The 131,520-nt window shown below is 43.2% G+C and overlaps 2 protein-coding genes across 6 annotated transcripts; both read left to right on the top strand.

The window, feature by feature from the left end:
- The first annotated feature begins 16,341 nt into the window (after positions 1-16,341).
- Positions 16,342-60,930, top strand: LOC121269045 (tax1-binding protein 1 homolog B-like). Of its 4 annotated transcripts, none has more exons than XM_041173447.1 (16): positions 16,342-16,402; positions 16,591-16,637; positions 18,800-18,989; positions 21,142-21,241; positions 25,483-25,652; positions 30,381-30,539; positions 32,354-32,503; positions 33,858-34,006; positions 35,083-35,152; positions 35,562-35,732; positions 36,582-36,800; positions 50,553-50,648; positions 51,718-51,871; positions 56,099-56,157; positions 59,310-59,350; positions 59,482-60,930. In XM_041173447.1, the coding sequence occupies exons 3-16, from the start codon at positions 18,810-18,812 to the stop codon at positions 59,657-59,659; spliced, it is 1,896 nt and encodes a 631-aa protein (XP_041029381.1). In that variant the 5' UTR covers positions 16,342-16,402; positions 16,591-16,637; positions 18,800-18,809; the 3' UTR covers positions 59,660-60,930. The 4 variants fall into 4 exon arrangements, with proteins under 4 accessions (XP_041029381.1, XP_041029382.1, XP_041029383.1 ...); XM_041173448.1 differs by having other exon boundaries at positions 16,349-16,477; positions 59,313-59,350; XM_041173446.1 differs by having other exon boundaries at positions 16,350-16,477.
- A 58,043-nt stretch (positions 60,931-118,973) lies between these two features.
- Positions 118,974-123,758, top strand: atp5mc1 (ATP synthase membrane subunit c locus 1). 2 transcript variants are annotated; one of them, XM_041217486.1, is made up of 5 exons: positions 118,974-119,064; positions 120,027-120,076; positions 120,648-120,722; positions 122,281-122,471; positions 123,469-123,758. In XM_041217486.1, exons 2-5 carry the CDS (start codon positions 120,035-120,037, stop codon positions 123,581-123,583), a joined length of 423 nt encoding a protein of 140 aa, XP_041073420.1. In that variant the 5' UTR covers positions 118,974-119,064; positions 120,027-120,034; the 3' UTR covers positions 123,584-123,758. The 2 variants fall into 2 exon arrangements, with proteins under 2 accessions (XP_041073420.1, XP_041073419.1); XM_041217485.1 differs by having other exon boundaries at positions 119,041-119,136.
- The last annotated feature ends 7,762 nt before the right edge of the window (positions 123,759-131,520 follow it).

The following is a 131,520-nucleotide window of genomic DNA, read 5'->3' on the forward strand; positions in this document are numbered from 1 at the left end:
GTTCTTAACCTTAGATCCCCTCCCAGGTGAATGTAAAATATCACGTGGCGTAATTTCAAAGAACAGCAGAGGGGTTATCCCCAGTGCAAAAACAAACAACTTCAGAAGCTGGAAACCTGAAATAAAAATAGAAAATGCTGGAAGCACTCAGCAGGCCACACAGCATCTGTGGGGAGAGAAACAGAGTTAACATTTCAGGTTGATATCTGTTCTGTTGTTTGCATTGAGTAAATTGGGCCTATACTCTCTTCAGCTTAGAGGAATGAGAGGTGATCTCACTGGAATACATAAAATACTGAGAAGGCTTGACAGCGTAAATGTGGAGAATCTCAGACCAAGGGGACAGCCTCAGGATAAGAAGTTGGCCATTTAGGACTGAGATTCAAGGGTGTAGTGCTGCCAGAGTGCACCTTCTGTTTAAAGCAGGCTGTTGTCCAACTCAATGCGGCCTGCCAAACCTGTTAGACATTCAACTGACTTATATTTGGAAAGCGCTGTAAAGCTGCTCATCTAATCACAGGCTGGTTCCTCCCTAAATTTGCAGCTGATAGGCTCACTTGCGAGGCAGCCGGATCAGGGCCCGGTTGGGAAGGAGTTGGAGCGCGAGGCAGCTGGAGCACAGCCCAGAAGGGTCGGAGCAGAGCCCACTGGCATCTGAGTAAGTGAGTGACTGGAGACTGGGAGATAGAGTGGGTGATGGGTGGTGGAGGAAGAGTGGGGGGGGGGAGGGGCGGGATATGAGCTGGGAGGGTGAGGGGGGGATGGGCGGGGAGGGTGATGGGGGGATGAGCGAGGAGGGTGAGGGGGGGATGAGCGGGGAGGGTGAGGGGGGGATGAGCGGGGAGGGTGAGGGGGGGATGAGCGAGGAGGGTGAGGGGGGGATGAGCGAGGAGGGTGAGGGGGGATGAGCGGGGAGGGTGAGGGGGGGATGAGCGGGGAGGGTGGGGGGGGGATGAGCGGGGAGGGTGAGGGGGGTGATGAGCGGGGAGGGTGAGGGGGGTGATGAGCGGGGAGGGTGAGGGGGTATGAGCGGGGAATGTGAGGGGGAAGGGTGAGGGGGGGTGAAGGGAAGGGTGGGGGGGTGAAGGGGAGGGTGAGGGGGGGATGAGGGGGAGGGTGAGGGGGATGAGAGGGAGAGTGAGGGGGATGAGGGGGTAGGGTGGGGAGGATGATGGGCGAGGATGGGGGTTGAGGGGTGAGGGGGGAGGGTGAGGGGGAGGGTAGTGGGAATGGGGAGAGTGGGGGGGTGAGGGGGGAGGGTGTGGGGTGAGGGGGTGAAGGAGAGGGTGTGGGGAGGATGATGGGGAGGCTGTGGGGGGATGAGGAGGAGGGTGTGGGGGGTTGAGGGGGGTGAGGGGAGATGAAGGGGCAGGTTGAGAGGGAATGAGAGGGGAGGGTGAGGGGGGATGAGAGGGGAGGGTGGGGGGATGAAGGGGGAGGGGGGATGAGGGGGAGGGTGAGGGGGGATGAGGGGAGATGAAGCGGAGGGTGAGGGGGATGAGAGGGGAGGGTGAGGGGGAATGACGGGGGGATGAGAGGGAGGGTGAGGGGGCATGAAGGGAGAGGGAGGGAAGGGGGAGAGTGAGGAGGGGGAGGGGAAGGGGCGGAAGGGGAGGGGGAGTGGGTGTGAATTGAGGGGGGAGTGGGTTGGGGGAAGCGTGAATGGGTTGGGGGGAAGACTGAAAGGGTTGAGGGGGGAAGATTGAGTGGGTTGGGGAGGAAGAGTGAGTGGGTTGGGGGGAAAAGGGAGGGTTGGGAGGGAAAGAGGGAGAGGTGGGGGGAAAGAGGGAGGGGTGGGGGGAAAGAGGGAAGGGTGGGGGGAAAGAGGGAGAGGTGGGGGAAGAGGGATGGGTGAGGGGGGAGTTGAGGGCATTGTGAGGGAGGGGTGAGGGAGGAGAGGGAGAAGTGGGGGGAAGAGGGAGGGGTAAGGGAGCTGTGGAGGTAGTTGAGGGGGTGAGGGGGAAGAGGGAGGGCTGAGGAGGGAGAGGGAGGGGTGAGGGGGCTGTGGGGGGAGTTGGGGGGTGTGTGTAAGTGGGAGGAAGAGGCAGAGGTGAGGGGGTAAAGAGGGAGAGGTGGGGGCAAGAGGGAGGGGTGAGTAGGGGAAGGTGGAGTGATGAGTGGAGGGGGAAAAGGGGTGGTTGTGGGGGGAAGAGGTAGGTGTGGGTGGGGATTGAAAGAGCAACGGGTGGGGAGGAAGAGGGAGGGCTGGGGGGGAGGGTGGGGTGAGGGGGGAAAGAGGGAGGGGTGAGGGAGGAAGAGGGAGGGGTGAGGGGTGTGTGTGTGTGGGGGAAGCTGAGGTGGGGGTGGGGGGGTGAAGAGGGAGGGTTGGGGAGGAAAGAGGGAGGGTTGAGTGGGGTGGGGAAGAGGGAGGGGTGGGTGGGGGGAAGAGGGAGGGGTGAGGGGGCAGAGGGAGGGGTGGGGGTGAAGAGGGAGGGTTGGGGGGAAAGAGGGAGGGGTGAGGGGGAGAAAGAGGGGATGAGGGGGTGAAGAGGGAGGGGTGAAGAGGCTAAGTGGGAGGAATGAGGGGGGGAAAGAGGGAGGGGTGAGGGGGAAGAGGGAGGAGTGGGGGGAATTGGGAGGGTGAGGGGGTGTGTGGGGGAGTTGAGGGGGGAAGAGGGAGGGGGAAAGAGGGAGGGGTGAGGGTGGAAGAGGGAAGGGTGGGGGGGAAGAGGGAGGGATGGGGAAGAGGGAGAGGTGAGGGGGAAGAGGGAGGGGGAAAGAGGGAGGGGTGAGGGGGGAAGAGGGAAGGGTGAGTGGGGAAAGGGGAGGGGTGAAGGAAGAGGGAGGGGTGAGGGGGCAGTGGGAGGGGTGGGGGACGAAGAGGGAGGGATGGGGGGAAAGAGGGAGGGTTGAGTGGGGTGGAGAGGAGGGTGGGGTGGGTGGGGGGAAGAGGTAGGGGTGAGGGGGGTGAGGGGGTGTGTGGGGGAAGCTGAGGGGGGTGAGGGGGAAGAGGGGGTGGTGATGGGGCAGAGGGAGGGGTGGGGGGTGAAGAGGGAGGGTTGGGGGGAGGGAGGGGTGAGGGGAAGAGGGAGGGGTGAGGGGGGAAGAGGGAGGAGTAGGGGGAATTGAGAGGGGTGAGGGAGCATATGGGGGTGCTGAGGGGGGAAGAGGGAGGGAGGAAGAGGGAGAGTTGAGGAGGAGAGGGAGGGGGAAAGAGGGAGGGGAGAGGGGGAGAGGGAGGTGTGAGGGGGAAAGAGGGAGGTGTGAGGGGGAAGAGGGAGGAATTGGGAGGAGGAAAGAGGGTGGGGTGAGGAGGGGGAAGAGGGAGGGATGGGGAAGAGGGAGAGGTGAGGGGGGCAGAGGGAGGAGTGGGGGGGAACTGGGAGGAGGAAAGAGGGTGGGGTGAGGGGGAGGGGGAAAGAGGGAGGGGTGAGGGTGGTAGAGGGAGGGGTGGGGGGGAAAGAGGGAGGGGTGAGTGGGAGAGGGAGGGGGAAAGAGGGAGGGGTGAGGGGGAAAGAGGGAGGGGTGAGGGGGAAAGAGGGAGGGGTGAGGGGGAAGAGGGAAGGTTGGGGGGAAGAGGGAGGAGTGGGGGGAATTGGGAGGAGGAAAGAGGGTGGGGTGAGGGGGAGAGGGAGTGGGAAAGAGGGAGGGGTGAGGGGGGAAAGAGGGAGGGGTGAGTGGGGAAGAGGGAGGGGTGAGTGGGGAAGGGGGAGGGGTGAGGGGAAGAGGGAGGGGTGAGGGGGCAGTGGAAGGGGTGGGGGACGAAGAGGGAGGGTTGGGGGGAAAGAGGGAGGGTTGAGTGGGGTGGGGAGGAGGGTGGGGTGGGTGGGGGGAAGAGGTAGGGGTGAGGGGGGTGAGGGGTGTGTGGGGGGAACTGAGGGGGGTGAGGGGGAAGAGGGGTGGTGATTGGGCAGAGGGAGGGGTGGGGGGTGAAGAGGGAGGGTTGGGGGGAAAGAGGGAGGGGTGAGGGGAAGAGGGAGGGGTGAGGGGGGAAGAGGGAGGAGTAGGGGGAATTGGGAGGGGTGAGGGGGCATGTGGGGGAGTTGAGGGGGGCAGAGGGAGGGAGGAAGAGGGAGGGGTGAGGGGAGAGGGAGGGAGAAAGAGGGAGGGGGATGGGTGAGGGGGAGAGGGAGGGGGAAAGAGGGAGGGGTGAGGGGGAAAGAGGGAGGGGTGAGGGGGAGGAGGGAGGGGTGAGGGGGGAATGAGGGAGGGGTGAGGGGGAAAAAGGAAGGGTTGGTGGAGAAAGGGGGAGGGGTGGGGGAGAGAGGAATGGGTGGGTGGGGGGACAAAGAGGGAGGGCTGTGGGGAGGAAGAGGGAGGGTTTTGTGGGGGAAGGAGGGAGTGGTGAGTTGGGGGTGGAAAGAGGGAGGGGTGAAGTGGGTGGGAAGAGGGAGGAGTAAGGGGGTAAAGAGGGAGGGGTGAGGGGAAAGTGTGGGTGGTGGGTGGGTGGAAGAGTGGGGTGTTGGGGGGGAGAGTGGGTGTGGGTGGTGGGGGGGAAGAGTAGGAGGTGGGGGTGGAAGAGTGGGTTGGGGGAGAAAGAGTGAGGGGTGGGCGGGGATGAGTGAGTGGGGAAGAATGGGTTGTGGGGTGGGTTAGAGTGGGTTGGGGCGAAAGAGTGGGTGGTAGGTGGGGCAGAGTGGGTGATGGGGGGAGAAAGAGTGGGTGTGGTGGGAGTGGGGAAGAGTGGGTGGTGGTGGGGGGGGAAAGAGTGGGTGGTGGGGAGGGGGAAGATTGGGTGGTGGGGAGGAGGGAAGAGTGGGTGGTGGGGAGGAGTGAAGAGTGGGTGGCGGGGAGGAGGGAAGAGTGGGTGGTGGGGACAGGGAAGACTGTGTGGTGGTGGGGGGAGAGTGGGTGGTGGGGGGAGAGTGGGTGGTGCGGTGGGGAAGAGTGGAGGGTAGGGGAGAGTGGGGAATGGTGGGGAGAGTGGGTGATGGGGTGAGAGTGGAGGAGGAGAATAGCGGGGAGTGGGGAGGAGGTGTGTTGCGGGGGAGAGGAGAGCGAGGTGGGAGGTAGAAGAGCGGGGTGGAGGGTGGGGGTGCGGGTTGGTGGGGAGAGTGGGATGGGGGAGGGGGTAGTGGGATGGGGGAGGGGGAGAGTGGGGTGGGGGGGAGAGAGGGGGGGGTAGGGGTGTGGGGCAGGAGACAGGTGGGTGGGTGGGGAGAGTGGGGGAAACTATAAGCCAGTTAGCCTCACGTCTGTCATAGGGAAAATGTTAGAGGCTGTTATTAATGATGTTATAAAGGTGCACTAAGAAAAATTCAAGGCAATCAGGCAGAGTCAACATGGTTTTGTAACAGGGAAATCATGGTTAACCAATTTATTAGAGTTTTTTGAAGGAGGACAACTAAAAATGAAATACTGAGGGAGAAGATTAAATATGAGGGTAAACTAGCCAGTAATTTAAAAGAAGATTGCAAGAGTTTTTTTAGATAAAAGGTAAGAGAGAGGCAAAAGTGGACATTGGGCCGCTGGAAAATGACGTTGGAGAAGGAGTAGTGGGGAACAAAGAAATGGCGGAGGAACTGAATAGGTACCTTGTGTCAGTTTTCACAGTGGAAGACACAAGTGACATCCCCAAAGTTCAAGAGAGTCAGGGGGCAGAGGTGTGTATAGTGGCCATTACCAAGGAGAAGGTGCCAGTAAAATTGAAAGGTCTGAAGGTGGATAAATCATCTGGACCAGATGGATTACACCCCAGAGTTCTGAAGGAGATAGCTGAAGAGATAGTGGATGAATTAGTGGTGATCTTTCAGGAATCACTGGAGTCAGGGAGGGTCCCACAGGACTGGAAAATCGCTAATGTAACCCCCTGTTTAAGAAGGGAGTGAGGCAAAAGACAGGAAATTACAGGCTGATTAGCCTGACCTCGGTCATTGATAAGATTTTAGAATCCATTCTTAAGGATGAGATTTTAGAATACTTGGAAGTGCATGGTAAAATCTGGCAAAGTCAGCATGGTTTCATCAAGGGGAGGTCATGCCTAACAAATCTGTTAGAATTCTTTGAGGAGGTAACGAGTAGATTAGACAAAGGAGAGCCAATGGATGTTATATACTTGGACTTCCAGAAAGCCTTTGACAAGGTGCCGCACAGGAGGCTGCTCAGTAAGATAACAGCCCATGGTGTTAGAGGCGAGGTACTAGCATGGATAGAAGATTGGCTGTCTGGCAGGAGGCAGAGAGTGGGGATAAGGGGGTCCTTTTCAGGATGGCGGCCAGTGACTAGTGGAGTTCCACAAGGGTCAGTGTTGGGACCACAACTTTTCACTTTATACATTAATGATCTAGATGAAGGAACTGAGGGCATCCTGGCTAAGTTTGCAGATGATACAAAGATAGGTGGAGGAACAGGTAGTATTGAGGAGGCTGGGAGGCTGCAGAAGGATTTGGACAGGTTAGGAGAATGGGCAAAGAAGTGGCAGATGGAATACAACGTGGGGAAGTGTGAGGTCATGCACTTTGGTAGGAAGAATAGAGGCATAGACTATTTTCTAAATGGGGAGAGAATTCAGAAATCTGGAGTGCAAAGGGACTTGGGAGTCCTAGTCCAGGATTCTCTTAAGGTTAACTTGCAGGTTGAGTCAGTAGTTAGGAAGGCAAATGCAATGTTGGCATTTATTTCGAGAGGACTAGAATATAAAAGTATGGATGTGCTGCTGAGGCTTTATAACGCTCTGGTCAGACCACATTTAGAATATTGTGAGCAATTTTGGGCCCTGTATCTCAGGAAGGATGTGCTGGCCCTGGAGAGAATCCAGAGGAGGTTCATGAGAATGATCCCAGGAATGAAAGGCTTAACATATGAGGAACGTTTGAGGGTCTGGGTCTATACTCGATGGAGTTTAGAAGGATGAGGGGGGATCTGATTGAAACTTACAGAATACTGAGAGGCCTGGATAGAGTGGACGTGGGGGAGATGTTTCCATTAGTAGCAGAGACTAGGACCCGAGGGCACAGCCTCAGAGTAAAGGGAAGACCTTTTAGAACAGAGATGAGGAGAAGCTCCTTTAGCCAGAGTGGTGAATCTATGGAACTCATTGCCACTGAAGGCTGTAGAAGCCAGGTCATTGAGTGTATTTAAGACCGAGATAGATAGGTTCTTGATTGGTAAGGGGATCAAAGGTTACAGGGAGAAGGCGGGAGAATGGGGTTGAGAAACTTATTAGCCATGATTGAATGGTGGAGCAGACTCGATGGGCCAAATGGCCTAATTTCTGCTCCTATATCTTATGGTCTTATGGAGTTGCCTGTGCTGTGGATAAAGAGGAAGCGGTGGATGTACTGTACTTAGATTTCCAGAAAGCATTTGATAAGGTACCACATCAACGGTTATTGCAGAAGATAAAAGCTCCTGTTGCAGGAGGTAACAAATTGGCATGGATAGAAGATTGGCTAGCTAACAGGATGCAGAGTTGGTATAAATGGATCTTTTTCAGGTTGGCAGGATGTGATGAGTGATGTGCCACAGGGATCAGTGCTGGGGCCTCAACTGTTTACAATTTATATAAATGACTTGGATGGAAGGGACCGAAGGAATGGTGGCTAAATTTGCTGATGATGCAAAGATAGGTAGGAAAGTAAATTGTGAAGAGGATATAAGTAGGCTATTCAGTGACTTAGATAGGTTAAGTGAGTGGACAAAGATCTGGCAAATGGACGATAATGTGGGCAATGTGAAATTGTTCATTCTGGCAGGAAGAATAAAAAAGAAGCTTAGTATATAAATGGTGAGAGATTGCAGTGCTCTGAGATTCAGAGGGAATCTGGGTGTCATCGTGCATGAATCACATAAGATTAATATACAGGTACAGCAGGTAATTAGGAAAGCTAATACAATGTTGTAATTTATTATGAGGGGAATTGATTACAAAAGTAGGGAGGTTGTGCTTCAGTTGTACAGGGCATTCGTGAGACCATATCTGGAGTATTGTGTGCAGTGCTGGTCTCCTTATTTAAACAAAGATGTAAATGCACTAGAATCAGTTCAGAGAAGATTTTCTGGAACAGGAATGGGTGGGTTGTCTTATGAGGAAAGGCTAGACAGGTTAGACCTGTATCCTCTGGCATTTAGAAGATTAGAGGGGACTTGATTGAAACTTTTAAAATCCTGTAGGGTCTTGACAGGGTGGATGTGAAAAGGATATTTCCCCTTGTGGGACAATCTAGAACTAGGAGTCACTGTTTACAAATAAGGCGTCGCTCATTTAAGACAGAGATGAGGACAAATTTTTTTTCCCAGGGTAGTGAGTCTTTGAAGCAAAAACAAAAATAAAAATACCTGGAAAGATTCAGCAGGTCTGACAGCATCTGCGGAGGGGAATATAGTTAACGTTTCAAGTCTGTATGAATCTTTAACAGAACTAAGGAAAAATAGAAGAGAGGTGAAATATAAACTGGTTTAAGGTGGGGGGGCGGTGGATGGTTGTAACAAGTAGAGCAGGATAGAGGGCCAGCGATAGGTGGAGATTGCCAAAAGATGTCATAGACAAAAGGACAAAGAGGTGTTGATGATGGTGATATTAGCTAATAAATATGCTAATAGGTCACATTAAGGGTAGAAAGCAGGACAAGCCCTAGTGGGGGTGGGGTGGGAGGAAGGGATCAAAATAGGCTAAAAGGTAGAGATAAAACAATGGATTGAAATACATTTAAAAATAATGGAGATAGTGGGAAAAGAAAAATCTATATAAATTATTGGAAAAAAGGGGGATCGGAATGGGGGTGGGTATGGAGGAGCGAGTTCATGATCTAAAATTGTTGAACTCAATATTCAGTCCGGAAGGCTGTTAAGTGCCTACTCGGAAGATGAGGTGCTGTTCCTCCAGGTTGCGTTGAGCTTCACTGGAACAATGCAGCAGACCAAGGACGGACATGTGGGCATGAGAGCAGGGTGGAGTGTTGAAATAGCAAGAGACAGGGAGGTCTGGGTAATGCTTGCGGACAGACCGAAGGTGTTCCGCAAAGCGGCCACCCAGTCCGCGTTTGGTCTCTCCAATGTAGAGGAAATCGCATTGAGAGCAGCGAATGCAGTAGACTAAATTGAGGGAAGTGCAAGTGAAATGCTGCTTCACTTGAAAGGAGTGTTTGGGCCCTTGGACAGTGAGGAGAGGGGAAGTAAAGGGGCGGGTGTTGAACCTTCTGCAGTTGCATGGGAAGGTGCCGTGGGAGGGGGGTGATGGAGTGATGGAGGAGTGGACCAGGGTGTCCCGGAGAGAACGATTCCTGCAGAATGCTGCTGGGGAGGGTGAAGGGAAGATATGTTTGGTGATAGCATCATGCTGGAGTTGGCGGAAATGGCGGAGGATGATCCTTTGAATGCGGAGGCTGGTGGGGTGATAAGTGAGGACAAGGGGGACCCTATCATGGTTCTGGGAGGGAGAGGAAGGTGTGAGGGCAGATGCGCAGCAGATGGGCCGGACACGGTTGAGGGCCCTGTCATCCGACGTGGGTGGAAAACCTCAGTTAAGGAAGAAGGAAGACATATCAGAGGAACTGTTTTTGAAAGTGGCATCATCAGAACAGATGCGACGGAGGTGAAGGAGCTGAGAGAATGGGATGGAGTCCCTACAGAAACCGGGGTGTGAGGAGCTGTAGTCAAGGTAGCTGTGGGAGTCGGTAGGCTTGTAATGATTATTGGTTGAAAGTCTATCACCAGAAATTGAGACAGAGAGATCAAGGAAGGGAAGGGAAGTGTCAGAGATGGACCATGTGAAAATGATGGAGGGGTGGAAGTTGGAAGCAAAATTAATAATTTCCAGTTCCCTGGCCCCAACCGCCTCCTCTTCACCATGGACGTCCAATCTCTCTACACTTCCATCCCCCACCAGGATTGTCTGAGGGCTCTCCGCTTCTTCCTCAAACAGAGGCCCGAACAATCCCCATCCACCGTGACTCTCCTCTGTCTGGCTGAACTTGTTCTTTCACTGAACAATTTCTCCTTAAACTCCTCTCACTTCCTCCAAATCAAAGGTGTGTCTATGGGTACCCGCATGGGCCCCAGCTATGCCTGTCTCTTTATGGGGTATGTGGATCATTCCTTGTTCCAGTCCTACTCCGGCCCCATACCTCTTTCTCCGGTACATCGATGACTGCTTCGGTGCTGCTTCATGCTCTCGTCTGGACCTGGAAAAATTTATTAAGTTTGCTTTCAATTTCCACCCCTCCATCATTTTCACATGGTCCATCTCTGACATTTCCCTTCCCTTCCTTGATCTCTCTGCCTCAATTTCTGGTGATAGACTGTCCACCAATATTAATTACAAGCCAACCAACTCCCACAGCTACCTCGACTACAGCTCCTCATAGCCCGCTTCGTGTAAGGACTCCATCCCATTCTCTCAGTTCCTTCGCCTCCGTCGCATCTGTTCTGATGATGCCACTTTCAAAACAGTTCCTCTGACATGTCTTCCTTCTTCCTTAACCGAGGTTTTCCACCCACGGTGGATGACAGGGCCCTCAACCATGTCCGGCCAATCTCCCACGCATCTGCCCTCACACCTTCCTCTCCCTCCCAGAAACATGATAGGGTCCCCCTTGTCCTCACTTATCACCCCACCAGCCTCCGCATTCAAAGGATCATCCTCTGCCATTTCCGCCAACTCCAGCATGATGCCACCACCAAACACATCTTCCCTTCACCCACCCCCGGCGGCATTCCGCAGGGATCATTCCCTCCGGGACACCCTGGTCCACTCCTCCATCACCCCCTACACCTCAACCCCCTCCCACGGCACCTTCCCATGCAACTGCAGAAGGTTCAACACCTGCCCCTTTATTTCCCCTCTCCTCGCCGTCTAAGGGCCCAAACACTCCTTTCAAGTGAAGCAGCATTTCACTTGCACTTCCCTCAATTTAGTCTACTGCATTCGCTGTTCCCAATGCGGTTTCCTCTACATTGGAGAGACCAAACGCAGACTGGGTGACTGCTTTGCAGAACACCTTCGGTCTGTCTGCAAGCATGACCCAGACCTCCCTGTCACTTGCCATTTCAATACTCCACCCTGCTCTCATGTCCACATGAGAGTTCTGTCGAAGGGTCATGAGGACTCGAAACGTCAACTCTTTTCTTCTCCGCCGATGCTGCCAGACCTGCTGAGTTTTTCCAGGTAATTCTGTTTTTCTCATGTCCACATGTCCGTCCTTGGCCTGCTGCAATGTTCCAGTGAAGCTCATTGCAAACTGGAGGAACAGCACCTAATCTTCCAACTAGGCACTTTACAGCCTTCCGAACTGAATATTGAGTTCAACAATTTCTTCCAATAATTTACATAGATTTTTCTTTTCCCACTTATTTCCATTATTTTTAAAAGTATTTCAATCCATTGTTTTAACATCACCTTTTAGCCTATTTCGATCCCTTCCCCCCATCCCATCCCCACAAGGGCTCATCCTACAGTCTACACTTAATGTCACCTATTAGCACATTTCTTAGCTAATATCACCACCGTCAACACCTCTTTGTCCTTTTCGACAAAAGGACAAAGAGGATCTTTTGGCTATCTCCACCTATCACTGGCCCTCTATCCAGCTCTATTGTCCAACCCACCCCTTAAACCAGCTTATATTTCACCTCTCTTCTATTATTCCTTAGTTCTGTTGGAGTCATATGGACTCGAAACGTTAACTGTTTTCCTCTCTGTAAATGCTGCCAGACCTGCCGAGTTTTTCCAGGTATTTTTATTTTTGTTTTTGCTTTGAATTTCCAGCATCCGCAGTTTTTTGCTTTGATCTTAGTGAGTCTTTGGAACTCTCTTCCTGAAAAAGCGGTGGAAACAGAGTCTGTGAATGTTTTTAAGGCAGAGCTAGATAGATTCTTGATTAACAAAGGGTTGAAAGGTTATTTGGGAGCTAGGCAGGAATGTGGGGTTGTGATTACATTCAGATCAGCCATGATCGTATTGAATGGTGGAGCAGGCTCGAGGGGCCAAGTGGCCTACTCCTGCCCCAGCTCCCAATTCGTATGTATGTGATGGAGGCGAGATGTGGTTGAGCAGGGAGAGAGAGGAGGCCCAGGGTGGGGTTGGGGTGAGAAGGGAGGTGGAGGAGAGAGTAGGGGAGAGGGCTGGGAGTGTTGAGGAGAGAGAGTCTTCTAAGGGATTGGGGGAGAGAGGGTGTGGGATGGATAGATAGTGTGGGGACGAGGGGGGAGAGATTGTGGGAGGGAAAGTGTCGGGGAAGAGAGTGTGTGCATGGGAGAGGGTTGGGTGCAAAGAGAGGATAGGAGGGAGAGAGAGATGGGTGGGAGGGAGAGAGTGTCTGGGGCATGTGTGTCAGAGAGAAGGGGGGGGAAGAGAGAGGATGGGGAATGGTTAGAGATAAAGTTATTTATTTATTTATTTGTTTTTGTTCATGGGGTGTGGGCGTCTCTGGCATTTATTGACCATCCCTAATTGCAGGGGCATTGAGAGAGTGGGTGCGGAGAGTGTTGGGGGTTGGGGAGTAGAAAGAATGTGCAGGTTTGTGGGTGGGGTGGGGAGTTGGGGGAGAGAGAGTGTGGGGAGAGTGTGGGGGAATCGAGGGAGAGAGATTGTGGGGGGAGAGCGAGGGTGGGGGTAGGGATGGGGGAGAAAGTGTGAATGTAGTGGGGAGAGATGTGGTCAGTGTGGGGGGATGGGGGGAGAGAGTATTGAGGGGGTGAGAGGCAGAGGAAGAGAGAGTGATTCCTTGACTGGTGGCCTGAGGATGTGAAACACAGTATTGTGTTTGTATTCTCTGCTGCCAGCTTTGCATTGAATTTACAGAACAGAAACAGGCCATTTGACCCACCCCATCTATGTTGGTGTCTATGTTCCACACAAGCCTTCTCCCATCCTTCTTGATCACATTATCAGGGTAATCTTCAAATAAGTGTGTGTTTGTGACATTGGTATTCTTGAGATTGTCCCGATGAGTGCAAGATGAAAAGCTTCAACAAAAGTCTTTTTTCAGCAATACTCAAGTTCTGTACTACCAAACAACTATCTCTGACCTTTCTTTGTTCCAATGAAAAGAGCCTTAATTTCCATATTCCATAATCTATTGGTGTAACTATAGCTTTCATTGTCTTTGCATGGTTTAGGAGTAAAGGAACATATTATTATTTACCTCTGAATTGTGGAGTGAAAATAATTTTCTTGCAATTTTTCTATTATGCAGTTATCGAATTTAATTGCAGATGAAAGAAATTGGCTCTTCCATTGCATGTTCCAGTAATCCCTCTCTTTTGTCCTTTCAGATACTCCTTAAAATTTACCTTTTTGTACATCTACATTTTCTTAAGAAATACTCTGCACATCTGTTCCTCTTACTAATGTGAATAACCTCACATTTTTCCACATTATATTCCATCTGCCATGTTCTTGCCCACTCACTAAGTCTGTCTAAATTCTCTTGAAGTCACTTTGCATCTTCCTCACAATGCACATTCATACCTAGCTTTGTATCATCTGCAAATTTGGAAACATCCAAATCATTGATATATATTATGAACAGTGGGGCCCAAGTACTGATCCCTACAGGAGCCCTCTAGTCACATCCTGCTAATGTGAGAATGACCCATTTATTCCTACTGTGTTTTCTGTCTGTTAACCAATCCTTAACCCATGCCAATATATTACCTCCTATCCCACATACTTTTTGCTAACCAACCTCCTGTGGGGGAATTTATCAAAAGCCTTCTGAAAATCCAAATATACTACACGCGACTCCCCAGTATCAATTCTTAGTAACATCCTCAAAAAACTCCAACAGGTTTATCAAACATGATTTCCCATTCATAAATCCATGTTGACTATGCCCAATCAGATCATGGTTAAGTGTCCATTTATCACATCTTTATAATAGATTCTAGCACTTTCCCTGCTACTGATGTAAGGACAACAGGTCTATAGTTCCCTGTTTTCTCTCTCCCTCCGTTCTTAAATAGTGGAGTGACATTTGCTACCTTCCAATCTGGAGGAACCATTCTAGAATCTATAGAATTTTGGATGATCACCAGTGCCTCCACTTTCTCCATAACACTGTACAGTGTAGGTCATGAGGTCTCAGGGACTTATCAGCCTTCAGTCCCATTAATTTCTCCAATACAACCTTCTTACTAATCCTAATTTCCTTCAAATCCTCGTTCTACTTAGTCCCTTGGATCTCTAATTCTGGGAGACTTCCTGTATCTTCCTCAGTGAAGACAGACATAAAGTAAACATTTAGCTTCTCTGCCATTTCTCTATTCCCCATTATAAATTCTCCTGACTCTGCCTGTAATGAACCCACATTAGTCTTAACCAAAAGTTTCCTTTTTACCCACCTATGGAAACTTTTACAGTCCATTATGTTTTTTGCTACATTACATTCATATTCTATTCTCCCTTTCTTTATAAGTTTCTTGGTCCTCCTTTGTTGTATTCTAAAGTATATCCAATCCTCAGGTTTACTACTATTTCTGGCAACTTTATAGGCCTTTTCTTTTAATCTTATACAATCCTTATCTTCCTTTGTTAGCCACGGTTGACTGACTTTTCTTTTTGGGTTTTTGTGTCTTAAAGAAATGTATAATTGCTGTAAACTGTAATAATTCTTTAAAGACTGTCCATTGCATATGTACGGTCATACCTTTTAATGTATTTTCCCAATCCACCTCAGCCAATTTGCCCCTCATACCTTCATAAATTCCTTTGTTCAAATTTAACACCCTGGCTTCAGATTGAACTACCTCACTTTCAAACATAATGTAAAATTCTGTCATATTATGGTCACTCACCATTAAAGGTTCTTTTACAACAAGAATATTAATTATTATTAATTAGCCCTTCTTCATTACACAATACTAGCTCTAAAATAGTCTGTCCTCTAGTCGGTTCCTCAACATGCTGCTCTGGAAATCACATCCCAGAAACTCATCTTCCACAGCATTAGTATTCATTAGATTTACCCAATCCATATGCAGATTGAAGTCACCTGTGATTACTGTTTTACTCATTCTCTAATTCTCCTGACTGCCTCTTGAAGTCTATCACTATCATCCTCACAATTCACAATACTTCCAAGTCTTGCATCATGTGCAAATTTTGAAATTGTGCCCTGCACACCCAGGTCTAGGTTATTACTATAAATCAAGAAAAGCAGTGGTCACTCTGTATATCATCCCCCAGTCAGAAGTAAGTAATTTTTGTTTTAATAGGTTTGAATTAAATAAACAGTTGCATAATAAAATTCTAGCTATGCTAAAGACTTGTGATTCAAAATACCTCACAGTTCTAAATAAAATGCCTGCCGCCACTAATACTTTTCACTTAAAAAGCATAGTTTACTGATTTCTGGGGACTCAAATTGTTATTACATAGGAAAACAACATAATAGTAGATTTAGAAATGATATGGCCAATACATTTTCTTGGAGCTCCTGCACCTCAAAATTTGCCAGTACACCACTGCTGAGATGAGAAGAAATTTCTTCACTCAACATACTGCAACATTCTTCTACCTGTACTCATATAAAGAACACAAGTTGGCATGAAGATACAGCAAGAAATTAGGAAGGCAAATAGCATATTGGTATTTATTGCAAGAGACTGGAGCACAATAATAAGGAAGACTTGCTACAATTGTACAGGGCTTTGGTAAGACAACACATGGAGTACTGTGCTCAGTTTTCATCTCCATATTTAAGGAAGGGTATATTTGCATTGAAAATGGTGCAGCAAAGGTTCAATAGATTAGTCACTGAGATGAGAGGATTGCCCTATGATGACAGGCTGCATAAATTAGGCCTATATTCTCTGGAGTTTAGAAGAATGAGAAGCGATCACATTGAAACCTACAAGATTCTGAAGGGACTTGGGCTAGACACTTTGGCTGGGGAATCTATCACAGGGTCACAGTTTCAGGTTAAGGGGCTGATCATTTGGGACTAAGATGAAGAGAAATTTCTTCACTCCAAGTGTCGTGAATCTCCGGAATTCTCTACCTCAGAGGGTTGTAGAAGTGTCGAATATATTTAAGATCAAGATAGACAATTTTTTTGTCTTTCAGAGAATGAAAAGATATGGGGAACAGGCAGAGAAGTGCGAGGGATCCATTTGTCTACTCCTGCTCCTATTTCTTATGTTCTAAAATTCTTTTTAAAACTTTTTTAAAAAGATAACTCAATTTCTTTTACTTGGAGAATTGTTCACTTTCAAAAAAAATGTTCTAAATTATTTTGCACACTTAAAATCAGACAAGTTAGGCAGGGTAGAGGAAATTAAACTACCCATTTGACTTCGCTTTCGTTACCCAGCCAAGGCTCAGGTTTCAATTTGACTCAGCCCAAAAGAGAGAGAACAAGGGAAGAAGCAAAAACACCGCGGAGATTCCCGGGAGTTGTAGTCCTCCGGATCCAAGTTTGCGCAGTCGCGGGGAGGAAAGTGGTGGAGGAAATAACTACAACTCCCAGCGTGCATCTGGGTAACAGCGGCTTTCACTTCGCCCCAGCTGCTGGTTTATGACGGAGTCAGTGCCTCATAAAATGAAACCTTTTCAGTTTTTTAAATAAGTTAAAACAAAACCTGGGCCCGCGGCAGAAAAGTTTGTGTTTTTTAAAAATGTTTCCCCTCCCTTTTAAAGTTTTAGTTGAACTTTTATCTTTATGATGTTTAAGTGCGTAGCTGCGTGTTAAAGATTCTCCCTTTTACTTTCAGTTTTTAATCCTGGTGTCAGTCAGCTCTGTTTAGAAGTCGTTACGCCGGTAAGTATGTTATAAAGACTTTATTCTCTGGATGATATGGTTATTTATTATACCTTTGTATGTGATGATATTGGGGAGCAGGTATAAGCTTTAAATCTGTCCTAGCTCAGGTACAACTGGCATCTGTGGAACTTTTTAAAACGGAGAACCGGCTTGTGATGAGTTCCAATTTGCTATTAAAAGCTGATAAATTTGAAAATATTCTACTTTTGTTTAACTCTCATCTTTGAAGGTGTTGGTTGTTTACTGGGATACAGTTCAATTGCTAACAGATCTCTTCAGGTTTTCGGCTAATTGGGTCTATTTTGGTGCTTCTGTTACAAAGGGTTTGGAGTATAAGAGCAAAGGGCATTGGTGAGGTCACACCTGGAGAACTGTGTGCCATTTTGGTCTCCGACCCTTAGGAAGGACGTACTTGTTTTAGAGGGAGTGCAACAGTTAGACTGGTTTCTGGGATTAGAGGGTTGGCCTGTGAGGAGATTCTGAGTAGATTTGTTTCCCAGTAGTTTAAAAGACTGAGAGGTGATCTTAATGAAACATGTAAAGTTCTAAGGGACTTGACTCATTAGATGCTGGAAGGATGTTTCCCCTGACTATGGAATCTAGATCATGGGGGTCATAATCTCAGAAAAAAGGGTTCGCCATTTAGGACTGAGCTGAGAAATTTCTTCAGTCGGAAAGTTGCAAATCTTTGGAATTCTCGAGACTAGGTGCTCAGTAATTGAGTATATTCAAGACTGAGATCAAAAGATTGTTGAATACTAAGGGATTTAGGGCTAGTGTGGGAAGAAGGAATTGAGGCAGAAGATCAGCCACGATCTAATGGAACTGGCTTGAAGGGCTAGATGGCCTACTCTTGTTTCGTGTGATCCATTGAGTGTCATTGTTACACCATTTATTCCACTCCAACATTTTATTTGATCATGGCTGATCTGTACCTCAACTCTTTTTGCCTGCCTTGGACCCAATCTCTTTGATACCCTTACCTAACAGAAATCTGTCAGTCTCTGACTCAATTGACTTACCAGTTTTCTGGGTGAGAGAAATGCTTAGTTTCCATGATCCTTTGTGTCAGTAGGGTCTTCAACATGTATTCACCCGATCCTGCTGTTCAACATCAACATGTACCTTCCAAGCAAGAATCACTGTTGGTGATGCAGAATGGAATTTTTGGTTTCCTCTCTGTGTAAAAAGTATTTTGTTTTATTGTTCCCCTCATGTTTGCATTTCTTTATGTAATCCATCACCTCTGCTGTGCCTGCTGATCTACACTAGCATCCAGTCTGTCAATACTTGATTTTAAAATCTTCATCCTTATTTTCAAATCTCTCCATGACCTCACCCCTCCCTATCTCTGTAAACTTTTCCAACCTTACAACCCTCTGAGATCTCTGCATTCCTCTGATTCTGGCCTTTTGCACTTCCCCAATTTCCATCGCTCTACCATTGGCTGCTGCCCCTTCAGATGCTTATTCATTCCCTTAAATCTCTTTACATCACTCTCTTCCTTTAAGATGCTCCTTAAAATCTACCTATTTGGTCATCTGTCCTAATATTTCCTTATGTGGGGTTGGTGTCAATTTTTTTTTTTGACATACTCCAGTGAAGCATCTTGGGGTGTTTTACTACGTCAGTGGTGCTATAAAAATGCAAGTTGTTAAATGAAAATTTACTAAGTTTACTATGATAGTTAATAGAGATATTAGGATACTCTTGTGAACTTTGCCGCAGAACAATTGGCCACTAATCCCTGTTTTTATATCAGAATAAAAACAAATCCTGTTGAATTAATGGATTCACTGTTTTCACTTGCATCTGGTCTTGATTTCCCTCCAAACTCTGAATCAGATTGTTGTAATCTCACTAGCTACACAAATATAGCGTTTAGTTAATGGCTCACAATATTTCTGGGTTAGTTCACAGATATCCTCAGGCTTGTGAAGAACTATGTATAAATATCAAGGCCCATTTACTATATTACAGGTGCTAAGGACTTAATGATCTTCAATGTATTGTGTCAGAACGCTGTATGGAACCAGCTTAAGAACATTCCACAAGTTATTTTATTGTGTCCTGCTCCTTACCAAAGAATCCTGCTGCTACTCTGAGACAATAGCCAAGTTCTGTCGATAATCACATTTTCTTTTTCTGCATTCCTTCAGGCTGGGCACCATGAACGAAAATCAAGGAGAACTACAGACCGACACCTCATCGCTGTATTCCAGCACCTTCGGCCAGGTTATCTTCGTCAATGTAGAAAAGGTGTATCTGACAGACGTTCCTGTGAAATGCAACTACATACTGACGCCCAAGATCATTGCCCATAAGAAAGACTGGATTGGAATTTTTAAGGTAGGTTTTGTTTTCAAACTCATTATTTTGTGCTTTTCAATGGAAGATGGGCAGGATGTTGGGACACAGCTTCCGGAACACCAGCAAAAGTCCAGTAATTGAGTATAATGAAAACTGAATCATTGTAAATTTAATTGTAGGTTGTGAGTATCCTAGGATGAGAATTTAGTGTCCATCCTTAGTTGCCTTGAAAGTGAAGGTCTTGTCTTCTGTTTGACTTATTCACCAGGAAGCAATGGTCCTATTTATAAATGGACAGAATGATAGAATGCAATCCCCAAAACACCAGTAAAATTTCTTGAAACCGCCATCATAAAAATTGAATTAATCACTTCAAAACAGCATCCCTGTTCACTAAGTAGCTGGTTTTAAAACTTTCTTCTCAATGATGGACTGCTAGGGACTTCCCTCAAAATACTTAGGGAAATATAATATTTTTTAAATTCTTTCATGGGATGTGGGCATTGCTGGCAAGGCTAACATTTGTTGCCCAACCCTAATTGCTCTTAAGAAGGCGGTGGTGAGCTTTGTTGAACCGCTGCAATCCATATAGCGTAGGTACACTCAAAGTGCTGTTAGGGAAAGAGTTCCAGGATTTTGTCCCAGCGACAGTGAAGGAACAGCAATATAGTTCCAAGTCAGGGTGGTGAGTGGCTTGGAGGGGAACTTGCAGTCTTAACTTCCAAAAAGCCATATCAGCAACACCCATGATCAAAGATGCAAATCTCAGATGCTTTTTCACCTCCACTTCAATAGTTGCTGTCAGCTCACCATTCCTAACCTGATATTGAACGTCCCATTTATGACTCCATCAGATCGGTTTTCAATGTTGCCATTGAGGGATGAATGATTTAGGTAACTGGACATCTCTGATAAACTCAAAATGGATCTAACACAATAACCAAAATTGAGCTTTTACATATGAACATATGTCCCAATAGTTTGAAACTCTTGACAAATTCTCAGAAATCTCTCTGGAATGAAATAAAACCCTCATAGAGTTCCCACTGCTCACAAGGAACCTTGAACCTCCAAATTAATTTGTTACAAAACATCATTTTGACCAAGGAGGCCAATTTTCTCCAAGAAAGATAGAGTTGTGGGTATTTCACACCGGGCAATAACTTTGCTGTCTGTTACACTTCCTAGACTTTGAATTTTTTCCAATTACAGTAATCAACATTTTCAAACATCTTTTATAAAGATTAGGCAAGGAGTCTTGCAAAACTCACGACTATCTGTTCTAAGTATAAACCAGCCGAATCATGTTTAGATTCTAATCTAATTTGTGACCCACTGTGGTATTCTTTTTCCAAAGGAAACCTCTAAACTCTTGGATATCTGTAACTTACTCCTATGAATCCAATATTGTTGCACAGATGAGTTTTATATACAACATAGTCAAAAATGTTTACTTTTGGAATTATAAGATATAGGTATACATTTTGCAGCCTGCAGTTTGTTTTTTGTAATGTTTGGATGTAATTAGGTTATCTGATCTACTTACACACAAACGCCAGAACAGAACTCTGCAACTGCTTATTTGAAATATAGCCTACCTGTACACATCATGCTTAAATGAGGACTGCGTATGTTTTATTAACTGCCCACTTTGTAAAACTCGTTTGACTCTCCCTCCCCCTCCCCCTCCCCCTCTCCCTCTATCATAAATCCATCTCCTCAGCCTCTACCTGTCATGTCACCATAACAAATCTATTATCTACCATTACATATTTATCTTGAGCACGTAATCTAAGCTATATTAAGGGAGTGCTGTGTTATCAAGAGGTGCCATCTTTCAGATGAGATGTTAAGCCAAGGCCCTGAATATCTTAGTTAGTGACGTACTTTTGAAGTGTACTCGCTATTGCAACATGGGAAAACAGCAATGAATTTGCACACAGCAAGATCCCACACCAGCAATGCGATAATCACCAGATAATCTGTTTTAGTGAGGTAGAACTAGCCTCTCTGAACTGCTGCCTATCTCTCTTGCCTCTTCTATGCAGTATTTTCTGACTAAATAACAAATGGATGCTTTGTGAACATAATTGCCTTTGGCAGTAAACTTTGGTATTCTTTTCTTTTTCTGGATGCACTTTGACAGTGTTTGCAGTGAGATTATTTTAGCATTATGTTTCTTTTATTCAAGGTTGGTTGGAGTACAGCTCGTGATTACCACACTTTTGTGTGGGCCCCTCTCCCTAAGGAGGACAACCAGGTGGAGCGACAGCAGCAAGTGATGTTTGAAGGTAACATTCTTTCAACAGAGAACTTTGAACCGGTTGGGTGTTTACAAAAATCTTGCAGCTTCATGGTCCCTTTTATTGTCACCAGCTTTTGATTTCCAGATTGTAAAAACTGAATTCAGGTTCTCAAACTGCCCATAGTGAGATTTGAACTCATGTTACTCGATCAAAAGCTTAAGTTACAGTCACAGAATTGTTACAGTGTGAAGGAGGCCATTCGGTCCATCATGTCAACACCGGCTTTCCAAATGAGTAATTCACTTAGTGTCATTTTCCCCCTTCCTTTTTAGGTAACAACCTAATTCCTTTTTGAATGCTTTGGTTGAATCTGCCTTCATCACACTCTCCAGACTTTAACCGTACGCTGCGTCAAAAAGTTTTTTTTCTCATATTGCTTTTGCTTCTTTTGCTAATCATTGTAAATCTGTGAACCCTTGTTCTTGATCCTTTCAAGAGTGGGAATAGTTTCTCCCTATCTACTCTGTCCACACCCCTCATAATTTTGAATATCTCTATCAAATCTCTCAGCCTTCTTTTCTTCAAGGAAAACAGTCATGACTTCTCCCATCTATCTTACCTAAAGTTTCTCAACCCTGGAACCATTCTCAAGAATCTTTTCTGCTCTCTCTCCAATGCCTTTACGTCTTTCCTAAAGTGTGGCGCACAGAACTGGACGCAATACTCCAGCTAAGGTCAACCTAGTGTCTTTTATGAGTTCAGTAAAACTTCCTTGCTCTTGTACTCTATGCCCCAATAATAAAGCCTTGAAGCGCTCTCACCTTCATTGAATTATGCACTTATACACCCAAGTCCCTCTGCTCCTGCACCCCTTTTAGAGATGCACCCTTTATATTGTCTCTCCATTTTCTTCCTACCAACATGAATCACTTCATGTTTCTCTGCATTGAACTTTACCTGCCACCTGTCTGCCTATTCCACCAACTTGTCTTTGTCCTTGTGAAATTCTACACTATCCTCCTTACAGTTTACAGTGCTTCAAAGTTTTGTATCGTGCACAAATTTTAAAATTGTGCCCTGTATACCAAGGTCTAGGTCATTAATATATATCAGGAAAAGCAAGGGTCTCAACTGACCCCTGGGACACTCCACTACAAACCTTCCCCCAGTCCGAGAAACGTCCATTAACTGCTACTCTCCGTTTCCTGTACTCAGCCAATTTCGTATCCATGTTGCTACTGTCCCTTTTATTCCACGGGCTATAACTTTGCTCACAAGTCTGTTGCGATACTGTATCAAATGCCTTTTGGAAGTCAATATACACTACATCAACAGCATTGCCCTCATCAATCCTCCCTGTTACCTCTTCAAAAAACTCCAGAAGTTAGTTAAACATGATTTTCCTTTAAGAAATCCATGCTGGCTTTCCTTAATTAATCTGCATTTGTCCATGTGATTATTAACTTTGTCCTGAATTATTGTTTCTAGAAGTTTGCCCACCACCAAAGTTAAACTGACTGGCCTATAGGTGCTGGGCTTATCTTTACACCCTTTTTTGAACAAGGGTGTAACTTGAAATTTCCCAGCCCTTTGGCACAACCCCTGAGCCTAAGGAAAGCTAGAAAATGATGGCCAGTGCCTCCTCAATTTCTGCTCTCTCTTTCCTCAGTACCCTTGGATGCATCTCATCCAGTCCTGGTGCCTTATCAACTTTTAGTACAGACAGCCTATCCAATACCACCTCCTTAACAATTTTAAACCCTTTTCGTGTCTGAATTACCTCCTCTTTCACCATGGCCTGGATAGCACCTTCCTCCTTTGTAAAGACAGATGCAATGTATTAATTTAGTACCTCCAACTATCCTGCTGCCTCCATGCGTAAATCTCCTTTTTGGCACCTAATCTGTCCTATTCCTCCTTTTACCACACTTTTTTTACTATATGTCTATAGAAGTTTTCCCTTTAATGTTGGCTGCCAGTCTCTTTTCATATTACTTCGTTGTCTCTTTTATTTGCTTTTTCACCTCCCCTCTAAGCTTTCTATATTCACCCTGATTCTTAATTAATTTCTACCTGACATTTGCCATGGTACACTTTTTTTCTTCTTTAATTTCTAACTCTTGTCATCTAGGGAACTCTGAATTTGTTTGCTTTTTTTCTTTGTTTACCTTTTACTTTTGAGGGAATGTACCTTGACTTTGTAAAAACTGTCTCTTCTTTGAAGTTAGCCCATCGTTCAATTACCATTTTTCTTGCCAACCTGTGACTCCAATTTATTTGGTACAGATTTGTTCTTACCCGATTGAACTTGGCTTTCACATCAAAGGTTATTGTGGAAAATAAAAGCTCATGGTGTAGGGAGTAACATATTGGCATGGACAGAAGATTGGCTGGCTAACAGGAAGCAGAGAGTTGGTATAAATGGGTCTTTTTCAGGTTGGCAGGATGTGATGAGTGGTGTTCCACAGGGATAAGTGCTGGGGCCTCAACTTTTTACAGTTTATATAAATGACTTGCATGAAGGGACCGAAGGAATGGTTGCTAAATTTGCTGATGACACAAAGATAGGTAGGAAAGTAAATTATGAAGCAAACATAAGGAGGCTACAAAGTGACATAGATAGGTTAAGTGAGTGGGCAAAGATTGGCAAATGGAGTATAATGTGGGCAAATGTAAAGTTGTTCCTTTTGGCAGGAAGAATAAAAAAGAAGCTTATTATCTAAATAGTGAGAGATTGCAGAGCTCAGATTCAGAAGGATCTGGGTATCCTAGTGCATGAATCACAAGCAGGTACACCAAGTAATTAGGAAGGCTAATAGAATGTTATCATTTATTGTGAGGTGAAATAATTGCAAAAGTAGGAAGGTTATGCTTCAGTTGTACAGGGTACTGGTGAAATCACATCTGGAGTATTGTGTACAATATTGGTCAAGTTTTTAAGGAAAGATGTAAACGCATTAGAAGCAGTTCAGAGAAGGTTTACTAGACTAATATCAGGAATGGGCAGGTTGTCCTTTGAGGAAAGGCTGGAAGAGCTAGGTTCGTATCCGCTGGAATTTAGAAGAGTAAGAGGCGACTTGATTGAAACCTTTAAGATGCTGAGGAATCTTGACAGGGTGGATGTGAAGAAAATATTTCCTCCTCCTGGGAGAATCTAGAACTAGGGGTCACTTTTTAAAAATAACGGGTCACTCATTTAAGACAGATGAGGAGAAATTTTTTCTGAGGGTCATGAGTTTTTGGAACTCTCTCCCTCAAAAGGCAGTGGAAGCAGAGTATTTGAATATTTTTAAGGCAGAGCTAGATAGATTCTGGATTAAGAAGGGAATGAAAGGTTATTGGGATAGGCAGGAATGTGGGGTTGAGGTTACAATCAGATCAGCCATGATCATCTTGTATGGCAGAGCAGGCTTGAGGGGCCGAGTGGCCTACTCCTGCTCCTAATTCATATGTATGTTCGTATGTTTCCCCAGTTAATTATTCTTATGCTGGATTGTTCTTTGTCCTTTTCCATAGTCAGACTAAACCTTATGATACAATGATCACTGTCCCCTAAATATTCTCATACTGACACTTGATCCACTTGGCCCACCTCATTTCCAAGAACCAGGACTAGCAGTGCCTCGTTTCTCATTGGATAGAAATCTTTAGAGAAATCCCCAGATCTGTGGAAATATCAGAAGCATTCTTTCACAAGATTTCTCTTCCTCCTGCTTTCAATATAAAGTTGCTGCTTAAGTCCCTAGTCCCTATGACCACTCACATGTAGCCCAATCCTATGTGCCCAAGTCAAACGCACTAACTGGCAACATCTTTCAAGGACTAATGCGCCAACCTTGCAGGATACTGGTGTCCCAACACCACCCCGTTGGAGAACTAGTGTGTAAAGTTTTGAAAGAGTAAATAGGGAAAAATTGCTTCCACTGGTAACAGGATCAGTAACCAGGGGCCACACTGAAAAGAATTGACACAAATTGTTTTGCAAGCACCTCCTGTTGTAGATAACCAAACTGGTCAAAAAAGTAAGTATTTTTAATCAGGTCATTGGTGTAACAAAAGGGAATATGTTGTGCACAATTACAACATAATGTATTATTTGAATGTAAAATTAAAGAGTGGGGATTGATACTTCTGTTACAATAGTTTGAGGAATTGAGAAGAAATAGTGTGAGGGTCCTTGTCTGACTTTTGAATAAGATTTTACTTCACTGTTCATGAAAAATCTAAATGATACTTTTCATAATCATGCATTCATGTGTGAATGTCTATATTTTCTTCTGTTCTAGCTTATTATCTCCCAAAGGACTATGATGACTTTTACCAGTTCTGCTATGTTACTCAGAAGGGTGAGATTCGTGGGGCGAGTACACCTTTTGGATTCAGACTGGCTCATTCTAGTGTGTCTGACCACCTAGACAACGATTACAGTCAAGAAATGCTCATCATCACTACCCAAGTAAGTCACCTTTGTTATGGAACACACATTTTCTCAGTTATCTAGTTTTCAAAGCACAGCTCACTTAAACCTGGTTTATCCGAGGGAATCTCTGCTTGGTACAAAGGATTTCATCCCTTAAAAGGGTAAAATCACCACAGTATTAATTGCATTCAAGGGGATGATCATTTTTGACATCTGTTTTTGGTCAGCCTTACAAGTTTGTAGCCTCTTGTGCAATCCCAATTTCCATCACTCCACCATTGATGGCTGTTTTTAGCTGCCAAGGCCCTAAGCACTGGAATTCTCTCCTTGAATCTCTCTTCCTCAAAACCTACCCCTCTAACCAAGCTTTCAGTCATCTCTCCTAATATCTTCGTATGCGGATCAGTGTCAAATCTTGATTGATATTATGGTCATCATCAGATTCCCTTCGTTAGTCCTTTGATACAGACAACATGAGTAGTATTCGTCACTAAGCCAAAAAGACGTTCTGCCTATCTCTCAAATGAGAATGCAGTATATAAATTTCAGTGCCGTTGTGATGCTAGGTACGTAGGCCGTACGTCCCAAAGACTGGCGGATCGTATAAAACAGCACGATCCAGCCGCTGTTCACAATGGGCAGGATACAGACCATACCCAACCAGCCAATGCTTGCAAACTCAAAACAGTGTCCAAAATTCGATGTGATTCCGTGATTGGGCAACGTTTGCTAAATAATCCTCAATGTGCTAAGAATTACATTGACAACCAGTTTAAGATGGTCAGTCGAGCTCACAATGTGGTTCATTTGAGTGTACTGGAAGCTACATATATTAATACACAGGGCCCTGTTCTTTGCAAACAGAAAGAACATGTACATACACTGCACCTGTTTCAGCTAAACAAAACAAGTGACAGCCGTTTGCTGACTTTGGTCAAGGCATTGCCCTGAGGAATATCAGGGTCAAACTACCTGATTTAAATTTCAAACAATGCTTGGCAGTTAACTGTCAGTCACCATCAGTAATGCATTCTCCATGGTAGTGCCACTTGCCAACCATTCAGCGCCCTCTCTTCACATACAATATAAATTGTTGTTTTTTCCCCTTTTATATTGGTATTCTTGCACATGTCCTGATGAGTGCAATGCGAAAAAGCTTAGACATGTCTCTTTTTTCAGCAATTCCCTTCATTATTGAAGATGGCCATCTCTTGCATGCATCGAGTCATCTGTTATGAGTTCTAACATGGCTGTGGAGCCCAATTGCAGACCTGCAAGGCTTTGCACTGTGTGTGCAAGGATGAATTGTTTGATTTTTGTTGGGATTGCTCAGTCTTTCAAGCTTGACTTTTGTCCTTTTGCTGCCTGTATTCTTTGCTGTTTGAAGGAAACAAGGCCATTACTTGAGATTGCTCCCCAGGTATTTCTTTCTTGTGCATCTTTCTTCCAGTCTGGTGGATATGTCACTTTTCATGAGGTTTACCTTCGAGGAATCCTTGAAACTTAATCTTGGTCTACCTTGCAGATATTGTCCTAGTTTAAGTTGTGAATACATGACTGCCTTTTTATCGTCAGTCATATGTACTACATGTCCACTCCGTCTGAGCTGGGCTCTGATGATAAGTGCTTTAATTCCAGACATTTTGGCTCTTTGAAGTACCTCAGTGTTGGCCACTTTGTCATCTTGTTTGTTGCCCTTGATGTTCTGATTGCATTTCATGTGAAACCTGTCCAAGTGTTTAATAGGTTTGAAGTAGGCAGTCTGTGTCTCACAGGCCTATTGGAGGATAGTTATTACCACAGCTTTGTACAAAGCCAAGTTTTGTTGTACATTTGGTACCTCATTTCCTCCAGAGTGTCTTGCGTAAACGGGCAAATGCTGAGCTTGTTCGGCAATTCTATTTACCACCTTGCTGTCAATGCAGGTATTTCTGGAGATTGTGCTTCCAAGATAGGTGAAGTTACCTATAACCTTCAGGGTTGTGTCACTGATCATTATAGAGGTGGGGCATAGTCAGAATTTGGTGATGGTTGGTGGAGTATCTCTGTCTTCCTTAAGCTGATAGTTAGCCCATAGTTGTCAGCCACATTTGTAAAGCAGTCCTTGATCCTTTGCGAAGGCCAAGTTCACAACGTGACACAAGGGCACAGTCACTAGCAAACAGCAATTCCCACATCACCATCTCCGATATCTTAGTTGAAGATTTCAGTCATCTCAGGTTGAAGTGATTGCCATCTGTTTTGCATTGGATGTATATTCCATCAACATTTCCATCAAGTTCCTCAGAAAGCATGGCAGCAAAGAATATACTGCACTCTGCTCTACAGCAGCCATAACACATCCTTGCTTCATTTCACTTGTTACCTCAAAGGGGTCAATGTATTTCCCATAGTGGCTGTCATTCCATGGTGAAACATCTGTATCAGATTTACAGCTCTATCAGGACATCCAAGTTTGGCTAAAACTTTTCACAGGCTCCTCTATTTCCTATGATAAAGGTCTTCATCAGGTCAACAAAGACACAGCAGTGTCCCATCTGCTGTTCACGGATTTTCCCTTGTATTTGTCAAAGCGTGAAGATCACGTCGCAGGTCCCTCTCCCCTTCCTGATCCCACTTGATAATACTCCTGTGAAGCACCTTGGGGCTTTTTTTAAATAGGAAGCAGTCAGTTTTGCTTTTTGATCCCACAGCCTTCTGACAGTGGAAAGAGGACTACTAACTGAGCCACAGCTGACACCATTAACATCTTCTTTTGTCTTGCACCATCATCATTTCTGTCATTTTATTTCTCCTGCCTTCCACCCTATCACCAAGCTTTCCATTTGTTCTCCTCCTCCTCTCCCTCCTTTCCCTCATCCTGTGTGCTTCCTTTAAACTTGCTGCAGGACCTGCTGATTATTTCCAGTGCTTGATTTTTATTTCCGATTTCCAGCAACTGTATTTTGTTTTTATGTTGTAGCACAGTGCAGTTGAAGCGTAGCGGAAACGAGCTCTGAGGAGCAGCGATCATGGTACTGCAAAGACCAGCCAGGGCAAAGTTAATTAATAAAAAATAATTAGCCAGCTTTGCTTTCTTTCATACTGCAGAGAGCTCCTGATTTTAGCGGGATGTGGCTCAGTAAACTAATTGGTATCAGGAGTTAGTTGTGGCAGCACTGAATAATTCCACTATCGATGAACTGTGAAATACCAGTGTTTGAGCAGCTCAAATTTATTGCAGTAATTAAAGTCACCTGGGTCCTTGAGTTGGAACCTGTATAATGCGTTCCTTTGCAAACCTCCCAATCACATTGCTGACGTTTTGTAAACTGGTTGTTTTAAGAGCTGGGGGATTTTTTGTCGACATTTGCTGAAAGTTAGATTACACCGCAGAGCTTCTCAGCATGACTGTTAGCTAGAGCTGTTCTTTTATCTGTTGGGAGTCGAAGATGCAAATGTTTTAAATCAGTGATGCTCATAAAAGTGTCTTGCCAGCCTGCATTTCCTTTATCTATGACCCTCAGCATGATTGCTGCTCCCATATGTTTCTGGGCCTCCATTCATGGATCTTGCTGTGGAATATCAACAGTGCTGTTCCCTCACTTTATTTCTCTCCACTAAAACAAGTCCAGGGAATGCTGGAAAGCTGTTAGGAGGCTTCCATTTCCATGCAACAGGCAAAAAGGGCCCAATAAACTGGGCTCCTAGGGATCCCACTCTTCCTGTGAGAAAGCAACTGCGCATCCATTTGGCAACTGGTCAAGGGGGAATGGAGGAATTTGGTAGATCACCATGTGAGGAATTCAGAATCAGGCCTGTGTCCCATCACTGCAGCATTCCTGAGAGTGGCTCTCAAGACATTGGATGGGATTATGGCAACAACAGGAAGTTAGTAACACTATGACAGAATGGGATTTGACTGTTGCCTTTCATGCATCTTAGATGAGTGGATGTTATACTTCTATACACACTATTTCCTGGTTATTATCTACACATTATCATTCCATTAGCGTTTAGTGATTATACCATCATCGTGAGTGCTGGAGTGTGGGCTTAAAACAATTACCTGAACCATCCATAAAAATTTTGAAGTTGTTTAACGGTTAAATGCTGTAATTGGAGGTGGAGAGGAAATTGTACAATTTTTGGGGAGCTGAGGTGGGCTGATTGAATTTTCTTGTACACATTAATCTTGTGTTCTCAGCAAAGCACAAGCTTTACTGTCTGAAAATATTAAAGTTGGTGATATCAATATCCTAACCTGTGTGGGATGGGAAAGGGGAGAGGCAGTATTGGAAATTATTGGAGGTGGACACTGTTGGCCTCCAGCATCCCTTGAAACTGAATAACTGACCAAACAGTCTAAGCTGATACGCAGTTTCCCTAGGTGAAGCATCTGATAGCTACTAACTTAGTTTAAACTGGACATTATCAAATGTCAGTTCTTTCAGGAGAGGTGCTGAGAATACTAGAGTTAGATTTCCGGGTGCAATTTCAGGAGGTTCATATGGCACTGCTTGGGCCTTGGTCTTTGACGATATAAAAACCAGTTCAGTTAGATTTTTCCTGGTTGTCTTTTCTGAAACTGATTTAAATATTTATATATCGCAAATATTTAATTCTAGTACAGTGCCTGTCCGGAGTTGCAGGGTTATTATCTCTGGTACCTATGATTTTCACAGTGAGATGAGGGACTATTTCAGAAAACCCTGCAGCGATCCCAGCTTTTCCAAATGTGTTTCACGTTTTGCCTCCTGTTTTCCTAAAATGTTCCTGCAATAGGACAAACTTGAAGAAACAGAAAGAGAGAAGGATGCTTTGAAGACCAACAATCTGAAACTAGTGGAGGAAAACACAGCCCTGAAGGAAAAGATCAAACAGCTTGAAACACAGGCAGAGCAAGACAAAGAAGAACATTCTAGAGCACTGGAGGCAAATAAGGTACATTAAAGCTCTTAATGGCTGTGCAGCCAACAATCTTGAGCACTGTCATTGGGTCCCAAGAGACAAAATTTCTCTTAAATATTCTGAGTTGCTCAGTTTCTGAGAATTAAATTTTAAACAAGATATGTATTTGAATTTAAAAGCTTTTCTTCTTTAAAAGATGTGCAAAGTCGTCACAAATATCTATAAGATTAATCAGAACCCCTTTTCTAAGACTTGTGGATCCTGGGCCAGGAGCCTGGATCCCTCCTTAAGTCTGCAGGGGCTGAGCCAAGCAGATGGAGCCAGGATGTTGGCAGGGATGAGGTGGGTGCACGGGGGCCCCAGTCCCTCCCCCCAGCCCCTGATTACTCACACTTTACCACCTGATCGCTGACCGACAGTTTCCTGTCCCCACCCTGCACTGCTGCTTCTGGATCTTGGGTCTCGCTTTCTCCCTGCAACATTGGGCCTCTGATGACAGCATCACCAGAACATGGTGGCAGCTGGTTCAGAGTGCAGCACTTGGGGGAATGGGGCCAGAGTGCAAATGAAATAAAACTAAAAATGGTGTCACAAATCAAAAAACAGCCCTTAGGAATGAACAGTGTTGAAGTGAAATAACGTTAAGGGCAGGAATGAGTGGGGGGCGGTGGCAGCGCAATTTAATGTAAGGACTTAGTGTACTTGTGTCTTTGGCTGCTGTCTGACATGAGCCTTGTAGCTGGAGGCAAGCGCTGATGAAAATCACTAGATATTTATCAGACCAGTAACCAGAAAGAGTTTTACATTTTTAACCATACCTGGCTGACAGCCAGCAGCCCTCCTTAGTCCCAGTTAGTGGGTTGTTCCAATTGCAGGTCATTCACTGTATTGACAACATCACGATGACATGTTGATGATGTATAAGTTACTGATGTCATAGCATTGGTGGTACTTTCGTGAGCAATGGTCACTGCCAGTCTGGGATGCACTGGCATTAATTCACATAGAGACTGGTTATATATCAACTGACTGAAAATATGGACACGAAGCACACTTGGACTACCCTTCTAAGACCCTACAACATAAACACCAAGAAAGGTTTGCATTGTGTTAGTTATGTGGCAAACAAAGTGCTGGAAAAACTCAACATGATGGGCAGCATCTGTGGAGAGAGAAACAGAGTTAACGTTTTGAATCCGATATGACTCGCCTTCAGAACTCCAAACTGACTTGAGTGCACTGTTGAGAATTAACTGACCTTGGTGAGCATAAAATTCATCAAAAAAATGAAACCTCCACAGACTATCTTTGTGAAATTGTAAGGTCAGTCCATGTTTCCCCAAAGAGCAGAAACTTGAGACCTGAATGCTTGTGAAATAGTTTCAATTTGGAAAGTAAATAAATAATGAGCTGCTCATTGCAAAGTGCATAATTGGTGTCAAACCAGAATGTTTTATAGAACCCCTCCATTTAGTTTATAGGCAGGTACTATAGTATAGTCTCTTCACAATTAAAAATATATTTTAATAAATGGAAGTAGGAAATAAAAATGAAATCTGTGTCCACACAACCAGCTTCTGAGAAAAGGTAAGTAAATGTTTTTGGTTTGAATTTTCTGTAAGAGGGCATTTCTGACAAAAAAATCTATACACCCCAAACAATCTTGTCTTTGCACTGATGTTGATGGACTTTGCTGTGCATTTCCAGTATGTTTTGCTGTTGCCTGTCCACTGGATACAATTCTGTGTTGGAATAATTTCTCCCCTCCCTATCTTCTCCACCCCTCCCGCCACCACCCACCCCACCACCCCTCCGCAAACCCTCCCTTTGTTACTTGTACACAACAGAAGGACATGGTGGTGTTACAGAAACAAATCTTGGAACAGAAAGTGGATAATGAGGTGGAAATGAAAGCACAGATTGAAAAGGCAGAACAACTCAGAAAGGAATTGACTGAAAAAAAGGCAGTATGCTTAAGTGTACAAAAGGAAAACCAGGTAAATGTAGAATGTGGCATGATGTACTATTTGTAAATGTAACTTGAGATTTCTGACTCAGTGAAACCTCACTGGCTTTTTGAATAATAAAAGATCAAGACCACACGATGGTGCATGAGAAACTGAATCTCCCAGCTCTTCTTCAAATAGTGCTCTGGGTTCTTTTATGTTCAGCTGAGAGGAAAGATAGGACCCCTGTTAGGTATCTCACCCAAAAGATGGTGCCAATGACAGTGCGGCCCTCCCTCGGTACCACAAGTGTCGACCTGGATTTTGTGCTCTCAAACTCTGAACCTACAAACTCTGACTCAGAGGTGAGTATTCCACATATTGATCCGTGGTTCAAGGCTCTTCAAGGAGACCAAACAGTCCAAGAGTGTATTTGAGATGTTTTTGATCACTGAAATGTTCTGGTTACAGTTTAAGCCATGGCACCATGGATTAATGTGCCCCAAAGCCCCGTTTCGTTGGTGGTTGCATACTTGTTGTGAAGATCACATCCTTCCACCTCCAGACATTGTTTGTTTACACACCTATTTTTTCCCTCCCACAGTCAAAACATTAATCCATGCCTTCATTAAAACCAAAATCTGTTTGACTATTGATCTCCTAACTAGCCTTCATATCTCTATCTTTTACAAACTGCAGCTAAACCAGAACTGCTGATGCCAAAATCTGCTCCTACACAGTCCCTTGCTTCATGCAGTTGATTTCAAAGTATCTCTTCTCATTTTCAAACCTCTCTATGGCCTTGCTTCCCCTGACCTGAGCAAACTGCTCCATTCGATGCCTAGGCCATAGGAACAGGAGGTGATTCAGCCGCTTGAGCCAGTTCACAATTGAAAGAGATCATGGCTGATATGCAACCAAATCCTATGTTCCTGCCTTTGCCTCACATCCTTTGATACCTTTGGCTAACAAAAATCTATCAACCTTAGTTTTAAAATTAATGATTGATCTTTCATCAATTGTCGCTTGCAAAGACAGTACAACCCCCTCACCTTAGACTCCTTAGCTAGCCCTCTAGTCCTCTGACGTTGGTCTACTGCATTTCCCCAGCTTCACCATCAGAGGCTGATCTTTCTGCTGCTGCATTGCTTCTTTCTGAAATTCTCACCCATAGTCATCTTTGACTCATTTGCTTTCCTCACTCCCTCCGAAAGCTGCCTTCATAGCCCATTTCTGTCACAATACATTTAGCCTCCTCACCATCCCTACTTCTTCCTTGTCCTGTAAATATTGTCATTATTCCTTGTTTGCAAATCTCACTATAACATCACACAGCAGAACCATTTGCATCAGGCTGAATTTTAACATTGGTCTATTACATCTGTTTCATTTTTCTTTTCATAAGGACTTGCAGGCAAAGATAGAGTCAGCACAGGCCTCTGTTGAGCAGTCAAAACAGGAATGTGACAAAGCTGTTGATTACGGGAAACAACTCCAGCAAGAAACCAAAACACTAAAAATGGAGATCAGCACAAAGGAGACTGAGCTAACAAGGTAAAGGAAAAAAGAACTTCTACTGATATAGTGCCTTTTGGACATCCCAAAGCACTTTTTAGCAAATGAAGTCCTTTAAGTGTAGGCACAGTTGTAATATAAGGATCCATGACAGCCAATGTTCATACAGGAAGATTCCACAAATAGCAATGAGATAAATGCCCATATAACATGTTTTTAAGAGGCTTTGGTTGAGGGCTAAATATTGACCAGGACACCATGGAGTGGCTGAGACAATCTTCCCTACTCTTTGTTTTCTTAAGAGGGCAGATGGAGCCTCAGTTTTAACGTTTCACCCGAATAGTGCAACACTTCCTCAGTCCTACACTAGGAGTGTCAGTCTGGATTTTGTGCTCAGGTCTCTGGAGTTTGATTTGAATCCAAAACCTTCTAACTCTTGAGATGAGAGTACCACCACTAAACCATGGACAGTACCTGTGGTAAGGTTCATGCATAGATACGTTGTGTGCAAACATTGCACCCATCACTGTTGAGTAAGGTGCGTATAATATTGGGAAAAGAAAACCATGCCACTGGTTGCTTGTCAAAGATTCGTGTTGGAGCACAGACTGAAACTGAACTGGATTTTTCTTCCAGTCTGTCTCTGCTCAGTTCCTAATTTGAATTACACCAAACAGGGGTTGCTGTGCCAATCAGAGGAAGGGAAATTGATTAAATGACCAGTGCAGTCATTGCTGTCTCCTAGCTGCTAGCCAGAGGGATAGTGGAAGAAACTGGTCACACTGTGTTTACCATTCCAGCAGTGTTCCTAGTAAAGGCACCTACCTGGGGGAAAATATTGAACTCCTACAAATCCTTAGCAATTCCAACAGCCTAGAAAAGGCTACAAGATGTAGATCATGTGACTGACTGCCTAATTTTTTTGGTTAGTTGGATTCACACTGAACTAAATATCCCAAAGTGGAATAAAATATGAATCCTCAGTTTTTACACAATGGCAGCTCATTTTTCTAAAAGGATATTCATCCAAGATTACTGAATATTTCACTTCTTCTAAAAAAAATAAATGTAAGAATGTTTCTTTCTGACTCCTCCTTGCATATTTTAACTTGCAGTCTGTCAGAAATAAAGAATCAGATTGCAAGCGAGTTAAAAGTTGCCCTGGACAACTTCAAGCACATTCAGGTAAGGTGATTTAATTGAGATAAGAGCTTGTGTTGACTTCTTCTGAGTGTAGGGTAATTTGTGGAAACACTTGATGAGATTCTCGTTCTGTGGGTAAGCTTCATCATAAATTAATCCATAGGAACAATCCAGAGGCTGGAAGTGCACTGGTGCCTTCAGCTGAGATCTCTACTTGAACATATTTACTCCATAAGAGTGGGATCTCCCATTTCATGTGCTCAGTCCAAATAGGCTTTCTTCCCTCAGCTCCAGGAAACCTTCCTAGTCTGTATTACCTGTGCAACCTCACGTAGCATGGAGCTAACTGTTCTACATTAGAAGAGGAGGAACAGACTAAGGAGCATCCTTGTGCAGTCGGTATTTTCCTTCTGCTAAATGATTGCAATATATTTCTATTTTTATTTCCTAGTCTGACCTTGACAACCAGAAAAGAGAAAATGAAAAGTTAACAGAGGATCTGAAGAAAATGGCAAAAACGGAGATTGAGCTGCAGAATCAGACAGCCGAGGTTCACCACTTGCAGCAAGTCTTGTCCGATTATGAAAAGTTGAAGGCTTCCAACTCGAATACTGAAAGACAGGTATCGTGAATTCCAACTCAGCCTTGCCTCCAAACTACAATCTCTGAGCATTTACATCCATTCTTTATTTATTTTTTTTTCCCTCCTGTTTATCTTCCTTGTCTCTGATGAAATTGCTGACATTTATTAGGGGTATGAGTCCCCAGGGTCTGCCCGCCCCCCTCACCCACAGGCCTTCACATTCATTCCTCACTTGGGGGCTAAATCAGCAAACGTGGGGCAGGTTATTTTTCCATTGATGGCACTTCAGCCATGTCTGACCTTGGCTTGGGGCTGATGTCCGATTACTGAAGAGTAAAGTTTCGTGGGAGCTCAAGATTATGACTTTATTTCCCTTGTCTTGTTAAACATTGAAGGTTCTTGACTCTATTGCAGCCAGACTGCTATAATTAAGCTGAACTCTGGATAGAGGAGTGACCGAACCTGTTTCCACTGGCAGGAGGGTTGGTAACTAGAGTGCACAGATTTAAAATAATTGACAAGAGAAACAGAAGGAAATGAGAAGAAGTTTTACTTTAACACAGCAAATTGTTGTAATTTGGAATTTGCTACTAGGAAGACCGGTGAAGGCAGATTTAATAATTACTTGGAAAAGTGAAATTGGAATGAATACTTGAAAAGGAAAATTCTCAGTGCTATGGGGAAAGAACAGGGGTAGTGGGACTATTTGTATAGCTCTTTCAAAGAGATGCTAATAGCTTCCTTCTGCGCTGTAGAATTCTAACTTGTGGCTTTCTTAGTGTACACAGCTATATGTACCATGTCGTATACTTATCGGTTGAACTGTTACAGTACTTTTTTTTAAAAAAATCACCTTGTAATGTGTCCGTTTCTCATTTATACCGACAGCTCCAGAAGCAGATAGAAAATCTCTACCAGCGTCTGAAAGCCACGGAAGAGGGATTGCAGCTGGCTGAGCAGCAGCAGCAGGTTCGTACCACTGCAGAACTGAGAGCAACAGAGGCCGACCGGGAGAAAAATGACATCAACCTTCAAGATGCTCATCAAGAAATTCAGCATTGGAAAAGCAAATTTGAAAAGATGGATCAAATCTTTTCAAAGAGTGAGGTAACCATGGTCAGAAAATCAGTGTAAAATATTCCACAACAACAACCAGCACTGATGTAGTACCTTTTAACGTAGAGATATGTTCCAAAAATTTGACACCAAGTCACATGAGGCAGTGTTTGTACAGATAACCAAAAGCTTGGTTAAAGAGGAGCATCATAAAGAAGGGAGCAGTAAAGAGGCAGAGGTGTTTAGGAAAGCAATTCCGAGTTTAGAGTTCCACATTGTTTAGAAGTGGAGTTAGTTGCTAATTATAATATTATGCTGTTGGATTTTCAACTCCGGTTTGAATTCTGCTCTTTGTTGAGTGTGTGTATCCTCATTCTTTAACTGGAGAAAAAGAGAGAAAGTTTTTCAGTCTTCAGCTGGATGTCCTGGGTGGGGAGGGGGGAAAATGGGTGGAATGATTGCAAATGATAGGGAAAATGTTTTGGACCTTTATAAAGTGTTTACTAGCTACTTTTAGTTGAATGTTAAACTAATTATTTTACATCACTTAATAGCTCCACTAAAATAACACACAATAACTTAGGATGTAGTCTTTAGTATGAGATAAACTGGGCAAATCAGTGAGGTTACAATCCCAGGGCAGAGGTCAAAGAAAGAGAAAGTACTTGCATCTGTGCAACATTTTTCGTGACCTTGGGACATCCTAAATCTTCCCAACCAACAAAATACTTACCAGGTCACTGTTGGTAGTAAACATGGCAGCTAATTTACAAGGTCTCTCAAACAGCAATGTGATAATGGCCAGGTAATTTTTTATTGATGGCAGTTTAGGGATAAATATTGCCCAGGTCATACCTGCTCTACTTTGACAGAGTACCACAGGATTTAATACATCCACCTGAGAGGACAGAATGGGGCCTTGTTTAAAGTCTCAACCAAAGAAGTGGAACCTCTGACAGTGCAGCACACCCTCAGTACTGCAATGAAAAGTCAACCTGGACTTGGTGCTCAAGTCCCAGGAGTGGGACTTTAACCCTCCAATTTTCTGACTAAGAGGAGAGTGGTGCCAACTGAGCCATGACTGATGCCTCTCACAAGTAAGGTCTATGATTTGGGGAATTGGGGCTGTGACATCAAGCCCTACCTCCTATGCATGCTCCTGTCTGGTGATCCTCACACCAGGAAGAAAGCAGCAATGGATTTGCTCTGAAGAGTTCCAACCAACAGACTAATGGAGTGGTATAAAATATAAAGTGACAAAGTGCATTTGGCCAATCAAGTCCACTACTTCTGTATGCAGTCCATGTAATGGGATCCTGCGTGTGAAAGCTATTAACTCTCCTGAGGGAGTGTTCTGTATAAATGTTCACTGATCAACCCCACAGGTAATCAAGCTAAATTGTGATGATCAGCTGCCTGTGGTACAATTTCTGTCCAATTTATACCTGCCCCCACACCTCTGATCATACTTGCAATCGGAAATATATCCAATCCTTTTTTAAAAAATGTTAACCAAGCATTTGAAATGCCACCAAATTAAGGGGAACAAAATGTGTAAGTTGTAACCCTTTTAATACTGTATAACTACCATAGCAGGAAAAAATAAACAATAATTAGGTCCTATTTCTCCAAAAAAGAAATAAGAATCTGGGGTCTTTATGCTTGATTTATAAACCAATTGTATAAACCAAAATTCTGTTTTATCAAATAACAACTAGACATAGTGTTGCAGAATCAACCTTCATTTTTGTCAAGAGCCTTCCTCTGTTAGAGAAGACTAACTTCATTTTGTGATAGTAACAAAGGAGTGATTTGCATTTGTGTAATTCTCCCTTTGCCATCACACCAGGAGATCCTGTGAGCTCATTGACCAACTGTTCTAGTTTTTATTTCAAATTGGAATATATGGGCTGAGTGACCCTTTCTGTGCTGTATGATTCCTTGATCAAGCTCCAAGCAAGGGAACTGATGACTGGGCAGGATTCTGTCTCCATAGAAGCAACTGTTGACATGGGAATGCTGTTAAATGTGAAAATATTTAGTATCCAGCCACCCATCTTGGCCAAGGCGTTGTTATTCAAATTTTCTGCATCGTCTTACCAAGATGTGAAGCAAGTTGTCATGATTTGCTAAATTAATGGGTAATTTGCTGTCCTCTCACTAAGGAAGGACAAGTTCTCTGGGTTTTTTTGGATTGTACCGAGTGACCTTGTATCACTGCTGCCTCGGCTTGTTGATATGATTTGATGGAATTAGTCAAAATTAGAAGAAAGAAAGGCTTCCATGCCCTGGGATTTCATATCTTGGAGCACTGTATATCAGGGGTTGAGTGGTCATTTGGTCCATTAACTGGTGCTTTTGCTCTGCATGAGCCTCCTACCCCCCCCCCGCCATCTAACCCCACCAATTTATTCTTCTATTCCTTTCTCCTTCTTATTTACCTGGCTTCCCCAATAATGTCTCTCCACTATTTCTTGTGGTAGCATGTTCCACATTCCTGCTGCTCTCTGAGTCAAAACGTTTCTCCTGAGTTCCCTATTGGATTTCTTAATGACTAACTTATATTATGGAGTAGTTGAGGAAAATAGTGTAGATGCATTGAGGGGAAGGTAAATGGGTATTTGAGGGAGAAAGGGTATGCTGTCAGCGTTAGAAAGGGGTGGGATGAGGCTCATGTGCATTGTAGAAACAACCAGTATGGACCAGCTGGGCCAAATGGCTTCTTTCAGTGCTGCAAATACTGTAGTTTTTCAGAGGGTTTGAGTCAAGTCAACAACAATTACGCAGATTCAGACCTGCCCACATTTTGACTTTGAACCTAGGGCCCTAACTCTTGGGAGAAAAAAGTAACCTTGCAAGTCCTTAATCATTAGTGTATGTGTATTGGTGACTCTTGAGTATATTGAGTGCAAAACATGTGCCTGTAGCTGGCTGGCTGTCATACATAGCATGATACAACAGAGAAGGAGGCCATTCAGCCCATTGTGCTCGTGATGAAGCCTGTATATGCAAGGATTTTTTTGTAAATTGACCCTTATCCCTTCATCCATCTTTCACAAAATGAAAGGCACAGTGAAGTTCAAATGAGCTGAAGAGGAGACCATATAAGTGGAAAAATAATGGTTACCTACCATATAGACTGGAGAAGGAACTGAAGCCTGAGGGAAGTTTGGAGTTTGAGCGTGTCCAGTTCATTGTCATTATAGTGCCGGAAGGGGAAAGAGAAAGTATAAGATTCATGAGGAACAATAAAAAGATGTGAATGTGTATATATAGCGCCTTTTGTGGTCTCAGAATGTCCCAAAGTGCTTCACAGCCAGTTAAGTACTTTTGAAATATATTCCTTGCTGTAATATAGGAAACACAGCATCCAACTTGTGTACAGCAAGCTCCCACAAATACCTATATGATAATGACCAATTAATCTGTTTTGCGCTGTTGAGTAAAGGTTATATATTGGCCAGGACAGCAGAGTAAACTCTTCAGCTCTTCTTCTAAATCATGTCATGGAATTTTTTATGTCGGCCTGAAAGAGCAGATGGTGCCTCAGCTTACCATCTCACCTGAAAGATGGCACAGCAGTTCAGCATTCCCTCAGTACTGCACTGGAGTGTCAGCATAGAATTTAGAAAAAGAGAGGAAAGCTCAGAAGAGCAATGAGACAAGAAAGGTCTCCTGTGTTTGTTACAAGTCTCTTAATCGCATGGTCCCACCAGAGGTATAAACTTTTACCTATATATCACCTCTTTTCTATTTTTAATTAATTCTGTTGAAGAGTCATACGGACTCGAAACGTTAACCGTGTTCCTCTCCGCAATTGCTGCCAGACCTGCTGAGTTTTTCCAGGTATTTTTATTTTTATTTTGGATTTCCAGCATCTGCAGTTTTTTGCTTTTATCTTGGCAAGTTAATTGTTCTGCCCTAACCTTCTGACAATGCATGCGCTGATGGAGTCACAGCATCACTACAGTGGATAGTGCTGTCGCTGAACTAGAACTAACTGGCTTTTTATAAATAAAAAAACGCACAATTTAAAGACTTCAGCTTCATTGGTTCAGATTGCACATGCAGTATATATTTCTGAAGTGTATATAGAATGTATAACTGATATAATACCAAGGGTGGTTGATTTTATGGGATGACTGTCTGTCTAGTGAGTGACCCATGTGCCGATTAAACCAAATGATGGAGTCATTCATTTCTTTTCTGTGTGTGAATCACCATGTACACAGTAGTATTATCTCCAGCAGAGATCTTTGTCTTGGTGTGTAATAACTTGGTGTGTAAGAATTATAGGGTGTTACTGAATCTATTATTTACACGTATCAGAATCTGCTTTGTGTTGGGTTGATGGCCTCTACTACTTTAGGGGATGAAACGTCATTAGGTAATTTTCCAATGATGAATTATTTTGAAATTTTATTCTATATTACGCTGCATGTGATTTTGTATCTTTGGGTAGTCTACTTTTTAAAATTCTGATTAATTTAGACTGGCTCACATCGTAAAGTCATGTAAGAATCAAACATGCATCGTCACTCGGTAGTACAGAACTTGAGCATTACTTGAAAAAAAAAGACATTCTGTTGAAGATTTTCATCTTGCACTCATCAGGACAGACACAAGAATACCAAAACTCAAAGGGAACAACAATTTATACTGCATGAGAAGAAGGTGCTGATTGGTTGGCAAGTGGACCCTGGTAGAGGCATTGCCATGGAGAATGCACCAGGGAACAGTTTACTGCCAAGCTTTTGTTTAAATTCAAACCAGTCAGGTCAGCTCTGGTCAAAGCATTGCCATGGGGAATAAACCAAAGAATAGCTTTCCCCAAAACTTTGTTTAGTTGAAAAAGGTGCAATGTGTGTAAATATTCTCTTTTGTTTGTAAAGGATAGGGCCCTGTGTGCGAACATATATTACTTCTCACGCATGTAAGTGAGCCACACTGCAAGCCCGACTGAGAATCTTAAATTGGTTGTTAGTGTAATTCTTAGCACAATCTGGATTAATTAGTAAGTGTCCAATCGTGGAATTGCACCTCATGTTGGATACTATATTTTGAGTTTTGCAAGGATGGGCTGGTTGGATACGGTCAGTACTAGCCTGTTGCAAACAGCCGATGGGACATGATGTTTGATGTGACCCACTAGTCATTGGGACATATGGCCTGCATACCTGCATATACCACATTCCTCAGTTGTGTGATAGGCAGAAAGTCTTTTTGTCTTGTTAGTGGAGAATATCACTCATGTTGCTACTGCACAGTAGCAGTATGAAATGGCTAGCTTCACCTGTTGCTCAAATTTTTGGGGCACCTTGCCCTTCCAGGGTAATCTGAGGTAGAGTGGACACTTTTCAGGACTCAAAGTGGCAGCCTTAAACCTATTCATGAGTTTGCCCGATATACAGCAAGCACTGATCTAATCAGGGGAGCCATTAGCCCACAGGATAGTTTTGATGCGCCCTACTTCAGCATCAAACTTGCATGGTGAACAAATGGTTTGGGCCCTATTTATGAGGTTGCCGTTAAGGTCAATTTAATAGCACTTGGAACTGTAGAAATCCCAATGTGTATATTGACCAGTGAAGGTGGGCTTGTGGTAAACAGTATGAGGGAACCCATTGGCGGATTTCTCAACTAGCATGTTGAGGAAAGGAAGCTTGCTTGACTGCTTCATTTTTAAGATGAATTTGAGCACAGGATGCAGCCCATTAAGGTGTGCAAGGAATTCTTACATGCAGCTGCAGATTCAAATATAGAAAACATATCGTCTACGTATCGGAAATATGCAAGTGGTAGAAGGCTAGTGGCCATTCCATTGAAGACACCTTCCTCATGGAAACTGAAGGCATTAGCAAGAGCTAGGTCTAGAGGGGAATCCCATGGCAACACCATCTATATGGGCATACGTTGTGGCATTAAAACTGAACTCAGCTGCACGAGTTGCTGAGTTCACAAGTTCAATGAATGTAGATTCAGACAATGGTGGTGCGTCTAGGTCACCATGATATAGTGATGTGACTTCCTTGAGAGGTAGATTAGTGAATAGGCCAGCCATGTCAAACAAAGCATGGACACAACATTGCTATCAATATGCGACTCCTGTAAGGTCTTTACATGGTGGTGAAACATTCCATCACTTCTGCATGTGAAAAACTTGCTCAGAACTGGTTGTAGTAACTCACTCAACCATTTGGCCAATTCATGTCGTGCAGAACCAGTCATGGGGCATAAAGGAGCATCACTTTTTGTGTCTTGGGCAACCCATACATACATGGAAGCAGTAAACCGTGAGGACGAATCCTATCATACACACCAGCAGGCAGATTGTTACTCTCATACAAGTCCAACAAGCATTTTGTAATTTGCTTTTGAGCGGGGCTGTGCGGTCATGCATCGAGGTGGGTCCAATAGATACGAATTTGGACCCGTCATTAAGAACAGCATGCATTTTGTCAAATAGTTATGCTTGTTAAAGATGACTATTCCAGTCTCTTTGTTGGGCTTACAGATATGTATGTCTTGGTTGGCCTTGAGGCCTCACGACACTGAGACATTCGCATTGCATGTAAAAACCGCCAAGTTGTTGTGTATCCCGCAACATGATGAGTTAAAAACAAAAAGTTTTGAGAGCATGTCTGTTTTCACCAACCATCAGTATGTATTGTCTGGGTCATTTTGCATCTTCTCTGAATTAGCGTTGTGTTGAATTCTTAATCCAGTTTTGGAAATATTTGCATTTTGTGACTTCCTGATGTCTTGACTGGAGGTAGAATGTTATGTGGGTGGCCATATTTTTATCCGTTCATGAGATGTGGTGTCACTGGCTAAGCCAGCCATTCCCTAATTGCCCTTGTCAGAAGGCATTTTAAGAGGCAATCATATTGCGGTGAATCTGAAGTCACATGTAGGCCAGACCAGGTAAGGACTGTAGATTTCCTTCCCTAAAGGACATTAGTGAAGCTGATGGGTTTTTACAACAATCGACAATGGTTTCACAGTCGTCATCATCAGACTTTTAATTCCAGGTTTTAATTGAATTCAAATTCAACATCTGCCATGGCAGGCTTCGAACCTGGGTCCCCAGAGCATTACCCGCGGTCATTGGATCACTACTCCACCGACAATACCACTACCATTGCCTCCCCTTGATTCAATTAGCCTAGAATGTTGCCTTTGTGTCTATAACCATGTATTTCCATATCTTGTTGCTATTGTGCTGTTTAAAGAATTATGCAGCTATCCAGCCCATCATGCCTATTCTAGCCATTTGAAAGCGATTTCCAGTTGATCCCACTCTCCTGCCCTTTGCTGAAAGCCTTGCAAATGTTTCCTCTTCTATCAAGTGAATGTTTTTGACCTCTTATAGGCTTGTATCCACACTCGGGGTGGGGGTGGGGGACGGGGAAACTTCCCCAATACTTGTTCATATTGTAATATAAAAATAATTTACAAGATTTTTTCATATCCTCCTCTGCTGCAATGCTGACCCAGGTTGGGATACTGTTCTCAGCTTTATCTGCTACCTCGTGCATGCTTTCGTTCCTGTGTGACCCAAGACTGTAACTTGGCAGCCTATTCAAACATTGGGATTTCACCTCTGAGCCCTATTCCGCATTGTGATCCCAAGGCAGGCACTTTCCAAAAATGCCTCTGGATAATGATCATGAGCAGCAAATTTGGTTTCAATCCCTCCTTCATTGTTTCCCTTTTTTACAAAATGAAGTCAACCAGATTGCTCCTACTGCAAACTCGACTGAGCACACACAATGCTAAGGGATATGATCATGCAAAACTGATACACAGGAAAAGAATTGTTGTTCCATTAAGCCTGCTCCAAACCACGATGGCTGGAACTTTGTGACTAAACACTTCTTCTGCCACCCTCCCACTGCAGCCATGTAATCTCCTGGGAAAGGCAGAAAATTCCCAGGGCCAATAAGGGAGGCAAAAAAGACTCTGGATAATTCCCCTTTGATACCCTCAAGCAGGTATCAAAACCAAACCGTGAGATCTCATGGGCCAAGTGTTAAAGGCACTTGTGTTCTGTAGGATGTGGGCTTGGCCTCAGTCAGTGTCTGATCCAGCTTCCTCCTGAAAACATAGAGAGAGTCAGGAAATATGTTTTTTTTTGTAGTTCTACAGAGAGTCAGGCCTACTACATCAGCTGGATCTACCTAGTCTGTTTTAACTTGACTGCACACAATAAAATGCACATATTAACTGAACCATTAGGGAGTCCATTGTTACATAGTGATCTGTCAGACAATATGATGAATAGGAACTAACATAGAAACCCTGGTTAAAATTGTGGAAATATATCCATATGTGTCTGTTGTGCTTTATAGGGTTGTACTGAGGGGGGCAGCACAGCAGAGCATCCACTCCAGAAGGAGATTGCAAGTTTAAAGGCTAAGCTACTGACAGGAAAGTCTTGCTATGTACAAAAGTACAAGGAGTGCCAGAGACTGCACAAACAGATCGACAAGTTGAAAGCGTTATTGGTAGGTTTGTAGGAGTTCTGTCTGAGAATAAGCAGCTTATGTGATAGTATAGGATGAAGGCACCATATTTTTTATTTTAAATCAAAAACTTTTACACACACCCTGTGCCCAAACCCCAACATAGCTGTAGTTATTCTTGAGATTAATTGTTCAGTGTGGGTTCTGGGCTGTTTGATATGTTATTTTCTCCAAGGTCTCAGTCTCTCCTGACTTAAGTTTTAAGTGTTATTTGCCACAGGGGAATGGAACGTTTTCCATTTCAAGCTCCCAACATCAGAATCAAGTAAGTTGAGGTATGATTAGATGCAATAGTAATGTGTTGTCTACTTTACCCTCCCATTGAACCACAGCTAGAATTGACTAGTTCCTCCTGAGCCAATGTGACACTTTTCCATTTCTCACCAGCCAACCTCTGATCTTTCTGAGCAATTTATTGCCAGTCCAGTGCTGAATTAAGGAGCTCTTTGTGGCGTGGGTCCATGCCTACTAAGAATTGGGCTGAGACTGGCTCAGTGTTAATTTCAATGAACTAATGTGTGCATAAATTTATATTGGACCAATTTGTGAAATGAGACTAAATTTATTTCCACCCACGGGAGGGCCCTTGCTTGAGGGCAACTGACCTTTCATCAGAGATACTCTGTATCAGCAGAAATTTCCTGTTGGTTCAGGTTTTTTGGAGAATCATTGAGCGAGGCCTAAAGAAATAAAGGTGAGACCTGGATTGCAGAATTAGGTACGACACTGTTCTCTCCGTCCCTGAGCCTCCAAGTTAATGGTCCCAAAGGTGATTGGGCTTGTAGACCTAAGTACAGGGGACAGCAAAGAGTAACTGTACACACTCTACATAGGCACTTATTGTTCAAGTTAGCAGATCAGGACAGTGTGCAAGAACCTTGCCATGCCCCTGATCACTGAACCATTTGTAGATCAAGGTCAGGAAGAGGGATTGCATTGAAGTGGCAAAATGTTCCATTTCTCTGTACTAACATAAGCATGCTACCCACAGCTTTTTTTAACAAGATGAACAAGAACTGTGAGTTAGATTTTATGAATTTGTGCTCTACGCCTCACCAGAAGCTTTTCCTTAATCAATAATGGGAAAAATCTGAAAGTTGGCTGACGCCTTTGTTCACCAAAAAAAGTTGTTTTAAGGATTCCTGACAATACCAGCCATATATACGGATGAACTGGGCTGGAAGGTCAACTCTCTTCTCAAGTCATTACACAGTAATTCATTGTTGCTCCTAGTTCAACAGTCAAATTGTTCCACTCTTGTTTCAGTTCCCCTTCATTTCCTGCACTCCCCTTGGAGAAAGAAAGAGGAATAAAATTACCAAAATGTTTAACTGATCCAGAAGCTTGGTGTACCATGGCTTACTCCCCAGATCCCTGTGGCTGCCTTATCCGCCGACTGTGGTGAGACCCTATCTGAGGAATGACTCAGCAGCAGTCCAGCCCTTCCATTCCTCCATGCTGTGGTGATGCTTATTTGAATGTATGAATAGCTTTTGTTAAGAGCGCTTCTTTGTAGTTCCAAAAGTTATAAACAATTAACTGTTTTCTGTGCGACAGGAAGACAAGAATAAATGCCACTCTCCAATCAAGGAGATTGTTGAGATCACAGAAAGTGCAGAGACAGGTAGAGGAGCAGAATGATTAGAAAAATAATGGAATTTAAAGTAGGACAAATAGGATTAGAAAATTGTTTTGGATGGTGCTGCAAAACAGATAGTATTGGATTGAACACTCGTTATACACAGTGCCTGATGGTCAGTTTCATGCAATCAGTAGAATTAAACGTCAGGTTCTGGGTAGAATGGATGGGCTATCTGATATCATTCGTTTTACATCACCACACCACACAAGTTTCTATTCCATGGTCTTTAATTACTCCAAATACATTGTCATGTAAGCATGAAAAATATCTACAAAATTCAAGACATTTTCATTAGAAATCTCAAACATAAATACCCAGGTTAGGATTCTACATCATTCCCTAGATTTTTAATAACATTGGATCCATCTTTAATGTTCTATGTGTGGATAGTCTGTGAAGTAAGTTGAAATGTTGTGGTGACTGTCATGACTTTTTCCCTCACTACAGTATTTATTTAGCTCACTGAGTACCTCTGATGGCAAAAATCTGGTACTGTGGCATTGCAAAAGAAAATGGGCTCTGTACAATACTAGGTTCGGTTGTAACTGGGACCAGCCTGCTTACAAAAAATAAATTGCAATATTATTTTTAAATTTGAATGTTTCATCTTTTGGAAGCAGGGCTGCAAAGATGGTCTTTTTCAATACGTCATGATTCTTGAAATGAAAAAGACTTGTACTGCAGCCAATGGAAGTACTTTTGAAATGTAGTCACTGTGTAGAAAACACAGTAGTCAGTTTACGAACAGCAAACAACATTGTTGATCTGTTTTAGTGATGTTGGTTGAGGGACAAAGTATTGCCAGGGCATCAGGAGAACTCCGTTACTCTTCTTAGAAAGCGCTATAGGATCTTTCACATCCACCTGAAAGGACAGACTTGGTTTACTTCTCATCTGAAAGATGGCAGCTTTAACAATGCAATACTCCTTCATTCAAACACTAAAATGTCAGCCTAGATAATGCACTCTGGAAGGAACGCATTGCCTTCTGACACCAAGGTGTGACTGCCCCCACTGAGCACCGGTTGGTGTGTTCATCAATTGAGGACTTGGTCCCATTGTACAAAACCTGCTTGATTCTTAGTGATTCTGTGATATGGGTTTATGGTGTGATGTGGCCACAGGGATATTGTAACAAATGACAGTTTAATCATTAGGATTTGAGCTTTCCAATAATTTACTTTAGCTAAATCAGAAATACTTGCAAGTTTGGGCAAAAGGACAGCAACAATTTTTTTTTCTCAAGGCTTCAAAATGTTCTTATTGTGGAGAGATTTCATGGAGAACATTTAGTCAATTCATGAATGCTGCATTACTGAAGATCCAATTCTTTCTTGCTGGGATGTGCACACTGTAGTTTCTCTGAAACTGAGTTTCAGCTCCTAACTTTCCCCTTCCTCTCCATTTCTTCCCCCCTTCCCTCGAATGGTTTTTGTGTCTTAAAATGAGTTGGCACACTCTCTTCAGTCTGAACTGGTGCATTTCCTGAATTTCAAATAGATTTATTTTCTTCACGAAAAGAATGCTAGATTTTTCAAAGAAAACAGAAAATATTGGGAATGCACAGCTGGCCGGTAAGAATTGGATCACATCTAACAGAAGCTCCAGTTCTAAATGTTAACCTGTCTCTGCTGAGTGCCGTAAGGTGTATCTCCCTTTCTGATGCTGACTATCCCACTGTACATTTCCAGTGTTTGCGATAGACCGATTTGAATTTGATCAGTTTTAATTTCACTGTACGTTTGGACAACACACCCGAGGCTGGTACTAGAATTATAAGACTAGAATAGAGACCAGCTTTACAAACTGTTTCCTTGTCTTTGTTTCATCACCTTGTGTTTATTTTTTGCTCTACGAAAAGCAGCCAGTTCAGGGGGGGTGTCTGTGCAGCAGCCTGGGACTGAATTAGCAGAAATAAAGTCAAAGCTTGGGGACAGAGCAGAGAAGGCAATGGTGAGTGACTTGCATACTGCTGGGTTTATAAAGACATTGCAGATTTTACATTGGTTTGCAGGTTGGTGTATTTGTGCCTTTTGTTCACAGGACTAATATCTTACATCAGAGAAGCAGGCCATTCAGTCCATATACCTGTGCCAGCTCTGTTAAAAAGCTATCCAATTAGCCCATTTCTCCCTCACCACTTCACCCCATTCCCCAACTTCTACTCTTTCCCCATAGCCTTGCAAATTTCTTCTTTTTCAAGTATTTATCCAAATCCCTTTTGAAACTTACTTTTGCATCTGCTTCCACTGCACTTTCAGGCAGTGCTTTGCAGGTCATAACAACTCACTATATAAAAATAAGCTCTCTCCCTTTCCTCCTCTCTGGTCCTTTTGGCAATTATCTTAAATTAGTGTCCGTTGGTTACTGGACACCCCCCCACCCCACCAAACCTGCCCACTCACCCCCAGCAGCGGAAACAGTTCCTATCCATGCTTCTCAAAACCCCTTGCGATTTTGAACATTGAGAATGATCCAGAGGAATAAATATTTGAATTATGAGCTTCCACTGGGGGCATGTTGCCCAACAGGAGTACAATGTGGTCTGGAAAATGGCAAGTATCACAAATTGAGCATGTGGAGCTCCATGCCAGTTCTCATTTCTGCAGTTCCATCAAGCAAAGCTGGGGTAGTTTCCTTAGTGGAGGGTAAAAAAAACCTCCACTGAAGAGATACCTGTAAAATGTACCAGCCAGATGGATGGGGGCAGCAAGCACCATCACCTCCAAATCACACTCCATCTTGATTTGGACATATATTGGCTATTCCTCCATTGTCAATGGATCAAAACTCTGAAATTCCTCCCTTTGAGCACTGCCAGAGCACCATTAGCACACGAACTGGAGCAGTTCAAGAAGGTGGCTCACTATCACCTTCTCAAGGAAAATAGAAATGGGCAATAAGTACTGGCAATACCAACAATGTTCCCATCCCACGAATAAAGACATTTTTAAAGTTATTTATATTCTATTTACAGCCACACTGTTATTTGAACAGTATGAATGGCTTAACTTATCCAATGTGTAGGAGATTGTTCAAATGTTTACTCTGACACAGGCCCTAGTGACGTAAAAAGTCTGTTGGACCATTGCAAATATTTTTTAAAAGGAACATAATTATGTGACATTACATAGTCCAATATTCTTTGGAATGACTAGATTTTTAAATCTCTTTAGATGGAGATGTGCTGCTGTTCGAGAATGAATTCAAGCTGAATTCAATCCTGATGGCTCTTGCATTTCGCTGGTTTTGTTTTGTGTTTATTCATGGATTTGCATTAACAGCTTGCATTTATGTAGTGATATTTCACAGCATAATCAGAAAAAAATTTAACATTGAACCACATGAAGAGGTATTGGGAAAGGTGGCCAGAAGCTTGTTCAAAGAGGTAGGTTTTAAAGAGCAGCTTAAAGGAGGCGACAGAGATAAAAAGGAGCAGAGGGCTAGGGAGCAAAATCTAAAGTAAAGTGCATGTCTCTGATCATTGATCAAAGCATCAACAAAAAGTAACCCAAGTAAGGAATTGGTAAACAATAAGCTGTTATAGATTGTTAGACTTTTCTTTGTAAAGTTTGTCAATTGGTGCTTAATTCTAACAGGAAGGAAAATAATTGAAATACAATTTGCTTCATTTAGGTTAGGTTTAAAGAAATCGAGTGCGAGCTTGATATCAAGACCCATATCGCGGACCTTCGCACTATGGAAGTGGCTGATTTACAAGAAGAGATCAAGGTGGGTGCTGTGGATTTTGCATTCAGTGTTGTATTTGTGTTAACAACAGAAAACTTGCATTTAAAACCACTAATATAGTAAAACATTCCAAGCAGCTTCCGGGGAGTGTTATCAAACCAAATTTGATGCAAGCGGCATTACAGAATAATAGGGGGAGTGACCAAAAGCTTGGTCATAGAACTGAGTTTTAAGGAGTACCTTAAAAGGAGAAGAGAGAGAGGTTTGGGGAGGAAATTCCAGAGCTTAAGGCCTAGGCGGCTGAATCATGGTTCCCATTGATGGATTGATGAAAATTAGGAGTGTGCAAGAGGCCAGAATTGGGGGAGTGCAGAGATCCCAGGGAGCTGGAGGAGCTGACAGAGATGGGGATTGGCAAGGCTAAGGGACATATAAATGAAGTATAAAACATAGAGTGCGGCATTCTGTGGATTTGATAGTACAGGGGCTGCCAAGTGTGACAAGTAGTCATGCTGCTCAAGGGTTCTACCTTCAGCCTGTGTGTTGCCTGCACTCAGCTGGAGTGGTGGTGCATGATGATTGATTGTCATGACACATGACAAAGGCGGGATCCATTGGCCAAATTCCCACTGACCTGTAAGAAATGCTGGTATATAAATGGCATTTTTCATGGTGAAATGAAGTCATTTGAAGGGTAATCACTATTGTAATGTAGGAAATGAGAGATCCAATTTGCACACAGCAAGCTGTCACAAACAGCAATTTGATAATGACCAGTTAATTTTATTTTGAATGATGTTGGTTAAGGGATGAACAGTATGGATTATAACTGCATTTGGCAGCCCCTGTACTATCAGATATTTGAGGGGGAAAATCTTTCAGGACTACAGGAAAGAGAGCAAGACAGTGGAACTAATTGAATAGCTTTTTCTAAGAGCTGGCACAGGGATGATGGGTAAAATGACCTCCTGTAAATTTTGATTCTATGAATTAATCCAAACCTGGATGGTATGATCCTGGTAGATTCCCAGTTCTGATCCACCTCTGTGCAGATGTTTCTCTGGTCTTTTACTTAACCAGATAGTTACAATAATTTGACTTCCATTCACAGAAGCTGAATAGGAAAATTGACGATTTGAGAGTGGGTTCAAACCACCGGAGTGGATCATTTCAGCTGGAGCACCCTAATCCCTACAGCTTGACTGTTCCAAAAGTCCATTCCGGACACTCTGGACTACTGTTCGGCAACCCATACTCTGAGTGCGGTAGGTGATCCAGAATTTCGTACTCCCTATCCTTTCAATCCTTTCATGCATGCTCGTGCTCTTGTTTGTCCTCAGCTTGATTCTGGTGTGGGTTCAAACTCACCTTGTCGTGCAGGAACAACTTGCATTTACAATTAGGACCTTTTAACATGGGCAAACATTCCCATTAAGCTTCAGAAGAGCATTATCAAACAAAAAAAATAACAAAAAAAAGGATATCGAAAGAGGAGAACAAAAGCTTGATCAAGGAGGAAGATTTTAAGGAGAGTCTTTCAGGTGAATGGAGAGGCAGAGACCTTTGGGAGGGGAATTCCAGACCTTCAGCTGCTGAAGGTACGACTGCCAATGGCAGGATGAAGAAAGTCAGGGGAGGGGAAGTGCACAATAGGCCTAAGTTTAAGAATTGCTGTGTTCCAGGAGGGTTGTCAGCTTGGAAGAGATTAAAGATAGGGTGGGGATGAGGCTATGGGAACATGAGGATGAAAACTTTAAAGCTAGTGCAGGTTGTCAAACACAAATGCCATGGCTGAGCATGACTTGCTGTAGATTGGGATATGGGCAGCAGAGTTTTGAATGAGTGCAAATTTGAGAGGGTGGGTGAAGGAGGCTGGCGTGGAGCTTGTGGAATGGTGGAGTCTAGAGTTAACAAGTATGGATGAGGGTTTTAGCAGTAAGTTGGCTGAGGAAAGGGCAGAGGATAGCAGGGTTGCAAGTGTGGAAGTAGATAACAGGTTCAGTGCCTGACTGTGGAGTGGGATGTGTATGATTAAAATGGTGACTCAAATCTTGACCAAATAGATGGGTTTTGATAATGATCTTAAAAGATGGAAGTGTTCAGAGAGGGAATTCACAACTTTTTCTCTTTTTTTTTTTCAAAAGTTGAAATGTCCTGTAATGTGGATCCTGACTCTTTGCAAGTGTTTTTTCTTTGAAAATAGCAACAGTCTGGTTAGATTAGAACTCCTATTCAAGGGGAGGAAATAAGAAAGAAAAAACTTACGTTTAGAGAGCATCTTGCACAACCTCAGGATGTCCCGAAGTGTTTTACAGCCAATTAAGTGTAGTTACTGTTGTATTATAGGAAATAAAATGGCTAGTTTTCACACAGCAAGATCCCACAAACAGCAGTTGAATAAATGGCCAGTAATAAATCTAATTCAAATGTTGGATGAAGATAAGTATTGGTCAAACACTAGGGAAAGCTCCCCTAATCTTCTTTGAAATTGCACTGTTGAGATGCTGCCTTCAGGATTATAAAATCACAATAATTGATGTATTTTTTGGGAATGCCATCATTTATCTTGCCATGGAATATTCCCTGTAAGAAGGCACCTCTTCAATGAGATTTCATTTACAAACATATTAAATAGAATTTCCACTTAAGACAGATGTGCCCAAACTTTTCATCTTCACAGACAACGATAGACGTGTACCAAAATACTCAACGACCGCTCTGTATTCAACTCCCTGTTCCTATTAATTCCATATATCTCAATTTGGTGACAATAACAAATTTTGGGGTTCTGATTAAGGATTTATTTGTCAATGAGCTGACTGAGCTAAAAACAGCCTCTGCCAAACTTCCAGGCCCATGAAATTCAAACAGAACAAACCAGACAAGCAGAACAAGTTTCCTGGGTTTCCACTGGCCCATGTGGGAACAAGGCCATTGGTTTGAACAACCCGAATATCTGAAGTGACTGATCCAATAGTAGAGCAGGCCCAAGAGGCTGAATGGCCTTCTCCTGTTCTTAAGTTCCAGTGCACTTGGAAATCCAAATGCCTGACACAGCTGATATCTGAATTCTAGTGATTTTGAAATTAATGTTGTGTGTGTGTGTGTGCGTGTGTGCTTTTCCTTCCTCACGCAGGGTTAGGGAGATGGGGCTCTCCCGCAAGATAGAGGGTGGGCGAAAGAAAGGCTGGAATAATGGCGGAGTCGCATGCAGAGGCAGCAACATGACAAGGAACTGCTCATCCTGTTGTTTACATGACCAGTGAGGAGAGGGGAGACAGCCCGTGGTGCGATTATTTCAATAAAGAGTCCAAAGTTTGACATATCTGTCTCTGCACTCTTGTGTTATTCTTGTTTTCACTTCTCCCACCAAACGCATCATTTTCCAAGTGAAAAAACTGCCTATTAATATTTAAAGCTGCAGACCTGGAGTGTTTGTTGTTGCTAAAAGACATTGAAATAAAGGGAAAAATTGAAATACTGTGGATGCTGGGAATCTGAATTAAAAATTGAAAATGCTGGAAATAACCAGATCAGACAGCATCTGTGGAGAGAGAAACTTGGTTAATGTTTCAGGCCAATGACCTTTCATGAGAACTGGTAAAAGTTAGAGATGGAACCAGTTTTAAGCAAGTGCAGGGACAAAAAACAAAAGGAATCATGGTTCAAGGCCAAAGGGAGTGGTAATGGGACAAGTAAAGAAATAAAATATGCGTCTAGAGGAGGTGTTAATAGGAATAGCAGAAGCAACACCAGCAACTGTCATCCAAAAAAAAGAGGGCTGAGATTATGATGTGAAATTTTTGAACTCAGTGAGTCCAGAATGCTGTAAAGCATCTAATCAAGTTTACATTGAGCACCTCTGGAACAGTGTAGGAGACAGGAGGCTGGAGACAGAGAGGTCAGAATGGCAGTGGGGGGAGAATTAAAGTGACAGATTACCAGCAGCTCAGGGTCACACTCGTGGATTGAACGGAGGTGTTCTGTAAAGCAGTTACCCGATCTGCATTTGGTCTTCCCAATGTTGAACAGCATGATTAGCAAATACAGTATGCTAAATTGAAAAAAAGTACTAGGAGCATTTGGGGCTGTTGTCAGCAGGTTTGATGATGATATTGGGGTAGGACTGAGAGAACAGAGTTCTGCAAATTCAGGGGGAGACAGGTTACAATGAGTGAGGAGAGCAGAGAATTGAAGACAATTGAAGGTGTCAATGGCAGTTCTCAATTAAATGATGTAGAAAGGATAAGAGACCAGGGGAGGGATCCGGGTAGCACAAGTTCTGCAAGTGGGAGAAAGGATCCACTGTGTGTGGGGCAGTGAGGGGGAATCATCAAATCATCATCTCTTTTGTCATTTAATCTCGCAGGCTTTCCACCCATCCAATCACAGACTTTCCCTTTTGTTTTCCCCCGGCCATTCCCAGCCTCTGTACTCTTTACTGCCACCTTCTCAAGGGCAATTAGGGATGGGCAAAAAATGGTAGCCTAGACAGCAACACCCACATCCCATAAACCACCATCACCACGGCTGAAACATTTGTGAACATGCTAATAGTGGTCACTACCAACCCTTGGAAGCCGCCAGCCAATGTTTTCAGAGCTCCTAATTTACTAATCCTTCCTCATCTAGTTACAGGCATATGCATCAGGGGCATTCTGGTAATCTCTCTTTATCTCTCTCTCTCTCTCTCCCTTGATCTCTCATTATATGTCTCTTTCTTTCAATCTCTACACTCTCAGGGCAGTTTGACTATTTTCTCAATGGTCTCCACAATTTCGATTTTCATTCAGTGTTGAAAACTGTTTTTTGAACAACACAATGTAATAATATATTCTGATAGGTTTCCAACAACTCTCTCATATTCTCTTTTAAAAACCCAATATAGAAAAATCCTAATTGGTGAGAGTAATTCCAAGTCACTGGAAGCTCTCTCAAACAACCATCTCTGGGTGAGTCCCGGCAAGCTTGCAGGAGTTGAAGTTCTGCTCTTATAAACGAAATCGTATCTTGCAATGAAATACCAGCTGTTAGAAACCATGCAATGAACCAAAAATATTTAAACATTGTATGTCTACAGGCAGAACCTCTCATGACTGATTTACATATGATCAGCTATTCATCCTACAGAGTTCTGATCATCACCCAAAATGAAGCGTGGATCTCTGCCTCCTGCCTGTTCATGTAATTTAGCTTGGGGAGGTGCTTTTGCGTTTCTGATCACAAAATTAATTTTAAATTTTTTGGTGTTAATGGGTCAGCATTTTGTCACGTTTTAATTTGGGCTTTTGTTTGTTCATAATGCGCAACTAATGCAGAGAAAACTAATCCCTGTACTAATTACAGCCAATCAACTCTTGTACTCCAGTTTCTTCTGTCTTTGTTCATCATGCAACAGCCTCTCAATTGTAAAGATCCAACTTGTCTAGCGACCTATTGCAAGTGATACTTTTTATTGCTCTTGATTTGTCTTTTTCTTTCTGATCCTCCAGATACCAACAAATCACAGAGTGGTGGAAGCCCTGATGTTGCACAAAAGCCGGATGATATGGTAAATCATCTAGTTTTTAAACTAAATCTTTAAAATTTATTTCCTCTTCTGGTGAAGTATTTGATTTTATGGCAGCTGCTTGGTGTGAATTGAAAATTTCTGTTTGATCCCACTCGATCCCCCTTCACTGTAACGCAGCATGCTGGAAGCTCATTGGATCTGATGTCAACCACTCTGAACGTCAAAAATGTTCTGCAAGGGGACTTGGCCCAATAACGTCAATGTTGAGAGCAGTGGGTGGTGGGACATTCTTTCTTGTAGAAGACTCAGGATTAATGTCCACACTGATACTTGCCCCTGCTAACCAAGTTTGCTCTTGGCATACAGGTCTAGTATTTTGCAGTTGCACAGCATCTCACAGAAGGTGGAGCAAAAACAATTTGAGCAAGTCCATGGATTTCATGGTAGATAGCTGATTGTCATGCAGTTTTGATCGAGGCTGTGTACACATTTGTATCTTCCTCAGCTCTTCTCCTGAGACTGTCAGAGTGATACTGAACCACATGGGCCAAGTTTATATGGGGTTTGGTCCAGGCTGTGCCATCATTTGTTAGTAGACCAGCTTCATTTGACCTCTTTGCCTCTTGGGTTATTAAAGGGGAACTCTACCGAAGTCCCACCACTGGTCATAAATCAGCGACCCTCTTGAATAGTAGCAGATAGGAATAGGTGAGGATAAACACTCCCCCCACCCCCTCCGCCCCAACCACACACACTTGGAAGATTGAGGATGAAGGTGCTAGAATACTTCCCAGCCCAGCTTTGATAGACAGGGATGAAGTTGAAGGTGTAAATTGAGCCACTTCTATTCTGATTCCCCATGTTTGTTAGAATAGGAAAAGCAGTGTGAAGCTGAGGTGTTGGTAATGTGGAACAAGCCAAAATGATGCTTCATTGCATCAGGTTTTTGGGTTTCCTATTTTTGGGACCAATTATGAAATGTCCTTTTTCTCTGTTTCTTTCTTGTTCATCTCAATCTCTTTCTCTCTCTCCTGTTTACGATCCCTCTTGCACTGTCACTCTCTCTCTGTCTCTCTTAACAATGGTGAAGCTCGATTAAGAGTGAAGTATTAATAAATATTTTTCAAGTATGTGGTGGCAGTGTACTTCCCCTTCCAAAAAGTTTCCATTTCAGCAGGTTAGATTTTTGTTGAATAGCAAGATTTATACTCCCCAGTTTTTCAGGGCTGTTGAAAACAATTCTGTCTGAGAAATCTCAAAGTAAGTCTGTGCTGAAGAAGGTGATATATTCTGGAGTTCAGGATGGCAACAGCCCTCGGTATGTACACCAACTATTCGTTCATTCACAGAATGTGGGCAGTGCTGCCAAGGCCAACATTTATTGCCTATCCTTCGTTGCCATTGAGAAGATGGTGGTCCTTCATAAGGACGAAATCAGTGCAATAGTGAGAGAGGATATTAGCTCAGAAAATCTATATGTAGAATCAGTCTGGGTGGAGCTAAGAAGCAACAAAGGGCAGAAAACATTATTGGGAGTTATCTATAGGTCTCCAAACAGTAGTGGTAAGGTAGGGAGTGGCATTAAACAGGCAATTGGAGATGCATGTAACAAGGGTACCACAATAATCACAGGTGACTTTAATCAACGTATAGACTGGGCAAGCCAAATTAACAATAATTCTGTGGTGGATGAATTCCTGGAGTGTGTATGAGATTTTTTCTTAGACCAGTATGTCAAGGAACCAACTAGGGAACAGGCTATCTTGGATTTGGATTTGTGCAATCAGAGGGGCTTAATAATATTGTTGTGCAGGGTCCTTTAGGGAACAGTGACCATAACATGATAGAAATCTTCCTTAGGTTGGAAAGTGAAGTAGTCCAATCCGAAACTAGGGTCCTAAATCTAAACAAAAGGAACCACAAAGGTATGAGACATGAGTTGGCTAAGGTAGATTGGGGAGCTTTATTAAAAGGCATGACAGTGGATAGGCAATGACTAATATTTAAGGAATTAATGTATGCATTGCAATGGTTGTATATACCTTTCTGGCGCAAAAGCACCAAAAGGAAAAGTGGCCCAACCATGGCTAACAAAATAAATTAAGGATAGTATTAGACCCAAAGAGGAGTCATATAAAGTTGCTAGAAAAGGTAGCAAACATGAGGATTGAGAGCAGTTTAGAATTCAGCAAAGGAGGACCAAGAGATTGATTAAGAGGGGAAAAATACTGTGAGAGTAAACTTGCAAGGAACACAAAAGGGGACTGTAAAAGCTTCTATAAGCATGTAAGAAGGAAAAAGATAGTGAAGTCAAATGTAGGTCCCTTATAGCATGAAACAGCAGAATTTATAATAGAGAACAAGGATATGGCAGAACAATTAAACAACTACTTGAGTGCTGTCTTCAGAGGAACACACAAATAACTTCCCAGAAATGTTAGGGGCAAAATTTTTCTCATCGGGTGGTCGCGCGCCCGACCTGAGCTAGACTAAAATAATGTGCGATGATGTCAGGTGAGCGTCCCGATGTCATCATGCACTCGATATTTTGTGCGGCGGGCGCTTATGAGAGGTGGCAGTGCGCCTGCTGACAGTTAGCCCTATTAAAGGCCTTAATCAATTAATTAGATCTGATTTTTTGCTGCCCATCACTGGTTGGTTGAGGTTTCCAACAGGAATTAAAAATAAAATAAAAATGTTTAAATCTCATTTATAACATGTCTGCCAATAGAGGCAGAGTTTACACTTGGATCCTTCCTGGAGTAATGATTCAGTAGTTGTATGACATGGACACAGCCATTGCAGTTCAGTAATTCTTTAAGGGGAAAATCAAATCCCTAATAATTTCTCTGCTGTAACAACACAATCACAGAAATAACTTCCTTGATGCTTTAATCAACCTGCTCTTCTTTGTCTTTTACACAAATTATTTTTGGCCAGCATTTTGTGACTGAGGGTCAGGGGGTGGGGTATGGGGGTAGAGAAAGTGACTCCAACTGCATTCAAAATTTCAGCAACATTCTCTGGAAAGTCTGCACATTTGAAACCAAATCATCCCAAGATTAAATTCTAGAGCATGGAGACATTCTGAGAATAGGTGCAATCGGTGGTGGTTTGTGTTGGGGGAGCCAACATTTACGGTGTACGTGGCCGACAGTGGGAGTGGGCTAACTGTTCTTTTCTGTACACAGAAGAATTCACAGGACATGGTAGAGGAGATTCCAACTGACTGGTAAGAGCACATTGTTGTGATTTTTTTTTCTCTTGTAAAAATTGTTGCACTACCCAGTATTCTGTAAAATTAAATGTAACTGTTTGTTCTTTTGTAAATTCACAAAATCTCTCACATTTAAATATTTGCAGCCAAAAATGCCCAGTATGTGATGTCCTCTTCCCGCTCAACTTGGAGGATTTTGACTTCGAGCAACACGTTCAGAAACACTTTATTTACGAATGCCCTGTGTGCCAAAGAAGCTTTCCAGAGAGCAAACTCGGTGCTTATGAAGCTCATGTGCAGGCCCATTTTTTGGAGTTCAACTGAGAGACAAATAACAAACAAGTTTTGAGTTCTACTTTATAAAGTTCGTACCGTTTTCCAGCCTGAATTTTATTTTATTTTTTTCCTTTTTGGCACACTCATTTTTTATTTTATTTTATTCATTAAAATCTTGTTCATTCGCTCAAGTAGTTTTACATAGTCAAAGGGGATGAGCAGTGAGCTTACTGTCCCATCTCTGCTGATATTACGCTTGCTCTAACCATGCAGAGGGACTTGAGCATAGCACGTGTGACTTGCCTGGCTATAGAGTGTGTGACTTAGTGATTGCATTGGGACTCAACCCAATGATGGACTGCTATAAAACAGCGACCTTTTAAGAGGCTTTTTCATTTGAACTAATTGCAAATCTACAACATCTTATTCTTTAAGTCTAGTAGCAAATGTCACATTTGTGCGACCAGATGCAAATCTAGTCTGTTTTTAAAAAAAGAGACAAAGCCTCTTTAGTGTTAGGTACTTCTGAACTGAAGCCTAATACTTGCAACAATTTACAAATTTGTAAAATTCTATGATCTAACAACCATTAAGCTTGAAAGGGTACAGATTAATATAATGTGGAGTATACCTGTCAGAAACCAGCATATTACCTGATTGGCTTTGCACATATATGTGGCCTTGCACATATCTCTCGAGTCTCACTTCAAAGTTACAAATTCACAATTCTAGGCTCTATTGTCAATCTGAATTCTTCTAACAACACACAACTCTTTCTTATCAGCAGTACATTACATAATACAGGTAGAGCAAAAACCCTTCTCGGTATAGTACATATCATAGTATGGAACTGCGGTTTCACAATGTAACATGAGATCTGTTGATAACTTGATAATATTTGCCACTATTTTGTTTCTTTCCGTCCATTTCCTACCCTCATTTGGGTGAGTTGCATTCACAGAAAAGAAAATTGTCCTGAATTTCTTGTGATTGCATTTGGAATTGTGCATGATTAGGATACAGAATAAGTACCATCTGTTAATCAACTTGAGGTTTATGCAATTGCTGTGTAAATGCCATTCTTACTGGTGGTTTATTTAAAAGCTTTATTACTATACTTCTGGAATATTAAATGTAGGGCAGTTGCTATATAAGTTTCTTCCTAATTATTATGAGGATGGTGGATATTTGAATGTTGGATTTGAAATGTCTGTTTACAATACTGACTTGAATTTAGTGTACAGCACATGTATGTTGTAATGTCACTGTTCTTGTAAGATGGAATTGAAGATTGCTGAAAATTAAAGATTACATTATGATGTTGGATTATTTTCTTTTTCTCAGCAGTGAGTCTAATTTTATAATATGAATCCTTGTTCTTCTTGGGGTTACTTTAAATCATAATGTCACCAAAACTCTTAAGCCAAGCAGTCATGCAAAGAGGCTGTGTTTTGAATTGATCCCTTTCTCACTCTCCACTTTGCTCGCAGATTTGCCCTTACCCCACTCCTTTATTGATGACACTGGCAGCCTTCATGACCATTCTTCATTGTGATCCTTTACTAGGGTTGGTGTTTCCCCCCACCCAGCCCCCCCACCACAGAGTTTCACAGCAGAACCTGATCCTGCCCTCAAATCCACAGACTCATGCTTCTGCTACTATCTACCCCCCATTCCACAACCCAGGGAGCATGGAGCCAATTGTAACAGTGCTGTTGCTATCCATACTGAGAAACGTTCACTCAGCACAGATCACACATATCACATATGGGAAAAATAATACTGTTTCTTGTTGAAAATTACAATTAATTTTACACCTAAAATAGAATTGTTTTTAAAAATGAGTTGTCCATGTGATAACACAAAACTAAATGATTTCAAAGAGTTCTGCTCAGTCCCTCTGTGTCACCTTCATTTCAGTCTGGTAGCTGGTAACTTGGAAGAGTTATTAACCCTAACGCAATGTAAGAACTGATAATATAATATCCATTGAGCCTTACTTATCCTTGGATTTGTGACTGTGCTATTTCAACCAATTATTTAACTTCATGAGAGCCTGATTTACAAGCTCCTTCATTATCAGATCCCCAATATTTGAGCAATATTTCTTTTTAATTGTTGAAACGGCTGGACTGTGAACTGTTAATGTTAATCATTGACATCCCTTTACAGGAAAAGTCTGGATAATTCAGCAGCAGAAATGGGCTAAACAACCTTTCATTGAAATTTCAGTGAGTTCTTTCTGTAACTGCTTGTGAGAAAGTCGCTTCACTGTATATGTGACTGAGCTGGAATTTTATTTATAAAGAAGCAAACAGTACGTGTGCTTTTGGCTCTATCTACAGGGTAAGCATGTTCTGTGAATTGCCCATAATCCCTTGATGTGCTGAGCTGATCCTTTGAGCCAAGCTGGGTGCAGAGCTCCACCTGCTGTAACACCATGGAATTGTGTCCACAGACAGAGCATTCCCATGCAAAGAGGTGTATCAGAGAAGCCCCACATGAATTAGCTGGCCCATGCCTTCTCTGATCAATAACAACTTAAGGTGATTGGCATAGGCAATATACAGATTTTCCTTTCATAATGTTTAACAGTTTGTCCTATAATTAGTAATTTAGGCTTTTAAAGAAAACACGCAAAAGTGCACACAAACCTTTTATGAAGACATGAACCAGAGGTGGCCATAGAGCCCCTCAAGCCATTTTCATTATTCAATTAGAAATGGGGTATCTTAACTCCATTTACCCACCTTGGTTCTACTTCCCTCAACACCCTTGCCTAATGACAATCTATCAATATCAGTTTTAAATGTTTAATTGATCCCAGCTGCAGCAGCATTTTTGAAGAAGAGAGTTTCAGATTTCCTGAACCCTTTGTGTGAAGTGCTTCCTGACATCACCTCAAATTCTAGCTCTAATTTTAAGGTTATGCACCCTTATTCTAGGCTTCCCCCCCCCCAGAGGAAATGGGTTTTCTCTACCAAAGCCTGGAATCATCTAAACATTCCATTCTCTCCCCCCCCAACCCCCCTGCTGATCACCCTTTAATCTTCTATACTCAAAGGAGGACAAGACTTAACTATGCAACCTGTTCTGATAATTTAACCCTTCTAACCTCATTAACATTCTGGTGATGTTGTGCTACATCCCTCTGGAAGGCCAATATATGCTCCCTGAGTTGAGGTGCCCAGAATGCACAGCACATCATAGATTGGTAGCATTCTGAACACTCAAGCACAGCAAGCTCCCACAAACAGCAATGTGATAAATAACCAGATACTCTTTTGATACTGGAACATTCCTTGTTCTAGTCCTACTCAGGCCCCCTCCCACAGCTCTTTCTCCGGTACATCGATGACTGTTTCATGGCCACTTCATGCTCTCGTCTGAACCTGGAAAAATTTATTAAGTTTGCTTCCAATTTCCACCCCTCTCATTTTCACTTGGTCTATCACTGACACTTTCCTTCCCTTCCTTGACCTCTCTGTCTCAATTTCTGGTGATAGACTGTCCACCAACCAACTCCCACAGCTACCTCGACTACAGCTCCTCACATCCCGCTTCCTGTAATGACTCCATCCTATTCTCTCAGTTCCTTCGCCTCCGTTGCATCTGTTGACGCCACTTTTTCAAAAACAGTTCCTCTGACATGTCTTCCTTCTTCCTTAACTGAGGTTTTCCACCCACAGTGGTTGACAGGGTCTTCAACTGTGTCCGGCCCATCTCCCACGCATCCACCCACATACCTTCCTCTCCCAGAACCATGATAGGGTCCCCCTTGTCCTCACATCACCCCACCAGCCTCCGTATTCAAAGGATCATCCTCCGCCAACTCCAGCACGATGCCACCACCAAACACATCTTCCCTTCACCCCCCCCACCGGTGGCATTCCTCAGGGATCATTCCCTCCAGAACACCCTGGGCCACTCCTCCATCACCCCCTACACCACAACCCCCTCCCACGGCACCTTCCCATGCAACCGCAGAAGGTGCAACACCTGCCCCTTTACTTCCCCCCTCCTCACCATCCAAGGGCCCAAACACTCCTTTCAAGTGAAGCAGCATTTCACTTGCACTTCCCTCAATTTAGTCTACAGCATTCGCTGCTCCCAATGTGGTCTGTACATTGGAGAGAGCAAACGCAAACTGGGTGATAACTTTGTGGAACACCTTCGGTCTGTCCGCAAGCATGACCCAGACCTCCCTGTTGCTTGCCATTTCAACACACCACCCTGCTCTCATGCTCACATGTCCGTCATTGGCCTGCTGCATTGTTCCAGTGAAGCTCAACGCAACCTGGAGGAACAGCACCTCATCTTCCGATTAGGCACTTTACAGCCTTCCGGACTGAAATTGAGTTCAACAACTTCAAATCATGAACTCTCCTCCATCCCCACCCCCTTTCCGATCCCCCTTTATCCAATAATTTTTAAATATATTTTTCTTTTCCCACCTACTTACATTATCTTTAAATGTATTTCTGTCCATTTCATCTCCACCTTTTAGCCTATTTCGATCCCTTCCCCCACCCTCACTAGGGCCAGCTGTCACTTGCTTGTCCTGCTTTTTACCCTTAATGTCACCATTAGCACATTCCTTAGCTATTACCACCACCGTCAACACCCCTTTGTCCTTTTGTCTGTGACATCTTTGGCAATCTCTTCTTTGCCTCCACCTATCACTGGCCCTCTATCCAGCTCTACCTGTCCCACCCCCCCTCAACCAGCTTATATTTCACCTCATTTCTATATTTCCTCAGTTCTGATGAGTCATACGGACTCGAAACGTTAACTGTATTCCTCTCCGCAGATGCTGTCAGACCTGCTGAGTTTTTCCAGCATCAGTATTTTGCTTTTAATCTTTTTTGAGTGATGTTCATTGAGTGCTAAATATTGGTCAAATCATCTGGAAGGACACGCCTGCTCTTCTTCAAATAGTACAGTGCAATCTTGAACCTGAGAAGGCAGACGGTGCCTGGTTTAATGTCTCAAGGTGGCACCTCCAACAGTGCCACACCCTCTCGGTACCATCAGTCTGTGTTCTCAAGCCACTGGAATGGGGTTTACATACACAACCTGCTGACTCAGGTGAAAATGTTGCCCCCTCCGAGCAACATTGCAAGTCGACATCCACTACATTTTTTGCACCTATTTCCCTGCAACCTGAGAGTAAAAGCAGGACTATAACTGTAGTACTGGTTACACCATATCTGATCCTCTGCTCAGTGTGTTTATACAGTCATCCCCACAACTGCATACAGCTCACAACTCGATATAGTTTTAATGCAAATCAAAATAAATCATAAATAGGGTGGTACAACCCACTGGAGGACCAATAAAAGAAAATGAATGCTCTGTACCAGGTTTCAGCTGGGAATGCATTCCAAACCACGCATTGTCCAGTGTGCAGTACTTCACACCTGTGTAACACATTGATTTCCCATTTGGAGTTTTCCACAATTTTGCACAGTACAATATATCCTTTCTGCAATGCTCTAAAACCTGTATACAATCCTGTGCATCCTGTGAGTTACAGAGAGGAAGACTTGCATTTTTTTAAAGATTGATTTGTTTATGAATGTGGACATCGCTAGCTAGGTCAGCTATTATTGCCCATCCTAACTGTGCTTGAGAAATTGGTGGTGAGATGCCTTCTTGACCACTGAAGGCCATACAGTGTAGGTACACCCACAGTGTTGTTAGGAAAGGAATTCCATGATTTTGACCCAGCGACAGTGAAATAGTTCCAAGTCAGGATGGTGAGTGGCTTGGAAGGGAACTTGCAGGTGGTGGTGTTTTATGTGTTCCTTCAGGAGGTAAGTTACTCCCTGCAGAATTTATTTTTCTATTCATTCATGGGATGTGGGAGTCACTGGCAAAATCAGTATTTGTTGCCCATCCCTAATTGTCCTTGAACTGAGTGGCTTGCCAGACCTTTGGAGTCACATGGGCCACACCAGGTAAGGATGGCATTTTTCCTTCCCTAAGGAGCATCCAGATGGGTTTTACAACAATAACAGTTTCATAGTTACCAATACTGAGACTAGCTTTCAATTCCAGATTTTATTAATTGAATTTTAAATTCCAATGGTGGGATTTGAACCCATTTCCCTAGAGCATTAGCCTGGGCCTCTGGATTACTTGTCCAGTGACATTACCACAATGCCACTGTCTCCCCATGCAGCTGTTGCCCTTATCCTTCTAAGTGATAGCAGTTGCAGGTATGGAAGGTACTGACAAAGGGGCCTTGGAGAGTTGCCACAGTGTACCTTGTAAATAGAACACACTGCTGCCACTGAGTCAGTGGTGGAGGGAGTGAATGTTTAAGGTGGTGGATGGGGTGCCAATCAAGTGGGGCTGCTGTGTCCTGGATGGTGTTGAACTTCTTGAGTGTTGTTGGTGCTGCACTCATCCAGGCAATGGACAGTATTCCATCACACTCTTGACTTGTGCCTTGTAGATGGTGGACATGCTTTAAGGAGTCAGGAGGTGAGTTACTCCCTGCAGAATTATTTTTCGAGCATTTGGCCAGCATTTGTTGCCCATCCCTAATTGGCTGTGAACTGAGTGGCGTGCTAGATCATTTCAGAGGGCAGTTAAAAGTCAACCACATTTCTGTGGATCTGGAGTCACACATAGGTCAGACCAGGTGAGGATGGCAGATTTCCCTCCCTAAAGAGCATTAGTGAACCAAATGGGAGTTTATCACAATCAATGATAGTTTCATAGTCATTATGACTGAGACTAGCTTTATATTCCAGATTTATTAATTGAATTAAATTAGTTTATTCATTGAATCCAGCTGCTACAGTGGGATTTGAATTTATGCCCCCTGGATGACTAGTCCATTGACATTACCATTATGCCACCATCTCCTTAGAATGCCCAACCTGGGGCCTGCTCTTGTGGCCACAGTATTTATTTGGCTAGTCAAGTTCAGTTTCTGGTCAATGGTAACCCTAGTATGTTGATAGTGGGGGATTCAGCAATGGTAATGCCATTGAATGTCAAGGGAAGGTGGTTCAATTCTCTCTTGGAGGGAGTAACTCACCTCCTGAAGGAACACATAAAACACCACCACCTGCAAGTTCCCCTCCAAGCCACTCGCCATCCTGACTTGGAACTATTTCACTGTCGCTGGGTCAAAATCATGGAATTCCTTTCCTAAGGGATTCATTGCCTGGCATTTATGTGAAGCGAATGTTACTTGCCACTTATCAGCTCAAGCATGAATGTTGTCCAGATCTTGCTGCATATGGACACAGACTGCTTCAGTACCTGAGGACTTGTGAATGGTGCTGAACATTGTGCAATCATCAGTGAACATCTCCACTTTTACCCTTATGATGAAAGGGGGTTCATTGATAAAGCAGCTGAAGATGGTTGAGCCTAGGATACTGTGCTGAGGAACTCATGCAGCAATATCCTGGAACTGAGGTGATTGATCTCCAACAACCACAACTATCTTCCTTCGTGCTTGGTATGACTTCAACCATTGGAGAGTTTTCCCTTGATTCTCATTGACTCCAGTTTTGCTAGGGCTCCTTGATGCCACACTTAGTCAAATGCTGCCTTAATGTCAAGGGCAGTCACTCTCATCCTACTCCTAGAGTTCAGCTCTTTTGTCCATGTTTGGACTAAGGCTGTAATGAAATCAGGAGCTGAGTGGTCCTGGTGGAACCCAAACTGAGCATTGGAACAATTATTATTTGAAGGGTGATCACTCTTGTGTCAGAAAACACAGCAGCTAATTTGGGTACAAATTAAGTTGTGATATATGTTGTGCCAGGGAGAAATCCCCTGTTCTTCTTCAACAGAGTGCAGTGAGATTTTTTAAGTCCGCCTGAGAGGGAAAATGGGGCTTCACTTTAATGTTTCATCTGAAAGAGCTTTTCTACACACTTTATACCCAGTATACAAAATTCTAAACTCAGCATTTTATACTCACATTTCACCTTGTCTGTAATGCCTGCACTTGACGTGGTTTATCTCTGTTCCTATAACTTGTCAAACTAAAATGCAATGAAATTATGTTTCAGTAGAGATGCAAATAATGTAATTTTCTATAGCACTGAATTGGTTAACACTGAAAGAAACATGGACAGAAAGAAGCATCAGTGGATAATCAGAGATTATCTGCAGCTGGTCGCAAATCTGCCCTGTTAATTATGTTATAGTGTGGCTTCAATGTCAAGTGAAAAGGTTCATGTTTTTTCCCAGTTTCCAATGCCAAGAAAATGGACTAACTTCAAACACAGCCCAGGAATTCTGGCTAAATCCCTTCCAGCAAAAAGGTGGGCCTTTAAGTGCATCTGCAGATGCCACTGCTTCAGATAAGAAGCAGACAGCTTTCTGTCACAGCTTTTAATTGGATTGCAGGGAAAAGAGGAGGCAATAAACTCAGAATCTTTTGTCAAGCTGTAGAAACAAGCTGTTAAAAAATGAGACTTTTTTTGTGAATTAACCTGTGCCATCCTTTGGGGGGCCTGTGGAATGTTAAAGGCAGCCAGCTCTGACAGCTGCTGACAGAAATGCTTTACGTTTTAGCGTGACCAGTCTGTAAAAAACACAGGGAGAAAGGAATTCATAAAATTGTTTGTTATAAGGGAGAAACTGTAATTCATATTTTGGTGGAAGGAGGTGGAAGCTAAAACATTTTCCTAAATTTGAGTGAAGGAAACATTATTTCTGCTGTTGGGAACTTGTGCCGCACATTGTCACAGGTTTGTTAATGGGACATTAACACAAGATTAAAGCACAGACATTTTTATCATCATTTCAGAGAATCATCACCCACACTTTTTGAGATAATCATATTGAAAATCGATATGCTTTTATCCCAGGAATCCGGCATATTCTCAATATGAATAGAGAAAGTGAGAGGTGTTAATGAACTAAGCATCCTTTCTCTCCTCTTTCCATTTGTCTCCCTGTCTCCTCTCCCATTCTCTTGCTTACCCATTTATCCTCTTACATGTGCTGTCATTCAATGCGATAGCACTAGAGAGAGCACCGAGGAGATTTCTGAGGATGTTTCCAGGAATGGAGAATTTTAGCATGAAGAAAGATTGTAGTGGGCTGGGGTTGTTTTCTTTGAAACAGAGGAGCTTGAACGGATATTTAATTGAGTTTATAAAATCATAAGTGACCTAGATAGAGTTGATAGCAAGGAGCAACTTCCCTTAGCAGAAAGGTCAATAACCAGGGGGCAAAGTTTTAAATTGGCAGAGGGATTAGAGGGAAGTTCAGAAATATTTTTATCCAGAGTGGGTGGGGTCTGGAACTGACTGTCTGAGAAGATGATAGATGCAAAGGCCCTCATCATATTTCAAAAATACTTGGATATACACTTGAAGTGTTGTAACCCACAAGACTATGGGCCAAAAGCTGGAAAGTAGGTTTAGGCTGGATAGCACTTTTTCAGTCTGCACCAGACACAAAGAGCTAAATGGCCTGTCCCTGTGCTGTAAATTTCTATCATTCTATGATGTATCCCCTTTTTGTCCCTTGTCCCCTTAGGAGACTTGCGCAGAAAATCCATGCCCATACACTCAGTGCAGTACTGAGAGACTGCTGCACAGTCAGAGGTGCCATCTTCCAGATGAGGTGTTAGACCAAAGCCCCATATGCCATTTTTGGTGAATATAAAAGATCCCACTGCACTATTCGAAGAAAAGCTGGGGAGATATTCCCGATGTCTCAGTCGATATTTATCCCACAGCCAATGTCGCTAGACCAGGTTATCTGGTCATCATCATGTTGTGGTTTGTGAGAGTTTGCTGTGCACAAATTGGCTGTTGTCTTTCCCACATTATAACAGTGACTATATTTTAGAAGTACTTCATTGACTGTAAAGCACTTCAGAATGTCCTGAGGTTGTGAAAGGTGCGATATAAATGCAACTATTTATTTTTTTCTTATTCATTCCCTCTTCCTCTAAGCTGTAATTAATCCCTTCTTTCAACTTTTATTTTACTCTGCCTCCCCTAGTCTTTTTCACACATTTCCCTCACACTCCTGGCACTCTTGAACATTTTATCTCTCTCTCTCTGCCATCACCTTTTTCTCTCTCTTTCTTCTATCCTTATGTCTGCCCCATTCCTACTTATTCTTTTTTTCCTACTCACCCCAGCCCCAACCTAGAACAAGCAGGTTTTTTACCCTTTGCTATTGTGCACAGTTCAAGGATTCTCATTCTCAGGCAAAACATTATCCTTCTCACTCAATGCAGAACAACTTGCAGATTTATCACCCAAAATTTGCTTTGTGGGATGAGGCAGTTATAAATACCATTTCATTTTCAACTGTTTCAAAAACTGGACAACCAGATTACCAAATTTCACCACTATCTCCAATGTGCTTTACCCAAAATAACACCGCCTCTTCTTCAGTGTTTCAACATTTGGTTTGGTAAAATGCCCTTGATTCTGTCAAGGTTACTTTCTGAATTGGTTGGACTGTAAGGCAAAGATTTATTGAACGGACACTTTGTGTTTTTTGCATTTGATGCTCTTCGAGGAATCATTAATCTTTAAGAATCTTTTAGACACCAAAGACACACTTGCTTTTGAAGTTTCCTGTCATCTGTTTTGAACACTTCAAACCCAAATGTCCCCAGGGATGGACAGTCTTCTCAACACTGAGCAGGCAAAGGTACAGTTTGAGAAAAATGTCTTGTCCATAATCCTTTCAATCAGAATATTTATCTGTCAATAGAAAGACTTGCATTTCTAGAGTGCATTTTATAACCTCAGGACATCCCACAGCACACCATTGCCAATTATACAATTTGCGTAGACACTGTTGTAATGTAGGAAACACGGCAGCTAATTTGGACACAGCAAGATCCCACAATGTGGTAATCACACGATGAGCTGTGTAAGTGATGTTGGTTGAGGGATAAATATTGGCCAGGACTCCAGGGAGTACTCCACTGGTCATCTTTGAATAGCGGTGTTGGATCTTTTGTGTCCACCTGAGAGGGTTGATGGGTCCTTGGTTTAGCACTTCATCGGAGGGACAGCACCTCTGACAGTGCAGCAGTCACTGCATTGGGATTATCAGACTGGCTTTTGTGCTGAGATGTCTGCAGTGGGATTTTAAACCATGACCGCTCAGAGGTGAGTGCACTACCCACTCAGGCACAAGCAAAAGTGTTTGGCAGGGCTTCCTTGACAATTATTTGATAAATTCATTACCCACTGTTGATCTGATGCATGCAGACCAGATCCTTGTGTTCGGTCCTCAAACTTTGTGGCTAAGCTCAAGCTGGCCTCAGTGTCTTTGGGCAAGGGAGAGAAAAAAATCAACCAGGGTTCTTACCTCTGACTGTTATATAGAAAAAATGATCAGATAAGGTTAAGACTTGGCTGTGATGCCCACCACAGTCAAATAGCCCATTGACAGAGCCTGATTCAGGAGTTCCTAATACATCACATTGCATCATGCAAACCAAACTTTAATTTGACTGACATATTTGCAAATGCTAAACATGATGATTTATAAATTAATAACATTCTGGCCTGAAGCTTTCAGGCGGCGAGCGGGCTCGGTGGGAGGGGGTGTGGATGCGATCAGGATGCGGAGCTGGCGATTGGCTCCGCACTGCCATTTTCTGTGGGCGGGCCAATTAATGCCCACCCAGCATAAGACGCAGGCGGTAGCACTTGGCGCTGCCTGTACAGGCGGGGGGAGGAGAGAGTTGGGGCCAGCATTCTTTCACGCATGTGTGCAAAAGAGCGCTTCAATCTCCCTGAAGCACAGAACTGCCTCAAGGAGATTGAAGCGGTCAAATAAGTAAATAAATGGCTCGAAAACATATTTAAACATGTCCCCTCATGTGCGTCACGTAAGATGGGATATATTTTTATATTTCAAAAAAATGTTTTGTTTATTTAATAAACGCTTTAGGGAACCTCATCCTGCTCGTGGATGAGGTTTCCTAAAAATGTGAAAGCCACTTGGCCTTTTCGCCTGCCCACCAACCTTAATAGGCCATTTAAATATCGGCCAGCACGCAGCCGACTGCTGTGCACGCCTGCCGGACGAAACATCGCAACACAGCGCAATGACATCGGGAAGCACGCCTGACATCATCGCGCGTCATTTTACGTGTCATTGTGTTGGACCTGTCCCCGCACACCGACTGAAAAATCCTGCCCTCTATCAAAGAATTAAATGCAACTTATTGGGTGGTTTTAAGGACAGTGCACTTCAGAGTAATTCGTAGTTTGTGAAGCACTTTGAGATGTTTGCGAAAGACTTCCTTTGAACCCGCAAGTTGCTGCTTTGTGCCAATTAGCTCCCAGTGCCAAAGCAATTTATTCACTTAATTCCATTCCAAAGGCAATCCCAGCAACTCTAAGCTGGGCAGTAGTAGTAAAAGAGTGGCATTCTTGCTCCAGTTCATTGTCCAGTGACCCCCTGGTGGAAGGTGTGTCTCAGGACAGGGACAAGCTTGGTTCCAATAACCTGTTGACTCTCATTGTCCAACTCTGGCCTCTTGCACATTGCCGATTTCCTTTGCTCCCCCATTGGAGGCTCTGCCTTTAGTCATCTAGGCTCGAGGCTTTGGAATTCCTTCCATAAATCTCTCCACCTCGCTACCCCTCTCTCCTCCTTTAAGACGCTTTAAAACCTATCTCTTTGAAGAAGATTTTGCTTACCTGTCCTGATATCTTTATCTATGGCTCAGAGTCAAACTTTGTTAGTTGCTCTGTGAAGCACCTTGAGACATTTTACTACATTAAAAGTGAGATATAAATGCAGGTTGTTGATGTTGTCTAGACTCAAAGAAAATTACCATTTGCAGTTATTGTTGTCGTCGAGGAATCTATAGCCAAGTAAGACTCAAAACTGAGAGAAAGAATAAAATTAATATTTTTTCTGTTTCAAGCACTAACTGCTTTTCATAACAACATCAAAAAATATATCTGTCGAAGGGTCATGAGGACTCGAAACGTCAACTCTTTTCTTCTCTGCCGATGCTGCCAGACCTGCTGAGTTTTTCCAGGTAATTCTGTTTTTGTTTTTGTTTTGGATTTCCAGCATCCGCAGTTTTTTTGTTTTTATCAAAAAATATATCGCCTTGTTGCCAGTTTTTTTTCACATTTTCAGGGAAGATTATGCTCCTGTGAATGTATAGCAAATCCCTGGGTCAGACACTTAAGGGGTTAACTGTTCTTTTATATCTGAGTTAGTGTATCCAGTGAAAGGCTCCTTCTCAGCCTGAAGATTGGAGCCTGGAGCTTTGCTAAAAGCTGAGCCCTGGGCTATTACCCATCCCTTGGTAAACAAGTGGACAGAACCTTGACTCTCCATCTATCCATTAGCTGCAGACTTTTCCTTTCACTCCAGGCTTCAGACAAGACCATGGATCATTAATCCCTACCATGTCTGGCTGTCTTTGCATTATCACCAGGATGATGCAACATTGGGACTGTCCCGTACTAAAAGACACAGGAGTGCTCTTAGCAAAGGCAACAGGGACATTGTTTCCCAATATTGGGAGTAAATTTACTCATCTTGAAATGCAGCCATTTTTAACAAAGGATTCATTCAGCAGCACCTGACACTAGCACTGGTAATAGATGAAATGAAGTAAATTTAAAAAAGTAACTGTGCAAAGCAGCAACTTGTCTGTTCGAAGAAAGTCCCTTGCAAACATCTCAAAGTGCTTCATAAACAATAAATTACTTTGAAGTGCACTCATTGTTGTTACATCAGCAAACACAACAGCCATTTAGCGCACAGAAAGATCCCAGACACAGCAATCAGCAGACTGACCAGTTAATTTGTTTATTTGCTGGGATTGGATTAAGAAGGAATGCTACAAAGGACAATCAGAGAGCTCCCTGGTTTTTCTCAATGAGTGGCATGGGATCTTTACTATTCACCTTTGGGATGACACCTCACACCCTCAGTATTGCAATGAGTGTCAGCCTAGGCTACATACTCCACCTTAGTCAAAGAGATAGATTTTAAAGGAGGAGAGGCAAAAATGTTTAGGGAGGGAATTACAGAGTTTAGAGCCTAGACAGCTGAAGGCCTGACCCCCAGTAGTGGAATGATTAAAACTGGGGATGCTTAGGAGGCCAGAATTGGAGATGCACCAATATCTCAGAGGGTTGTAGAATCGGGGCAGATTACAGAGATACTTATACATGGCAAACAGCCTGTGTACTGGTGAGAAGTTTATACCTGGTGAAACTGAAATTCAGCTTAAGTTAATAGCTTTGGAGCAATGCTGGAAAATGTTATCTAATAAATTACATAAACAAAAGCACACAGAAAAGAAAAATTGTACGATGAAAATTGGAAAATCGAAAAGGATGGAAACAAAATCAGGGGTTGTGATGCAGAAGGAAAAAAAATTTGCATTTATATAGCACCTTTCACATCCTCAGGACACCCCAAACACTGAAGCCAATCTTGATCGACAAGATCCCACAAATAGCAACTCAGATAATGGACAGCTCTGTTTGAGGGATAACCATACATCAGGGCACCTTCTTTGAATATTGTTATAGCTGGGGCATTTGACATTAAATTACTTTGAGCATAAAGCACCAGAAGCAAGCCATTCCCACTCAAGCCAGTGCTTTTACTTCACATGAGTCTTCCCCACCTGTCTTCATTTCACCCTACCAACATATCCCTCTGTCCCTTTCTCCTGCATATACTTATCCAACTTCCTCTCAAATATATCTAAGCTATTAGCCTCAGCTAGTCTTTGAGGTAGTAAATTCCACATTTTAACACCACACTCTTAATAGAGAATTCCCCAGTGAATTTATTAGTCACTATCATAGTTATGATCCCTAGTTTTAGTTTCACCACAACTGGAAACATCTTCTCTGTTACTACCCTTTCAAAATTTTAAAGTTCTGTCAGCTCAGCCCTTAGGCTTCCCTAGATCTGAACAGATAGATGGGCCTTGATTTAACATTTCATCTGAATAAGATTACCGAGTACAGACACATTAATCCAGACTATGTGTTCAAATGCTGAAATGGGGTTTAAACCCATGAACTGCTAGGTCAGAGTTGAGATTACTATCAAGGTGGCTGCAGGAGACTGTAAAGGTGAAGAAATCTACTTTGTGCAAAATGCACATTCTTGCAATTTTTCCTCTCTAAACCACAGAATTTTCTAAACCAGCACAGGAATTACAGGGTTTGCTGAAATATTTAAATGCTTCAGGCAGCCATTCTGAATATCAATGAGCTCAGGAGATTGCACATGTGGGTTCCTGTCAGCAATGTTTCCATTTCCCAGAACTTGATAATCGAGCATCCAATCTTTTTGTCTTCATGGATTGTTTAGGATTGTACAAAGGAGCCTTGGGAATGGATGGGTTGTCAGGCAGGTTTAATTGGCACATATCCTGGTTTCTAGTGTGAACAAGTCTTGATGTTCTGATTTAGGATTTAGATAGCAGCTTGACAAGCAAACCCCTTTCAAACTCAGACTCACAAAATCCAAACACAGTAAAAGCAGTGAGTGAGAACCATAACCAGATGAGCCAGGTTGCCAAGGTCCAAGGGCCATAAATTCACACCTGATGTACACTGTGGAAAGGGAACCAAAATGTAGCTGCTTTATATAGGTCAGGGGTAAATCATGACTTTGGGTGATAATGAAACACAAAATGGCAGCTCATTTTACATCTCTCTGTTTTTTTTTATTTCCACTGACTTCATTTGATTTTATGACAATCTATTTAAATCATGTCCAAGTTCATGATATGCATTCCTGCCACTGAGTCAGAAAATTCTCTCTTACCTTCTTACCTCTCAATGGGCCTGCTTGACCAAGTTGGCCCCACCTTCATCAAGATCTACTTCAGGACCTGAACTCATAATCAAGCTACGAAATAGCCATACGTGGACTGCAGTTGTTCAAGGTGGGAGCCCACCATCACCTTCTGAAAGACAACTAGCAATGAGCGGTAAAGTTCAGTGATACCTGCACCACGAGAATTAATTTTAAAAAGTGCTATATTGTAAAAGTGCCATCTCCTGGATCAGATGTTAAATTGAGGTCCCACTTCTGTTATCAATGCCATGGCAATGTTCAAAGTAGAGTAGGGAGGTCTCCTGTCTCCTACCAAAAATTCCTCCCCGAACCAAAAACAGATTAACTGATCATAATGGAGAAGGAGTAAACTATATGGCTTCTTGAGCCTGCTCTGCCATTCAGTAAAATCATGGCTCATCTCCTACCTCAACTCCACTTTTCAGCCCAATCCCCATATCCCTTGATTGCCTTAAAGTTCCCAAAAATCTATCGATCCCAATCTTGAATATACTCAATGAGTAAGCATCCAAAGCTCCCAAGGGTAAAGAATTATAATATCCACAACCCTCTAAATGAACAAATTTCTCCTTATCTCAGTCCTAAATCTCTAATCCTGAGGCTATGAGCTCATGTTCTAGACTGGACATTTCTAGACCAGTCATTTAACTCAATGCTGTTTGTGAGATCTTCTGTTTTCAAATGGTTGTGCACTCACCAACATAGAAACAGCCCAAGTAGTTCTGTACATGAAGTACTTTAAGATATTTATGAAAGATGGGACAAGAAGCTGTATAAATGCAAAAGTTTATTTTCTTCAAAGGAGTTTACTAGAAGTGAGAACATCCCAGTCAGTCCCTGAGCAAAGCTTTAATAAATTGAAACTTAGCTAAAGAAATATTGAAGGTGTAAATAAACCATGAGGTACAAAGCCTGAAATCAAAGAGTTTGGATTTAATAAATCAAGACTCTGCAAGGACTAATTTAATAAACTAGGATTTAAAGTTTTAATATCTTCAGATTCCAAGTTAAAGATTTATTTATATAAGGGAGAGCGAGTAAGGAAATATTGACCAAAGCTGGATAGGATTTATCTGCAAGTTTAGTTTTAGAAAATCCTCGTACCTTTAAGGTTTTGAAAATTGGCACCATAAATCTGGAGAAGGATTTGTGTTCGTACCAGGAGAACCTTATTACACACTTAGCATCCTGAAGGATTCCCAACTATTGACACTGTGAAGGTTTGGATCTTGAATCGCTTTGAAATTTAGCTTAATAGACCCAGTCACAGGACACACTGCAACTACAGATTGTCCACGTTATTTTGGCATTTTTCTCCTCTTTGATGTAGAGGAACTGACTCATAACGAGGTATGGTAACTTGTATTGGGATAATGACCAGATAGACTTTTTCTTGTTTTGTCAATTGAGGGATAAATATTGTCCAGGACACTGGGGAAAACTCCCCTGCTCTTCTTGGAAATAGTGGCCATGGGATATTTTACATCCATCCAAGCAGGCAGATGAAGCTTCATTTTAACATCTCAACTGAAAGGTTGCACCTCTGACAGTGAAGCACTCCCTCAGTACTGCACTGGATCATTAGCCTAGATCTTTGTGCTCAGGTCCTGGAGTAGTACCTGAATCCACAACCTTCTGTCCAGTGAACCATGGCTGACATATGAAACAGTTACTATGGTGGACTTTTAATGGGATAAGGTATTGTGGGCTGATATTGGAATATAGTAAAGTAATTGTAACATGTTGTGAACTTGTAATGGAATAAGATCCAATGGGCTTGTAATGGGATATGACATTCTGGACCAATTAACACTGGCTACAAGACAAAGGAGTCTGATTCACTAATGAGCAAAACAGGATCATGACTGCCAATGTTTCTAAGCTTTGGATTTTTTTTTTGTGTGGTTATATTTGCTTTTTAGCTGTGCACAGGGAAGACAAGTTATACTTCAGGAACATTCTGGCAAAAGCAATGATCAGGAGCTGGCTGAGCCCAGCGACGCACAGAAGATGTGAGCAGGCCCTAAGGGCTAAAATGGAGAAAAAAATACAAACTAAGCAAGCATGCCTGAGGAGAAGAACCTTTCCCCACTCCCCACCACACTCTGCCCTCAAAATCACAGATCTCTCCGCAGGAAAAACAAGACCGTGTCCAGCCAAAAATAAAAGACACTTTCAGAGACGTATCTTCATAAAAAAGCAGCAACTTCAGGTGGCCCAGGCTCACTTGCCCCTCCTCCAGCCTGTTATCTAACTTCTAAGAGGGTCATAAGAGTGCCTTTCCTTTTGAACATTGAAACCACAAGACTGCCTGTTGGTGAACTGTTTTCAAACAGTGTTTCAGCTGCGACCTTGACCCTCCCACTTATGGGAATGCAGGTTCTCGTCTGTATAAAAAGTAATCCAACTCACTTCAGATCTCTGAGTTGACTAAGCTAACTTTTAATAAAATAGTTTTACACACACACACACACGTTTAACTTACTCTCACCGCAGCAAACCATCTGTTATAAAGTTTGAGCTATTGCTTAATTACCTCTTCACATTTTCTTTATCCTTCAGATTTAGTGCCTGCCTGGTACAGTGGTCAAGGTGGCTGTTAAAAATCCCACGGCTTCTTTGAAGGGAAATAGAATTCCTTCCAATAACCCATCATTCCTCCCCAAAACCAAAAGCATTGGTTACTCCTGTCCTGGCTGTCGATGTGGTCTTGCTGTGCCTTAAATATCATATATATTTCCCAACAAGGAAAGCACCAGCTGTGGCTCATTAGGTAGCACTCTCACCTCTGAGTCAGTAAGCCTTGTGAGTTAAGTCCCACTCCAGAGGCTTGAGCACAGAAATTTAGGTTGCCACTCCTAGTATTAAGGGAGTGCTGCACTGTCAGAGGTGCCATCTTTTGGATGAGGCTTTAAACTGAGGACTCGCTTGCCCTCTCAGGCAGAAATAAAAGATCCCCTGCCGCTATTTCAAATGAGAGCAGGGGAGTTTTCCCTGGTGTCCTGGACAACATTTATCCCTCAATCAAAACCACAAAAACAGATTATCTGCTCACAGTCACATTGTGGGAGCTTGCTGTGCACAAATTAGCTGTCACATTTCCTACATTACAACAGTGACCACACTTCGAAAGTATTTAATTAGCTTTAAAGTGCTTTGGAATATCTGGTAGTCGTGAAAAGTGCTGTATAAATGTCTAGTCTTTCTTTTTACATAAAAACTGTCACAGCACGTCAAAGTAATTGATTAAAAGTTTTCAAATGGAGATTTTAGTTAATCACAACAATCAATCTCTAGAGGCCTCTCCAAAACCAAGAGCCATAATTATAAGAAAGTTATTAATAAATCCAGTAGGAGAGTTGGAGTGGCTCAATGGGTAGCTCTCCTGCCTTTGAGCAGGAAGGCTTCAGATTCAAGTCCACTCCAGGACTCGTTGACTATGAAAGACCACAGACACTGGTGCAGGCAAGCCAGCATGTATCAGTGCTGGTCTCCAGCTGGATAATTGGAGAGGTTTAGCAGCAGGAAGAGCATCCAGCTGTAAATCCACACACTAAATCCAAAAATGATGGTTGATATGAAGTTGATCAACCAGCATTGTGGCAACCCCATGTAATGTGGAAAAACTATAAGAGGAACCAACCAACCATCATGAGAAATCAGAAGAAATTCCTTTACTCAGGGGCAGTTGAATGTGGAACTTACTACCACAAGGAAGTGATTGGCAAAGAGTTAGATGCTTTCAAAAGGAAACTAGATGAGTACAAGAGAGAAAAGGGATTAGAAAGATGTGCTGGAATGGGAGGAGACTCATGTGGAGTATAAGCACCAGCATAGACCAATTGAGATGAATGGCGTATTTCATTCGTATATATTCTATAAGATTCTAACAAAGCCAGATATAAGGTGAGGAGATTTGGGAACCATAAAGCTAAAGTTATCTGTTCCAAGCAGACTACACTCGCACCACATTCCAAAATACTTGGTATACTGTATCAAAAAGTGTCATATGGAGAAAGAACTCTGTCTGATTGCCAAATGAATGAAGCAATACTGTTTCCACCATCTCCCTGGGAAATCTGATCGAATTAATGGAAATAAAAATTGAGTAATATCTATGATGCCAATCTAAAATGCCCAGTTTTATGCCTCAGTATTAAATTGAGAAGTGACCCCCGTGTGCCTGGTGGCTCCGATTAACACATCAATGGGTGATTTAGACATCCCTTCACTCCACCAGCACCAGCATCAGAGGAGCATCGCCACTGGTGGTAAGAAAGGTAACTGCTCCTTCCGATAATGAGGGCCACCATTCCTCTGAGTGTAGTTGGGTAGGGCGCTCAGCCAATCAACAACAACAACTTTCATTCAATGGTGCCTTTAAAATGTCCCAAGGAACCTTACAAGAGCGTTACCAACCAAAATTTGACACCCAAGCACCACAAGGAAATATTAGGATAAGTGAGGAAAAAAGGTTTTTGGAGCATCTTAAAGGAGGAACGAGGTAGAGAGGTGGAGAGGTTTAGGGAGGAAATTCGAGGCAGCTGAAGACATGGCTGCCAATGGTGGAGTGTGCAGCATTGGCATTGAAAGTAGAAATAAAGAAAGAGCTTGCATTCATTTTGGCTCTTTAACACCTCAAGATGTCCCAAAGCATTCTATAGCCACTGAAGGACTTGTAATCACTGTGGTAACGTAGGAAACGCAGCAGCCAGTTTGTGCACAGCAAGTTCCCACAAACAGCAGTAAAATAATGACCAAATCTGTTTTTTATTGAAATGCAAAACACTGCAGATGCTGGAAATTTGAAATAAAAACACAGAGTGCTGGGAAAGAATCAGCAGGTCTAGCAGCATCTGTGGAGACAGTTCAGTTCCAAAGAAGAGTCATATTGGTCTCGAAACGTTAACTCTATTTCCCTCTGTTCTGATTTTTGTTTGTGGTGATTGAGGGATAAATATTAGCCAGGATACCAGGGAGAACTGCTCTTCTTTGAAATGGTTCCACAGAACCTTTTACATGCATTTGAGAGGGCAGACAGGACCTCAGTTTAAAGTAAAACAGTGGACAGGATTTTCTGGTCCTGCTATGGGGATGGTGAGCCATTCAAATGTCCTTTGAATTTGGCGGAAGCAGATGATCCCACTGGTGGGAAGGGCTGGAAAATTCTGGCCAGTAATTCTGACAGTACAACACTCCCTCAGTACTGCGTTGGGAGTGTCTGCGAGGATTTTGTGCTCACGTTTCTGGAGTGGGACTTGAACCCACAACTTTCTAAATTAGAGGCAAGAATGCTACCACTGAGAATCAGCAGGGTTTTTTCTTTGAATGTTGATTTTTTTAAAAACTGGAATAGTTTAGTGGTGAGGATTTGACTGCAGTCTTTAGAAATTACATGTTTTCAGAAACAAGCTTCTGGGCTGTAACAGGGCGAGGCTGTTGAGTGTGTTGTCAACTCTTCCAAAATTCTTTTTGCGGTCTTGTAATATAAGAATAAAAAGTCAGCAGCCATAATTCAGCACATGTTTCACAGATTCCTTTAACATGGGGAATAAAAACCATCTCATCCCATCCCCCATGACAGACTGCAGTATGGAAATGCCAGGCCAAGTGGGGATTGATGAAGCTACTGTGGTGAAGTGGAGTCCCCTCCTGGCCATGCCTGGATCTACAGCAAGGGCTAATTCTTGGCCTAAATCCTTTCACGACCGTCACACAACTGGTTAAATGGTTTTACTTCTAGTCAACTTTGCCTATTTCTCAGTTGGGAAATGTGCCCCCTGCTATATTACATCATGTGGGTCTCAGATTTAACTGTAGTTTTCACTGTGTTGGCTGATCTCAATTAAGACAGTCACTCAACCACTTTTTTTTAATTATTCATTCATGCGATGTGGGTATCACTGGCTGGGCCAGCATTTATTGCCCATCCCTAATTGCCCTTGAGAATGTGATTGTGAGCTGCCTTCTTGAACTGCTGCAGTTAATGTGGTATAGGTACACTCACAGTGCTGTCAGGGTGGGAATTCCAGGGTTTTGACCCAGCGACAGTGATATATTTCCAAATCAGGATGGTGAGTGGCTTGGAGGGGAACTTCCAGGTGGCGGTGTTCCCATGTGTCTGCTGCCCTTGTCCTTCTAGATGGTAATGGCCATGGGTTTGGAAGGTGCTGTCTAAGGAGCATTGGTGAGTTGCTGCAGTGGGTCTTGAAGGTGGCACCCACTGCTGCTACTGTGCGTCGGTGGTGGAGGGAGTGAATGTTTGTGGAAGGGATGCCAATCAAGGGAGCTGCTTTGTCCTGGATGGTGTCAAGTTTCTTGTTGGCTGTTGTTGTTGTTTTAGGAGCTGCACCCATCCATCCCACTCCTGACTTGTACCTTGTAGATGGTGGACAGGCTTTGGGGAGTAGGGAGGTGAGGATTCTTAGCCTCTGGCCTGCTCTTGTACCCACAGTATTTATATGGCTAGTCCAGTTCAGTTCAGTTTCTAGTCAATGTTATGATGTGGGAAAATACAATAGTCAATTGGTGCACAGCAAGATCCCACAAACAGCAATGTGAAAATGATCAAATAATCTGTTTTTTTTTAGTGATGTTGGTTGAGGATAGATTTTGGCCAGGACACAGGGGGAAAACTCTTTGGCTCTTCTTTGAATAAAGTCCATGGGATCTTTCATGTCCACCTGAGAAGTTAGACAGGGCTTTGGTTTAAATATTTTTAAATTATTTAAAAGACAGCACTTCTGACAATGCAGCACTCCCTCATTGTCAGCTTAGATTTTGCATTTGAGTCTCTGGAGTGAGGCTTGAGCCCACGGCCTTCTGAACTCAGAGGGGAGAGTGTTCCCCTGTGAGCCACAGCTATCCTCTCCAGCTCTACTGCAACATCTGATGGGTCAGTGCTCTCTTCCTTGACAGCCAAAGGTTTATTAGCAATAAATCTGATTACTAACAACAGAAAAAAGATGACTATAACTGCTGGAGGTGGCGGGGAAAAGCAGTAAAAAGCTACAATAAAAGGATGTGACTGAACAGAGGCAGAGAGCATTTTGTCTTAATGGACGACAAGGCTTAGGCCAGGAATCTGCTCTGCAATAAATTAATAAATTAAAAACACATCTACTTCTGTTTCTTTTCCCTTTCGACTGTGGACTGAAATATAGAATGTTAGTATTGGGATGCAATGGAGACAGATGCCTACACTAAGCTGTGGCTCAATCAATGATGTTGGATAATGTACGAGCCTGGATAAATGAGTCTGTTATAGTGGGTGAGTGCTGATGTGCAGACAGCGACTCAACTGGTTATGAATAATGTGCCTGTGTGAGAGAGGGCACGAAGCTAATTAAAGCAGGAGGCAGGGCTTTAATTAAAATCAGCCCTCATCCCTTTGCAGCATTGAACTCCGATGGATCGTTCACTGTGGCAGCAAGTTGTACGTTTATAATCATTGATCATGTTTGTGATGCCATGCTAACCTGTTGAGCATATTGAGCTATGAGTTTGTCAAAAGTTTACCTTAACTTAGGCTTCTTTATAGTAGTGTAGAAACCCGCTCCCATTGCCACTGGGTTGCCAACTCTTCTTGAACATATTACTGGAGATTGAGATCAATTTCTGGAGATATGGCTTCCCACATCTTAGGGTTTCCAACCCTCCAAGATTAGTCTGGAGTGTCCAGAAGTTGAAGATCAGCAACCCTGGAGAAAAATCATTGGAGCACTAAAAAAGAATACCTTTTTTGTCATTTATTTTGAACATTTCTCTTTATCAGATATAAAAATATTTAAAATGGGGGTCAAAAAGGCCATTTGGCTGACAGTCAAGCATCATCCAATTGGGTAGTGAGTCTTTTTGCTCTTCACTTGGGTTAGGAAGGCAGTATGTCACAGGATGGATGCGTTGGCTGACTAAAGGCTGGAGCGTGGAGGCAAGTTATGTGATGAAAGCCCCAAGAATACATTTAATCACAGTTGGAAACCCAACCTCCATTCCCCTACGGCACCCACACTCCCACCATTGTTTGCAATGCGTCTATCTTTGCGGCTTCCCACTTTCCCATGGCCAATCAGAAAGTGAATGGACTCTTCATTATCATTGACTCTCAGTCATAAAGCCTTATTTTCTCTATATTCAATATTTTCATAACTAATAGTGTTCAAAGATTTTCTCTGAAATACTCCCATGATTTTTTTCTGCTGGGCATTGCTCACAGCAGTGAGATGGAGGTTAATTTTTCCCTCCGGGAGACTCCAGGGCAATCCTGGAGGATTGGAAACCCTACCATACCCCCACCCCCACCTCCCGCAATGCCTGCCAGCCCATCACAGAACTTGATGAGTCACTGATGGACTTCAGTTCCAGAGGGGGTGCTGCACTGTCAGAGGATCAGTGCTGAGGAAGTGCTACACTGTCGGAGGATCAGTACTGAGGGATTGCTGCACTGTCGGAGGGTCAGTACTGAGGGAGCATTGCACTGCCAGAGGGGCAGTACTGTGGGAGTGTTGCACTGTCGGAGGGTCAGTACTGAGGGAACACTGCACTGTTGGATGGGCAATGCTGAGGGAGCACTGCACTGCTGGAAGGTCAGTACTGAGGGAGCATTGTACTGTCACAGGGGCAGTACTGAGGGAGTGCTGCACTTTTAGGGGATCTGTGCCAAGGGGGTGTTGTGCTATCAGAGGGGCAGTACTGCAGAAGTGCTGTTCTGTCAGTGGGACTGTCTTTTGGATGAAACATTAAATCCAATTCTATCTACCTTCTTACAAGGACATAAAAGATCTTATGTCAATACTATATTTTGAAAACTATAAATGCTATTGTTTCTTTTTCTTTCTGTGAGTCTTAGTTGGTTATTCAGCCATGTACAGAGGCAAGAGCACATATGGTGTTTTCCAACAAGTGGTAGAAGGGATCGCTGGAGTGAGTCAGTAGCTGACTTTACTCCTTCCTAAGCCAGAGATCCACTGACAGTCGCTGCAAAGCCCATACTTACAGGTTCCATCGCTGGCTGATCTCGTTTTGGGGGTGTCGCTGATTGGGGGAAGGCTGAGGGGGATTACAGTTGCCTTGAGGATGGGAGGCAAAGTTCAGCCAGATTCTCCTGCTTCTGATCACCATCAATGAAACCTCTGACCAGCCCCGCTGGAAAGAATAAAATGAAAGGGCAGGTTTGGACTCTGGCCCAGATTTTCATCATGACAGGGGGCCTCTCAATCATGACAAAAATGGCAGAAGTACATGAAAATAGTAAGTTCTTGCCTCGAACACAGCAATTTTCATTGTTTTGGGGGCAGGAATAGAGGTTGTTCAGGTTTCGTGCGTGCATTGTTTATGGAGGCAGGTGAACGTTAAAATCATCAGCTGCCTCCACTGAAGTCATTTTGGTAGCCTTGCAGTGTGAAACCGAAGTATGCAGACTAGACCTGGTAAGAACAGGTCTGAACCTTCTGGATTTGTTTGGATAGCTAGGGTACTCCTTTGGAGAGGCAATGTACCCCTTTTGATCTGGTCACGGAAACCTTGGTGGAGATGAGGTGCCCTTCGGGGAAGTTAAGGTGCCCTTTGGAATTGTTAAATGTAGGCGTAAATGTGCGTAAAAATGCATAAACCCATTACTGTCAAGCTCAACTGTCAACAGACCAGTCAAAATCAACTGTCAAAACGCTTGTCGAGGAGACCTGTCAAAAGAGTCAAGATGAACTGTCGAAAGCACCTGTCAAAGGGAGCTGTCAAGCTGTCAAGGCATTTAAAAATCCTGTCCTTTAAATCTTTGAAAAAAAATGTCTGGAGTGTTTTAAAAAAGGAGTGCTTGCTATTTAACTCTGTCTGTTGGCATAAGCCTAAGGGCTTCAATGACTGGATTATTGCTGCATGATTGATTTTACAACCATCCATTATCATAGTAGGATCCTTGCCATTTCAAAATTTGATTAACAGCTCCAAGTGGCATAGAGTCTTTGAAATGGGACTATAAGTTCCAATACTTGTTGTTATAAGGGATTGTGCACTTGAAAGAAATGTTTGTTGTTATAAGATTTTATGAGTTGAAGGATTGTAAATGTGGTAAATGGGTTTTTTGAATGAGAGTGTTTTTTATCAATACAAAGAAGTCTGCAATAGACACTTAGAACTTTATAATCTCTGCATGGGTTCTGAGGTCTGCCCAATATGGATATTGGGTGAGTTGGCATGGTAGGTTTAAGGGCCAAGTGTGGTGGATGGTGGGCATGAGTTGCATAAGTTAGCACTAAGCTAGCAAAGGGTCTTAAAGGGCCATGGGAGTGGGTGGAGGGGTATAGGTTGAGATGGAGGATATGAGGGGCCATGGACATGAGTACAGGGACATAGATTGGCATGGAGGTATGAAGCACCTTGGAGGATGGGTACAGGGGTAGAGGATGGCATGGAGAGTAAGAGGAGCCATTGCAGTGGGGACAGGGGAATAGGTTGGCATGCATTGTCTGAAGGGTGGGTAGTGGGGCAGAGATTGGCATGGGAAAGCATGGATGGGGCATGGGGAGTGTGTGGGGGAGAATTGCAGAGATTCACAACTCTCTGAGTGAAGAAATTTCTCCTCATCTAATCCGAAATGGCCAACCCCTTATACTGAGACAATGCGTCTTAGTTTTAGACTCCCCAGCCAGTGGAAACAGCTGTTCAGAATCTATCCTGTCAAGCCTGGTAATAGTTTTATACCTTTCAATGATAGAATAATGCAGAAGGCCATTCTGCCCATCATGCCTGTGCCAGCTAATCTGCCAATATCAATCCAAATGGCTACACCCACAGGAATACTTTTTCAGTGAGTTTCAGCTCAGTTTGAAATGTCAGCGTTAACAGATACTATTCATCTACAGGCATTTGATACAAAAGTGCTTTTTATTTTTATGCAAACTCTCCCCCCAAAAAGCTGCTGAGGCAAATTTCAAAACTGACATTGTTTGATTTTGTTCTGCAATGGGTTATAGAACTAAGGCAAGTAAATGGAAGTTAAGATACAGATCAGCCATCTACTAATTGAATGGTGGAACATGCTCGAGGGGCTGAATGACTTCTGCCTGGTTCTATCTTCCTAAGGATTTGTTGTTCAATTTTCCCGCCTTGTAGAGTCAACTAGAGAGAATGACTGAAAAAAAAATACTTGTGATAAGTCTAGACGCCAGGAAATAGGGTGGAAAGGTTTATTCATTGGCTTGAGAGGGATGAGACCTGAGATAATTTAACAAGCAATAGTTCCAAGGGGAAAAAGAAACCTTGTTAAATGTTTATTAGAAGAGGTTTGAGAGTCAGAGATTGAGACATGCTGTGTATGGAGAATGGGAATTTTAGAGTGGGACAGTGCTCTGGGTTAGTCAGATAGTAGGCTTGTTTATTTTTTATTATTCTTTTATCTTCTGATCTACAGCAAACATGCCTTCCACTGTGCCATATAATGTGACAAAGAGAAGATACAATTTTCTCATCAGCTTCATGTTCCAATTGAAGGTTCAATTGTGTTGCAGTCACTACCTTCTTTCATGTTTAGTGTCATAGAATCATAGAATGATATAGGCACAAAAGGTGACCATTCAGTCCATTGTGCCTACTAGCTCTTATCCAATTAGCCCCATTCCCTTACTCTTTCCCCAGCTTTGTAAACTTTTTTCTCTTTAATTATCTTTCAAAAGTTACAGTTGAATCTGCTTTTACCACCCTTTCAAGCAGCATATTCCAAAACACAAAAACCTGCTATGTTCTTTTGCCAATCATCTTAAATCTGTGTCATCTGTTTATCAACACATCTGCCATGGGAAACAGTTTCCCTTTATTTACTGTATCAAAACTGCTTGCGATCTTGAGCATCTCTCCTCTTAACCTTCACTACTCTAAGGAGAACAACCCCAGCTTCTCCAGCCTCTCCACATAACTAAAGTCCCTCATCCTGGTACCATTCTGGTAAATCTCCTTCATGCCGACTCCAAAGCTTTGACATCCTTCCTGAAGTGTAGTGCTCAGAATTGATCACAGAAGTCCGGCCGAGGTCTAACTAGTGTTTAATAAAGCTTAGCATAACTTACAGAATCATAGATTCATAGAATGGTTACAGGACTGAATTAGGCAATTCGGTCCTTCATGTTTGTGCCAGTTCTCTGCATTGGCAATTCATCTAGTCCCACTCCTTGCCCTTTCCATGTAGTCTGCAAATATTTTCTCTTCAGATATTTATCCAATTCCAGCATCCTGTTTTTGTACTCCATGCCTCTATTAATAAACCCAATAATAAACCTTCTCAAATTGTCCTAAAAATGTCCAAGATTTATGTACAAAAACTTACAGGTTCCTGTACCCCTTTAAAGATATCTAATTGCTTTCTCAATTGCTTTACATTTATCAGCAACTCTACTCCCCTGACATTCATTGGGTCAGACCACCACACAAGAATATCCCTCTGCAGGGGCTTGAGCACAAAATTCAGGCTGATGCTACCCAGGGCAATCCTGAGGGAATACTGTCAGACATGCCATCTTTTGGATGAGACATTAAATTCAGGCCCTGACTGCCCACTCAAGAGGACATAAAAAATCCTATGCCACTGCTCAAAGAAGTGTAGGGCAGTCCTCTCCAGTGTCCTGGCTAATATGTATCCCTCAACCAACACCATGAAATTGGCATGGGTACAGCTACACTAGTGATGAGTGAGAGAGAATTGAACATTTTATTCTTGACAATTTTAGGTCCTTTTCACATTATCTCACTTCCCTGTCTCAACCACATTCACTGTCAGTCTGAACTTCCTGCCTTATAGTGAGACAGAAAGTGTCAGTGATGCTAATTTATCCAATCTTCAGGCACCAGATGAAAGGGAATATTCTGGAGGAAGGGTTTTCTTCCAGGGACACTGCACTTCCTGTGATCTAAGGGTGTGTTCTGTGGCAGAACAGTGTTCTCATTTTGTCTCTGTATTCATAGCAGGTTCCTGTCATTAATCTTTGATAATTATGGTGCTCATTTCCAGTCGAGATTTAGATAAAAACTCTTTGATGGTTTGTAAGAGAAATTACAACACAGAGTGTGTGTTTTTAACTAACATGAAGCACATGAAGCACAATGTTCTTTCTGTGTTGACCATTCTGTCTTCCTATGTTTATAACCCAGTGTAAAAAAAATCAGATTTCAATCTCCATCTGTGGGAGACCGTCATGTGCTATTATTTTCCTTCATTCTGAGAATATTGCAGTTTTTGAACCAGGTCTTCACTTCTGCTCCATACTATCCTCATCTCCTAAAGGCATTGGACCATGCTGAGCGATGTCAGATTCTCCAGACGCAAGATGGGTCTAAATATCGAGAAAGCGTACGCGGGTTACATGTGACTTTTTATCCTTTAAAATCACAGGCTGAAATATGGAATTTCCAGTATACTTTGTGTGCCCAGGGTACTGAACCTATCTTTCCAAACACAGTCAGTCATTCATTACCTCATTCAAGTAACTACTCATGTGTGATCCTAGACAGCGAGAGTCAATGGGATTTTCAACAATATCAACTTGTATTTATATAGCACACTTAACATAGCAAAATATCATAAGACACTTCACAGGGTGCTACAAAGCAAAAAAAAAGATGACACATAGGGAAACGTTATGGGTACAATATCATAGTGGTTATGATACTGAACTAGTAATCCAGAGGACTGGACTAATGATCCAGAGACATGAGTTCAAGCCCCAACACAATAACCAGAGAATTTGAATTCACTTAATTAAACAAATCTTGAATAAAAAGCCACAAAAGTACCAAATTGTTGTAAAAACTTATCTGGTTCACTAATGACCTTTAGGGTAGGAAATCTGTTGTCCTTCCCCAGTCTGGTTGCTATTTGACTCCAGACCAACAACAACGTGGTTGACTCTAAAATGGCTGAACAAGCCAAAGTTGTATTCAAGAAGGCTGTGTTTGCTGCCAACGCGGTGCTTGTGCAGTTGTACCACTTCCTCCATGACGTCATTACCAGCTACGGAGGTCAGAACTCTACTCATTTCCCCAACCTCAGTGTGACACTCATCTTTTCCATTTAGTTTCTCATTTTTTAAAGCAAAATTCAAACTTGCAGCAATCCAAATGTGAACTGAATCTCTCTAGGATTGTTAATTTAATTTTGGTTTTCAGTTTAGGGTAGGAAATCTGCCATCCTTACCCAGTCTGGCTTCCATATGACTCTAGACCCACAGCAGTGTGATTGACTCTAAAATGGCCTAACAAGCCACAACTGTATTCAGAACAAAATACAATTTTCACTTTCTCCTCGGTTTTTTCCTTTAGTTTTATATTTTTCTATGGCATATTTTCAATTCTATTATATACAAACCCTGGCAACTCACTCATCAATACCTGAAACTTTTGGCTATTCTCTGCACTGTATCAATTTTTATTTTATAAAGTCAAATACAATCTGCTGTTTTCTCTTACACAATCTGTAACATACAGAGTTAACAATAACCATGGAAATGTTTGGTATTACTTTCCATGATTTTAGCCAGGCTGCGTTTGCTGCTGATGCATAAGGCCAATGACATTAATGGTTTTCTACGCATGCGAGGACAAGCGCACATGCACAGATGGGTGTCGGTAGCCACCTTGCACATGACCCTAGACAGCGAGAGTCAATGGGATTTTCAACAATATCAACTTGTATTTATATAGCACACTTAACATAGTAAAATATCATAGGACACTTCACAGGGTGCTACAAAGCAACAAAAAAAATGACACATAGGGAAACGTTATGGGTACAATATCATAGTGGTTATGATACTGAACTAGTAATCCAGAGGACTGGACTAATGATCCAGAGACATGAGTTCAAGCCCCAACACAATAACCAGAGAATTTGAATTCACTTAATTAAACAAATCTTGAATAAAAAGCCACATCTTGCATTGGCAGGAGACACAGCGATTCAAGAACGTGGTTCACCGCCACCTTCTCAACGGCAATTAGAGGTGGACACTAAATGTTGGCCTTGTCAGCAATGTCCACATACTATGAATGTATTAAAAGGAAGATGATGTGCACACAAGTGCGCATGTACACACACATGTTCAAGTAGGCACACACAAATTTCTGAACATGCATATCCAAACGCATGCATGTTGACAAACAGATAAACACTGCTTCCTTTAATGATTGTATTTGGGGGGGGTGTGTGAGGAGGTCATGCACTTGGTTTTCATCCCTACTGAAAGCAGGCCAGCTACCTGGCCACATTGGAGAACAGTGCGAGGAACAAGGGATAGATCTGAGCCCTGGACTTAATGTAAAGACCAACAGACCAGATCCTAGTGCTAGGGGATTGAGTTATGAAGAAAGGTGAAGAAAAATTTTCACCCCTGGAAGGAGGCAAGTAAGTGAGAGAATTGGAGAATGGAAATTTAATCCCAAGCATCCTTTCAAGTTAAACCTATTGGATATGGCAACATATATACAAACTGGAAAAAGTCAACTCAGAGCTCTGGCCGGGAAGAACTTCTTAACAGAAAAAGCGATTAACGGCTGGAATCGCTTTCAGAATAAAGTGAGGAGAGATTGAGTAGAATGAGCTTATAGTCTGTGGAGTTTGGAAGAATGAGAGGTGATTTAATTGAAACATATAAAACCTGAGAGAGTTTGATAGGGAGGACACTGAGAAGATGTTTTCCCTGGCTGGAGAGTCTGGAATTAGGGGTCACAGTCCCAGAATAAGGGATTAGTCATTTTGTTCTGAGATGAGTAGAAATTTTTTCGCATAAAGGCTTGTGATTCTTTGAATTTCTCTACTCCAGGGAGCTGTGGATGCTCAGTCAACGAGTATGTTCAAGACTGAGATTAATACATTTTTGGCATTGAAGGAATTAAAAGAAATGAGGATCAGGCAGGAGAGTGGAGTTGATATAAAAGTTCAGCCATTATCTTATTGGATAGCGGAGCAGGTTTGAAGGGCCAAATGGCTACTCCTGCTCCTATTTATTATCTTACGATCACAAATTCTCTGAAATCATTCAAGTTAAATGCTGCATTCGGGGAGGGGTGTATGGGATTAGGGGATGGGGGAGCTCTTTATGATGTGTAAGAATGAAGTAGACAGGCCAAAGAGCCTCATCTGTACTTGTGAGCCAGGAAGAAGGAAATGTTTTCAAAGTAGAAACCTAAGGAACAATTTCAAATCCAGTGAAAATTGTCTTAGGGAAGGAAAGTGCCTTGAAAAATACAACAATATTTTCTCACAGTAAATGACAGATCATAACCAACAGTAGGAACAAGCCTTTCCTGGGAACTTTATAGGGGTGCAATGCCCCTTTAAACATAGGCCAATAAACAGCTCATCAGACACTGCAGCCTATAAAGTCAGTGGAATTTTTTTATAATGTTGCCTTGGTGTTGCACTGATTGACATGCAGGACAGGAAACAGAAACCATTTCCTTCTATTGAGTTATAATGACAAAGTAAATACCTGGATGTCATTCTTGATTTGTTCTTTCATTTGGCTAAGGTGTGCAACTGTGTGTTCATATATTTGAGTGTGTGCATTTACAAAATGTATACAGAAGCACTGGGTAAAGTGCAAAAAAGATTTACAAACATGAGACCAGGACTGAGAGGTTACAACAATCAGGAAAGACTGAACAGGCTGGGGCTCTTTTCTCTGAAAGAGACCTAACAGAGACCTTTAAAATTATAGAAATGTAGGCATGGAAAAGACGTTTCCAGTTGTGGAGGATCCAAAAACTGCATGGACCCTAACTGAAAAATATAAGATAAATATTAATAAATCTGATAGGGAATTCAGGAGAAATCTCCTTACCCAGAAAGTTGTGAGAATGTGGAATTTGTTACCACGGGAGCAGCTGATATGAATACCATTGATTCATTTAGGAGGAAGCTGGATTAGTACATGAGGGAGAAGGCATTAGAAAGAAGTGTTGATGGAGCTAGGCGAAGTAGGATGGGAGGAGGCTTGTGTGAAACATAATCACCAGCATGGAGCAACTGGATCAAATGTAAATTCTATGTAATACAGGTGTACATGTTCTATGTGTATGTACATATTTATGTGGGTGTCTGTATATGAGCTTTATGGCGTGCATATGTTTAAGAATTTGTGCTTTCTGTGTCCTTACTCAAACAAAGTCCTGACCAACAATTTCCCCTGTGCCCTAGACCTACGTTGCTTCTGGTTAAGCAAAGACTCAATTATAAAATTCTCATCCTTGTTTTCAAATTCCTCTTTGGCCTCATCCCTCCCTCTGTCTGTACATCCTCCAATATGTCCTCTGCGCTCATCCAATTCTGGCCTCTTTTAGCACCCTTGATATTAACCACTCCAACATTGGTGGCCGTGCCTTCAGCTGCCTGGACCCTAAGCCATGGGTTTCCCTCCATAAACCCCTCTGCCTCTGTACCTCTCTCGCCTCCATTAAGATGCTCCTTAAAACCTACTTCTTTTACAATATTTTTGGTCAACTGTTCAAAAGTCTTATGTGCCTTGGTGCCAAATTTTGCTTTTTAATGTTTTATTACATTAAAGGTGCCATATAAACATAAATTGTTATGTAGTTATGTGTCCATAAAGTGCATACATTTCCAGGATTACAGTCATCAATTAACTTGTTGACTCAATATGCTTTTAGATGTTCACAAATGAATACTTATAATGCTTATTAATATAATGTGTTCTAAATCAAGCAGCAAGTGTTCAGTAGTGGAATGTGAGCAAAGGGGATTGACAAGAGAATAAGTCATTTTTGTCTTCCTCTTCTCTCTGACAATTCTGCTTGCACCACAGGCCCTCCAGCAGCTCCTCCAAGCACCCACTTTCTGCACATCAACACAAGCACCAAGCGTTGACAGGGCAAGTGTTCAGCTGTGACCCTCTTGATCAAATAGCCTCTCAGTACTAACTATCTGAACTAATACATGACAACAACTTCAGGGGTGAAGCATTGGGACTGCTGCGTAAATGCCTCGATAGGAGAGAAGGGAAGAGTAAAACAATTAAAAATGGTGAGAAATGAAGTTCTGTTTACTTTAATAGTTCAATAGTTTAATAATTCAAAAGGATTCTTTATCAGAAAACCTTGATCAGAAATGTTTTCGAACAGATTCTTGACAGTGGCGAGCTCCCTCTAGAAAGTGTGGGTTTAAATCTCAGTCCAGAGATTTCAGCGTATAATCCAGGTTAACACTCCCAGGGCAGTACTGAGGGAATGCTGCATTGCCAGAGATGCTGTCTTTTGGAAACCTCCTGCTCTCTTAGATGAACATAAAAGATCCCGTACTGAAGTGCAGGTGAGTTCACCCAGAGTCCTGGGCCAATATTTAGCCCTCAATCAACATCTACAGAAATAGAATATCTGGACATTATTGCATTGCTGTTTGTGGGAGATTGCTGTGCACAAATTGGCTGCTGCACTTCCTACAATATAACATTGACTATAATTCAAAAGTACTTCTTTGGCTGTAAAGCACTTTGGGACATCCTGATGTTGTGAAATATAAATGCAAGCTTTTTTTATAGCAAGCTAAGTCATTTTACATTTCCAATTCCAGTTATATTTGATTGTATCTATTGTGAATTTTCTTCCTGCCATGGATGGTGAGGTGACATTCAACTCTCCTTCAAGTGTACCTGCTGCTTCCAATCAGTGTTTCACATCAGCATTACCTCTGAATTAACACTCTCCATTTCATCCTCCAAGGGCTTTTTAGTTTTATAGGCTCCACTGACTGGGAAGCTAAAATCTTTGCGCCTTCACTGTTTTAAAAGCACTTTGATTTATTTTTAGTGTCTAGCAGATCTTTTTAAATGCACAGATGTTCTCTATTAGTTATATGGGCCAAAAGAACCCGCCTGTTAAAGAGCTAAATTTACAGAAATGCACAAAGAGTGACTCCTGCAGTGGCTGGCTCGGTTGCTAAGTGCGAACTACCTGGTGTGATGTGTTGATCTCCCTGACCAGCAAAGTCTGAGGTTCCATTCCTGAATGTTAACACATCCCAGCTACAAAGCTGCTAAACTTCCTCACCTCTCCTGCACTAGGGGTGGGAAACTTCAGCCCCGGCCCCCTACTCTGATTCTTGTCCAGAAATTTCTGCTGGAAATAGGCTTGCCAACGCTAGCTGGATGTATTCCTGGAGGTTTATCACATGACCTATTCCTGCCAATTGGCCCCACCCCCCAAGGCTTCGCCCATTGGCTGCCCAACATGTCCATCCTATTGGTGCCCTATGTTCCCAATGTCAATTGGAAAGCAAACAGATGCTTTGTTACCCAATCAGATGATTGTCAGCTTTTCCCATCACCAGCACTTCTTAAAGTTCCTTTTTTAACACAGTGAGTTGTTGTGATCTACATTCGGGTAAATTCCTTTTCCAGCCTTTTGACTTTAGACGATAGCAAAATGACCAATATCAAATTCTCTCCCATGAAGGTGCAGCAGGCAGCTGATTCCAGCTGATTCTCTTTCGCTGTTGCCCAAAGTCAAGTTGATTCCCAAGGTTTTCAAGGTGAATGAACAGAAACTCCCAGCTCCCCCATTGGCTCAGGTGGTAAGTGAATGATGCCACTGAGCTATGCCAGTGGCTGTTAAGTATTGTGAGGACCCCTTTACAAATGGATTCATAATCAAAGACTCCTCCACCCCATTTAAACTATACTCCAGTACACTTGCATATTTACATTTCTGAATGTAAAGTTTGCCAGTGTCATGTTAAAGGAAAAAAAACAAAATATTGTGGAAACTGGAAATCTGAAACAAAAATAGAAAATGCTGGAAAAACTCAACAGTTCTGACAGCATCTGTGGAGATGAAAGACAGAGTTAATGTTTTGAGTTGTATGACTCTTCTTCAGGACGGAAGAGAAGTAAAAATGTGATGAAATGTATACTGTTTATGTGGGGGAAGAGCAGTTGAAGATGGACAGAAGGCCAACAATAGGTGGAGGCAAAGGAGTGATTCACAAAGATGCCATGGACAAAAGGACAAAGGGGTGTTAATGACAGTGGTACTGGCTAAAGGAGGTGCTGATGGTGGCATTAAGGTCAGAAAGCAGAATGTGGTAGTAGCAGGACAAGGGTAAGCACTCTGGGAAGAACAACATAAACAAGTGACAGATGGCCCTAGTGGGGGTGGGGTGGGGGGAGGGGACCGTGATAGGGAGAAAGACCGAAAATAGGATAAAAGGTAAGGATAAAACAATGAATAAAAATGAAAATAAATAAAAATAAAAATAAGTGGATTAAAAAATAAAAATTGAAAAAGGGGTTAAAATGGGGTGAGGATGGAGAAGAGAGTTCATGGTCTGAAGTTGTTGAACTCAATGTTAAGTCCAGAAGACTATAAAGTGCCTAGTTGGAAGATGAGGTGCTGTTCCTCCAGTTTTCGTTGGGCTTCACTGGAACAATGCAGCAAGCCAAGGACAGACATGTGGGCATGAGAGCAGGGTGGGATGTTGAAATGGCAAGCGACAGGGAGGTCTGGGTCATCCGTGCGGACAGACTGAAGGTGTTGCACAAAGCGGTCACCCAGTCTGCATTTGGTCTCTCCAATGTAGAGGAGACCGCATTGGAAGCAGCGAATGCAGTAGACTAAATTGAAGGAGGTGCAAGTGAAATGCTGCTTCACTTGAAAGGAGTGTTTGGGCTCTTGGACAGTGAGGAGGGAGGAGGTAAATGGGTAGGTGTTGCACCTTCTGCAATTGCATGGAAAGGTGCCGTGGGAGGGGGTTGAGGTGTTCGGGGTGATGGAGGAGTGGACCAGGCTCTTCTGGAGGGAATGATCCCTACGGAATGCAACAGGAGGGCTGAAGGGAAGATGTGTTTGGTGGTGGCATCATGCTGGAATTGGCAGAAATGGCAGAGGAAGATCCTTTGAACGCGGAGGCTGGTGGGGTGATAAGTGAGGACAAGGGGGACCCTATCATGGCTTTGGGAGGGAGAGGATGATGTGAGAGCAGAGGCATGGGAGAAATTCTGCTTTCTGACCTTAATGCCACCATCAGCACCTCCTTTAAGCAGTACCACTAACATTAATACCCCTTTGTCCTTTAGTGGATAACATATTTGTCAATCTCTCCTATGGCCACCTATCGCTGGCCTTCTGTCCATTTTCACCTGCTCCACCACCCCCCCACCCTCAAAACAGTATAAATTTCATCACATGTTTACTTCTCTTTAGCTCTGAAGAAGAATCATACCGACTCGAAACGTTAACTCGGTCTTTCTCTCCACAGATGCTGTCAGACCTGCTGAGTTTTTCCAGCAGTTTCTATTTTTGTTTCATGTTGAAGGAACTTGTGTGAAATTCTGCCAGGACTGCCCGATGCAGTGAACATTAATGCTATTCTTCCCATGAGCTGAGAGGTAATGTGCCTGTTGAATAGTTCGCCTCGGGACACCTCCCTGCCCCTTGCTGGGAATGGAATGGGGCTCGTTGGCTCCTGTTTGAGAACACTGGCAGCATTTCAGATATAACCCTTCACCTCCCTCCCATTCATGGTTTTCCTGTGGTTTACCGGCCTGTCTGGGCTAGAATATCGCTCACACCTGCCTGGTGTGCGGCATTTCCGCCACCATCAGTCAACAGCGCATACCCGATCCCAACCACAGCAACGTGGCACATTCACATCATTCCGCAGGCTTACGAGAGAGTTTCTACAGACCCTTAGGGGCCTACGGACTCCATTCTGAGGACCACTGAGCTATACAGTTCGGACACGTCCCGCATTCATTTTGGCCGATCTGAACCAGATCATGGTTAAGGGAGGGGGACTACAACCACCCCAGAGGCCTCGGGCTACGAATCGGGGAAACCACGCAGAGCCGCTCTCTTTAGAAATGATAAAAATTCATAGAAGGGCTTCATCACGGAAGGTGGCCATTCGGCCCGTCGTGTTTGTGCCTGTTCTCTGAAGGAGCAATTCACCCGCTGCCGCTCCCTCCACCTTCTCCTAGCAACCCTTCACAGTCTTCCTTTTCGGATAGCAACCCACTCTTAATATTTATCTACTGAACGTTCACCATGACTAGATTCTGACTGGCCCTTCCCGATTAAAAATAAACTTAAAAAAAACAGAAAACACCACCTCCCTATGCTGACCCATGAAGAATAACCACTTGGCTGAGACACTAGAGGCTGCCCTCAACAGTAAGATTTAGATGGATGCGCTAGTCTGGATTTCCAACAGGTTTGAGCTCCTATATAGTCGTTGTAGAACGAGAGGGTAAAGTGTCACCATGACTGAGAACTTGAATTTTTGGTTTTATAAAAATTAAATCTGGTATGAGTTAGAAACAAGTGAAGCTATCAGATGGTCATAAATCCCAACTGGTTCATTACATGTGAGTCCAGTCCTACACCAGTGAGGTACTCTAATAAGCCTCTCAGCTTTATCAAATCAAGCCAACTAAGATTGGGCAATAATTGCTAGTATTTTCCACTTCACAGGAAGAAATGAAATCCCCAAAACAGTCATCGCGAGCGGAAGGGTGAGAGAATTGGGAGGGAGGAGGAGTGAGGGAGTGGGGGGGTGAAGCTTTCAAAATTATTCCGACGATTGGCAAAAGTGATCCAGACAAATCAATCATATTGATTAGGGACCCAGAAATTAAAAGGCATTTAAAATTGGGAGTGGACAGCGTACTCGGGGGAAAACGTTTCACACAAGTGAACATGTGGATTAAGTTACCAGCGAAGGACCGAAGGTCACTTGAGGTAATTATTATAAATAGGTTCAAGAGACAGCTCCATATACTTCCAGAGGAGGAGGGGATTGGTGAGGGGTCAGGAAGTTGGGGTTGAAATCAACCAAAAGGAGACAGACTTTTGAGGCCAAACGGCCTTTGCCTGTACTTGCAGTGTTTTAATCGACAGAGCTTCGCATTGAGGACGGGAGCGAATGTCAGGAAGCTCCTGCAGATCTCGCCCGAATTCCTGATTTCTGTTCCTATCGCAAACCGAACTTCCTGCTCAAATTCCCGCCGTATGGTCCGAGACCGCCTTGGCACCAAGGAACCACTGTATTGTTCAACATTTCCCACAGACAGGCTCTTAGGAGCCTCTATGCAGTCGTGACTGGAAAACGGCCAGTGAATCATTGAATTCTGCCGAATTTTGATGCTTTTGAAAATGCCCCAAAAAATAAATTAAGTGGAAAGACTTAGAGAAACTGGGGCTGTTCTTAACAGGGACGATTAAGATGGGATTTTCTGGAGGTGTTCAAAATCATGAGGGGTATTGACATATTAAATGAAAAGAAACTTCAAATGGCACCGTTGGATATTTTACATGAAAGTGATCGCACAATACAAAGGTGCCTGTACATCAAACAACACTTCATGGGCTGTAGACTTTGAGAGACCCAGTGGTCATGAAAACTGCGATATACATGCAAATCTTTTTTTGAGAGGTCAGATAGGACCTTGGTTTAACATTTGATTAGAAAGACCGCACCTCCAACAGAGCTGCACTCACTCTAATTGCACTGGAGTGTCAACCCAGATCTTACGTCTCTGGAGTGGGGTTTAAATTCACCTCTACCTCGCGGAGGCTGAGCGTCAACTCGCAGACACTTCCTCCTACCTCTCCCTGGACCATGACCCCACCACTGAACATCAAGCCACTGTTTCCAGGACTGTCACTGACCTCATCTCCTCTGGGGATCTCCCTCCCACAGCTTCCAACCTGATAGTCGCCCAACCTCGGACGGCCCGCTTCTATCTCCTACCCAAAATCCACAAACAGAACTGCCCCGGTAGACCGATCGTCTCAGCTTGCTCCTGCCCCACAGAACTCATTTCTCGTTATCTTGACTCCCTTCTCTCTCCCCTTGTCCAGTCCCTTCCCACCTACATCCGTGATTCCTCTGACACCTTACGTCACATCAACAATTTCCAGTTCCCTGGCCCCTACCGCTTCCTCTTCACCATGGACGTCCAATCCCTCTACACCTCCATCCCCCACCAGGATGGTCTGAGGGCCCTTAGCTTCTTCCTCGAACAGAGGCCCGAACAATCCCCATCCACCACTACTCTCCTCCGTCTGGCTGAACGTTCTCACGCTGAACAATTTCTCCTTCAACTCCTCTCACTTCCTCCAAATAAAAGGTGTGGCTATGGGTACCCGCATGGGCCCCAGTTATGCCTGTCTCTTTATGGGGTATGTGGAACATTCCTTGTTGCAGTCCTACTCCGGCCCCCTTCCACAACTCTTTCTCCGGTACATCGATGATTATTTCGGTGCCGCTTCATGCTCTCGTCAGGACTTGGAAAAATTTATTAATTTTGCTTCCAATCTCCACCCCTCCATCATTTTCACGTGGTCCATCTCTGACACTTCCCTTCCCTTCCTTGACCTCTCTGTCTCAATCTCTGGTGATAGACTGTCCACCAATATCCATTACAAACCCACCGACTCCCACAGCTATCTCAACTACAGCTCCTCACACCCCACTTCCTGTAAGGACTCCATCCCATTCTCTCAGTTCCTTCGCCTCCGTCGCATCTGTTCCGATGATGCTACATTCAAAAACAGTTCCTCTGACATGTCCTCCTTCTTCCTTAACCGAGGTTTTCCACCCACGGTCGTTGACAGGGCCCTCAATCGTGTCCGGCCCATCTCCCGCGCATCCGCCCTCACTCCTTCTCCTCCCTCCCAGAAACATGATAGGGTCCCCCTTGTCCTCACTTATCACCCCACCAGCCTCCGCATTCATAGGATCATCCTCCGCCATTTCCGCCAACTCCAGCACGATGCCACCACCAAACACATCTTCCCTTCACCCACCCTTATCGGCATTCCGTAGGGATCGCTCCCTCCGGGACACCCTGGTCCACTCCTCCATCACCCCCTACTCCTCAACCCCCTCCTATGGCACAACCCCATGCCCACGCAAAAGATGCAACACCTGCCCCTTCACTTCCTCTCTCCTCACCGTCCAAGGACCCAAACACTCCTTTCAAGTGAAGCAGCATTTCACTTGCATTTCCCCCAACTTAGTCTACTGCATTTGTTGCTCCCAATGTGGTCTCCTCTACATTGGAGAGACCAAACGTAAGCTGGGCGACCGCTTTGCAGAACATCTGCGGTCTGTCCGCAAGAATGACCCAAACCTCCCTGTCGCTTGCCATTTCAACACTCCACCCTGCTCTCTTGCCCACATGTCTGTCCTTGGCTTGTTGCATTGTTCCAGTGAAGCCCAACGCAAACTGGAGGAACAACACCTCATCTTCCGACTAGGGACTTTACAGCCTTCCGGACTGAATATTGAATTCAACAACTTTAGGTCGTGAGCTCCCTCCCCCATCCCCACCCCCTTTCTGTTTCCCCCTTCCTTTTTTTTCCAATAAATTATAAAGATTTTCCTTTTCCCACCTATTTCCATTATAAAAAAAAAACCACTAGAGCTATACCTTGAGTGCCCTACCATCCATTCTTAATTAGCACATTCGTTTAGATAATATCACCAACTTTAACTTTAACACCTATGTGTTCTATTGTACTATTGTCGTTGACATCTTTTGATGATCTGCTTCTATCACTGCTTGTTTGTCCCTACAACCACACCAACCCCCTCCACCTCTCTGTCTCTCTATCTCTCCGCCCCCCACACACACACCTTAAACCAGCTTATATTTCAGCTCTTTCCTGGACTCGAACTCAAGTTCTGTCGAAGGGTCATGAGGACTCGAAACGTCAACTCTTTTCTTCTCCGCCGATGCTGCCAGACCTGCTGAGTTTTTCCAGGTAATTCTGTTTTTGTTTTAAATTCACAATCCCTGACTCAGGGTATGAGTGCTACCCACTGAGCCCCAGCTGTTATAATGATAAGCACTCCATCACCATGGGTCAGGCACTGAAGTCCCACACCACATGTGGAACTAAATCCCAGGGCCAAGTCTTTACCTTCATTTTGAGGGGAAGCTTAGTTCAAGAGGGTGGGAGGAAGCTCTTGTGGAGCATAAACCCTGGCATAGGCCAGTTGGCTCAAATGGCCTGTTTCTGTGCTGGACATTCTACATAATTTCTACATATTCTGAAAACTTTTCCTACTGCTGTTATAATCTGGAATTAAATGTACAGTTGGTGAGTTACAATGGAAACCAGATGTTTGTTGATGGAAGGTATATAACTGTCAGAAATTTCTGTACTAGCTCAATTTCACACAAGTAAATGTGCTCTCTCCTAGGGGAGGCAGTGATATTGTCACTGGACTAGTATTCCAGGGTGATGCTCTGGGGTTTGAATCCCACCATGGCAGATGGTGAAATTTGAATTCAACAAAAATCTGGAATTAAAAGTCTAATGACTAAAAACCCATTTGTTTCACTAATGCCCCTTAGAGAAGGAAATCTGCCTCCTTACCCAGTTTGGCCTACATGTGACTCCAGACTCACAACAATGTGATTGACTCTTAAATGCTTTCCAAATGAGCAATTAGGGATGGGCAATAAATGCTGGCCCAGGCAGTGACACCCACATCCCATGAACAAATTTTTAAAAAATTCTCAGAAGAAGCAATATATTAATAACCCAGCAAAATATCTGGACACAGATTAATACATTGGCCAATGCATACCTGAAGGAATAGGTTTTCATTGCTTCAGAAGAAAAGATATATCCAGCTTATCATCACTAAAAACCTATTATGGTGTTGGGAGGAAATGGTCTTTAAATGCCATGAAAGCTCATCATGCTTTCCACAGATATCTCCTAGCTTAGGTGCAAATGATGTACAGATTACAGTGGATGAAACTGGGATGTATATGAAACAGATGTGACAGAAGTAGAGGAGATTACTGCATTGGGGATACTGATTGTCAATCAGAGTCAGGATCCCATCGTGCCAAGCAGTTCAGTACTATTATTATGGGATGTCAACTGTGTTTGAAATTAAATAATTTCATATTTGAAAATAAAAGTAAAATATATCCAGACCCAGACGGGGTGAGTGTGGAGTAAGGGTCTAATAATTATGAATGCCTTAGCTTCATACTCATCATGATGGCTGCATGCATGTGGAAGTCCATATTCAGAGCCTCTAATTCAGATTACAAACAGGGGAAACATTGCAAATACAACCTTTTTTTGTTTTTATCTACTTATAATGAGGTTGACATCAGGAAACTGCCCCATTTTTCATGGGAAATGTCAACCAGCCAATTCTCTTACCATTTAGCTGAATGGGATCTTGTTTTTTTTATTCATTCACGGGATGTGGACTTATATATTTCAAAGTCAGGATGGTGAATGGCTTGGAAGGGAACTTCAAGGTGGTGGTGTTCTCATGTATCTGCTGCTCTTGTCCTTCTAGATGGTAGCGGTCATGGGTTTGGAAGGTGCTGTCTAAGGAGCCTTGGTGAATTCCTGCAGTGCATCTTTTAGATGGTACACACAGCTACTACTGTGCGTCGGTGGTGGATGGAGTGAATGTTTGTGGATGTGGTACCAATCAAGCGGGCTGCTTTGTCCTGGATGGTATCAAGCTTCTTGAGTGTTGTGGGAGCTGCACTTTTCCGAGCAAGTGGGGAGTATTACATCACATTCCTGACTTGTAGATGGTAGACAGGCTTTGGGGAGTCAGGAGGTGAGTTACTCATCGCAGGATTCCTAGACTCTGACCTGCTTTTGTAGCCACAGTATTTATATGGCTAGTCCAGTTCAATTTCTAGTCAATGGTAACCCCCAGGATGTTGATAGTGGGGGATTCAATGCTGGTAATACCGTTGAACGTTAATGTCAAGCAATGACTAGATTCTCTCTTGTTGGAGATGGTCATTGCCTGGCATTATGTGGCGCAAAGGTTACTTGCCACTTGTCAGCCCAAGCCTGGATATTGTCCAGGTCTTGCTGCATTTGGACATGGACTGCTTCAGTATCTGAGGAGTCATGAATAGTGCTGAACATTGTGCAATCATCAGTGAACATCCCCAATTCTGACCTTATCATGGAAGGAAAGTCATTGATGAAGCAGCTGAAAGATGGTTCGGCCAAGGACACTACCCTGAGAAACTCCTGCAGTGATGTCCTGGAGCCGAGATGACTGACCTCCAACAACCACAAACATCTTCCTTTGTGCTAGGTATGACTCCAACCAGTGGAGAGATTTCCCACTGGTTCCCATTGACTCCAATTTTGCTAGGGCTCCTTGATGTCACACTCAGTCAAATGCGGCCTTGATGTCAAAGGCAGTCACTCTCACCTCACCTCAGGAGTTCAGCTCTTTTGTCCATGTTTGAACCAAGGCTGTAACGAGGTCAGGAGCTGAGTCGCCCTGGCAGAACCCAAACAGGGCGTCAACGAGCAGGTTATTGCTAAGCAAGTGCTGCTTGATAGCACTGTTGATGACCCCTTACATTACTGATGATGGAGAGTAGACTGATGGGGCAGTAATTGGCTGGGTTGGATTTTAATTGTCTTTTGTGTACAGGACATACCTGGGCAATTTTCCACATAGCTGGGTAGATGTACTGGAACAGCTTGGCTAGGGGTGTGGCATTTTCTGGAGCACAAGTCTTCCGTACTATTGCCAGAATATTGTCAGGGACCATAGCCTTTGCAGTATCCAGTGCCTTCAGCTGTTTCTTGACATCACGTGGAGTGAATCAAATTAGCTGAAGACTGGCATCTGTGATGCTGGGGACCTCTGGAGGAAGCCAAGATGGATCATCACTTGGCAATCCTGGCTGAAGATTGTTGCAAAGCTTCAGCCTTACCTTTTGCACTGATGTGCTGGGCACTCCCATCGTTGAGGATGGGGAAAGTTGTAGAGCCTCCTCCTCCAGTGAGTTGTTTAATTGTCCATCACCATTCACAACTGGATGTGGCAGGACTGCAGAACTTAGGTCTGATATGTTAGTTGTAGGATCGCTTAGCTCTGTCAATCACTTACTGCTTATGCTGTTTGGCACACAAGTAGTCCTGTGTTATAGCTTCACCAGGTTGACGCCTCATTTTTAGGTATGCCTGGTGCTGCTCTTGGCACGCACTCCTGCGCTCTTCATTGAACCAGCGTTGATACCCTGGCTTGATGGTAATGGTAGAGTGGGGGATATGCCAGGCCATGAGGTTACAGATTGTGTTCAAGTACAATTCTGCTGCTGCTGATGGCCCACAGCACCTCATGGATGCCCAGTCTTGAGTTGCTAGATCTGTTCGAAATCTATCCAATTTAACACTGTGGTAGCACCACACATCACAATGGAGGGTATCCTCAATGTGAAGGCAGGACTTTGTCTCCACAACGACTGTGCAGTGGTAACTCCAACCAATACTGTCATGGACAGATGCATCTGCAGCAGGCAGGTTGGTGAGGTCAAGTATGTTTTTCCCTTTTGTTGGTTCCCTCACCGCCTGCCACAGACTCATTCTAGCAGCTATGTCCTTTAGGACTTGGCCAGCTCGATCAGTACTGGTGCTACTGAGACATGCTTGAAGATGGATATGGGAGTCCCAGAGTACATTCTGCACCATTGCCACCCTCAGTGCTTCCTCCAAATGATGTTCAACATGGAGGAGCACTGATTCATCAGCCGAGGGAGGGCTGTATGTGGTAATCAGCAGGAGGTTCCTTTGCCCATGTTTGACCTGATGCCATGAGATTTCCATAGTCGACGTTGAGGACTCCCAGGACAACTCCCTCACAACTGTGTACCATTGTGCTGCCACCTCTGCTGGGATATTATCTGTAAGGTACGGTTCCGTGAGGATGACTATGTCAGGCTGTTGCTTGACTAGTCTGTGAGACAGCTCTCCCAATTTTGGCACCTGCCCCCACATGTTAGTTTGCATGATCGGCAGGGCTGAGTTTGCCGCTGTTGCTTCTGGTACCTAGGTCAATGCCAGGTGGTCATTCTTTTTTCTGAGATTTTGTAGCTGTTTGTTACAACAGAGTGGCTTGCTAGGCTATTGAAGAATCAACCACATTGCTGTGGGTCTGGAGTCACATGTAGGCCAGCAGATTTCTTTCCTCATGAAGGGACATTAGTTACCCGCCCCTCTCCCTCATATCTCCTTCTCTGGTTCAGAGTGAAATGTTTGTCTAATTTCACTCCTGTGGAGTGAACCAGATGGGTTTTTACAACAAAGGTCATTTTAATTCCAGATTTTTATTGAATCCAAATTCCACCAGCTGCTGTGACAGGATTTGAACTAGGTCCCCAGATCATTACTCTGGGTTTCTTGGATTACTAGTCCAGCGACAATACCAGTACACCATCAGCTCCCCTTGAAACTACTACCTACTTACAGTGAAGACCTGAGGGTGAATGCTCTTTTTCTCTGAAATGATTTTTCTTCTTGCCTTAGGTTATTTTTGAGACTGACTGGATGATCCACAGTAAACTCTCCCACCCAGTCATTCACATCATATTGTTTCTCAGGAGTTCACCTTTTCTACTGCACCAAGTCAGCTCACAATTGCTGATGTTTAGAACCATGGACGCATAGAATCTATACCTAAAATTTAAAATTCTCATCTGACCTCGCTCTTCCCTATCCCTGTAACCACCTCCAGCCCTACAACCTTCTGAGATGTCTGCACTACTCCAATTCTGGCCTCTTGTGCATCTTGATTTCTTTCACTCCATCACTGCTTTCAGCCATCTAGGTCACCATCTCTGGAATTTCCTCTCTAAACCATTTTATCGCTCTAAACCTTCTTTTATACGCTTCTTACAATCTGGCACTTCAACCAAGCTTTAGTCATCACCACCCTCCCATTCCAATCACCTGCCCCTCTCCAAACCTCTCCGTCTTATCTCCTTCTCTGGATCAGAATGAAATGTTTGTCTGATTTCACTCCTGTGGAGTGCCTTGGTTTATTTTTCTTCTTTAATGGTGCTATATAAATGTAAGCAGTTTTTTTTTGTAGTTTCTGTAACCACAAGTTGCAGGATGTAGAACAAGTCAGAAGCACCTTCAGAGGTGCTGACCCATACATTCGAGAAGATCCAATTACCACGTTCACGCTGGCTGATCTTGGCTGAGTTTTTATTAATTCATCCTTGGGATGTTGGCATTGCTGGTAAGATTGGCATTTATTGCCCACCCTTGCTGCCCTGGGAAGCTGCTGGTAAGCCTCCTTCCTGAACCGCTGCAGGCTGTGGTGTATTCTTTGAGGTTTGAGACAACTGAGTGGCTTCAGAGGGAAGTTAAGAATCTATCACAATGGTATAAGTCTGGAGTCACATACAGACTGGACCAAGTAAGGAGGGCAGGTGTCTTTCCATAAAGAGGTTTCTTCAGCCAGTGGGTTTTTAAGACAATCCCACATCCTCATGATCACTTTCAATTTTCAGATTTTGTAAAAACTGAATTCAATTTCTCAATTGCCATGGTTTGAACTCATATTCTCTAGATTACTAGTCCCATCACGTAACGGCTAATTACTGAACCCACAGGTGATTAAAATAGTAGCAATAATTTCCCTCAGTTCCTCTGTTTTAAGGAGAAGGAGTCATTGATGGATCCTGACCAACCACTGGCCAGGAATCCCTTCTGGATAGTATTACTTGGCTATGCTGTGATGACCCCACCCCACATTGGCCAAATCCTCCAACAGAATTATACAGCACAGAAGGAGGCCATTCAGCCCATTGATCCTATGCCAGCTTCTTCAAAGAACAATCCGGTTAGTCCCAATCCCTCACTCCTTTCTCATGTCCCTGCTATTTACTCTCTCCTTCAAGTTTTTATCCAGTTGAAGGCTACTATTATCCTTTAGAAGGCTAGTAATGAATCTGTATCCACCGCTCAATGAAGCAGTGCATTCCAAATCCTAACCATGAAAAGAGCTTTCCCTCATATGTCGCCTCTGATTCATTCTACCTGTAATCAGAGCTCAATAGCGCAACATAGGGTGCAGCAGTATAGTGGCTATGTTACCAGATTAGTAATCCAGAGTTATATGCTAATAAATCTGGGGATGGGAGTTCAAATCCTACCACGATAATTTATGAATTTTAATTCAGTTAATTAAATAAAAAGCTAGCATCAGTAATGGTGACTTTATCAGTTTGTTGCATAGACCCAAATTGTTCATTAATGTACTCTAGAGAAGAAAATCTGTGATCCTTACCTGATCTGGTCTACATATGACTCCAAATCCACAGCTTTGTGGTTGACTCTTAACTGACCTCTGAAATAGTCTAGTAAGCCACTCAATTGTCACCTTCTCAAGGGCAATTGAAAATGGGGGAGAAATCCTGCCTTGCCAGTGACTCCCACATCCTGTGAATGAGTAAAAAGAAACAGGTTCACGCATCATGATGGCATACATGGAACATCATCTCACTAGAGGCAGAACCTTCAAGACAGGGAAGAGGTCTAGAGGGAATCCTTTTTTAAAGCACCATCTTTATAGAATTCACTATAACATTCACTGATATTAAATATGTTGTTTTTGGTTCTGAAATATGCCAATGATCTCCTTTATAACATTATTTTGGATTGGCTGCCAAAGGCAGACTTTTAAAATGAGATGAACAGTAACACTCAGCCCATTCTTTTAATTCTGCTTCAGAGTGTTCAGTAGGTAGAATCATTGAGTGGTAACAACACAGATGGAGGTCATTCAGCCCATTGTGTCTGTGCCAGTCTCTGCAAGAGCAACCCAGCTCATGCCACTCCCCCTGTCCCTTACTTATAATTTCAATCCCTTTTAAAGGCCACGACTGAATCCTTCCACTCTTAGGTCGTGCAAGTGCTGGAGTTACAAAAACAAAACTTCCTGCAAATGTGAAGCAGTATCCAACATAGTCCAGTGCAGCAACTGAAAGCGGAACAAAGGGTTAATGTGGAGATGGCTGCACACCTTCAGTGCAGTCTCTCTCTGATTCTTTGCATGATGTCACTGAATGGTGAAGGCATGGGGTGCGAGAAAGAGGAATTATATCTTTTGAGTTGACTTAAGCATCCATGGCAGTAAATATTTCAATTGCAATACTTTTTGAATTCAGTTTCTGTTATTATCATAAACGAAGTCTCGAAACAGTCTGCACCCAGAACTTTATTGGCATTGTCATGTTGCTCCCTTCTTGTCAATTGGTGCCTTGGGAAGATGATCAAAGTGATTGGCTGAGATTCAATTTATCACAATTTTTGAGGCAGTGGACTAATGCTAGGAGATTGAGTTTTCATTGGATGAGAATGCCAAGGCTCCCTCTTACTGTAACCTGGATTAGTTGGTTAGAGTTGAAGGTAGATGAATGAAAGAGGGGAAAGACTAACTGGCAAAGTGACTCGTAAACTACTGTTCTGGATTTTATCCTCGGGTGCTAGTGGATTGCTCTGTCTCCTACTAATATTGAAAAATTATGACAAATCCAAGCATCCCTTTACAGTGTAGGACACTGACTTTAAATTTTAAATGGATTAATAAATCAGGTTTGTCATTTTGAGGATGGGATTATGGTCTGGATTAATCAGGACTGGTATTAGCTGCTTTATTTAGATCAAAGATAGGGCCAACAACAGAGTCACTGGATTCAAAATTAAAAGATAGGAGCCTGAATGGTTGGTGAAAATCCCTGGCCAAGAGTCAAATCCATGTCAAGGGAGAATGTACACCATAATCCGGAAAGCACAGGTGTATTGTCTAGAGCAGTTTTGTAAGAACATAAGAAATATAGAAATAAAATTAAAAATAACAAAATAAAAAACATAAACATTTTTAAAAATATATCCAAATCAGTCCTCAGAGCCTGTTCCCCTATTCAATAAGATCATGGCTGATCTTCCACTTTAACTCCACTTTCCTGCCTCATTGCCATATCGCTTGGTTACCTTAGCATCCAAAAACTTAGTGATGTCTGACTTGAATAAATTTATCAACCGAACATCCACAACCCACTGGAGTAGAAAATTCCAAAAGTTCACAACCCTCTAAGTGAGGAAATTTCACCTCATCTCAGTCCAAAATGGCCAACCTTTAAACTTATTCCTTTGTTTCAGACAATGGGCAATCCCTTCTGTTTTTGATTCACCTAGCCTCAATTACCTGTCTTCCAAATCTCATCTACAAGTTTTGGATGTATTCTTAAAAATATTTATTTTAAAAAAACTCGATCAAGTTAGTGAGACACGACCTCCCCTTCACAAAACCATGCTGAATTGATAGGACAGTTGGAGCTAAACTATTTCCACTAGTGGGCAGAGTTCAGAGCAAGGCAGGTATACCCCCAAAATTCGAGCCAGGTCTTTCAGGGGTGATGTCAAGAAACACTTCTTCACACAAAGGGTTAGTAGAAATCTGGAACTCTCTCCCCCAAAAAGCTGTTGAGGCTGGGGCTTAATTGGTGTGTCAAAACTAAGTTTGATCGATTTTTGTTAGACAAAGATATTAAGGGAGACAGGACCAAGGCAGGTGGATGGAATTAAGATATAGATTAGCCACAATCTAACTGGATGATGGAACAGACTCAAGGGGCTGACTGCCTACTCATGTTTTTAAATTCCTCTAAAATCATAGTGAACATATACTGAAATTAAAAGTGTTCTTTGGTCCATTAAACAGGGAAGCTTCTCATGGTGGTGGTCATTTTGTTGCATTCTATACAGGACTTAATCACATTAATATAGTCTTGCTCCTTGCCCATTCCCCATTATACAACAAGCCAACAATGCATTGTCCTCACTGTAGAGTGCTTGGGCATTGACTGGAAACAGCTTGTTCCTGCAATCAAAGTCACTGTAAGAAAATTGTAAAGTTAGAATAGCAACATCATTATTATCAAGATAAAGTACTACTGAATGATTCAGCATGGAACCAAGTTATACTTCAGATTTAGCAAGCTACAAGGTAGCAGTCAATGAAAACTAGAGACAGGTGTGTGAAGAATTCAGGTAATTTAATGGATATATAAACGCACTTTATGTAATCACGGAAATCATCATTACAAGTCATCAAAAAAAACATTTTTTAATATTTGGCAGTATTATAAGTAAAACAACACATGATGGCCCACAATGTGGCAGAAGTGATTGGATAACAATCAAGGGGCATGGGTACATAGCATTTATCCTCAAAGATTTGGTGACACTTCCCTGGGGAACTCCTGCAGTGTTCCTCTGCAGAGATATCTCTAGACACCAATGTCCACCTAACCAGAGCATGCACAAGATCAGGAGCAGCAGATAAAATATCAATGGGGAGAGGAGAATAGTTTGGATCCAGCAATAAAACCTGAGGCCTTGCTTACTAGTGCATCTCCACAACTGTGCACTTCCTTTTAAGTCTGGGTCCAGATGGACTTCATCCTAGGGTCTTAAAAGAGGTGGGGCTAATGAGGTAGCAGATGTGTTGATGTTGATTTTCCAAAATTCCCTAGATCCTGGAAAGGTTCTATCAGACTGGAAAGTAGCAAATATAGCCCCTCCATTCAAGAAGGGAGAGAGCCAGTTAGCTTGACATCCATTATGGGAAAGGTGTTAGAGTTGATCATTAAAGAGGTTATAGCTGGGCACTTAGAAAAACTCAAGGTAATCGTAAAGAGCCAGCATGGTTTTATGAAAGGGAAACCATGTTTAACCAATTTACTATTCTTTGAAGGAGTAACATGTGCAGTGGATAGAGGGGATCCTGTAGATGTACTGTACTTGGACTTCCAGAAAGCATTTGATAAGGTGCCACATGACAGATTTGTGAGCAAAATTCTAGGTCATGGAATAAAAGGGAAAGTAGGCACTTGGATAAGAAATTGGCTGAGTGACAGAAAACAGAGAGTCGGGACTTGGAAAAATTTATTAATTTTGCTTCCAATCTCCACCCCTCCATCATTTTCACGTGGTCCATCTCTGACACTTCCCTTCCCTTCCTTGACCTCGCTGTCTCAATCTCTGGTGATAGACTGTCCACCAATATCCATTACAAGCCTACGGACTCCCACAGCTACCTTGACTACAGCTCCTCACACCCCACTTCCTGTATGGACTCCATCCCATTCTCTCAGTTCCTTCGCCTCCGTCGCAACTGTTCTGATGATGCAACCTTCAAAAACAGTTCCTCTGACATGTCCTCCTTCTTCCTTAACCGAGGTTTTCCACCCACGGTCGTTGACAGGGTCCTCAACCGTGTCCGGCCCATCTCCCGCGCATCCGCCCTCATGCCTTCTCCTCCCTTCCAGAAACATGATAGGGTCCCCCTTGTCCTCACTTATCACCCCACCAGCCTCCGCATTCAAAGGATCATCCTCCGCCATTTCTGCCAACTCCAGCATGATGCCACTACCAAACACATCTTCCCTTCACCCCCCCCGTCGGCATTCTGTAGGGATCGTTCCCTCCGGGACACCCTGGTCCACTCCTCCATCACCCCCTACTCCCCAACCCCCACCTATGGCACCACCCCATGCCCACGCAAAAGATGTAACACCTGCCCCTTCACTTCCTCTCTCCTCACCGTCCAAGGGCCCAAACACTCCTTTCAAGTGAAGCAACATTTCACTTGCATTTCCCCCAACCTAGTCTACTGTATTTGTTGCTCCCAATGCGGTCTCCTCTACATTGGAGAGACCAAACGTAAACTGGGCGACCACTTTGCAGAACACCTGCAGTCTGTCCGCAAGAATGACCCAAACCTCCCTGTCGCTTGCCATTTCAACACTCCACCCTGCTCTCTTGCCCACATGTCTGTCCTTGGCTTGCTGCATTGTTCCAGTGAAGCCCAACGCAAACTGGAGGAACAACACCTCATCTTCCGACTAGGCACTTTACAGCCTTCTGGACTGAATATTGAATTCAACAACTTTAGGTCTTGACCTCCCTCCTCCATCCCCACCCCCTTTCTGTTTCTTCCCCCTTCCTTTTGTTTTTTTCCAATAAATTATATAGATTTTTCTTTTTCCCACCTATTTCCATTATTTTAAAATATTTTAAAATCTTTTATGCTCCCCCCACCCCCACTAGAGCTATACCTTGAGTGCCCTACCATCCATTCTTAATTAGCACATTCGTTTAGATAATATCAACAACTTCGACACCTATGTGTTCTTTTGTTCTGCTGTCTGTGACATCTTTTGATGATCTGCTTCTATCACTGCTTTTGCCTACAACCACACCAACCCCCTCCACTTCTCTCCCCCGCCCCACAACAACACCCCCCCCAACCCCGGCTTCCCCCCACCACCTTAAACCAGCTTATATTTCACCCCTTCCTGGGATTCACCTAGTTCTGTCGAAGGGTCATGAGGACTCGAAACGTCAACTCTTTTCTTCTCCGTCGATGCTGCCAGACCTGCTGAGTTTTTCCAGGTAATTCTGTTTTTGTTTTGTTGTAGTAGTAATAAATGGTTGGTTTTTAAATTGGAGGAATGTTTGTAGTGGAGTTCCTCAGGGGTCAGTATTCGGACCCTTGCTCTTTCTGATATATATTGTGACCTAGGCTGTGGTGTGCAGAGCATGATTTCAAAATTTGCAGATGGTGCGAAGATTGGGAATGTTGTCAACTGTGATGCAGATAGTTTTGAACTTCAAAAGGACATAGACATGTTGGTGGGTTGGGCAGGCAAGTAGCAGATGAAGTTCAGTGCAGAGAAATGTGAGGTGATTTGTTTTGGCAGGAAAGATGTGGTGAGACAGTATAAAATAAAGAGAGAGCCTCAAAAGGAGGTGCAGGGACAGAGGGACTTTGGTGTATATGTACATAGGTCATTGAAGATGGCAAAGCATGTTGAAAGAGCAGTTAATAAAGCATATAGTACCTTAGGCTGTATTAATAGGGGCATTGACATGAGAGTAAGAAGGTCATGCTGAACTTCCATAAGTCACTAGTTAGGCCTCATCAGGAGTACTGCATCCAGATCTGGGCACCATACTTGAGGAAGGATGTGAAGGCATTGGAGACAGTGCAGAGGAGGTTCACAAGAATGATTCCAGGATGAAGAACTGTAGCTATGAAGATAGATTGGAGAGGTTCGGACTCTTTTCCTTGGAGTAAAGAAAGCTGAGAGGAGACTTGATAGAAGTATTCAAATCCTGAGGGGTATGAACAGGGTAAATAGTGGGAAACTGTTCCCACTCAAAAGAACATTGAGAAGTAGAGGGCACAGATTCAAAGTAGTTGGCAAAAGGAGTAAAAGTGATGTGAGGATTTTTTTTTTCACCCAGAGGGTGGCTGGAGTTTGGAACAAACTTCCTGAAAGGGTGGTGGAGGCAGGTTCAATTGAGGTATTCAAAAGGGAATTGGATTCCTACCTGAAAAGAGAGAATGAGCAAGGTTACAGGGATAAGGCAGGGAAGTGAGACCAGGTGGAATAGACTCTCAGAGAGCCAGTCCAGACTCGATGGGCCAAATGGCGGCCTCCTGCACTGTAAAGACACTGTGATGCTGTGATACATCAAAGGTTATTTCAGAAAATAAAAGCTCATGGTGTAGGGGGTAACATATTAGTCTGGAAAGAAGATTGGCTGGCTGGCAGAAGACAGAGGGTATGCATAAATGGGTCTTTGTCTGAGTGGCAGGATGTGACGAGTGGAGTCCTGCAGGGATCTGTGCTGGAGCCTCAACTTTTTACAATTAACGTCAATGACTTAGATGAGGGGAGCGAAGCATGATAGCTAAATTTGCTGCTGGCACAAAGATTGGTAGGAAAGTATGTTGTGAAGAAGACATCAGGAGTTTGCAGACAGAAATAAATAGCTTGGGTGAGTGGGAACAAATCTGGCAGATGGAATATAATGGGTAAATGTGAAATTGTTCTCTTTGGCAGGAAGGATAAAAAAGCAGAGTCTTAATTAAACAGAGAATGACTGCAGAATTCTGAGGTGCAGAGGGATCTAGATGTTCTGGTGTATGAGTCACATAAAGTTAGTATGTAGGTACAGCATGTAATCAAGAAGGCTAATGGAAAGCTATCCTTTATTACGAGGAGAATTGAACATAAGAGTAAGGTAGTTATGCTTCAGTTTTACAGGACATTGGTGAGCTCTCATCTCAAATACTGTGTGCAGTTTTAGTCTCCTTATTTAAGGAAGGGTGTAAATGCATTGGAGGGGATTTACTAAATTGATACCTGGAATGAGTGGGTTGTCTTATGAGGAAAGGTTGGGCAGACTTGGCTTGTGTCCACTGGAGTTTAGAAGAGTGAGGGGTAAACTGATTGAAGTATACAAGATCTTGAATGGCTTTGACAAGGTGGACGTCGGAAGGATGTTTCCTCTTGTGGGTCAGTCCAGAACTAGGGGCCACTGTTTTAAAATTAGGGGTTGCCCTTATAGGACAGAGATGAGGGGGAATTTTTCTCTGAGGGTTGTGGGACTTTGGAATTTTCCCCCTCAGAAGGTGGTGGAGGTGGGATCACTGAATATTTTTAAGGCAAAGGTAGTTAGATTATTGTTAGGCAAGGGAATCAAAGGTTCTTGGGGTAGGTGGGAACGTAGAACTCAAACACAAACAGGATCAGCCATGATTTTAAAAACAAAAAAAACTGCGGATGCTGGAAATCCAAAACAAAAACAGAATTACCTGGAAAAACTCAGCAGGTCTGGCAGCATCGGCGGAGAAGAAAAGAGTTGACGTTTCGAGTCCCCATGACCCTTCGACAGAAGATGTTCTGTCGAAGGGTCATGAGGACTCGAAACGTCAACTCTTGTCTTCTCCGCCGATGCTGCCAGACCTGCTGAGTTTTTCCAGGTAATTCTGTTTTTGTTCAGCCATGATTTTGTTGGGTGGCGGAGCAGACTTGAGGGGCCAAATGGCTTACTTCTGCTCCTATTTCGTACATTGATATTACTACCAGATATGACCTTTCTTTATGAGCTTGCTTGACCTGTACTGTAACTGAGCAGCTTATATTAACAGAACACATGTGGCATCTTCTGGTCAGTTAAAGAACTACACAGGAAGTGATTTCGAGACAGTGCAGAGCTCAGGCTGAGCATTGCTCCTGCATTGTGGGAAATCAAGGCCACTTGCATGTTTGCTGCTTCTTGCAATTGTAAGAATTTTCCAGCTGAGTGCAGCAGGAGCTGGTGTTAGGATAATTGGGGCTGCTAAAGACAAACAAGTGTAGGCCTTTTTCTCATACTTTCATAGACTTGATACATTGCTTATTGTTCAGAGTTCATTCAAAATCGATTGTTTTATCCATTAATTTCCCACAACCCAGAAACTCTCAATCTCCTCTACCTCTTGCAATCTACATTTTTTTTAAACAACAAGCTTGGTGTCAATTGGCTCAATCTTGAAAAGGAAGAAAAAGACTTGATGTAGCCCCTTCAAATGATCTCAGGATGTTCAAAGCTCTTCAACACCAAGAAGATACTGTTGAAGTGTAATCATGGTGTCAAGTAGGAAAGGCAGCAGCTAAATTGCATAAATCAAGCTTCCACATGCAGCACTGTGAGTATAGCCAGAAAATCTGTCAATTGAGGGACAAATGTTGGTCCAGGGAGAACTCGCCTGTTCTTTCAAGTAGTACAATGGGAGCTTTAACATCCAATTGAGGGGACAGACGGCACCTCCAACAATGCAGCACTCCCTCAGTACTGCACCGGGTGTGTCAAGCTGAAATTTGTACTCAAGTCTCTGGAGTTTTTTCCTTTATTCTTTGCATCACTGGCAAGGCCAGCATTCATTGCCCATCCCCAATTTCCCTTGAACCGAGTGGTTTACTCAGCCAGTTAAGAGGCAACCACGTTTCTGTGGGTCTGGAGTCACATGTACACCAGACTGGGTAAGGAAGGCATTTTTCCTTCATTAAAGGGCATTAGTGAATCAGATGGGTTTTAGCAACAACTGATGATAGTTTCAAGGCCCCCATTACTGAGACTAGCTTTTAATTCCAGATTCATTAATTCCGCAAACGGCGATGGTAGAATTTGAACCTGTGCTCCAGAGCATTAGTCTGAGCCTCTGAATTACAAACCCAGTGGCCTTACCACATGGGGACAGGTTGAGTAGGTTGGGCCTGTACACATTGGAATTTAGAAGAATGAGAGGCGACCTTACTGAAACATATAAGACTCTTCAACGGCTTGACAGGGTGGATGCTGAGAGGTTGTTTCTCCTTGTGGGAGAGTCTAGGACCAGGGGGTATAATCTCAGAGTAAGGGGGTGCCCATTTAAGACAGAGGTGAGGAGGAATTTCTTCTCTCAGAGGGTGGTCAATCTGTAGAATTCTTTACCGCAGAGGGATATAGAGGCTGGGTCATTTAATATATTAAAGGCTGAGATGGACAGATTTTTAATCAGTAAGGGAATCAAGGGTTGCGGGGAAAAGGCAGGAAAGTGGAGTTGAGGATTATCAGATCAGCCATGATCTCATTGACTGGCGGAGCAGACTCGATGGGCCGAATGGCCTACTTCTGCTCCTATGTCTTATGGTCTTATGATCTAACAACTCCCTCAAGTAGGACTAGATTCACATACCAACATAGAAAACTTTCAAAGCAGAAAATCCTTGGAGTGGGAAAACAAATTGTTATACAGACAATAACTCGATGTTCCTTCAATCGTGTTGGAGAGACAAACAAAGCATAAAAAGTCTGAAGTGACAAATCCAAAATATTGAAAGCATGAAATGTTGGTACATTAAAAATAACAAAGTATATAAATTACTTTTCTACGTCACATGTATATGTTATTTCACTCGACCTCTCCAGAGCCAGCTCACAGTAATTGTACCCTAACCAACTCCCTACTCAGTCACATTGATCCCAATTTTAAAGGGGGTGGGTACAGGGAGCAGACAGTCAGTCATCAGTGTAGCAGAAATTAGGATAACAATTTCTTCATATGATAATCCCCTTCATTTTCTCAACCAAAGGCTGACACTTAGAATAACATGACTGAAGTTTACTGATAGCCATTGTTCGGAATTACCCTTATTCCAATTTAATACTGAGTCCCTGTACTTTTACACCATATGGTCCCAATTTGTACATCGCAGAAGAAGCAAGGAAGAAATCACTAAGTAATAATTACAAGGTAGTAATCTCATCAGATGATTTATTTCATTTACCATAACAGCAATGTTTACAACTTTCATCTAACTTCCAAGAGAAGATTAGATCCCCCAATGTATGTTATTTATACCCTGTGGTTTTTATGGAATGGTTTTTATTTTGTTTGTGATCCATATTTTTAGGATTGGTGATATCAAAAAAGACATCAAATGCTATCACTCATCATGCATCATTCTTGCTTGATCCTGACTACACATTAACAGGTTTTTTTGTTTTGGATTTCCAGCACCCGCAGTTTTTTGTTTTTATATTATTATCATTTTGTAAGTGCTTTTTTCCTTTTACTCATTTCTTTCTCTCTTGCTGCTGTTCTGATCTCCATGGGTGCTAGAAGTTTATTAGTAGCTCATCCCAGGAACCAGTCATTGCTTCTAAGCCTAGACAGTGAGTGCCGACAAGCAATTTGACTGTGGAAGCTATCACAGCTCAGCTTAATCCTGCTTTTACACAATGTTGGTATCAATGAGTCACTGGATGGTGATCAGGAGCTGCCCTACCCCCAACCCCAACTGATTTTCCCTCCACATCCCCCAACTCTCTCTCAGAATGGAACTGAGGACATCCTTGGAGTGACTCACTACTTCAACCAAGCCATCAAGGGAGCTGCAGGAATAACAATCCTGATATAATAGCTCCAAGTTTATTTGGAGTTTGAAGTCTTAAAGTGTAGAAATTCTGAAGGTTTCTGAAGTCCCTGTATTACTAACACAAACAAAAATAGCTGGAAAAACTCAGCAGGTCTGACAGCATCTGCGGAAAGGAACACAGTTAACATTTTGAGTCCATTAACTGTGTTCCTCTCTGCAGATGCAGTCTGACAAGACCTACTGAGTTTTCCTGCTAATTTTGTTTTTGTTTCCGATTTCCAACATCCGCAGTATTTTGCTCTTATCCCTGTAATACTATCTGGCTGCTCTGCATCTTTAATACAATAATATTTAAGTGCTGGAAATGGGATTAGAATAGATAGGTGATTGATGGCCAGCATGGGCATGATGGGCTGAAGGGCCTGTTTCTGTGCAGCATAACTCTGACTATGACTTTATTGAAGTGGTTCTTTGAAAGAACTGTCCAAGTTGCTCAGAGGCCTCAGCATTTTCTCAAAGCCCTGCAAATTAATTGCCTTTAGAAAGCTCCAATAGAATCTGATTCCACCAGGACCACCATCCTTTCCGATGATGCATTCCAGATTTTAGCAAACCTCTGTGTGTAGCAATTCACATCGTATCATCCTGCTAAACATTTCTACACTCTCCAAGGTCTTGTCATCCTTCCTAATTATTCTGACATATTTCTCTATGTGCTAGTAAAACGTAGAGTCAATAAATAACAACAGCTCCCTTCACCTCAGTCAATTTCTCCCAGTTTGCAATGACCTTGACAGGGCCACCAGAATATTGTATGGGAGAAAGGACATTGCAGCTCACTGCCGCCATATCGGTCCTCCCAGCCACCAGGGGGACGCAGCGCCACCAGAGCACCAGAGTTCTCTCCTGGTCACAGCACTCATTGCTCGTTGTTAGCGCTGTTATTGGACGATCGAGGTGCCAGTTGGGAAAGGTGTCCAATCAGAGAAGGGGGAAGTGGGCGGTGGCGGGCCGGACGTCCGGCGGCGGCAGCCAATGAGCAGCGGGGAGGTTCGAGGTGACTTAAAGGAGAAGGTGAGTGAGCGGCGCCGCCATTGGGGAGCGTGGCTGAGGAGAGGGAGAAGGACAGTGAGACTCTGAGACCGGGTAACGATCGGGCCCCCCCCCCCCTTCATGTGGCGCCGTTGCAACTTCAGTCAGCCGCTTTCCTCGGCCCGCTAGGCCTCAAAGCCTGGGGCTCGAGTTGGGAACCAGCCCGGGCCAACCCTCGATAGGCCGGGGGTGACGCTTGACCTTTCTCACTCCAATTGCTTTTGCAAATATAAATTAATACGAATTAATATAACAATTGTTCTGCTATTTTTATTCTGCATTAAATATTTTCCTTGCCCCATTAGCGAGTTGCCTTGACCTATCAATGATTTGTCGGGATTTGGAGCTGAAGCTTCTAGAAGTGATTGCTCCTGGTTTATTGCAGTGGGTTTAAATCCATTATAATCCACGCTCGCCTCTAATGCAAGTTCTTTTTTTTGCCGTGGGATGGACGCTCTGAACATTGACCTCTCAATTAGAATTCGTTCAATGGAGTCTGCCTGAAAGTGTAGAAAATTAGCTAGGTTTCTGAAGTCCCTGTATTACTGTCTGGCTGTTCAGTGTCTTTAATACAATAATATTCCTCTTAAGGTCTACAGTGATTGTTTTATTTTCTGCTTTTGTTTAATACCTTCAGTATTGTGCCTTGACCTCCAGACTACAGAAAGGGTCATTATGCTCAGTGACATGTTGCTGACTTATAGGCTCCAATAATGAACTCAAATCATGTAGTTCATTTCCTTGATGTTCCCTGGGTGAAAATCCATGTATTGTTATCGCTAAGCTTTACCTGGATCATAGTCTGCAGCTAGTGGGCCAAGCACTACCAGTAACTGTGTCGGGTTAATCTTTGTAATTAGTGACCAGTTCGAACCAGGTATTGTGCAGATTAGATTTGTAGTCCTGTTTGTAACTGGAATTTTTTTCCCCTTTCTTTCTAAAAGGTAAAATCATGATGTACGCTTGTGCTAAGTTTGTCTCCTGTCCTGCTGTGGTGAGTGTTTTAAAGGAAGGATTATCTGACTTTCTGCCCTTTACTCTGATTTAGGGCTATTCATTGTGTTTAAGGAAATTAAGTTTGTTATCTTGCAATACTTCTGACTATTGTATGTTACTTTGATTGTCTTTATGTACAACTTAAGGGGAAAATGTACCTTAATGAGCTCACCTTATAAATATTTGTGATAAGTCATTGTGCACTCTTACTGCTCAGTACTGTCTCTTGTCTTGTAATGCTTGTTCTACTTAGAGATTTGACAGGCCTGATGATGTTCAGGAGTTCATTAGGCTAAAAGTTAATTACACTACCTGCAAACAGTGAACAGATTTCCTGTATAATATATTAAGGGTTTTGAGAAAGGTGGATGGTCTGTAATACAGGTTTGGATTTGCAAATTAATTTTCAAAATAGTACATGTTTGAACATGGAGAAAGTGCTTTTGGGTGGGGCAAGGAGTAGCATAGGGCATGAGCTGGTGACATGGAGCATGCATGCACTGTTGGGTTGGGTGGGGTGGCATGGAATCGGTTGAAGGTAGGTGAAACACTTCTGATTTGCATTCCAGGTTCGCAGTACTTCGAGGACATTCCTTCGGCCAATGTCGGCCTCAGTCTTCAGACCAGAGACCCAAAACGAACAAGTAAGAGTTTGTTTGAAATCTCCTGTGTCACCACCTCTGTGGCAATTGAATTATTGAGTGTTGCATGGCTCCTGGCCTCCCAGTGAGCTGGCCAAGTACACAGCCACTGGTGGGGTAAAGACCATTGCCGAATTCAGCAGCTATGTGTCAAATTATAGGTAATTGGGGAAAAAAGTGGACCATCAGCGGACAGCCTGGTCCAATGGTGTTAATGTTACCTCAGGGTGCTAATGTAGGAATGTAGTGGCTGTCTTTCAGTCTCCACCTTGCCCCATTTCTCTCTCTCACACACACACACCCTAAATTATGGGCTATTTCATCTATGACTGCTGAATGGTCAATATAAATTTAAGACTGAGACTGATGGAATTTTGTTGATTAAGGGCATTGGGGATATGATGTAAAGATACAGATCAGTCATAATCTAATTGAATGGTGGAGCAGGCTTGAGTGGCCTTCTACTGTTCCATGAGTGCCCAGAGCCCTCTATACTTAACCCCAGGTGAGTCCAGACTGAGCATCTGACATGGAGTGCCTCATTTCCTCCATAGGAACAGGAGGAGGCTGTTCTGCCATACAAAGATTATAGCTGATCTGTATCCACACTCCATCCACAAACCTTGGCTACATATCCTTTAAAATTCTTGGATAACAAAAATATCTCTAACTTAACATTAATTGAGCTAACATTTATTCTTTTTTTTGTGGGAGAATGTTCTACACTTCTGCCACCTTGTGTGAAGTGTTTCCTAACCTCTCAATGACCAGTCTTTCATTTTAAGATTATATCCCCTTGTCCTAAACTCTCCCAGGAGCAGCAGAAGTTTCTCTTCAGTTTATTTCAAAACCTCGCTCAAATCGCCTGATAACCTTTTATGAGCCTAGTTTATGTAATCTTTAGTCATGCTTTAACCATTGGAACCCTGGTAACAGATTCTGATGAATCTGCACTGCACTCCTTCCAAGGTCAGTAAATTCTTTCTACCAAGTATGGTGCCTGATACTCCAGATGTAGTATAAATAGGATTTAGCAAAGCTTCCTTCTCCTTAACCTTCTAGTTTTGAAGGCAAGCATTCCATTTGTCTTTCTGACTAGTTTTTGATTAATTTTAGCAATCTCTGTACGTAGGCTACTAAGTCACATTGGACTTCCACTGTTTCTGGCTTGTCACCATGTGTGTCATTTAAATAAAAATACTCTGATCTGCCCTTGTTAAGGTCAAAATAGATGACCCCACACATGCCAATATTGAAATCCTTCTTTATCCCCCCACTCACTTCATCTAACTTTTTGCTTTGATTTTGCTCAGTGTGCGCTTTGCAGAAGGGGTCGCTGGCTCAGGTACAGGAAGCTCGACTCTGCCCTCCACCCCTTCTACCTATCCTAGCTGCAAAGCCCTTTTGGGTTCAGCTAGCAACACATGAAGCAATGTGTTTCCATCAAGTTTCCATCAAGTAGTGAGATTTGGGAACAAACCCTTGACGTGGTCGACCATCTGAAAGGAATAGCTTTACATTTTGGAGGTCCTTTAAATGCCCTCTCACTCTGTTTGTTTAGGCACAGCTCCTCCCTGCACCAGGGAATGCACTGGTGCAGACTGTACGGCGAGACCTCCAGACCAGCGTCACCTCCAGGGACATCGACACTGCTGCTAAGTTCATCGGTGCTGGTGCTGCTACTGTCGGAGTGGCTGGCTCTGGTGCTGGTATTGGGACAGTTTTCGGCAGCTTGATTATTGGCTATGCCAGGTAACGATCCTCATGCATCTGATCTTGAGTTTTTGCCTCTAATTTGGTGGAACAAAACCCAAATACATTGAATCTTATAATGGCCTATGGTGAGGTTTATGCTCTGCCCCGGTGGAGGCGATCTAATAGAGATGTTCAGGATAATGAGAGGTTTTGATAGAGAGCAAAGTTATTCTCTCTGGTGAGTGGATTAATAACCAGAAGTTCTAGATTTAAAATCATCTAGAGTGAAGGTGAGAATATTTTCACTTGTCAGGATCTGAAATGCAGCACCTTATAAAGGTGGAAGCTGATTCCATAATAATTCTAAAAGATACTTGAGGTTGAAGAACTTAACAGGCTCAGTAAGTACAAGTGCTCTTTCGAAGGTACAAGGGGCCAAATCTGTGCAATAAGTTTGATTCTAATGTGGCGGTGTCTGTTTCACAGGCCCTTGCATTGCACACTGACCATTTGCATCTTCACTCTACTCCAGTCCAAATCAATGGGAATAAACTTCCTTTGGCTTTGAGGATCCCCAGTGAAAGGTCACACTGCTACCATCATAGGTTAGCTGCCTGCTTTTTGGTCCAAATTTAGGAGCGAGTTGGAGCAGCTAATTGTCCTGTATCTGGAAATGTTCACCCCACTGGTGCTGGGTGTTTAACAGTGGAGGAAGCACAGAATTCCTCAGCATTGACAAAGTATTGGGGGGGTGCTGAGGTTATCCATGCTGTTTAGAGTGCTTTATAAGTTGGCAAAAAGCAGCTGCACTCCAATTGAAAACAGAAAATGTTGGAAAAACTCAGGTGTGACAGCATCTGTGGAGAGAGAAACAGCCAATGTTTTGGGTCAATGACCCTTCTTCAGAGCACTCTGCAACTGAGTTCTGCCTCTGACATTACAAAACAGACATAGCCTGTAACAAATGGTCTCCCCTAGGTCCAGTGTGCTGTTTGAATAGTTATTGTAGCCATAGAAAGTGAAATTGGTTTTAATTTTTTTTTGTCTTCCACAGGAACCCTTCCCTAAAACAGCAGCTTTTCTCATATGCAATCCTGGGATTTGCCCTCTCTGAGGCTATGGGTCTCTTTTGTCTGATGGTTGCCTTCCTGATCCTGTTTGCCATGTAAACTCCTATGGGAGAATCCGGAAGATGGCTGGGAAGAGTAAATTATTGCAGTGGGTGGCTTTGGCCTCTCTGTCATCACTAAGTATTCAAATAGGATTATTTTTTTCAATCCAATTGTGTAAGAACTCTGATTTAGTCCTACAGGGGTCACTGTCTGAATAAAATGGTTAAACAAGTATCTTTTGTGTATTTCATTAATGAAACTGAGTTTCCATTCTAGGAATGAGGCACTTTGCAGGAGGGGTGGTGGGGGTTCTAATTGGAGATGGGATCATTGATTTGATGCAGCAATGTAGACTTGATGGGGGCAGAGGATTAATGCACTTGCAATTGCTTTTTGCACATTGACCCTTGCTGCCTGCTGCTCTAGTTTTTATTCCTCTGCTTTCTCCTCCTTGAGGGTAAGAGTATAGAATTTGTACGTAACCAGATATGTTTCTGCTTGTAATACTGAGACTGGATTTCCCCAGTACTGGATCCGCAGTGATCTAATTCCCAGTTATGTGGCCCACTTGGAGCTGGGCAGCACACCATAGAATCAAACAGCACAAGGTATCCAATTAGTCCCCCTGACCATGCACTTTCACCATAGTCCTGCAAATTTTTCCTTTTCTACATATCAATTATCTTTGAAAGTTGCTTTAAAATCTGCTTCTGCTAATGTTTCAAACCATGCAGAAAGACCATTCCATAAAGACTCTAAATATTCCATGTGGCTTAACTTTCCAATTGGTTGCTGGAGGTCAATTATCTTAGTCCTGGGAGATTGCTGCAGGAGTTCTTCAGGGTAGTAGCCTAGGCCCAACCATCTTCAGTTTCATCAATGACCTCCCTCTATCATAAGGTCAGAAGTGAGGATGTTCACTGTACAATGCTCACCATTTGCAACTCATACTGAAGCAGCCAATGTGCATGTGTAGCAAAACCTGGGCAACATTAAGGCTTGGGCTGACAAGTGGCAAGTAATAATCAATGTGCCAGGCATTGACCATCTCCAAGAGAGAATCTAACCGTCTCCCTTTGGCATTCAATGGCATTGCCATTACTTAATCCCCTATTATCAAAAGTCTGGGAGTTACCATTGATCAGAAACTGAACTAGACCACCCATAAAAATACTGTGGCTACAAGAGCAGGTCGGAGGCTGGGAATTCTGTAGAGAGTAACTCACCACCTGACTCTGCAAAGCACAAGTCAACATCCTAGGACACTACCCTGAAGAACTCCTGCAGCAATGTCCTAGGACTAACATAATTGACGTCTAGCAACCAATTGTGATGGAATACACTCCACTTGCCTGGATGAGTGCAGCTCCAACATACTCAAGAAGCTCAACACCATCCAGGGGAAAGCCTGCTTGATTGGCACCCCATCCATCAACATCCACTCCCTGCACCACTGATGCACTGTGGCAGCAGTGTGTACCATCTACAAGATGCACTGCCTGAATTCCTCAAGGCTCTTTTGACAACACCTTTCAAACCCATGACCTCCACCACTGAGAAGGACAAAGGCAGCAGATGCATAGGAACACCACCACCTGCATATTCCCCTCCAAGTCACACACCATCCTGACTTGGAACTATATTGCCATTCCTTCACTGTTGCTGGGTCAAAATCCTGGAACTCCCTAACAGCACTGTGGGTGTTCCTACAACACATGGACTGCAGCTCTTTAAGAAGGCAGCTCACCACCACTTTCTCGAGGGCAATTAGAGATGGGCAATAAATGCTAGCCTCCCACATTCCATGAATTATTTTTAAAAAGAAATTCTTGCATCTGGAGTGATGCAAACCTAAACTAGGGTCCCATAACACTCAGTCGATAAATCTGTTGCCCATTGCACTGACTAGTCCAGCCCATGAAGGCCCCAAATATCTCCTGGGTGTAAGATTGGTGTGTTTTTCTCACTGCCCAGTGACTTGTGCAGGAAATCAGACATGAGCTGAGGCAGCATTAGGTTCTGATCTGGAATGAAATTGCCAGCTGGCACTCAGTTCAGTCACGTATGTCCACTCGAGCAACTGTACTAAAGTATGAGGTTGGACTCTATCCCGTTATAGTTAATGGGGAGTGGGAGAACCATTTGAAACAGATATGAACACAAATTCATCCCTTACAATGGGGACAGCAGAAAGCTCTATATTGCAGGAGACTGCACTCCTGCGAATGATATAGAAACTGGGCATTTCACTGAATCACTTCAAGTCAGCATTGACTTTCCAAAGGAGTGTCAGCATCAGCATAGGCTGAGGGTTGTTTTAGATTTGACGAAGTTTTGCTCTTTTAAGAAGTAGAATACGATGCAGATCCTTAGAGTGCAGTTAGTGTCGACAGACAGAGATTTAATTCATAAATTGAAGCTCTATTAAGTCCCATGGATATCCCAAAGCACATTACGAAGGATCTATTATTGAAATGTGGATTCTGTTATGTAGCAGTTAATTTATACACACTGAACAATCTCAAAACGGTCTTTATGGGTGAGGGAAGAATACTGAAGAAAGCACCAGGATATGTGGGCTCTGAACCTTTTACTAAAATTTATTCTTTTGATCCATGTATCACTAATAAATTTACCCTTCTCAAAAAGGAATTGTCCATTTAGAAATGAGATGAGATATTTCTTCACTGTGTTGTGATGCTTTGGCATTCTGCACCTCCGAAAGCTGTGGATGTTCAGTCATTGAGTATGTTCAAGGTGGAGATTGATTATGCTTTTGGATACTAAGGGAATCAAGGGATGTGAGAATAATATAGAAAAGTAGAGTTGAGATAGAAGATGAGCCATGATCTTGCGGAATGGCAGAGCAGACTCGAATGAATGACTCCCATTTTCTTGTGAAAAGGTCAAGTAAACAAGGTTTATTTCATTGTCTGGAATCTCTTTAATTCATTCTTGGGATGTGTGCATCATTGGCAAAGCCAGCATTTATTACTCATTCTGCGATGACTTTGAGACAGTGATAGTGAGCCACTGCCTCCAATTTTTGCAGTTTGTGTGGTAAAAGGAAGGAATTCCAGGTTTTTGACCCGACAGTGAAGGAATAGTAACATATGTCCAAATCAGGATGGTATACGGTTTGATTTCTTGACATGACACAAGTGACAATACAGTGTAACACTTGAGCGCCGTGTTGAACTGTCAGTCAAGCTCATGAGATCACCATAATTGGGGTTTGAATCTATGATCACTGGATTTGGGTGGGAGTTATACTGTTAAACCAGGACTGTATGATGGACATTTTTCTGTTTGATTTGAACTATGATTTACAGAAGTAGATAATGTGTTCTCAACAAAATAATCCACCCCTGTATCTAGTATTCCACTCAGTCCTTGGATGTTTTAAAATCTCTCCCTTGTCTCACCCCACCTTTTCTTTGTGCCTACAACCCACAAAGATCTCTGCACTACTTCAATTCTGGCTTGTGTGAAGAAAGAGTTGTCTAAAGAGGGCTGGGAAACTTGACTAAGGGGAAGGTCAGTGGATGAGCAGTGGCAGACGTTTGAGCAGATCTTTCATAATGCTTAGCAAAAACTTATCCCAGTCAAAAAGGACTTAGGTGAGAAGGATTAACCATCCATGGTTAACAAAGATGGTCAAGGAAAGTATCCAATTAAAAGCTAAGGCATACAAAGCAGAGAAAACCAGTGGTAGGCCAGAGGATTTGGAATTTTTTAGGAACCAGCAGCAGATGACTGAAAAGCTAATAAAGAGGGAGAAAATTGATTATGAAAGTAAATTGGCAAGAAATATGAAAACAAACAGCAAGAGATTCTGCAGGTATATAAAAAGAGAGTAGCTAAAGTGAGCATGGGACCTTTGGAGGATGCAACTGGAGAACTGATAACAGGAAACGGAAATGGCAGATAATTTAAACCAATATTTTGCATCAGTCTTCACAGTGGAGGACACTATAAACATTCCAAAGATATCAGGTAAGCGAGGAGCTAATGGGAGGAAAGATCTTGTAACAGTCTCTATCGTGAGGGACAAAGTATTTGACAAACTAATGGGACTAAAGGCAGACAAGTCACCAGAACCTGATGGCCTGCATCCAAGGGTTTTAAAGGAAGTGGTTGCAGAGATAGTGCAGGAATTGGTTGAAATATTCCAGAACTCTCTGGATTCCGGGAGGGACCCAGTGGATTGGAAAACCACTAATGTGACACCCCTGTTTAAGAGGGGAAGGAGACAAAAACCAGGAAACTATAGGCCAGTCAGCCTAACGTCTGTCATTGTAAAAATGCTAGAGTCCATTATTAAGGAAGAAATAGGATATTTAAAGAAGCTTAACGCAATCAAACAGGTGGATCAGTCCTAGGGCCTCAATTATTTACTATCTATATTAATGACTTGGAGGAGGGGGCAGAGTGTAAAGTATCCAAATTTGCTGACTATTCAAAAATAGGTGGGAGGGCATGTTGTGATAAGGACATAAGGAGTCTGCAAGGGGATATAGATAGGTTGAGTGAGTGGGCAAAAACTTGGCAGATGGTGTTCAATGTAGGAAAGTGTGAGGTCATGCACTTTGGTAGGAAGAATCAAAAGGCAGACTATTATTTAAATGGAGAGAGACTCCAAAAAAGTGCAGCACAGAGGGATCTGGGTGTTCTTGTGCATGAAACACAAAAAGTTAGCATGTAGGTGCAGCATGTAATTAAGAAGGCAAATGGAATTTTGGCCAGTATTGCTGGGGGGCTGGAGTTTTAAAAATAGGGAAGTCTTATTACAACTGTACAGGGTGTTGGTGAGGCTGCACCTGGAGTACTGTGTACAGTTTTGGTCCCCGTATTTAACAAAGTATATACTGGCAGTGGATGCAGTTTAAAAGGCTGATTCCTGAGATGAAGGGGTTGACTTATCAATAATGGCTAAACAGGTTAGGCCTTTAGTCATTAAAGTTTAGAAAAATGGGGGGTGATCTTATTGAAATGTACAAGATTCTGATGGGATATAATACTGCAGATGCTGGAAATCTGAAACAAAAATAGAAAATGCTGGAAAAACTCAGCAGGACTAGCAGCATCTGTGGAGAGAGAAACAGAGTTAACGTTTCGAGTCCGTATAACCCTTCAGTAAGACCCTTCAGTATGACAAGATGGCAGGTATGACAGGTAACAGATGCTGCTAGACCCACCAAGATTCTGAGGGGGCTTGCCAGGGTAGATGTTGAGAAGATGTTTCCACTAGTGGGGGAATCTCATACTAGGGGACATAGTTACAGAATAAGGGAACACTCATTTCAAACTGAGATGCGAAGGAATTTCTTCTCACAGAGGGTAGTGAGTGTCTGGAATTCTCTACCTCAGAGAGTTGTGGAGGCTAGATTAAATACTGAAAGTATTTAAAGAGGTGGTAGATAGATTTTTGAAAATGGGGGAGTTGAGGGCTATGGGGAGCTGGCACGAAAGAGGAGTTGAGGCCTGGGCAGATCAGCCAAGATCTTATTGAATGGCGGGGCAGGATTGAGGGGCCGAATGGCCTACTCCTGCTCCTATTTCTTATGTTCTTATGTTTTTATGTACTAACTCAGGTGAGAGTGCTACCCACTGAGCCACACCAACACCTTGATTCTCGCCTGTGCAGATGTGGTAGAACATTGCAAATTCTGTGGGGTAATTGTGGCCACCAATTTGTTTGATTTTTCCCCCCAAAATACTTTGGTCACTAAAGCCACATTGACTAATTTATCTAATATCTGTATTTCGAAGAAAGGTGGTGCAAGAATTGACTCATTATAGGTGAAGCGCTTTAAGATGCTTTGAGGATGGGATGAAGAATTGCATAAAAAGCATTAAGCTGCATTAACTCTGACACCATGCATTTATTTTGTCTTTCCACGAACCTTGGCCATTATTAGATTATTAGATCCAGCAACTCAAGACTGGGCATCCATGAGGGGCTGTGGGCCATCAGCAGCAGTAGAATTGTACTCAAACACAATCTGTAACCTCATGGCCCGGTGTTTCCCCTACTCTACCATTACCATCAAGCCAGGGATCAACCCTGGTTCAGTGAAGAGTGCAGGAGGACATGCCAGGAGCAGCACCAGGCACACCTAAAAATGAGGTGTCAGCCTGGTGAAGCTATAAAACAGGACTACTTGCAGGCCAAACAGTATAAGCAGCAAGTGATGGCGCTATGCGATCCCACAACCAACAGATCAGATCTAAGCTCTGCAGTCCTGCCACATCCAGTCGCGAATAATGGTGGTGGACAATTAAACAACTCACTGGAGGAGGAGGCTCCACAAATATCCCCATCCTCAATGATGGGGGAGCTCAGCACATCAGTGCAAAAGATATGGCTGATGCATTGGCAACAATCTTCAGCCAGAAGTGCCGAGTGGATGATCCATTTCGGCCTTCTCTGGAAGTCCCCAGCATCACAGATGCCAGTCTTCAGCCAGTTTGATTCACTCCATGTGATATCAAGAAACAGCTGAAGGCACTGGATACTGCACAGGCTGTGGGGCCTGACAACATTCCGGCAATAATACTGAAGACTTGTGCTCCAGAACTTGCCGCGCCCCTAGCCAAGCTGTTCCAGTACAGCTACAACACTGGCATCTACCCGGCTATGTGGAAAATTGCCCAGGTATATCCTGTACACAAAAAGCAGGACAAATCCAAACTGGCCAATTAATGTCCCATCAGTCTACTCTCGATCATCAGTAAAGTAATGGAAGGGGTCATCAACAGTGCTATCAAGCGGCACTTGCTTAGTAATAACCTGCTCACTGATGCCCAGTTTGGGTTCTGCCAGGGCCACTCAGCTCCTGACCTCGTTACAACCTTGGTTCAAACATGGCTGAACTCCCGAGGTGAGGTGAGAGTGACTGCCCTTGACATCAAGGCAGCATTTGACCGAGTGTGGTATCAAGAAGCCCTAGCACAGCTGGAGTCAATGGGAATCGGGGGGATTACTCTCCACTGGTTGGAGTCATACCCAGCACAAAGGAAGATATTTGTGGTTGATGGAGGTCAGTCATCTCAGCTCCAGGACATCACTGCAGGAGTTCCTCAGGGTAGTGTCCTAGGCCCAATCATCTTCAGCTGCTTCATCAATGACCTTCCTTCCATCATAAGGTCAGAAGTGGGGATATTCGCTGATGATTGCACAATGTTCTGCACCATTCGTGACTCCTCAGATACTGAAGCAGGCCATGTCCAAATACAGCAAGACCAGGAAAATATCCAAGCTTGGGCTGACAAGTGGCAAGTAACATTCACACCACACAAGTGTCAGGCAATGACCATCTTCAACGAGAGAGAATCCAACCATCACCCCTTGATGTTCAATGGCATTAACAACACTGAATCCCCCACTATAAACATCCTGGGGGTTACCATTGATCAGAAACTGAACTGGACTAGCCATATAAATACTGTGGCTACAAGAGCAGATCAGAGGCTAGTCATTGTGTGACGAGTAACTCGCCTCCTGACTCCCCAAAGCCTGTCCACCATCTACAATCCACAAGTCAGGAGTGGGATGGGATACTCCCCACTTGCCTGGGTGAGTGCAGCTCCCACAACACTCAAGAAGCTCAACACCGTCTAGGACAAAGCAGCCCTGTTTGATTGGCACCATATCCACAAACATTCACTCCCTCCACCACCGACACACAGTGGCAGCAGTGTGTGAACCATCTACAAGATGCACTGCAGCAACTCACCAAGGCTCCTTAGACAGCACCTTCCAAACCCACGACCATGATCATCTAGAAGGACGAGGGCAGCAGATAGATGGGAACGCCACCACCTGGAAGTTTCCCTCCAAGTCACTCACCATCCTGACTTGGAAATATATCACCATTCCTTCACTGTCGCTGGGTCAAAACCCTGGAACTCCCTCCCTAACTGCACGGTGGGTGTACCTACATCACATGGGCTGCAGCGGCTCAAGGAGGCAGCTCACCACCACCTCCTCA

Source organism: Carcharodon carcharias, chromosome 23, assembly GCF_017639515.1.
Source record: "Carcharodon carcharias isolate sCarCar2 chromosome 23, sCarCar2.pri, whole genome shotgun sequence".
Lineage (NCBI taxonomy): Eukaryota > Metazoa > Chordata > Chondrichthyes > Lamniformes > Lamnidae > Carcharodon > Carcharodon carcharias.

What these genes read in the sequence shown, in the direction of transcription:
- LOC121269045 (XM_041173447.1), top strand. Translation starts at nt 18,810, where the DNA reads ATGAACGAAAATCAAGGAGAACTACAGACCGACACCTCATCGCTGTAT. An exon ending in ACAACTTCAAGCACATTCAG is followed by an intron (nt 35,153 to 35,561) that starts GTAAGGTGATTT and finishes TTTATTTCCTAG; the next exon opens with TCTGACCTTGACAACCAGAA. An exon ending in CACAAAAGCCGGATGATATG is followed by an intron (nt 56,158 to 59,309) that starts GTAAATCATCTA and finishes TTCTGTACACAG; the next exon opens with AAGAATTCACAGGACATGGT.
- atp5mc1 (XM_041217486.1), top strand. Translation starts at nt 120,035, where the DNA reads ATGATGTACGCTTGTGCTAAGTTTGTCTCCTGTCCTGCTGTG. An exon ending in CAGAGACCCAAAACGAACAA is followed by an intron (nt 120,723 to 122,280) that starts GTAAGAGTTTGT and finishes CTGTTTGTTTAG; the next exon opens with GCACAGCTCCTCCCTGCACC. An exon ending in TTGATTATTGGCTATGCCAG is followed by an intron (nt 122,472 to 123,468) that starts GTAACGATCCTC and finishes TGTCTTCCACAG; the next exon opens with GAACCCTTCCCTAAAACAGC.